General features: G+C 32.7%; 8 protein-coding genes across 11 annotated transcripts; 5 read left to right on the top strand and 3 right to left on the bottom strand.

The window, feature by feature from the left end:
• Positions 1-1,748: 1,748 nt before the first annotated feature.
• LOC114726137 (protein HOTHEAD) lies at positions 1,749-7,826 on the bottom strand. 3 transcript variants are annotated; one of them, XM_028912705.1, is made up of 5 exons: positions 7,709-7,826; positions 5,761-6,405; positions 3,444-3,853; positions 2,326-2,879; positions 1,749-2,061 (listed from the first exon to the last, which is right to left on the bottom strand). In XM_028912705.1, exons 1-5 carry the CDS (start codon positions 7,791-7,793, stop codon positions 2,028-2,030), a joined length of 1,728 nt encoding a protein of 575 aa, XP_028768538.1. In that variant the 5' UTR covers positions 7,794-7,826; the 3' UTR covers positions 1,749-2,027. The 3 variants fall into 3 exon arrangements, with proteins under 3 accessions (XP_028768538.1, XP_028768539.1, XP_028768537.1); XM_028912706.1 differs by lacking the exon at positions 1,749-2,061 and having other exon boundaries at positions 2,271-2,879; positions 3,444-3,847; positions 5,767-6,405; XM_028912704.1 differs by lacking the exon at positions 1,749-2,061 and having other exon boundaries at positions 2,271-2,879.
• Positions 7,827-15,646: 7,820 nt separating this feature from the next.
• LOC114726155 (protein HOTHEAD-like) lies at positions 15,647-18,591 on the bottom strand. The gene is made up of 5 exons (XM_028912721.1): positions 18,507-18,591; positions 17,751-18,395; positions 16,844-17,235; positions 15,846-16,402; positions 15,647-15,695 (listed from the first exon to the last, which is right to left on the bottom strand). The coding sequence occupies exons 1-5, from the start codon at positions 18,589-18,591 to the stop codon at positions 15,647-15,649; spliced, it is 1,728 nt and encodes a 575-aa protein (XP_028768554.1).
• Positions 18,592-34,259: 15,668 nt separating this feature from the next.
• Positions 34,260-36,570, top strand: LOC114726136 (molybdenum cofactor sulfurase). Its single transcript, XM_028912703.1, is given in 2 exon segments — positions 34,260-35,559; positions 35,562-36,570. Coding segments are annotated over 2 exon segments (1,911 nt in total). The 5' UTR covers positions 34,260-34,487; the 3' UTR covers positions 36,401-36,570.
• A 9,939-nt stretch (positions 36,571-46,509) lies between these two features.
• LOC114726140 (hydroxymethylglutaryl-CoA synthase) lies at positions 46,510-53,103 on the top strand. Its single transcript, XM_028912707.1, has 12 exons — positions 46,510-46,696; positions 46,858-46,964; positions 47,587-47,719; positions 48,422-48,565; positions 49,839-49,997; positions 50,589-50,662; positions 50,772-50,847; positions 50,962-51,017; positions 51,330-51,417; positions 51,513-51,653; positions 51,761-51,910; positions 52,623-53,103. The coding sequence occupies exons 1-12, from the start codon at positions 46,625-46,627 to the stop codon at positions 52,818-52,820; spliced, it is 1,398 nt and encodes a 465-aa protein (XP_028768540.1). The 5' UTR covers positions 46,510-46,624; the 3' UTR covers positions 52,821-53,103.
• Positions 53,104-54,656: 1,553 nt separating this feature from the next.
• LOC114726141 (peroxidase 66) lies at positions 54,657-56,544 on the top strand. The gene is made up of 3 exons (XM_028912708.1): positions 54,657-54,944; positions 55,034-55,222; positions 55,781-56,544. The coding sequence occupies exons 1-3, from the start codon at positions 54,723-54,725 to the stop codon at positions 56,345-56,347; spliced, it is 978 nt and encodes a 325-aa protein (XP_028768541.1). The 5' UTR covers positions 54,657-54,722; the 3' UTR covers positions 56,348-56,544.
• Positions 56,545-68,610: 12,066 nt separating this feature from the next.
• Positions 68,611-70,284, top strand: LOC114726179 (peroxidase 66-like). The gene is made up of 3 exons (XM_028912744.1): positions 68,611-68,895; positions 69,006-69,194; positions 69,541-70,284. Exons 1-3 carry the CDS (start codon positions 68,668-68,670, stop codon positions 70,105-70,107), a joined length of 984 nt encoding a protein of 327 aa, XP_028768577.1. The 5' UTR covers positions 68,611-68,667; the 3' UTR covers positions 70,108-70,284.
• A 2,364-nt stretch (positions 70,285-72,648) lies between these two features.
• Positions 72,649-76,738, bottom strand: LOC114726124 (uncharacterized). 2 transcript variants are annotated; one of them, XM_028912688.1, is made up of 4 exons: positions 76,591-76,738; positions 75,350-75,597; positions 74,927-75,140; positions 72,649-74,788 (listed from the first exon to the last, which is right to left on the bottom strand). In XM_028912688.1, the coding sequence occupies exons 1-4, from the start codon at positions 76,720-76,722 to the stop codon at positions 74,666-74,668; spliced, it is 717 nt and encodes a 238-aa protein (XP_028768521.1). In that variant the 5' UTR covers positions 76,723-76,738; the 3' UTR covers positions 72,649-74,665. The 2 variants fall into 2 exon arrangements, with proteins under 2 accessions (XP_028768521.1, XP_028768522.1); XM_028912689.1 differs by having other exon boundaries at positions 72,649-74,784; positions 74,923-75,140.
• A 22,098-nt stretch (positions 76,739-98,836) lies between these two features.
• LOC114726156 (MADS-box protein AGL42-like) lies at positions 98,837-107,669 on the top strand. The gene is made up of 6 exons (XM_028912722.1): positions 98,837-99,018; positions 101,263-101,341; positions 101,613-101,674; positions 101,822-101,921; positions 105,896-105,937; positions 107,541-107,669. The coding sequence occupies exons 1-6, from the start codon at positions 98,837-98,839 to the stop codon at positions 107,667-107,669; spliced, it is 594 nt and encodes a 197-aa protein (XP_028768555.1).
• The last annotated feature ends 3,428 nt before the right edge of the window (positions 107,670-111,097 follow it).

The following is a 111,097-nucleotide window of genomic DNA, read 5'->3' on the forward strand; positions in this document are numbered from 1 at the left end:
TTTAATGTCTTATCACTATGGCACAAACAAATATTATCAGGTGTTCAATTGTTGGTGGTTCTTAAAACCACCATCAACAAAAATTAGGGCTGAGAAAATAGTTCGAGATTACAAAATAAATGGTCTACTATTCTTTGTACCCAAAAAAAAGGTCTACTATTCTTTGATTAGTTTAATTTTTATAGTAAACAATGACCAACAAAGTTTTTTTTTCCTTTGGCTATAATGTATTAATCTCAAATTTTATTAATTCATTAAAATATTTTTTGTCATTTATGATAATAATATTATATAATAATTTTTAGATATATTTTCAAAGAAGGTGTAGTAAACATCTTTGGAAATCAAATCAACCGGATGCAATGCCTCATAATTAAGCAACCAAAAACTACACTGGATACTAAATCAGTTGAGGTAGTAATTCAAGATTAGTGGGTCAATATTGAAAATAATATAATTTAATTAAAATGAGCAAAAATATTCATAGTTTAATTATAAAAAATAATACTCCTATGGTTCTAAATATAAGACCCATTTTGTAGTATATTACTTATTTTATAGTATAAAATACACTACAAAATGAGTTTTATATTTAGAACCGGAAGAGTATTTATTTTTTCTAATGCTACTCATATTACAAAATATTTGTTAGGATATTGAAAAATATTTATCTATATAAAAAAATTTCTTTTTTTATTTCTATTTTTTTCCTTCCCCCCATGAAATATTCCTTTTTTAAATTAATTTATCTCTTTCTTTTCTCTTCTACATGAGTATTGCACATTTTCTTTTTCATGACACACATCATGAGGTTAGCTTTTTCTTCCTCTCTCCTCCTTGAACAATGAACATAGCAGATTCAAAATTGCTTCTTGAAACACATGTCTCCTCTTCTTTAGTGAAATTGGTTTCTTCCTCTCTCATAGTCTAATTTCTCTTTCTTTTTCAAAGAGAGGTGAAAACCAATAACCATTTTTTCTCTCTGCACATCCATTCTACTCTGTTACTTATCTTCCTCCTTGCTTTCGACTCTTTCATGAGCATATCGGCTTCGAAGCAGCGCATAACAAACTTCCCAACGGGTCTTCCTTTTCATGATTTTCTCTGCTTCTGCCACTTGTCTCAATAGTATCCATGACTTCTCCAACAAAAAGTGAGAAGGTCACACTGAAAAAGAACTAAATGGGAAAAAAAGACAAAAAAAAAGAACCCATGACCCACCCAACACAACCGTTTTTTCTGTTTTCATCTGTTTTTTTTTTTGTTGGCGTTTGTTCTACGTTGATTGGGAACCGGTGAGCGAAACCTTGGTCCATCCCCCCGGCATTGCTCATAATTAATAATAGGTGCCCATTCGGTTTTGAGGGTAAATTTGATGTTTTTACCCATATGTCTATTTGATATGTATTCTTGAGTTCAAAACACAAGGATTCAATAAATGCATGTGGCTCTTTTATACTAATTATCTAATTTTTAATATAAAAGCTGATTAATTAATTTGAGTAAATTAAGGATGTTAGTAAAATTAGTTAATATGATATTTTTTTCCTAAAATACTATAAGTATCTTTTTTATTTCCTCCCTCCTCTACTTGATCATTGATATCAGTGGAGTTAATTTAAAAAAAAAATTGATAAATATGTAAAATAAATCTTACATATAAGAAAAATGTCAACTCTTCAATTAGGTCTTATAATAAGCAATGGAGAAGTACTTGAATCGTCTGACCACTATGGAACGACTGATTGTTAATAAAGGTACGGTAATGCAACATGCATTTTTGCAAAAAGAAGAAGACGAGGGCTTGGTATGTAATTGTGATAGCTGTGTGTCACCCTTCTATATATTTGCGATATGGGCGCGTGTAAAGAAGGAAGAAGGCATTTTTAACATCATAACCTTGTAATTTACTTAGAAGTAGTGGATTAAATATCACTAATTTCTGATTACTTAGAATGGACACGCAGACGAAAGATACTGCAAAGCGAAGGACAAAACATTAAACAAGGACTCAAGGACCCTCTTCACTATCTTTCTCTTAAAATCTTCTGCCCCATATACCTGCGTCAAAGTTGTCGTTAAAAAAAAAGTCATTTAATAAGCTCCAATTACAACAATATTATGAACTAAATTTAGATGTTCCTTAATTACTAACCATTTTATTCACTGATTCTAGATGAAAAGTAACTTCGAAAAAACAAAGAAAAAGAAAAAAATAAAGAAAGAAAATCATCCTATATATGATGTTTTAATTGAATAATAAAAACCTAAACATTCTACCAGATTCACAAGTCTATGAATATATATGTTAATAATGTACTATACCTTCCAAGCATCATTACAGTAGCTTGAGGATTGGTCCCAGGTGAGCTAAAGAAGGTAGAAGTATCAATAACTCTCAAAGAATCCACATCCATAACTTTATAATCTCGATCCACAACCTTATCAACATGGCAGCCTCCATGATAGTGATAGATTGTTAAGACAGTGTCTATACAATATTGTTCCAAAGAGAAAGCAGCACTTGGATGTTTTGGCCTCAAGTTCACTGGTAAGCTCAAGACCAAGTCAATTAAGGCTCGCACTGGCACATTCTTATATCGGAACTTTGAGAAAGCTTTGGAGTTTATCACATCAATGATGGTTTTCATGCCTTCAACACAGATCCTAAGGTCTTCAGGTTCCTTGAAGTAGTTGAATGTGACTAATGGATTGTCGTTTGGATCAGTGGTATGCAGCTCAAGATGGCCTTTTGAGAGAGGTCCCATGACTTTTTCCACTATGATTCCCCCTTTAAGATTTACACTCCCAAGGGATCCAAAAGTTTTTGTCCATATAGTCTCATTTGCTTGAGGGGAAAACATGGAGGGTTGGCCCGTCTTCAAATAAGAACCACTTAAGTTATCACTTCAAATTGATAAATTTTTTTCTTAGGAGACACTGTAAGTTTAAAATTATAAGGACAATCGAACCTATGACCTCCCACTTATAAGAGACCTTTTATGTCACTAAACTATAAGACTATTTGTTTCTTCAAACATAATTAAACTGTATGCAATTCAATTATACATTATATTGCATGTTATTAAATTTACTTCTTAAGCTATTTCAAAAGATATGAATCCATTCAAAGATGTATGCATGGTCATGCTATGCTGATTTGTTAGGGTTTTGTATTCATGAAAATTTGTTTTGACTAAGACTTTTTCTGTTTGACTGCACAAGTATCTTTCTATTGGAATCTATTTGAGATATTGCTAAGTACTAAATGTGACCTCCTCTTTTAATGAAAATATAAGCATTAGTTTGTCATATCATATAGAACTTAGACTTATTTTTTGCTAAAGCATAAGTATCTTCCTATTGGAGGCAATCCAAAACTTAGACTTATTATTAAAGGTAAGGTATGTGAACTAACTTAGTGAGTATTGCATAATACTAACCTTATTGGACAAAGTCTCAAGTATCCTTTGAAGGGCATGAACCCAAGGAATCCCCAAACCCAATCCACTGCCACCTTCAATATAGCTCCCAAACTTGGTGATGCCCACCATTTGGACAAGAGAGAGTTCAACAGGTAGAGGAGAAGGCACAACCAAAGCATTCATTGGGTTATCAGCCATGCCTTGCCCCACCATGGCCTGATCCAACACCACTTTGATACCATGGGCCTGAAGATGTTGGGCCGGCCCAATCCCACTCAGCATCAGTATTTGTGGGCTTCCAATTGCACCTGCTGACAATATTATCTCACCTTTTCCTTTCAAGTATGCTTGGTGTGTGACTCCATTCTCGTCTTTAAATGTTACTCCATAGGCTTCTTGCCTCCCACTTTTTGTGCCTGGAACTTCAACTATTTGTTGTCATGTTAATGATAAAACTATCCTCAAGTGACCTTTTTTTTCCCCCCCTATTGGTGTTTGTTTAAGGATATCAGAATGTTGTTTAAATATCAGATGCTAAGGTTACTTTTGAGGAAAATGTAAAATGGACAAGGAGAGGGAGAGTGAGTGGACCATCATGGAAAGGTCATTTTTATTTTTATTTTGGCTGAAAATGAAAAGGTCATTTTCAGACTAAATGTGTTTGATAATTATAGGCAGGAACAAATCATAGTTTTTTTTTCCATTTAAGGTTGGATGGAAAACAAGCAAGAAATGAAAGAAATAAATTAAAGTGACTAAATCGGATGACCCAAGTTGAGTTTTCAAATCATGAACACTATCTTGATATAAACTGGAAAGCTAATATTTTTAAGAGAATTGGCAATTAAACATATACATAAAATAATGGTTTTTTTTAAAATATACAAATTAAAATATTTTAAATAAGAAAGGTATAATCAAAATTCTTCATAATCTCGGGCAAAATTGACACAATTTTTTATTTTGGGGCAGAGAACACCTCTTATTCACTCAAATAAACATGCTATAAAAACCTTGGGGATATAAATAGAAGGGCTTTAAAAAAAATGGTACAAGTGCCCATAAATTGTCCCTCACATATTACTTCTCCATTTCCATTTTTTTCACATTAATTAAGCTCGTCAATCCATACCAACGGATATAGATTTTTAACTTTCCTTTTCAAAATTATCTCCACCTTTAAATAAAAAGAATGAATAGTTTGTATTTAATATTTTATAAAACTATGATTATAATATTTATAAAATTAAATTTTGCTATACTACAATTTAACCACACCGAGTGATTGTTGTTCTACATTACAAATATAAATTGTGTAAGTCAAATTTACAGTTTCAATTTATTTACTTATTTTTATAAGAAAAATGACATAAAAAGAAGTTCACAACTGCATTAATTTGAATTCAGTGCCTAAGAGCTCAAAATTGCAGAGGAGGAAATGCGGCCTGATCTAATATTTTGTAAATGTAATCAAATGATTAAAAGTATCATATTTGAAAAAATAGCTGTTAAATTTGTTATTTTTAATAGAGTTTTTGTCGTTTAACATTTTTCATTACTAGTTCATAACTTGTATACTAGTATTTTTATCATTTAACTACATTTGCAAAATAACGAATCAGGCATCACTTTTTTCCCTGAAGTCTTAGATGTTTGGATTGAAATATTGTAATTTTTAACTTCTTTTTATATATATTTTTATAAGTATAGTTTTACAAAATATTAAATCTAAACTAAAACATGGAGATGAGATTTTTAAAAAAAAGTAAAGAGGAAAATGTCTAAATCCGCATAATCATCTCGCAAGCCACGAAACATTGACACTTAAAACTGTTCTGATTCATGCAACATATACGTGTCACCATATCATATCAAAACAGGTGACTCTCTCTACTACTTATTTTTCACATGTACTAATAAAAACAATTAAAAATATTATATTTATGGTAAAATTCAAGTAATTTTTAATATTATTCTTATTAATATATATAAAATATTTATCAAATAATCTTATAAAACGACAAAAAATTCAACTAGAGGGAGTAGAACAAAACACAACTTGAAGAAGAACATACTCTTTGGACCCTTAATGTAACACTTGATTTGAAAGTTAATATTAGTCCTATATGTAAGACTTATTTTACATATTTATCAATTTCTTTTCAAATTAATTCTATTTATATTTCCTTGACAATAATTTAGTATGGGAAGGAGGGAGAGAATTAAGAGAATAATTTGAGTGTTTTAGAAAAAAACATATCATATTAATTAATTTAATTAATATTATTAATCTACTTAAATGAGTTAATTAGGAAGAGTAATTGTGATCAGTTACCTGAACTGTCCCGAAACAAAATCTTTTGCACGGTGGCAAGAAGGTAGACAGAAATGGAATTGGGATCAGCATAAGTCAACAAATCAGCAGCAGTATGCCGATTACCATTGTCATCAAATATGGAGCCTCCAACCTTAGTCCCAATCAAATGATCATAACTAAAACCATTATAAGGCAACACGCCCACTTCCTTCAGCCCATCTCTCAGCGCCGACTGCCACTGCCTCACCGTCGGCTCAAACGCCACCACCTTCTCCACCCACTCATACGACTCCTCCACCAGCCCCTCATCCCAGCCGGCTTCCCTCACAAACCCGGGCTCCGCCCGCGAATAAAACCCAGCATTTATTACCGACCCGCCGCCAAGGGCCCGGGCTCTGGCATTGAGAACACCGTCGGTGGATATGAACTGCTGGGCGAAGGGAGATGGGGTGGTGTCTGTGAGGGAATTGAGGAAGTTTTTAAGGTTGACTTTGTCAGGTTGGGTGTAGGGTGAGCCTCCTCGTTCAAGAACAAGGACAGTCGCTCCTTGTGAGAGTGTTGCTGCCAAGGGACACCCACATGTTCCTCCGCCGATCACTATGTAGTCATATAGTGATACTTCTGGTGCAGACTTTGCTTCTTTAATGAACGTCAAATATGGGGCTGTGTATAAATTACACAGTCAGAAAGAAAGAGATCCGATCAGTTTATTTTTTCTACAGCTCACGCACCCATCGTATCTTTTATAGAGAATTCAAACTCACAACCTCATCCTAAAAGACTTTATAACAAGTTCTTGGTGTCACGCTACTGGGGAAAAAAAACACTCAATGACCGGCGGAATACTTTCTGTCGGAAAAATTCACTGAAAACACATGGTGAATTCCATCGGTAAAATTACCAACAGAACTCCTGACGGAAATTATTGACAAAAATATTTTGTCAAAAATTTCATCAATAATTTTATTTTCTGACGAAATTAGTCACAGAAATTTTTTTATTGGAAATCCATGGTAAACTCCGTCGAAAAATTACTGACAAAATTTTCAACAAGTTCAGATTATCTTAGTCCTCTAATAGCAATAAAAATTTAGAAATAAGAGTTATTATTAGAAAACTGAGTTATTAATATGTGTGACTTTTGTTGACATTTGAAATTTAAAGTATCCAGGACGTATGTTTAGGCTATACTTTTGAATTATAACATGTTTAGTTTTCAATAAATTAATCATCTCGAAAACTTTCCATTGAAAGGCCATCAATGATTTATGATGAAATGTCCGTCGGATGTTACTCACAGAATTTCAGATTCTGTCACAAATAAAATTAGCAACGAAAAAATTAGAGACGGAAGATATTTCTGTGGGAAATTCCGTTGGTTCACTAATCCATCGGAAAGTGTGCTGGTAGTTTTAATTTCCGTCACTAATTCCATCGATAATCGGTATTTTTTTTTTTCAAGTTTCAGTTGAATTACAAAACCTAACAAAAAGATGGGACAAGTTGAACTAGGACAAGGGGGTGGATATAAATATCAATAAAGAAGCTGGTAAAAAAAAAAAGAATAACGAAGTATAATCGTACTTGCAGGAAGAACTATTTTTAATTCAACTTAATATTACTCAGATATGATTGAACATCGTATGATTATACAAAAACAACAACCAATCCAATTTCATTGTATGAAAAGAAAGTCCAATTTCAATCTCATCTTAAAGGTTAGAAGTCAATGTGTTTCGATCTCATCTTAAAGTGCATACAAACTGTTTCATTAATCTCATCTTAAACCTGTACGAGTTTGGAGGGATGACAATACACACACACATATATGATTTAAGAAAAGAGATTCAATCCAAATATAAATTAAAAATCAATCAACAAAGAAAGGGATGTATGGGAGAAAATGAAGAAGTATGAACTGAATAAAATTCATCATTCTTGCTGAAAAATATATAGACAGACATACCCTTTTTGGAGTAGGAGAAGGCATTAAAGAACAAGAGGCTTCCAGCAAGAAATGGCCAAATAAATTGCAGAAACCTCCCACCCATTTCAGGTTCGTCTTCTCTTCAGAAAGTTAAGGATACACACGCACACAGACACAGACACACACAGAGAAACACACACACACACACACCCTTTTTCTTCACAGAAACGAATCTCGTCGTGCTTCGAAATTAATGTTTCACCAACTTTTGCAATATTAGTTGCGTATGAAAATGGTTTCCAGCGTGGTCTTCATCATCTTTTTTTTTTTTTGGGCGTAGCGCCTTCAACGTATTCTATCGTCCAAATTGAATATCCATATTTATTTTATTTTACTTTTATATTATTAATATTTTTGAGATTAAAAATATGGAATTTTAAAAAAATTTCTAATGTTTCCTTTTTTTTCCGAAAGAAACCATTTAAATTGAATTTAAATAATTAATACAAATTCCATCATAAAAATAATTAAGCATGTGTGATTGAAACAGGACAGGGTACAGACTATAGTTAAATTAAAAATAAAAAGCAATTGGTGAATGGGAAAATTTCGTGGTAAAGTGACATTGAAGAATAATAAATTTTGCTATTACAGAATTAGACTTATTTGACGTTTTATATTTGTCATCAATTAAACAAAAAAGCGTCAAGTATCCTAAGGTGATGGTTGAGCAATGACTTATTTAATAGTTATTATTTTAATCATTGATAAGCCAAGTATGAGTAAATATTTGAGTAAGGCCAAAAACACATCAAATTGTTTTATTTTTATATTAAAAAAATTATAACAATTTATAACAATTTGATGGTTTTTAGAAAACAACCATCAAATAGTTGAGAGCTGACACCCAGGAAATGCCTCCTCAAGGCCAAGACCAACCTACCCAGCTACCCTCTACAATAATACATCGTCATTTTGGGACCAAGAATCTCTCTCCTATCCTTCTCATCCTTTTTGCCTCTACTATCTTTCTTAATTTTCTCTCCATAACTATTAGATCGAAATTCCAGTGATCCCAATTTAACATTTTATTAAAACAAATATTATTATAATTTTAAATAAAAAATAGATAAATAAATTTAAACGGTTAGAATTTGATTTGACCAGTTTATAACTGTAGGCTATTATCATAAAACAGATTTTTTCTAATTTTTTTCACCTACATACAGATAAAATTTTAATAGTTTAAATTTATTTATCTATTTTTTTTACTGTTAGTCTGTTACAAGCTTCCAATGTTGCTTTTTCTCATTCTTTCATTGACCAATGACTTCTTTTTTTCAATGAATGATGAATGATTTCTTTAATTTATTCATATTTTTTTGATTCTAAATATAAGACTTATATTTATATTATAAAATAGGTTTTACGTTTAGGATATGAAGAGTATTATCTTTCCCTTTGAAAGAAAGGTGTGGGGGCCACCGCCACCAAACATCACACATTTTTTAGGTTGTCTGACTGTTTCACAGACTACAAATCAATAATTTCTATTAACATTTACAGCTTGTCGGGGGTTGTGATGGAAAAGGAAGATAGCCCATTTGCCACCCTCCATGATGGCAGGGAATTGAAGTCGAACTCTGTAATGGGTCCAAAAAATTGTTTGCAGCTGAAAGAATTAATTGAATAATTTAATGGAGGAAGACGGAAAAGGAACATTAAAAAAACCCCAACCCGGAAGGTGCTTTCAATTTTCAAAATCAGCCATATTTTCTGATTTTAGAATACATAATATTTAAATTGTTCAGAAATCGGAACTGAATGCATAAATCTTTTAAACTTTAAATATATTCATTACAATAGGAATTTCTGGATTATCTCTCAAATTTATATTATAGGCGTTTGGAAACGGAGCTTTGGAAAGAAAAGCATATGCGTGTGTGTATATCCATTTTTTAGATTTGCTGAAGTAACAACTAGTCTAGAAAATTTTTTTTTTTTCAAATTGATTGTGCGATCGGTCTAAAAAGTAACTGACTTTCTAAGCCGCTCTTATGTCGCGTTTAGAAAGCTATTTCTTACTGATTTAGGGGGTGTTTGGATGAAATCAAACCATAGTTTGGAGAATAGCTTCTGGATAATAGATTTTATAAAAAAACTAAAAAAGTAATTCTGATAAAGTGATAGTGTTTGGATAGTTGTTATCAAAAGTACTTTTTATATGTGCAAATTATTAAAAAAGATATAAGTTAATATAATAATTATATAAAAGATCGATTTTATAATATATTTTAATTTGAAGAATTAAAATTGTTAATAAAATAATTTTTACTAACATAATTAATAATATATAACATAATATAATTAATAAATAATTAATATGTGTATATATATTTATAAATTATAAGATTAAATATGTTTATAGAAAAATGATTATTTTTTCTAACAGAAAAATATTAATTTTTTTTTTTAGCAAAACAGAAAAATATTAATTTGCTTTACAGATTTTAAACATGAAATTCTATAACATTTTTTCACAACTAGTTTTTATAACAACATACTACCTCTCATCTTTAATATAATTAATTAATTGTTACTACTTGTGTAAAAACATTTACAAAATATAAGATTAAAAATATTTTTGAAAAAGATGAATAATTTTTTGTGAACAAAAAAGAAATGAATAAAAAAAATGTACCCTAGGCAGAAGAGAATGTAACAACATACTACCTCTTTTTTGGTAAAAAAAAAATAATAATAACATACTACCTCTGAACAGTGAAGGACCGAAGGCGGAAGATGAGGGGTATATATATGTGTCTGGTGAAAAAAAACAAATCCTCATATCTATTAGCAACCATCTGACACTCTCCAATTTTTTTTCCAAAAACATATTCAAAATGATTCTTCTCAAATCATGGTTTTTTGAGCTAAAACCATGGTTTCTGATCTCTTATAAGTGTTTGAGAAATTTTTTGCTCAAACCATGGTTTGGGCAATTACCCAAACACACCCTAAATAGCCAATTCTATACTAGAGAGCAAGCAATGTAGAAAATGCAAAAGTTTTCCTTTTTGCGTATTTGATTCATTATTTTGAGCAAATTGAGTCTTAATCATTTCATAAGCATTCTTTGAAGATTATTTGGGTTTAAATAGTGGTGGTTGCAAGTTATTATTCACAAATCTGTAAACGAAATCTCTCCCCATTTTGCATTTCATGAACATGGGTTTGTTACTTTCCTGCTAGTTGATTCTTTTCCATCATAATTCATTTCTTATTGTACTGTGGTAGTTTGTTATTGTTAGGACACATATTGTTGGGCTCCAATCCTTTCTACCATATAATATATAACGTTTGGTTGTATTAGAATATATTATCTCTGGTCGTTAATATAAGACTCAATTAATTAACTTGAAAAAATTAACAAAATAAATAAATTACTTGAAATATTTATATTATTCATTTTTTAAAATTAATTTACCTGGCTTAATTATAAACTAATATATAATCAATGATACGCATAAGTATGTTAAAGAAATCATGTAATATACTTCTCCGGTCCTAAATATAAGACCCATTTTGTAGTGTAAAATTACACTACAAAATGGGTTTTATATTTAGGATCAGAGGAATACACTATAATTAAGTTATTATTTAATTTTTTAATCTTCTCACTGGTCCTTAATATAAGACTCAATTAATTAACTTCAAAAGATTAAAAAAATAAATAAATTACTTGAAATATTTATATTTATCATTTTTTAAAATTAATTTACCTGGCTTAATTATAAACTAATATATAATCAATGATAAGCATAAGTATGTTAAAGAGATCATGTAATATACTTCTCCGGTCCTAAATATAAGATTCATTTTGTAGTTTATAACTATACTATAAAATAAGTCTTATATTTAGAATCGGAAGAATACACTATAATGAAGTTATTATTTAATTTTTTTAATCTTTTTAAATTAATTAATAGACCTTATATTAATGATGTGATTTCCTATTTCTGAAAAGTAAGGCGGTGCATTATGTCAATGCACGGAAATAGTGGCTTGAGAATTGATCCCCGGATTCCACACGCAGTGCTGCTAGCCACGTGTCTTCTTGCCTATTTGTCAATAATTTGCCCCCACTTGCTAACCATCACTATGTGTCAATAATTTTCCCCCACTTGCTAAGCAGGGGAACGTTTTTATCCTACTCGGACCTTGCCAGCGCAATTAAAATCTTATATTTAAAATTAAATTAAATGCATTGTCTCATTTTTACTCTATTTCCAGTTGTTTTTATAAGATATAAATAACCAAATTTATGTGTGGTTTAAGAAATGTGTTAATATTAGTTAGAAATAATAAATATGTAAGAAATATTTTTTTTAAAATATATCCCTATTTATAAGAGAGAGACATAGATAGGAAAAAAAAAACATGTGCGAAAGGATAATACAATTAATTAGGAGCATGGTAAAAATACATTTAATGTCTAGATCTAACCTAAACCTTATGAAAATTAATAAGTTACTTTAAAAATTTTGATCTTATAATTTTTTTTGCCTGAAAAATTTGGATCTTGTAAAAATAAACGGAGGCAGTTTTATGAAACAGGGGAAGTACATCAAGTAGCCGGCGCTTCAGTTCAGCAAATTGATAATCTTCCAGCACGGTCTTCATCAAATCTTCCAAGTTCCAACTGTCCACATTAAAGTTTTGGCCCAAAAAACTGTCCACATTAAAGGCCAATGCTTAATTTATCTTGTTTTTATATATTTTTTTATTGATATACCGAATTTATAATTAAAATTATTTTCTCACTGTTACTTTTTGAAGGAAAACTCTAATTATTACTTCAAAAAATCAAGAGCAAAAATTTAGAAAGATGAACTATACATCCAAATTAAATTTAAATAATCCAAATTTCATATTACAAATAAGCATATATAGATTATTGGGAATAGCATGTGGTCTAGTTAAAAATTAAAAAAGAAATTCCAATGTCATATGGCATACATAGTGAAAATTCTTCCCTTTAGCGTGTTTAATTGTCTTTAATAAAAGATGAAAGAAAAGAAAGAAAATTGATGAAGGGGAAAATGTTGTACGTAGAACCCAAAAAAAAGTCACATGGAAGGATAAAAAAATTGTGAAGCGACATGGCCAAGGAAGGACCGATGTTAAAAATAAAAAGGAAAATGATAGGAAAAAAAACTAAAAATTACAAATCTCAAATCAGATTTAGTAACACAATTTTATTTGGTATTAACAAGTTTGAATTTGCAAATAACAACAAATTTTTGTTAATATTCTTTGTTTGGTATTTACAAAATTTCAGCTTTTTTTTTTTGTTATTGTCCCAAAATAAAAAGCATATTGATGAAAAGATTTTTAAGTAATTAGCAATATATGTAATTGTAAATTGTAAAAGCTCATTTGTAAATATCAGAAGCTGAGTTATCAAAATAAGAAAATTTGATACAAATAGGATTATAAAGTGCATATAAGTAGTAATTTTTTTTGCAAATCTCACCGGATAAATTATAAATTTTGGGAACATAGTTTTGATCATGAAAAATTAGTTGTAAACATAAGCTGCAAATTGTCAAAAACACGTCAATCCTAAAATTTTTACTGAGAAAAGGAGAACTGCAATTGTTGAAGAGCTTGTTGAAAATAACAAAGCACCTAATTCGTATGCTTGAGAAGTTGACCAATTGACTTTCTGATTTTCATAATTAACTTGTCAGATTTATAATTGAACTTTCAAGATTTACAAAGATTGTACAATTTACAATATGATTACAACTAACTATATAATGTTTGTAACTAAAATTCTAATATTTAAAAAATTAAACATTTACAATTCACTTGTAATTTATTTTTTTAATTTTATAACCAAACCTCTGAAATTTGTAACTCATCTTTGTAAAAATTACTTTTTCTGGTCTATAATATAAAATATTTTTAACTGATTCACATGTGCTAATAAAAATAGTTTAAAGCATTAAATGTATCATAAAATTTAAGTAATTTCTAATATTATTCTTATTGACCATACTCAATTGTAACGTCATATTAATTTTTACTTTCTCTTACTACCCTTATTATATATATGGGAAAAAATATTTAATGTCCCTTTTTTGGCCAAATAATATTAAATATTCATGGAAACTATCAAAACGTTTTAAAAAATGAACCCAAAATTTCTTCTAAAAACTTCGTATAATATCAAAATGTGCATATAATAACCAATGATAGTTAAGTCTAATAGAAGAGGCTACTCTCTTACAATGTGACAAACTACAGTTTGAGTCTCTATTGGAAGAGGTGTCTATATTTAGCACCTAACAATGTCCTAAACAAGATTACCTTTAATAGGATGATGCACAAGAAATTGACTTGGTCATAACTAATAAGTTATTGATTGAAATAGTAAATAGTCTCATCCTATAAGGAGGAGAACACGGGTTCAAATCCTGTGAGGCACACTTATTAAGAAGACTTTAACCTTAATACTCTTGGCTCAATAGAGATTAATCTTAAATCCGAAATAACTTGGAAAAACTCTGAGTTTATATGATGAAAATAATTATAAAAAAAGTATTAGAAGCATTTAGTAAAGGATATGGGATATATCATGCGTGAAAAAAGATGCGTGTAAAGGGTTTTAGAGGAGTGGGGTTTATAAGTTTAAAGGAGTTCTCTAACCCAATATGCTAGTATTTTGGTGAGAGCACTTGACATCCACAACATTTCTCATCGACAAGAGGCTAAGTGAAGTACCATGGACAGGCGTGGTTCTCCCTTTGACCTCTCTCTTTCAATGAAGAGAAAGACGCCAACAAGAGCAAGGAAGAAAGACAAAAGAACGATTCGATAAAGAGGGCCCATTGTCATATGACAACTTCTTTTCTCCACTTCTCAATACAACTTTTTAGTCGAGGGAATCTGGAATTTGTTAACAAAGGTAAAGAAAGGAAAACGAGCTCGTATATTGCTAGTGGATATCCTCGGAATAATGCCAAAACCCTGAAGCATATGCTAGTTATTCTATTCTTCCAATCTATATAAGAGACCGAGGAACGCATATATTGATATAAACCAGAACAAAGAAATGGAGTACGAAACTGCTTCCATATTATTATAAGCAAATCAGCAATAGGACAGCTCTCTCGTGGCAGGTAGTTAGTTATTTGAGGACTATCGACTCGTCGAACTCCTTGTTCAACTGTCAAAGGTCTGTCAAATCTCAATGACTTGGCTTCTTGCCAAAGGAGAGTTGCCCTGTGGCTGCTTTAGCTTAATCTCTCAGTTTCCATGGAATGCTTCAGGTAATTTTTTGTTTTTAAATAAATTTTTCTCCATCTTTTCACAAAGGCTATATATATATATATATATATATATATCGTAATTAATTAATAGCTTATCGATCAATATCAATTTTCCGCACATAACCACAAATGTGCGTCTAGAGATTTTCGTGTACCTCTAAATTAGATGACTTATTGATGTTGTGGTACATAGTGTGTTTTTAGCACGAGTCTTTGGCATTGATATTTTCATCTTCTTCTTCATAATGTTAAAATTAGTTTTTCTTTCCAGAGTATTCAATGTATTAGATACTAATACATTACTCAGATTATCTAGGATATTATATCAGTGCATTTGAAGGGCCATTGATTTTTAGCCAATGAAGAAGTTCATAATTATCAACTAGACCAATACATTTGTCCCAAATAAAAATAATACACCAATAAATAATTCATAGATCATACAAATGCAAGTAACTTTCGGGCTTGGGATATATGTGTGTGTGTGTGAATTTTTTTTATTATACGTGGGCGCGCGCGCGCGCGAATTTAGTGTCACTGATTTCTAATTATTCAAGACGTACAAACATTAAACATTCTGCAAAGTGGAAACATAACAATTAGTTAACGAAACAAAGGACTCATCCTTAAATCTCTTTGGCTACCCTCTATGAAGAAACCTTTCCAATAAAATCCTCTGTCCCATATACCTGCACCAAATTACCAAAGTCATCTCAGAATGTTGAAATAATAAAACATAAAACACGATAGAACGTTTTGATTCGATAGTAATAATCAAACACCTAAATTTGTAACTAAAATTTCTCCAGATTTGCTCTCAAGTCTCTTTGAAGACGTACCTTCCAAGCATCATAACAGTGGCTTGAGGATTGGTGCCAGGTGAGGCAGAAAAGGTTGAACCATCAATAACTCTCAAAGAATCCACACCCATAACTTTATAGTCTCGATCCACAACCCTCCCAACATGGCAGCCTCCATGATAATGCCATATTGTCATCACAGTGTCTATACAGTACTGTTCCAAAGAGAAAGCAGCACTAGGATGTTTTGGCCTCAAGTTCACTGGTAAGCTCAGGACCAAGTCAATTAGGGCTTGCACTGGCACGTTCTTATATCGGAACCTTGAGAAAGCCCTCGAGTTTACCACATCTATGATGGTTCTCATTCCTTCAACACAGATCCTGAGGTCTTCTGGTTCCTTGAAGTAGTTGAAGGTCACTAATGGATTATCGTTTGGATGAGTGGTTAAGAGTTGAAGGTGACCAGTTGAGAGAGGTCCTGTTATTTTTTCAAGTATGACTCCTCCTTCTAGACTTAGATTCGCAAAAGATCCAATGTTGTTCGTCCACTTATTACTCACATCTGCCTTGGGGAAAGACATGGATGGTTGGCCGGTCTTCAGCAAAAGAAGAAAAAGGTTGAGCTTTCATAACAAGGATAAAGTATTTATTAGCTTCTTCAAGAGCAAGACTCTCTTATTTTGTGCAAGTAAAATTAATTACTTTTCTATTATTATATGAAATTAGTCAATTTTTAATTCCTATTTGTTTTCTCTTGATTAAAACATGAGAAGGTAAAGAATTCGTAGTCTAGTGACATGAAAGCTCTCTTGTAAGTGAGAGGTCATGAGTTCAATCCCACTTATAATCTTAAGTTGTTAGTGCCTCACTCTTTATATCAAAACACAAGGGAAGAAAATGTTTTCTATCCTCTTTTCCTTTTCTTTATTTTCTCTCTTTTCAACTTTTTCCCTTCCATTTTTCCTTATCCAAAAAGAAAAAGCTTTAAAAGTGCTGAACTTTTTACAGTGAGAGAAGAGATATGCTAGAAGACTAACCTGGTTGGAGACAATATCATAAATGCTTTGAAGCCTTTGGGGCCAAGAAAGGCCCAAGTTTAATCCACTGGCAGTTTCAATGTAGGAACCGAAGTTAGTGATTCCCACTGTTTCGATGAGAGAGACTTCAACAGGTACAGGAGATGGCACTACCAGAACATTCATGGGGTTATCAGCCATGCCTTGCCCCACCATGGGCTGATCCAACACCACTCTGATTCCATGGGCCTGAAGATGTTGGGCTGGCCCAATTCCACTCAACATTAGCATCTGTGGGCTTCCTATTGCCCCTGCTGACAATATAATCTCACCCTCCCCTTTTAAGTATGCCCTATGCATGATTCCAACCTCGTCTCTGTATATTACTCCATACGCTTGCGGCCTCCTACTTCCTGTGCCAAAAAAGAAAACACCACTTTTTTGTGATCATTTTTTGGTCTTTATATTTTCTGAAGCATGTCAAATTATTGTTTCAATATCAAAGAGATGGACTATATGATATCAACATCATACGATGACGTATTTACAATCTTAAGTGTTTGGTTAACGTTAAAAACCACCATCCAAAAAAGGACTAAACTATTTTGATATACCTTTTCCAATCTTAAATGTAGAAGCTAGATAACTAATTCATAAAAATTAGCTATAAAAGTTATTTGTAACAAATATACATGCTAACTTGCTTAAAATACCCATGCAATTATTACTTTCATTGAACGTATGCAATCAATATGAATAACCCAGAAAAAGAAAGTTTATGCATTTAGAAGACAAAAAAGATTGAAATCTAACACGTAAAATCAAAACGAATATTTAACTAACTCTTATATTTAAAGTTAAAAAGAGTAACACAGGAGTACCAAACATGTATCATAATATGTCAAATGAAAAGCAAAATCGAGATTACCTGGGCTGTGACGAAACAAAATTCTTTGCACAGTGGCATGAATATAAACAGAAATGGAGTTGGGATTAGCATAAGTGAACAAATCAGCAGCAGTATGCCTATGGCCCATGCGATCAAAAATAGAGCTTCCAACTTTAGTCCCAATCATATGTTCAAAACTAAAACCATTGTAAGGCAACACCCCCACTTCCCTCAGTCCATCTCTCACCGCCGACTGCCACTGCCTCACCGTCGGCTCAAACGCCACCACCTTCTCCACCCACTCATACGACTCCTCCGCCAGCCGCTCATCCCAGCCTGCTTCCCTCACATACATGTGCCCAGCCCGAGAGTAAAACCCAGCATTTATTACCGACCCGCCACCCAGGGCACGGGCCCGAGCATTGAGGACCCCATCTGTGGATATAAATTGCTGGGCGAAAGAAGATCGGGTGGTATCAATGAGAGAATCAACAAAGTTGTTAAGGTTTATGTTGTCTGGTTTTTCATAAGGCGAGCCTCCTCGTTCAAGAACAAGGACAGTGGCTCTTTGTGACAGTGTTGCTGCCAAGGGACAACCGCATGTTCCTCCTCCGATCACTATGTAGTCATATAGTGATACCGCTGGTGCAGACCTTGCTTCTTTAATGAACGTGAAATATGGGGCTGCATAAATAATATATATATATATATATATATAGTTACATATTGAAAGGAACATGTGTCAGAAATTAAAAGCTCGTTTTAACGTAATTCACTTGTTGAAAATAGACGTACCCTTTTCCGAGTAAGAGAAGGCATTAAAGAAGAAGAGGCTTCCGGCAAGAAAGGGCCAAATAAATTGCAGAAACCTCCAACCCATTTGTGTTGATTATCTTCTCTTCTGATGATGACTGAGGATAGAATAATATGGGTTTTTCTTTTTTCTCACAGAAAGGGAGCTGTAATCCGTTTGCTTTTATATATGAAATAGCCAGGACTTGAGAGTCGATGTTTCATCACCTTTTGCCCACACGCAAATAAATTTTGATTGTTCAACTAGCTAGATACCACTTCGTACTGCCTCCTCCATGCAAAGATCGATTCAGATCTTCTTGAAGTAGTTTTTTGTTTTACAATGATTAATTAATTTCTTTGACATGCACGTCTCTCTCCACGTTGCTTGATTAAGTTATCACATTTGTATGAGCTTCATAACTTACGTAAGAAGAAAAGCAATTTATGCATGTATTAATAATTACTAGTCCGTAACTTTGAACCGCATTAGGAAGGCTAGATGGCTAAGGCATTTGGGTAGGACTGTTTTCCCAGCCAAATTTGTTTGATATGCTTCGTCCAAACGGTACAGTCACGTTATTTAAGAGGTCCAGCTACTCGGGCTCATCATATTTAATTAAGGGTTAGTGTAAATATTTAACAAATTAATTAGAGGATTCAATTTTCTTTTTTTCTTTTTGATAAAAGTGTCTTTACATCAAGTATTAGTTTGACCCCTTAATTCTATACATTATTTTTAAATCTTTTAACTCTAACACAGTTAGTCTCAAATGATTTTTCTGTCAATCATTGTTATTTTAAAAAATTAAACTTTTTTTTTTACCGGCATAGAAATTAAACTTAATATATTCCGCAAAGGAAACCCCAGAAAAATGGTTGAACCAAACTTTTTTTATTCCATGATGAATCAAAAACTCATGCATTTCACTGGGCTACCATGCCCAATATATATTGGGCAATGACCATATACCCTACCTACGGGCTTTAGTAGTCTAAGGCCCATCTAACTTGTAGCCCAACTAACTGAAGTTAATATGCCCTACAACAGAATAATAAATTAAAGAGTAAAATACATTGACTACCCATCTATTATATTTAAATTGTAGAAACCTCTTTTCTATTTTAAAAATGTATATAAACTTTTCTTTAAATTAAAATGTATGTTACACAAACCTCCCTTATATTTTTAATATTCAATTTCCATTTATCCAACCTTTAAGTTTGACTTTTAAATTTTTATTTTGATCAAAGTATCCCTCTTTAACATAAATATTATTTAAACATTTAAACAAAAAAATTATAATACATGTATTTTCAAAATTTTTAATATGTTATAAAATTTTTAATTTCAATTATATTATAGAATTATATAATTTTAGTTCCTCGTGAAATATTGAAACTCAAGATTTTTTTTAAATGGCCAGAAAATATGTTGAATGCTTATTTTCTTATCACATAATATAAATTATACAAGTTTAGAAACTTATATAAATCATTTAAATTTATGTTTGCATTAACTAAATTACTTAATTTTTTGGCCCAATACGATAAAAACATTAAACAAACAACAATTTTCAAAAATAAAAAAAAATAAAGTTAAGGTAAAGGAGAAAATCTTAAATTTTTTGATATAGTTTTAACCAAGATTTTGGGATTTAGTGTTATGAAGAATAATTTAGCAAACAGAAAATATTTCAATATAAATTTGAATTAAAAAATATTTTTTAAAATATTCTTAACGGAATTAACAGTTTGAATTTAAGTGTATGTTTTTAGAATAAAGGAGAGGTCTGTGTAATTAAGACAAAATGCAAGGGAGGTTAGAGTATTTTACTTTAAATTAAATCATTGTACCAAAAAAAAAGAACAATAAACCATGTAACTAGATTACAGAAATTCTAAGATGTTTAAATTTGTGAATATTTTTCTTAACGTTTAAAATTTTATTTCTGGCATTTTTTTATTAAAAAATTAATAGTGTTAAAATTAAAAAACTAAAAAGATACTTTATAAAATTAAAGGGGCCAAAATAAAATATTGCATAAAGTTGAATAATTAAAACTGTACTTTTTCCTTTTATTTGTTATCAATATCAGAGGATTAATGTTGACCTTCAGGTTGATATCTTTGGGGTGTATTCATTTTATGATTTATCGCTTAGCAACTTTCACGTTTTCAAAATTTTCAAAGACTTCGTAATTATTATATACATCCCCTCTTTTCCACAATGACAAAAACGAAAGCAAATTAAGAGACTCGAAAATCAATTTATTCCGAGTTGTTCACCTACCAAAGTTGACACTGATGAGGACTGATTTTCTTTTCTTTTCTTTTTTTTCTAAGAAGATTACTCATGGGGTGAAAGTGTCACACTGTTACCTTATATTACTTCCGGTTCTTAATATAAGAATTAGTTGATTAATTTGAATAAATTAAAAAATTAGTTTAGTCATTTGTAATAAATATGTATTGTCTTTCCTAAAATATCCTTACTAATTAAATATATTAGCTGAAATTACTATTATTATAATGACTATTTTCAGAAAAAAAAATATATAAATATGAAAAATAAAGTGAATTAAAATCTTATATTTAAGATCAAAATAAAAATTAAACAGATTTTTATATTAAGAATCAGAGGTAGTATTTATTCTAATTTATGAGTTAGCATTAGATATAAGTATGTAACATTGAGGCCTCTACTTATTAAAGGATTGAAAGTGTTATTTGAACTAAAATTTAAGGATTAAGTCTATCTGCAATTTAATATAGTTCATTTGTAACTATTTGGCCAAACAGATATTAAGTATATGCTTAAATCTTGACTTAAATAAGAGGCCGTGAGTTCTATCCTTCATAGTTATAGTTACAATGGGTGTGAGTTGCTTCCATCAACTAAATAATGACAAAAACAATGTTAATAGAGAGGGGATAATGGGATATCTGGTGACAGAAATTGTTTCCATTTCAGTAGTTCATCCATCATTCCTTATTTAAATAAAGGGAAAGTCAGTAGTTTTTCTTATAAAGCCTCGTGACACAAATTTCTTGTGCAAAGTGGAAGGTCGTTGGTTCAATGCCTTGATCATATCCACAGCCACATTCTTACAACTTTATGATTACATTCTTGGAATCTCATAGTGAATTTCTCAAGAATAAATTGTGCTTACTAAAAACAAGAGACAAATGATTTTTTTCCCCCATAAATCACGCACCTATATCACCTTTTATAAAGGGTTTGAACTCACGACTCTACACCTAAGACGTACTCAGAGAAGATTATAACGTTATTGGACTGATATTGAATAATTTGGGCTTACTCAAAACTAGAGACAAATGATTCCCCCCCCCCCAAAATCACATACCCATAACACTTTTTATAAAAAAGGTTCGAACTTACAACTCCACACTCAAGAGAAGTTTGGATGTTATTGGGCTGCAAAATCTTGATAACAAACCGATGTTTTTAAAGATGGAAAATTAGTTTATTTGATTATTAAATAAGAATCATAACATGCACTGAATGTATATGATAATGTTAAAAGTTATATTGTTAACTATTGTAGACAGGTGACACGTGTCATGTATAGATTATTATGCATGCCAAGATACGTTTAGTGGTTGAAAAAATGTCAAAACTAGTTATGCCATGTAAAGTGTTTTCTCCTTTTATATGCAAAAGCAAGTTACCTTTCTTGTCTCTCCCAATTTCAACCCAATAACTTCATTCTGGACTACATTAATGGGAATAGCGCACAGTTCAAGCCTCAATCTATCGGGAAAATCTAATACAATAAATAAAAGTATTGAAATAAAACAACACACACACACATATAGAAACTATGGCTTATCTTAGTGAGGTTGTAAAATGAAGGGTTAAGGTGGATTAGCACCTGAAATATTTTTTTGGTACATCTAGCACTCTAAAATATTTTGTCGTGCATTCTGAAATATTTTTCATATGCGTCCAACATTCTAAATTTTTTTTTTTTGCCTTGATGCTAGATGCATTAAAAAATATTTTAAAATACTGAACGTACCTAAAAAAAAATATTTTAAAATGCTGGATGTATCAACAAATATTTCAAGATGCTAGACATATTGTTAAAAAAAATTCAGGATATTGGATTCATCACAAAATATTTTATAGTGTTGAATGCACCTCAAGAAAATACTTCGGGTGCTAATCTACCTTAACCCTAAAATGAAAATGAGCCTCTCTTTTCTTGTCTTTTTTTTTTTTTTTCAATGGGTGTCTTTCTCTTTGTTCAATATTCATGTAAAATGTGATTCATAAGATTCTGATTCGGTTGTAATCGCTGATCCATAGTAGTGCAAAATACAAGTAATCTTTGGATGACAATATAATGGTGGGATGACAAAAGATGCCACAGACCAAATCAACTTTGTGAAGAAAATCTTTGCAATAGATCATTATACTTTTTTATATGTAAACTTAGTGGAGCCCAAAACATTGTTTATGGTTTGTACATTTTGATGGAAAATCAAAGCAAGAAAGAGAAAGAAAAGAAAGAAGGATTCGATAGCGATAAGAGGGACCATCAGGCAACAAAAAATCTTTGATGCAAATTCAAGTCAGCTTCTTTTCTCCACTTCTCTCGTGTAAAAAGTACCAAGACCAATACAACTTTTTAGACCACAAAGAGGGAATCAGAAATTTATAAACAAATGGTCGACAAAAGAAAAAAGAAGCTGGTATATATATTGTTAATGGATATCCACAGAATAATGCAGAAACCCGCAAGCATATGCTAGTGTTTCAGTGTGGTTTATTCGGCTCTCCCAAACTACATAAAAGACTGCGGGACGTTTTGATGCAGACCAGAGCTAAGCGAGGCACATGAGGAAGAAAGAAATGGAGAAGAAAACTTCCATTGTTATAAGCAAATTAGCTATAGGGCAGCTCTCTCCTGGCAAGAAATTAAGACTGAGGGCTCGATGTCAATAACTTCTTGCCAAAGGAGAGTTGCCCTGTGGCTGATTTAGCTTAATCTGTCAAATTATCGTTTCTACTTCGGAATGGTTGAGGTAATTTCTTTTCTCTACCACTTTTCAAAAGCTATATTGTGTTGAATAGCTTTATGACCATTGGGGATTTTCATTTAAGTGTGAGAGATTATTTGCTGGTTAGACTGTGATTCCTAAATTTTGCAGTTCATGTATATGTTTAAGGTTTTGGTCTGTAGTTCGTCTGGCCAGTCCACGCAATCTGATCATCAGCATAACTAATCAAGAAATCCTTCTTCTATTGAAGAGTACAAGGTACCACTGATATGACAAGTCTAAATCAAAACTGAGGCCTCACTGAAGAAATTTATATGTGCAGAATCTATCACACCTCATTGAAACTATGCTTGTAAATTTCTTTGCAGGGTTTGGTAGTTCCTGTCATCTTGGTTTAAATGTACTGGTAACTCAGTTTTGCAGTGATGGACCTTCAAGTTAATGCAGACACAGTTAGAGAGTTTCAATAATGCCTTTTCAGGTAAAGTTAGGAGGAGAAAAAAAAGCCGGGGGCGGGGGGCGTTCCCTTAAATCCATTAGAAGCATTGTGCTTTGGGTGGACTGCTACTTCGTCCACAAACCTCAATTTCCCAACCTTTATTTGCTCTGGTTGGACAAGAAGCTAAACAAGCACTCAACCCTCTCACTAAAAGAACAGCAAATTTTGTAGTCTTTAATTAAGAGAGATTTTTGGAATTTAATACACACACACACACACAACTATTTGTAAAAGAGTAAATTAGTTTAAACTCATGATGTCATACTTCCATGATTGATTATCCAGAACCCAAGTCTTATTTTAGTGTTTCTTGTTAGAGCAGGTTTAATTCCATAGTATAAAAGAGACCAGAGAAATCAAAGAAAAGAAGAAAGCTCCGAAGTTATTTCTCTTGTAAATTAAGTTTCATTGTCAATTTTTGCTTATTCATGAAACAATACATACATGATGATCGTTTCTATTTTCAATGAATCCAGTCCAATATATATTATCTTCTGAATGTGAGGGCAAGGCACAAAGCCTTACATTTCACCACTTCTCTTTGATACATAATTATTTTTAGTTATCAATGTACTACCCTTGCCATGACATTTGTGTGAGTTTAGGGGTGTGTGTGTGAGATATATGAAGTTATCCCTAGTTAATAAAAACATATAATTATTTATTCTACTATAAGCTTGAAGCTTTAGAATGTTGTGCATAATTTATGGGGTCGGTTGAAAAAAATAATTAATTTAAATGATGAACTGTTAAGAATTGACCATCAATGCAAGTGTTTAAATCAGTTCAAGCACATCTCTGATGAATAGGAAATAATGGCACAATTCTTGATTCATAAACTCCACAATGAAGTGGATTTCGGAGAAAGAAATTATTGGCTTTAACTTGGTGGCTTTGGTCGGTAAACCATAACATCCATGATAATAAAGCCAGACTTTACATATCATACTGGGGAGACCGTTAATAATTACAACTTTTTATGTTCAACCCAAAAGACAGCTTAACATTACTTTGGACCGCTAAAAAAGATGTCTTATTGGAGCCAATCATATTCCAGATACTAACAGATATTAAATGTGGGCATCTTTTATTTCACAAAAAAAATGTGGGTATCTTTTTATGAGAAATTAGTTCTTTTTACTAGATCCAATCCTTGTTGGTTAAAAAAAATATTTTTGAATACATTGAAGCCCTAAAAATCGGCAGCCTATGCAAAGTTTTCTCTGGAGAATTCAGTCTATTAGAGCACAAAGTGCAGCCCAATAAGTTTAGAGCTTAACCCAATATCCTAATATTCTAGAATGATATGCGTACAGTCTCTCTCCCCTTTTATGCGCAAGTAGAGCATATGACACTTGTTTCTTCATGTCTTTATATATTGATATGTAAATCCCTAGCTTTTATCGATGCAATGAGTTTATTCATGATTTTACATTCATTTATGTTTTTGCATCTCTTTAGGGTCTAAATGGAAGAAGAGGCACTTCGTGTTATGGAGAATGACACTTTAGAACCTTGAAATTATTAAAAATATTAACTTGGAAATTACTGAATCTCAATTAGAGATACGGGGATTTTAGTTAGAAATCACAGAATTTTAATTAGTTGGAAATAATTTAAAATGTCACAAAGGGTCATAATTTTTCCCTTTATTTTTTGTATTCAAGATACGATATTATTCATGACTTTTTGTCCGGGAAACTAATGGGGGTGAAGCAAAACTTGAATCAAGGAATATCATCATAATACTACCTCCGATATTTAATATAAAAACTCATTTAACTTTTATTTTGATCCAAAATATAAGACTTTAATCTACTTTGTCTTTCATATTTATTTATTTATTTTCCTAAAGTAGTCATTGTAATTATAATAGTTTCCTTGGGTTAAATAAAAAATAAAACTAAATTATGCAGTAAAGCACAACTCGAGTCGTGTTTCTTGAGGAGCTTTTTATTAATTCCGAAATTAACAAAGTGACAAAAACATTAAAAAGAAAAGGCTTTGAAAAAGGATTTTTTCTTTTTATAAAATTGATTATGAAGATAAATAAATAAATAAATAAATCTAAACTATTTTTTATATATATTTTTAATAAAAAGAGAACGAAAAATGTAAATTTGAATTTTAAGAAATCAATGATGAGAATACTCTTTAGAAATGAACCAATAACTATCTTAGCTTATTGTTTAATAATATGGGAGTAACTCAAGTGATTAGAATTAGTTTGGATAAGTTATTTCTTTTAAATTAATGCTCAAGCAGAAATCATCAATAAAATATTCTAAACTAAACTAAGGACTAGAATTAAGTTCCCTTTTATAGCTCTCAAACTCAAGTCATTGAATTTAATGCCAAAAAGCACATCGCACTCAGCCTTTTATAGTCTTGAACCAAGCTACAATGCGTCCCAGAAATTCAGCAGCCATAAAAAATGATGATATTGGTGACGTGGAAGATGGGGTCACGGTGATATGGGTCTGCAACGGAGGTGGCGGCTTATGGTTGATGGAGGAAAAAAAAGATGAATGAATAAGAGCAAAGAAAAACATGATGATAGTTGCTGCCGCCTCCCAACACGATTCAATCCATATGTAATATAATGAAGAAAAAACCGGACCGGACCAGCCAGTTCAACTAGAAAACAGGAAAATTGGTCTCTGATCCGATCTGGTTGAGGGAAAAAACAGGACACTGCTCGAACCGTGAAAAAAACCGGTTCAACCAATAAGAACCAGTGAAAACCGGGTAACCCGACAATTAAGATGGGTTGCCCAGTTTAATGATTTCAATCTTCCACCCTCAAGAATCAACATCATTTTACGTTTAAAAAAAAATTAAACACAGTGAATATTTGGAGAAAAAAATTGAAAGAGAGAAGAGAAACTCTAAATCTCTCTGCCAGTCTGTCTAGAATGTTAGGACTCATCTGTGTTTGTCACTGCTAAGCCGTGGTTGTGACATCTCACTCTTCACTTCTTGCTTCGTCACCGTCATTCGCATTCCATGGTTGTCAGTATTATCTATCTTCATCTTAGTATTTGACTCACAACTCAACTCATGTTGCTCATGGAAGATAAGGAGAAAGAGAGGGGGAGAGAGAAACTGTGATTAAAGGTAAGAACGAAGAGAGAAGAGAGGGGAGGCTTGGTGAGAGAGGAGATGAGATCGGCACGCAAGTGCAGAGCAGTAAAACAAAAAGCAAGTGGTGTGTGATTTGATGGATCCGTGTGGCAGGAGGGAAAAAATGAGGGAAAAAAAACAAAAAACTGAAAACTTGAAAAAGTAAACCAAGCCACATGAATGAGGACAGAAGATGTGAAATAAAGTAAAAAAAATAAAACAGAAAAAATTTTAATGTATGAAGAGGAGAGAGAATTAAAAAGGAAAAAATTAATTACTTAATTAAATATTGCTTTTTTTGTTGTTGTTAAAATAGGATATTTTTACACATTTAAATTAAATTAAATTATTTTAATTATTACCGGTTTGACCCGGTCTGACCCCAATTTAACCCATTAACCCTTGACCCAGTGTCTCAACCGGTTTACTGACCGGTCTGGTTTTTTATTTCTTAACCTAATGCTTTTAAAACCAAAACAGCGTGCCTCTCTTTTTTATTTTATTTTATTTTTTTCTTTCTTGCAGCTTTTCTAATTTTCTTTTTTTTTTCCTTTTCCAAAACTTGCAAGATAAATTGAGATCATATAATATCACAAAATTCCAAAATCAATCATTTAAGAGCAAATATAAAAATATGATAAAATTTTCCTTTTTAACTCCATTTTAATGCAATCAATCTTTAATTCAAAATACCCATAATAAATGCAAATTATCTCATTTTAATTGATAAAAATTCTCAAAAAGATATCAAATAATATATTAAAATAGAGATTTATCACCAACATACTTAATTAGTAAGAATATTTAAAAAAACAGTACCTATTTCTTAAATAAATAATTTAATTAGTCTCCTTAATATATTCAAATTAGTTAACTAATTTTTATATTATATTAAGGCCGAAAGTAACATTAGATATAGATGGTCATGGATATATAAGAGTAATAAGCAAAGTGACTCTTAATTTATTTTGAAATTGAATAGACATCATAGTTAGTTACTCTATAGGATGATGAAGAGCCAAATTCAGCCCAAGAGCCATAGGCCGCAACCATAAGAAAAAGTTTGTGAAAGCAATGAAAGAAAAAATGGGATATAATATAAACGTGAATATAAGCCTTGTCTGAAAGCTTTGATTTTTTTTTGACCAGAGTCTGAAAGCTTTGATTTTTTTTTTGACCAGAGTCTGAAAGCTTTGATTGATCTGACAGGCAAACGCAGAATGAAATGAACTCTCAATGTCACTAAACAGCCATATAAATACATGCATACACACGCACACAGATATATATATATATATATATATATGGTTTCATTAAAAAAAAAAACGTCTTGTTTTGTTACATTTGCGAGATTCAGGTCACTTAGGTTCATAACTATATAGTCATTTCCCTGGCTTATAAATATACATTCGCGGGTATAAAAAATTACACTTTTTATATCGCTTAATGTTACAACAAGCAGTGTGAAAAGTGAGTTCAATGTCACAAGTCGGTGTAGAAAGCAGATTTTCTGTGTCGGTTTGTACCTACCAACTAAGAGCAAGAAAGAGAGAAAGAAACAATTTGATGCGAATGATGAAAGGGCCCATCAACAACTAAGACTGTTTTGATATTTGAATATTGAGCTTCTTCTTTCCTCGACTTCCCTCTTGTGTATAGAAAATTCCAAGCCTAGTACCAAAATAAATAAATGAAAAGTACAAGGACCATTAGACAACTTTAGACAGCGAGGTGGAGGGAATTTAGAATATGGGAACAAATGTGAAGAAAAGAAAAGCATATATAGCAGCTCGCAAATTGAAATTGCCGGTGGCTATCCCACAGAATAATGCATAAACCCAGAAACCCTGAAGCATATGCTAGTGTGTTTCACTATGGTTTATTCCATTCTTCCAAGCTCTATAGGAAAGCTCTCTCTCCAAACCAGAGCTTAAGCAAAAATCAGCAAAACTGGCTGGTGGGTTCCATAATAAGCAAATCAGCAATAGGGCAGCTCTCTCCTGGCAGGTAAACTAAGGATTGAGGACTCTCGTCGTCGCAGGTGGTTTTGACATATCAAAAAAGTCTGAAATCTCAATGACTTCTTGCCAAAGGAGAGTTGCCCTGTGGCTGCTTTCGCTTAATTAATCTCATAAATTTCTGCAAGGTAACACTTTTTTCTTATTGCGATCAAGCTTAATTAGTGAGGGATGTGTTATTTACTCTTAGTAGTCTTTAATTATTGAGGTTAATCTTTCTTTCACAAAATGGGACATCACGTCTCTAACCGCAGGATGCTGAAAGCTACAGTAAATTTAGTCTAATGCAGTATGGTTGTGGAGGTTCAAGATTTTCTCAATTTGCCAGTGCGTTTCTTCTTTCAGGCGGAAGAATAGTAGAAGGTTAGGTGCAGTACAGCGATCAAAACGCACCGTCTTGCTGTGTAATTTCATTTGATCATATGGTAAAAAAGAAAATGGGAACGAACTGTTTTAGCGTTGATATGGGATGGTGCGTTTCAATGTTGAGTTATTCAACCTCCTACGTGAATGATGACCAATGCAAGAATTTCTCCAAGGATGACATAAGAGGGCATATAGGTAAAAAGAGAAATAAAAAGAGCTTTTAATTATGAGACCCATCAAACCACTTTTTCTTTTTTTAAAAAAAATTCCTTCCAGCTTTAATACTCATCCGCTTTTTAATATAAAATATACTTAACTAATTTGTATAGATTAAGTGAATTAGTTAAATTAGTTGTTTATAAAAATATATGTTATTTTTTTTAAAATATCCTCTTAAATCATTTGCATTAAAATTATCTTTTCATACAAACTCTCTTGACATGCAAAATCGATGTAGATAGTTTGGAAAAGAAAATGACTAGTATGGAGAACAAAATGGATTAGCTGAGATATTATATTTAGGATTAAAGTTAACTTTCAATCAGTGCTTATATTGAGCATCAAAGATATATTTTAATTTTTTGAGCCTATGTGTGTTTTTGTCTAAAATAGTGAGATAAGGTTTATTATTATTGTATGTTTGTCGGTAAAATTATTTACTAACATGCCACGTGTTTTAATTGCCATAGGAAAAAGCACAAGAAATAGATATTAGTCAAGAAAAAAATAAAATACTACGCTCTCTCCGTCTTGACTTTAATTATGTATGTAGAGGAAATTCAGGTTGCCACAACCATTCTCTGTACTTTTATCATGGAATTCACTATTGTTCATGAACTTGCGCACAAAGGAGGTTACATGCACATCACTGCTCAAAATGGGCGCAAACGCAAGAGGTTCAAATAGTCAAATACGGGACACCGTCTTCATGATTGTCAAAATCTGGGCCCTGATATCACTTTCCAACAGTTTCGTCACTTTTTTAGTTTTTACCGCATGCAGCCAAAGGGAAAAAGGCTAAGGAGTTGAAAATGAAACAAAGGAAAAATACAAAAAAAAAAAAGAAAAGAAGAAATTTAATGCAAGGGTACTGCATTGATAATGACTTTTAACAAAGACAGAAAATCTTGTAAAATTGGAAAATGTTTGATGGACTGGTTAAAGATGATTATGAAATGGGGCACTAAAACAAAGAGAAGAAAACGATACTTAACTTTTTTTAAAATTTTTATAATATGGACATTATATATATATATATATAGAGTATAGACTGCATTAAAATAGAATTGATAGATCAGAAATATATTGCAATGTTTTCAACCTATAGATATGATTTTAGTATTATATTAAAGGTAAGAATCTACGAGTTGATATTCCTTTGACACATTTATACAGTGAAAACTTACATATGTATCCACTTCTTTGTAAAATTTTCCTCCGCCATGTTTTGTATGTATTTCTCTAAAAGCTTCAATTCCAATATTGATGTTTATTTTTCATTAATATGTTACATTCTTACTTCTATTAGTAGTTTGGGGATCTAATGTTAATTTTGGAATTTATGTATTAAAATTATAATTAACTATAATGCATAATTACCACTAAACAAATGAATCATCGGTGAAAATTTGAGTTTAATTAAACAGTAGAAGATGAATTTTCCCTTTACCATATTTGTTTGATTGTTACTTCAATACTATTTGAACTAAACAAAATAGTGAATTAGCGAAATTTCGTCGTAAAGAATTATCACTAATCGCTAATAACTGATTAGCAACAAAAATTTCCTCAATAATTTTTTTCCATTTTTATTACAAATTTAAGCTTCACTTTATTTAAGCAGGTGATTAGATAATTAAAATGGGCCATTGGGTTAAGCAATAGTCAACCAAACAGTTTTAATTCAATACATATGCCTCGATCAACCTTCACTTTTGGGTGACATAAAATAATAATTTCAAATTCAAAATGATTTGGGATACCCCGAATTAGGCCCCCAAAAAAAATGTTCACAAAAATTGTCACTACAAAGCAGTAGTAGTGTCAATGATATATGTGAGGAAAAAAATTGAGATTTAATATTAGAATAAAAAATTAACTCAAAAGTTAGTTCTTATATCTAAGATCGGACCTGTGAAGAGAATTAAATTGTACGTGTGCGAGTTTAACATTTTGTAATTACTTTTCTATACTTTTCCTTTCCATCTCAAAATTTACTGCATACAATCTGCCTTTTTTTTATAACAAAAATAGATAATGAGGTTTCGAATTCGGATCAAACGTAATAGAATAAAACCTGTTTTACTAATTAGCATAACACCTTAAAATAAGTTTTCCTCCGCTAAACACTTATTTATTTCAAAATAGCTCAGGCAACAAAATACATGTGGTTAATTATAAACATTTTAATGGCTAATTCCAAGTGCTAAGAGGAGAATAAGTGTCCGGATGTTGGTGGAAATTAATTTAAGATTCAAACTCTCATAATTATATTTTGATATATTAATTTAATTATAAATTATTACCACAGCCTTCCAAAAAGAATTTCATATCGGCCATAGGATGCGAGAATCGTGTGTTACGCGTTCCACACGAATACATATATATATATATATATATATATATATATGCAAGCGTGTGTGTATTACTCTCACACATAAATAATTATTCCAAATGTCTTATTTTGAGTCATGTCAAAGCGTGAGGATTTAAGTAATCTTTAATTGTCCTAATTAAAAAGGATTATGATGACTTAAATACGAAGTGTTAATTTGAGCTCGTGTAAATACCAAAAAAGTCTCTAGAAGAATTATTATTTCTAATTAGAGTTGACAATTCTTAAACTAGCTAATTTAGTAATATTAGATTCAGATAGCCTTAAAAATTACTATTTAATGTATTTGTACGTACAGGTCTCATCTCATATAAAAAAACAAAGAGAATAATAATTTAGTTTCAAATTTAAATTTAATTAAGAGGTCATCAGTTTAATCTACAAATGAGTAAAGTAAAACTATTTTAATGGGAACAAAGCAAGTTTTACGTTACAAAAAACATATATTATACTCAATTATTAATATAAGATCTAATTGAAAAGTTAACGCCGATTACAACATGTTTATTATTTTTTTAAATTAATTCTATTAATTTTTTTAATAATAATCAATCTATATTATTTACAGTCAGTAATTAAAAACATATCCCAAAAAAAAATTCACATGAACATTGGATTTGAAACTCAAGGATGGCATGGATTAATCTTAACTTTCTCTAGCAATGTTATTGAAAGTCTAGTCAGCTTATGAACTAATCATCATTTGTCTTAAAACGTGCAGTCTAACAAAAGCAAACCCATCTCATCAACTTTTGGCCTAGAAATTTGCTACAACGAAAAGAAGAAATTCCAATTCCATGATTACGCAGCTAATTGTGCATGCCCTGTTTCCTTTGTTCCCCACACCCTGCCTTCTTCTTTGGACACTTAGCACTCAGCAGCTTTGCCTTTTCCTTTTCACTAATGGCACGATCTCTTTTCTTCTTTTAAAGTCTCAATGGCATTCTCTTTAAACACAGTCAAATTCACTTTGTTCTTTTTTTAATACGGCCTCAGGCTTTTGTTTTTCTCTCTCTCAAGCATGGATCCATGAGCCCACTATCCGCCAAACCTAACCCCATCTCACATAATTTTAGCTCATCATTCAAACTTATTAAAAATAATCCACAAAATGAATAATTCTCAAACTTTTGTGATATATATCTCAAGAAGTTTTGAGACTTAAGATCTAAGCAAGCAAGTTTTGTACGATTGAGAAGCAATCTAAAGAGTCTTTCTTTTTGACCTCATCGATATTGCTCCCTAAAAAAAGTGTCACTCTGTTTATCCTTCTTTTGCTATGATAGCTTCCTCCATTTCCTTTTCTTTCCTACAAATACTTCCTCCGATCTTAATTATAAGAGTCAATTAACTAATTTGATGATATTAAAAAAATAAGTTGAGTTAATTATTTGTCCTAAATAGTGTTATTTTTCCTAAAATATCCTTACTAATCAAGTGTATCGACTAAACTATTATTATTAGAAGGGTATTTTCAAAAAAAATGTATAAATATGAGAGACAAAATAATTTGGAGTCTTATATTTAGAACCAAAATAAAAATTAAACAAGATTTTATATTAAGAACGGACATAGTATTATTTTTTAAACAGAACAATCATCAAAACCAGTAGTCCAAGACAACTCGACTTTCGCAGGAGAATTTAAAATATCTTTCTGCAACCCTCGTTACTTCTTCCAATGGTTTCTTTCACTAGGGATAACATAAATTGTGCAAATAATATACAATACTACCTCAGGTCCTTGATATAAAATCATGTTTGATTTTTATTTTGGTCCTAAATATAAGAACCCAATCCATTTTGTTTCTCATATTTATACATTTTTTTTCAAAGTAACTCTTCTAATAATGATAGTTCTAGTCAATATATTTGATTAGTAAGGATATTTTAAAAAAGATAATACATATTTAGGACAAATAACTAACTCAACTTACATTTTTAATCTCTTCAAATTACTCAACTGGTTTTTATAATTAAGAGCAGAGTATAGTGTTAGTTTAATGGCCGATAATAAAAGGAACAAACAGAAAGAAGCAGATTTGCAGCCAAATGTAACATCACACTGGTCAGTGGGGACATGATATTAAATGGTCAACTTGGCAAATGCTGCAAGAAAAGGTCATAATTTAGCTCCCCGACCTTATCAATGTGTTCATGCTTCAAACACAGCCACTCAAAACCAGACACATTTATGTACCCCATAACCAAACTTCATTTCTGTAACTTCCTGTGGCTCTAATCAGAAAGAGGGCCAAGAAATGAGAGATCCAACAATATATCATGTATAATCCAGATCTGGGGGTGAGGTTTTAGGGAAGAGAAGAAGAAACAAGGATGCCGACACTTGGACAAAAAAACGAGGCGTCTCTAGTATATTCTCAAGGTTGCTGTCCAACGACTTTTTTCAGTTTACCCATATCTCAGTCTCAGATCACAGTGAGCAAACCCAGGAGCAGCACTTCGGAGTGTCGACACAATTTTGCAGCAACGACAGCTTCCTCAATTTTTCCGAACACCCAATTTACTAACCCTGAATCTCTGCCATCACTTGAGGAATCGTTCACTGAGTTTGTCAGAGTCTATCCTCAGTATTCTGAGACTGAACAGGTGGATCGCGTCAGAGGTAAAGAATACTACCATCTTTCTGTTTCCAACCATACATGCCTTGACTATATTGGAATTGGTCTCTTCTCTTATTACCAATTGCAACGCTACGAAACTGCGAAAACCCAGCTTGCCTCAACTTCAATCCCTCAGGTACCTCAATATTCAGAAGCTCCCTCCTTTAGCATATCGTACAAGACTGGGAATCTGAAGACTCTGTTGCTTCATGGAGGGCAAGAGTCAGAATTTGAGACTGCCATGAAGAAGAAAATCATGGGGTTTTTGAATATCTCTGATAATGATTACTTCATGGTGTTCACAGCGAACAGAACATCAGCTTTTAAACTAGTGGCTGAGTCCTACCCTTTCCAATCTAATCGGAAGCTTCTCACGGTTTATGACTACGAGAGTGAAGCTGTGGAGACAATGATTAGCTGTTCAGAGAGAAGAGGGGGCAGGGCTATGTCAGCAGAGTTTTCGTGGCCACGTCTTAGGATTCAGTCGACCAAACTGAGGAAGATGATTGAAGGTAAGAGAAAAGGCAAGAAAAAAAGAGGACTTTTTGTGTTTCCTCTTCATTCTAGAGTAACAGGAGCGAGATATCCTTATCTGTGGATGAGTGTAGCACAAGAGAATGGGTGGCATGTGTTGATCGATGCTTGTGCTTTGAGTCCAAAAGACATGGATAGTTTTGGCCTCTCTGTTTTTCGCCCAGACTTCCTCATTTGTTCCTTCTACAAGGTATTTGGCGAGAACCCATCTGGATTTGGATGCCTTTTTGTGAAAAAATCTGCCATTTCCGTTTCGAAGCCTCTTCTTGTGGAGGAATTGTCAATCTTATACCAGAAAGGAGGCTACCGCAGCTGCCAGAGGATTCTTCTGGTACTCAAGTAGAACAAAAAGCAACCTCTATCTTACAACAAGAATTAGAGTCCCTGACCTCTTTCTCTGGTCGTATAGAATCCACAAAAGTTGAACAAGGAGTACTGTCTAAGCTTCAGATCACCGAATCGGCTCAAGAAAAAAGCAACCCAGTTGAGAATGCAGAAAGAAGGAAAGCCCCAGATGGTAAAAATGGAAGCTTTGATATTGAATGCAGGTGTTTAGATCAAGTGGACTCTTTAGGGTTAACAGTAATCAATAACAGAGGAAGGTACCTTGTAAATTGGCTTGTAAACTCAATGCTGAAACTGAAGCATCCAAACACAGAAGGCGTTCCTCTGGTAAAGATTTATGGTCCAAAGATAAGATTTGACAGAGGGCCTGCTTTGGCTTTCAATGTGTTTGACTGGAAAGGATCAAAGGTGGAACCTGTTCTTGTACAGAAACTAGCTGACAGGAACAACATTTCTCTTAGCTATGGATTCCTCCACCATTTATGTTTTGCAGATAAGTATGTGGAAGAGAAGGGAAGGATTTTACAGACCAAAGAAGGTGGAGGCAAAGCAGTGAAGGTGGAGAAGAAGAAAGATGGAGAGACAAAGCTTGGGATTACTGTGGTTACTGCTGCAATAGGATTTCTGGCAAATTTCGAAGATATCTACAAACTCTGGGCTTTTCTTGCTCGGTTCCTTGATGCAGACTTTGTGGAGAAGGAGAGATGGAGATACACTGCTCTGAATCAGAAAACAATTGAAATTTAACAAGTTTCTTTTTAAGAAAGTTTTTGCTTGTTCCTGTGGATTGTAAAATCGGCTGAAGATATAATAAGATTAAGATTCAATTCACACACTTGTATGATGTGTTCAGCAACTAAGTGTCATTCTTTTACCACAGCAAGAAGATTGGATGGATTAGCGGTTTCCTTGGCCAATTCTGCTATAAACTTTCTGTTTCTGTGATCATGCTTTGATGATAAACATGGCTTTCAGGTTTCAAAGAAAAATCAATCCAAGAGTTTCTTATTCAAGACATGAAATGATGAAGGATATATATGAAATTTCCGTGTAATACACTATAATCATATGAAATATCCATGTAATACACTATAATCATAGATTTGATTGATTGGTAGGCTGTCACACAAATTGAGATTATAAACAGCCTCAAATAGTTTGATGATCCTTTATAAGTAATTTCAGTTTTTTCCAGGGTAAACCATTTAATTTTGAATTTCAACATCAATTTTGCGTCAACATAAAAATATTAAATCCAGAACAAGTTGTACTTCTCAAAGTTGTTAACAATGTGATTCATTTTTCTAGAGACTCAACTACAACAATAAATAGGGTTTTTTTTAATCTTATTTCCCTATAAATTTAGGTAAATATTTTATGTATAGTTAGAACAAAAAAATTCACCTACATAAAATTTTAAAAAAAAATCATACATAGTACTTCTCCGGTCTTTAATATAAGACATATTCAACTAATTTAATTAGATTATGAAAGTTTGGTAAGTTAGTTAATGGTAAAAAATATGACATGTTTTTCATAAAAAACCATAATCGTCTTTTTTATTTTCCTCCCTCCCTCTCCTACTTAATTATGGTTGAGGGAGTATTAATATAAGTAATTTAGAAAAAAACTGATAAATATTAGAAATATGTCTTATATTTAGGATCAAAATTAAGTCAATACTTAAATCATATATTAAGGGTTGGAAGAGTATAAGATTATTATTAGTCACAACTTTTTTCATTCAAAGACGTAATATATTTATATACACATATTACTCCCTTAATTTTCATTCATATGCACATAACCACCATAACTTTTAAATTTAAAATAATGAATCTACCTCATTATTTTAAATTTTAGGATTCCTCTATTATACATATGAATCATCACTTTCATATACAAATCCAACTTTCCACCACAATTACCTCATTACCTCGTGTTGATCAAACAAGATGACAAAGTAATTAAATTACTTTCTTCTAATTCTATACAATTGTTGAGGTTCGTTAGTTGAATGTCACATTTCAGAGTGTTGTCATCATTTACAGTGTACAAGAAAGTACCATCTTTTCATTGAAAAAAATGATTAACGCGACGCAACTGAGGACCAATGTTTAATTCCATTAAAGGAATCCAAACTAATTACTTGTATTTTCCAGGGATAAGTTTGACAGCGTTTTTTTCTATGTCCTTGATCGTGATTGTGATCATAATCTTGCATTTAATTCCACTTTTGAAAAAGAGAAATTTTAGGGCAAAAAGTCTCAAGAATCGTAGCATATTAATTCACCCAATTATAGATATATCTAGAACGTTGATTTTGTAAAAAAGGTGGAAAGCAGGTCAATATTGATTTTAGCATTCAATTGGCGCTCAAATACCGTTCATCTCGCCTTGATCTTGAGTGGAATTAATTTTGAGTAAGAAATTAAACTCACTGTTTTTAATTTAATTGTTGATGTTACCCTTTGGTCTTGTTTCAAAACAATAGTTGCTGAGTTCCAATGCTTGCTTTGTTATTGTTTTTTTTTTTAATTCAAATTATAGCCTCATTCAACTTTGTGTAATCATGCCTCTTTCTCTATTTAAAAGGAGAGCGGCTTTAGGTTCTACACTTAGGACCTGTTTGGGTGACCCTCAAAATGATGGTTTGGGAGGCAAAACCATGATTTTGGTGAGATGTCACCTAAACACCATCAATTTTGGATCAATAATCTGAAACCATGGTTTCAGGAGAAATGAATTCATTCTGCTTCTGGCTCAAATTGGAGAGATGATTGTGCCTGTCAAAATAGATCTCAACAATAATATGACTTTAACATTTCTTAATTATTTTTATAAACATATTTAACCTTATATCTTATAAACATATATACACATATTAATTAATTATTAATTACATTATATTATGTATTATTAATGATGTTGGTAAAAAATATATTATTAACAATTTTATTCCTTCAAGTTAAAATATATCATAAAATTTATCTTTTATATAATTATAATATTAATTTATGTTTTTTTAGTAATTTGTATATATAAAAAGTACTTCTGATAACAACTATCCAAACACTCTTACTTCTCAGAATCACTTTTTTACAAAATCTATTCTTCACAGAATCTATTCTTCCCAGAATCTATTCTCCAGAAGCTATTCTTCAAACCATGATTTGGTTTCATCCAAACACACCCTTATATGGACGTGTGATGTATGTAACTTTTTTAAGTTAAAGCAATAAGTACTAACAGTTTTAGATTATATACAGGATTGAACTTTGAACCCATAACTTTTTTATTTGTAAAATTTTTTTAGGAAAAATAATAAAAAAATACTTGTTGAATTTTAAATTAATAAATAGGTGATTTTGACAGATTTTGACTTATCAAAATTATTAGAAGATTAGTCAAAATCATTACGAGAGTAATGATTAGCATGACCCATTTATTTTTTGAAAATTTAATAGGCATTTTTTTGTCATTTTTTCAGGTTTTTATGTTATTACACCACAATGTTATTGGCTATGTCTGACTTTTTATTTCTTCGCTGCAAAAATGGGTGCAAGTGATTGTTCCTTATACCAAAAATAAAATTAACAAAATCAAATAAATGGTGAAAATAAAACTATTTGGAATTATTTGGATTAAAAATATTGTTATCTTTAAGATTCAAAATTTCCTGGTATTATTGGTGTTTCAGAAATTCAAATCTTCTAGTTGTAAATTTACTTTATAAGTAATAAGATAGAGATGAAGGGAAAAAAAGTACCTATCCAAAGAAAAACAAACTTCATACACAATTTTTTGTATTTTTGTGGGTCACTTTCTTATAAAAGTATATGATTTTTTGATAATATAAATATTAATTTCTCTTTTTCTTTAAGGCTTATTATTTAGACATCCATGAAAGCTACCATATAAACAAAGCATAATGATTTAATTGAAAACCCACAAGTAGAAATGGTCAAGTCTCTTATATATACATTATTTATACATTTTTAAGCATATTTTCAAACTTGGGCGTTACAAGGGGAAAAACACAATATTTCTTGTAAAATCTCAAAATTATTGTCAATAAAAGTGATTAGTTTAAAGAGTTTAATTAGTTATGAAGTTTTATAGTTAGGAGTGAAAAAAATTGACACTTAAAATAAAATATATTATTACATTATTAAATATGCAAGATGTCCATATAATAAAGATATAAGGAAGTAATATTCTAACTGATAGAGACCTTCTTTTTTAACAGACCGAGACATATTACTGATTTAATTTCTTTTATCATTTATTTGTTTGATCAACTTTGTTTATTATTATTGACTATACAAATTTTCCGGGTTTGATAAGTCATCCAATAAATTATTTATGAAAAGACTGTCTATGAGCATAAGTATGAACGCAGAGTACCAAGATTTTTCGTCATTTAAATATTAAGATTTTACCAAGGCATCATTTAAATAGGCAAACTGTATATGTTTTTCTATTTTTTTAAATTAATCGATTAATTAATATATATTTTTGGTTCGCATTAATTTATTTATATTGTTGTTGAGAAGTCTTTCTTTTGAAACATAAACCAGAAAGGTGACGGTGACTTTAAAACTAGTGGGCTTTAGGACCTGTGGATTTGAGATTGGGCTCACCAAAACTTCGTCCTTCGCAAAGTTTATAGCCTTAATATTAAGCACGGGTGGCAGTATTTAATAAGCAAATTGTTGGTTTTGCTCAAACTTTTCACTATTTTTTTTTTTAATTTTTGACCTTCTCAGTATTTTCTTTTATTATACTTAGATTTTATCATATTTGTAATCTATAAGTCGTACACAGACCTGCACGAATGACGAATGATTTTTGAAATTTCATATGATAAAAAAATAAAGTTAAAGTGTACATTTAGTCCTTTAACTTTATGTAAGATTTTACTTTGATCTCTTAATTTTAAAAAATATATTTTTAGTCCTTCAGTTTCAAAATTGTTAGTCTTAAATAATGATGTGTTGTAACGATCATAGTTATTTTTAATATTAAACTTAATATGTTAGTATTTAGCAATGTTTTATCACTATTTAAGAGTTCAATATCATTATTTTTTTTAACAGTTTTAGGGTTAGAGAACTAAAAGTTTGCATTAAAATAAAACCTTATGATAAGTTAGAGGACTAAAATATACTTTAGTCAGAATGATCATGAAGACTTGATGGGACCGGTGCCAGCTTGGGGACTTAAAGGCAAAGCATAATATGAAGGATATGCTAGAATGTAATAAAGTAAACTTGGTGGCACTTATAAATGATTCATTATCTGGTTAGGTTGCTAGTAATTGTGTCTATCATCTGATAAAAGTTAGGAAGGCAATGGGAAGACATCTGAACCGGTGCATTAAAGATTTTTTAAAAAAAAAAAACAATGCTACCTCAAGTTTGAATAGCATTTTTATTAAAAAAATATGCTTAAATATACTTTTTTTTTCCGATACCAATATCATTTTAATTTGGCTCTTAAGTAGGAAAGCAAGGAGGGAAACCTGTTCCAACGAGAAGAGTTTTGAATTTTCAATTGCTATTATTGGATGAATGTGGCTTAACTGATTTGAAGTTTAAGGACTCTAGATTTACTTGGAACAATGAGAGGTTTGGAGATGCTAATATCATACTCCTTCTCTAAGGGAGTGTTTGGATAAAAACCAAACCATGGTTTCAGAAGTGCTTTTACGGATTACGAAGTAAATATGTGGAGGAGGTTATCTCGTTTTGCGGAAAAGTGCTTCTGAAACCACAGTTTTGGAGCACCCAAACAGAGCTTAAGTCAATCTTGATAGCCATAAAACTGTAACAACATATCCTCTGCCACATAAAGTGTATGATTTCTTATGCAAGAATGATATTGTCTGTTCCCTACCGGCCAAGCACAAAGCTACTTTAGTTAGCGACAATTTTCTTAGGTATGGTCTACTTTAGTCTATTTATCAGTGTTTTGGCAACCATTTTGTTTATGGGATTGCAAAGGCTAATCACGCAAAATTCTTGAATGTCCCTGGAGCATCTCTCTTTGGAATAACAACTATAGACATGTGAGGAAAAACTAATTTCAAAGTCCTTATAATTTGCTTTGATTTTGAATCAGGTCCTCATACTTTTTTGTCTTTTTTATTGAGTCCTTCAATTTTGTATCGTTAAACCCGTTAATCCTTTAAGGTTAAGACTGTTAGAAAAAAGCTAACGCTGTTCAACATTTATGTTAGCAAGAGCTCGTTCAGTCTCCTTCTGCCGCAACCCAAAATCTCAGAATAAGCCATAGTTTAGTCTCCTTCCATTATAACCCAAAATCTCAGAACAATCCCTCCTCTTGTTCACTGTTCCTCAACATCTTTGCCTTCCCTATCATTAAATAGCTCATAGGTCACTGCTCCTTCCCCAACTTGAATGGGCTACTAACTCTGTTTTCCTAATACTAAAATAAGGATGAAGGCCTCACCTCACTGCGCGTCTCTGTTCTCAACTTTGATAGTTCATCTCCAATTCCAAATGCTTGCATTGCATATTCACACTCAAGATTATACTTAAGCCTGCTTCCCTCTATCTGCTCATCGCTATTTGCCTTTGCTTCTACGATGAATAATATAATAAACAAATAATTACACGCACACATATGTACAAACAAATTTAAAAAAAAAAAAAAGAGAATTCCTTTTCTATAAAAATACCAAACTAGATCACAGTTGAGCTAATCTTGAAAAGAGAATTAAACATGATTATCAGCCATTTTGATGTTTCATATAAGTTTAACAATTAAATAGTATATATAGAAAAATATGAGTGTCAATCATTTTTTATGTTTAATGAGATCCAGTCATCAAAATTATTAATGAGAGGCATCTTTCATCATGCTGTTATTTTGTGTGTATTTATAGTATGTGTATTCCCCTGTTCAAGTATTAGGAAAACAGAGTTATTAGCCAGAAGAATCCACCACAGGGATGACATTCAAGTTGCGGAAGGAGGAGCGACCTGTGAGCCATTTAATGATAGGGAAGGAGAAGATGTTGAGGAACAATGAAGGAGAGGACTTAAATGAGATTTTGGGTTATAATAGAAGGAGACTAAAAGAGGGCTTATTTTGCGATTCTGGCTTCCATTGGAAGTAGGCGCTGACGAGCTCTTGCTAACAAAAATGTTAAACAGCATTAGTCTCCCCCCCCCCCTAAATAACGGTATAAAACTAAGGGACTCAATAAAAAGAATATCGGAATAAATAGAGAATGGATTAGAAACGTACCGGGTCATATCTCGGATGGGTTCAGGTCAGATCTTCTGAACTCACACTATAAGCTAGACTACAAAAGTCTAAGTTTTGAATACATAGCAGAGCATTTCTTTGCTAGAAAGAATAAGAGAGATAGTAGGAAAGCTCAACTACTGAAGTGAGTTGGATTGATGGGCAGAAGCCTCTATTTATAGTTTTTGTCAGGGGTATTTTGAAAGCTAAAATATCCACTGAGCCATTAGGTTAAATCTGAGTTAGGATATATGAATATATCCTTATCTCATAATATCATGATATTTGAATTCAAATCTAGAATCAATTACAATTAATTCTAAATATATATACTTAATATATATTTAATCTATAAAATATAAATTAATTAAATTTATATATAATATAAATTAATTAAATTTATATTGTAACTTATTGGATTTGATTTAGGATGTTTGACCGAGTCAAACATATCATAATCCTGCTTGGATATTTGACCGATATTTCTCTTAATATCTAGTGAAATAGTCCGGCCCATCAAGGGCGAATCCAATCTCAAAAATCCAATAAAGAAAAAAAACATAACAACCTAATTCAAAATCAAACCAAACTACAAAGACCTCCAAATTAATTTTCCCTTTATACTTCTAATCTGTTCTACCTCTTAATCTCTTTTAACCTTTCGTGTGATTGATATGCCTACCGTCTGCCATTGGTTCTGGTAAAAGAGGGGATTCAAGCCATCCCGCTTAGGTGGCTTTCAAGGGGCACATAGCAAATAGCGCAGCCTTGATCTCATGGTCAATCACATTCTCCTTCAAAGACTTCAAGTTTGCGTCGTTCGCTTTCGGGTATGACTTTTCAAATCTTACGCCTAGACCATCATACTCTTCATCTTTGTATAAGTTTTCAAAATGCTCAGTTCCTTCCTTCATGATTTTGTCGGCCTCATAGGACCAGTTCCCGTTTGCATTGACCATTAACAGCGGCATGGAAATATCGATCCCCAAAGGAATTAGTCGCCATTCTAAAAGGCTTGAGCAAAAGTAGGGTGTGATTCGATTTGAAGCACGTTAGATCGAAGACCTGTGCATACCCAAAGCTTTGCATATGCTCTTTGTTAACAACAGGCCTATCTAAAACGCAGAGATGCGAAAGATGATTATAGAAAATGTTTACCCAGTTAAGCAGGTTGATTGAGATGTTAATTATAGAAGGAAGTGAAAACAAATTTTTAAAAATATGCCTGTTAATTAGTTATGTAAGTTTGTTAATATATTGACTGCAGAAAAAATAAAATAAAATCAAGTTTTTGAAATGAGCCTGTTGGCTAGTTAATTACAGGTTAACTTGTTAACCACAAAGTATGAAAATATTTTCCACAAAAAATCATTCTTCATTCTTTAATAGTTCAATTTAATAATTAATACAGTAAAATATAAAGTTTAAGATATACTCCTCTAGTCCTATTTATAAGTTACTTATAACATGTTTCGTATAAATTATTAAAAAAAACTTAAACTTTATTAATTCTCATTTAAAATTCAATAACTTTTCAACTTTATCCATATTTAGTATATATTATATCTTATGTAAATAAAATCAACACAATAATAAATAAATGGTAAAATTCTACATCCATATAAAAAATTTCTCTTGGTATTCTATAAATAGGATCAACAAATGTCTTCTCTCATTGCTTTATAAATAAGATTAGAGGAGTATATTTCATAAAAACACTTCATTAACATGTTAAGTAGTGAGATTAATGCTGGCAAAAAAAAATAGTGAGATTAATGCTTTATTTATATTTTGATTGCTGTAGTTATGTACTCCTTGGGGAATTTTGGGGAAAAAAAAGTTATTCATGCTTATTATCAATTTAATATTTAGTTAATATGATTTCTATTAACTTTTTTATATATTCTCCGTTACATGGAGGATAAATTCTAGTTCGAGACAAAGGGCGTATAAGATATTCTGCGAAATTCTAAGTGCGATTAATGTCATTTTACCTAGGCTATTCCCAAGAATATATTCCATCTGCTTCACAATGCTAACATGCTCCTCGGATATTTAAAAAACAAAGTTTGTGGGTTGGTGTTATCTTATTTATAAAAATAAAATACAATAAAAAACTATAAAATTTTAATAAAAAATTTCGATCATAAACTATATCACTGTATTAATTAACAAGACAGTCTCTCTTATCTTTTTTTTTTCACTCATTCTTTTTTTTTCATAAATAAATGTATTTTTAGTTAAAAATATATTTTAAATTATTTATTGAATTAATTAATAGTTGTTAACATCGTTATATGACTTGTTAACCAAATTATTAAAGTTATAAAAATATCACTTTTTGAATTTTTCAGAAAACTTGTTAAATGTTATACCAAGTTTGGTAATAGCATTACAAAATTTGTTAACCAGTTTACTGAAATTGTAAAAATATCATTTTTTGAATTTTCTGAAAAAATTATTGTTAACTGTCATATTAAACTTGTTAATAACGTTAAAAAGCTTATTAATTATATTACTGGACTTGACAAATTTTTCAAAAAATAGTTGTCGACTACTAGAGCTTTGACGATCGGTGGTTGTTGCCGATACTGGAACTTTAACCACTTTTCGATTGGTGATAGGCTTGGTGGGGTTTTTTTTTTTTAAAAAAAAGGGTAATATGGTCATTTTAGTAAATTTGTAAATTTCAATCTGATTACCTATACCTAAACTAAAATTTTGCTTATTTAGATGATTATTTGAGTTTGAGTTTAGCTATCATTTTTCTCTAATATTTTGGTCAAATTTGGGGTCTTGAATTTCATTCATATAGAATTAAATGGGTTAGGTGGAACGTGGAAGATCAAAAATCTACCACAGTGGCAACTCTCGCAAATACTTCATCCCTAACCTACCTTACAGTCCACCCTCCAGATCCAGCGACGACCTTTATGGCCTATTTCATGTGTGTGTTTGCGCGCGTAATAGACGTGCACACGCGCACACATATACGGTTAATGTGGGGTTTCGGTTCCTAAGATTTAAACATATTTTAATTTTAATTTTTTAAATTTCAAAAAAGACATGATTTTAGTTTATGAAATTTATTCTATCTTTAAGGATTAGTTTATGAAGGTATAACAATATTAAACTCTGTTGAAGTGTCGTAAATAATCTTATGTGAAATTATCAAATGATACTTACCAGGATTTTGTGTAGGTAATAGGGGGAAAAAAAGAACACAAAATGCATGATCGTACAAATGGGGATGAATTTTCAAAACCTAGTATAATAAACAACTTTTTAAATAAAGAGTAAGTAAAGAAGCGGTTAAATAGTTGTGTTTTGAGATTTTTTTTTTTCAAACCCCTGTTATTCATACAAGATTTAAATAGGTGTTGTTTGGTAAGTTATCGTCACTACTTTAATACTGTTTACAAGTAATCAAAATTAAAAAAAAGAATCCATATTTTAAGGGGGAAAAATTATAAACCTCTCTCTCTCTCTCTCTATATATATATATATATATATATATTTTTTTTTTTGATATATTTCGTTCTTTTGATTGATTTTGATTTACCTCCACGGCTTCACGTTCTTTTCATTCGCCTTCCTACAAGGCCCTTCTTCCTCGCCACGCTCTCTCTTTGCAGTCGCACTATCGCATTTCCTTCTTCTGCTTTCTCAACAACCGAAACCGTCAACATCACAGTCATGGCTTCGCGTCCCAAGAACGTCGGAATCCTTGCCATGGACATCTATTTTCCTCCTACTTGCGTTCAGCAGGTCCACACTTCTGTGCTCTCTGTTTTCTCGATTTATTCACTGTGCCTTGAAATTGATGGATCTATGTAGCATTTCAGCTCAATTTCTTGCTCGATACTGGATTTTCTTGTGAAGTTGTGCTTAGAATGGATTTTGTTTTTGGCTGTTATTTGCATCTACAGGAAGCTTTGGAGGCTCACGATGGCGTGAGCAAAGGCAAGTATACTATTGGACTTGGGCAAGATTGCATGGCCTTCTGCACAGAGGTGGAAGATGTTATCTCAATGAGGTCAGATACGATTGGTTCAGAATACAATAGTCAAGTCTGAGTGTTCTGTGTTAGAGTCGGCTTCTTCTTCTTGCTAATCACTGCTTACTTCTGCAGCCAACGCGTTTACTCTATTTTGTTAAAAATTCTGTTAGGAATTAACAGTATATTCATGTTAAGGAAGAAGCAAGTTATGAAATACCGATTTAAGGATTGCTTATTTATTTCGAGAATAAATAAAAAACGATTCGCTATCGAACCGACGGAGTTCGTATTTATTTTTATATTCTAATTTATTAATTTTTTTTAGCATCAACTGTAGAGTTCGTGCAGAGAACTATGTAGCTTTCCGCAACCAGTGATAATTTTCATGTTCTTGTTGCTGATTATCTGCTATGATAACTAGATTGTGCAGGGAGATTGTACTCATTCAAAGCATAGATATACATCATGGCCTATGAATAATATATTTTAATATAGATTTTATGTTATATGTAGGATGTATTGAATAGATACTGCTTTTGGGTGCATATTTACATGATATACAGTGCCTATCTTTATTATAGATTTGTAGAACAAATCTTCAGATCTGCAACAGCTTTCTTGCATTTATTCTGATTCGTTCTTTTACTGTCAATACCAGCTTGACGGTTGTTACTTCACTTCTTGAAAAATTCAAAATTGATCCAAAGCAAATTGGACGCTTGGAAGTTGGTAGTGAGACAGTAATTGACAAAAGCAAATCCATTAAGACCTTTTTGATGCAAATTTTTGAGGTATCCTTTTCTTGTGTTGGTTCTTACACCAGAGACTACATTCCATGGGATTGACGTACTTCCATAAAATCACAATATGTAGGCTTCATTAAGATTGGCATTTCAAGTTCAAGCATGTAGCGAAACTAAATTATAATGGTTGTTGCTGTTTGATAATTGAGATTTCATTTAGCATTTACATTGTTTCCTGTGATCTTTGACTTTATCACGAAAAACATATAATCATGGATATAAAGATAAAGGATGTTGTAATATTTGGCAAATATGAAAGATTCTTGATTTGTGCAAATATTAAGCCCTCTTGCTGGTGCCATTTCTTTTTGCAAATTGATTTCTTTTAAATACTTGTGCTTCTCCAAGTTAAAAGATTGTATATGACTAAATTTACTCACTCTCGTCATGTTTAAATCTAGCCAAAGTTTTAAAATGACTTGGATAAATCCATTTGAAAAGCAAATGACCAAAAAAAAAAAGGGGAAAGAAAATCCACTTTAAAAGCGAGTTTGCACAGAGCTCTCATTTCTCTTTCTTGTGTTAAAATCTTGTCAAAATCATGAAAGAGATACTTTCTGGCATAGAATTTTGATTTTGCTCTGAAATTTCCTTGTTAACTGAACTTATTGATGAATCCCAAGGACAAAATAAGAGAAAGAAATATCTTGTCTGTGTTCATATGTGTATATTGACTCATGTAACAACCAGGAGAGCGGTAATACAGACATTGAAGGTGTTGATTCAACAAATGCATGCTATGGAGGAACGGCAGCTTTGTTCAACTGTGTGAATTGGGTGGAGAGTAGTTCATGGGATGGGCGCTATGGACTTGTTGTTTGTACAGATAGTGCGGTATGAGCTCCCAGCATTTCTGACCTTTATTCCATTCTCCTTTCTTTACCTAAAGTTGCAGTAAATTACAATTAAATGGAAAAGGAAAAATTGATTATTATTATTTTTTTTTTTTTGCCTTTTGTGACAAATTTATGGAAGTAATTTTATATTTGTGTCAGAGCCTCTAATCAACCCTATCATTTTTAAATAGATATCACCATAAACAGCATATCAATGGTAATCGGGAGAGTGTTTGAATGTATACCATAATCCTTCTCTCTGCCACTTCCGTGTGTTCTCATCCTTGTCACTGCTCACAGTTGGGACAGCATTTTCCATTTCCAATCTCTGCCAAAAATCATGTCCCATATGAATACAAAAATCAAGTTTAAAATAAATCATGATAAAATTTCAAAATCAATAGCCAAGCATATACACGTAAGGAAGCTTGTTAGAATAAGATACAAATTTACTATTTTATCTGCATATCATGCATAATTGCATATCTTGTGTACACAGAAGATGCTAGCCTCATTATTCTGGATTTCTGGGGAGGTTAGAATACTCCGCAGTTTAAGTAGAACCATAAAACTATCTATCTGCAGAGAAAACGTCAATGAGAATAGCCTCAAATAGGTAAATTTGTCATCACCAGAAACCACGAACTAAAATGTTTTGGGCAATAAACTAAATAAGTTGAAAACGGAATCACATTTATTGCTTTATTCTTGTAGCATGTTTACTTTCCGAAAAAGCATATGCAAAAACTTTTTTTTTTTGGTTGCAACAAAAACTTCAACTGCTAATAATTCTTACCTTATGAAATAACAATTGTATTTGAAGTGCCAATACAATGGTTAATTTTCTATCTTATGCAAGGCCGTATTGCTTATGGGACTACAGAATTTAAGGTGCCAGATCAGAGAGTACTTGTCCAATTTATCAAGCTGTAAAGGGAAAATTTTAAGCTATTTCTGTTTTATAAAAATATTGCTGAGATAGTGTTCCCAAATTGAAATTCTTTTTTCTGGCTGTAATACACACGTACAGATACACACGCACACACTTTCTTTTTTTCAAAAGAAAGAAAGTAAAACCTGCTAATTGCGGTAGCCTCTCTGAGCTAAATAATCTGAGGCTGCATAATAAAGTTGAACTTTCTATAATCCAATGTTGGTGCGAGGCATACATCCAAACTTTCTGAGTGTCGTTGCAACACATGCTGTATCAGATGAAGTGTACATCTTTAAAACACACACCAATATGCTCACTTTGACCTTTCTTGTTTCAGGTATACGCTGAAGGACCTGCCCGTCCTACTGGAGGAGCAGCTGCAATCGCCATGCTTATAGGGCCGGATGCACCAATTGCTTTTGAAAGCAAATTCAGAGGCAGCTATATGTCACATGCCTATGATTTTTACAAGCCAAACCTTGCAAGCGAATACCCAGTAATGCTTTATCACTTATTCTCCGTTTCTTTTTCAGATCAAAAAATAAAAATTGAAAGATTCCTTTTAGGTTTTTACCGAGCATCTTTTAGCATATGACTAAAGCATTCTTAGTTTTATAAACTGAAGAACTCCACTGTGGTGATGATGCCGTCCAGTCTAATTTCCAGTGTCATGTTTCATTGGTTTGAATTGTGCAAGTAGTGACCCAAAAAAATAAAGGAGAGGAAAAAATAGTTAAGTGATTATTTCTTGGGAAAGATTTTTCTAAGACTTGAGTCAATCCCACCTTTTTTATTTCTTACAAGTCATTTTCTAATAATAATATGGTTCATTTTCCTCTGCCCCTCCCCTTGCATGTCATATTCAAACTCTGGGTGTTTTATTACCCTAAACATAGTAGTAGTTATCCATTACTGGTCTTTTAGACATTTTGGTGCACTTATTAGGGTGATTGATTTTAAACAGTCCTTTGCGACTTGCAAAAATTCTTGCTTGCATACTTTTTTCTGCACACAACTAGATGTTACTTTAATGATATTTTTTCTTTTTATTTCTTTCCTTTTAAAAAAGTTGTTGCATTCTTCATAGGTTGTTGATGGAAAGCTCTCCCAGACCTGCTATCTTATGGCACTTGATTCCTGCTACAAGCATTTTTGTGAGAAGTAAGGATATTCTGAAATGAGAAAGCCTTTCCTTGTATCTTATGTAGAATGGTTATTAGTACTGTTTTTCCTTTTGTTTGTTTTTGTATACTTAGTATTCTGTGTACAGATTTGAAAAATTGGAAGGGCGGCCGTTTTCCATCTCAGATGCTGATTATTTTGTGTTTCATTCTCCATATAACAAGGTAATGGAAGGGCAGCCGTTTTCCATCTCAGACTGCTTGAATGTTTTACTGTAGACAAGCGCATGCACTTTGAGCAAATAGTTGTTTATTCATTCTCCACTCAATGTATTGCAGCTTGTACAAAAAAGTTTTGGTCGGCTGTACTTTAACGACTTCCTGAGAGATCCCAGGTGTTTATCTTTTGCTTCAGCTCTATCTTATAAATGTATGAATTTCTAATACAAGATGCTAGTTTATATCAATGATCAGTTCTTTGGAATGGGTAATTGCTGCATTAATTTTTGGAACCTTTTTGCAGTGATAGGTCAGTAGACTGCATGCACTGAGATTTGCATATACTTGTTTTTAATTTCCACCCTAAGTTACAGACATTTCCTAGAAGAGAAGAATTAAAAACTTGGGATGTTTTTAACTAACGTTTACAACTCAATATATGTTTTTTCCCTCCATTTCCCTGAATCTGAGTAAGCTATGTGTACCAGATCTGTGGATGAAGTTGCTAGAAAAATCCTAGGACCATTCACGGCTCTATCTGGTGATGAGAGCTATCAGAGCCGTGATCTGGAAAAGGTAGCTACTCTGGTTGAATCCAAATCAAGTTCTTTGACTAACATGATTGCCATTACCAAGATCGTAGATTATTTATGGTCATTGTGAATTTGTAGGCAAACCAGCAAGCCGCAAAGCATTTATACAACGAGAAGGTGCAACCCACCACATTAATCCCAAAACAAGTCGGTAACATGTACACTGCATCTCTCTATGCAGCACTTGCATCTCTCCTTCACAATAAACGTAGCTCACTGGTAACGCTTTATATTTCTTTCCAGTGCATAACTTTCTGGGTGCCGCATCTTTTATGTGGCAGGATTGATTTAACATTGCTCATTAGGATTGTTCTCTTTATTTGCAGGTAGGTAAGCGGATGGTTATGTTCTCATATGGAAGTGGTCTAACAGCTACGCTGTTCTCCTTCCATATTCAAGAGGGTCAACATCCGTTTAGTTTGTCAAACATTGTGACGGTGATGAATGTTTCTGGCAAGTTGAATCAGAGGCTTGAGGTATGGCTCCTCTAATCATATAACTCTAATAGTAATGTTTGTCCATCCCCTGGCAAATTGGCGTCGAAATTTGAAACTAGGCGTAAGCCAGAACTTGAATTTTTAATGCATTTTCCTGTGTTACACCTATAACAACCCATTTAAGTGTGATAATTTAATAGAATTTTTGGAAGTAGAGTTTTGATAATCAAATGGACGGTTAAGATTATTTGAGTGCTTCAACAGCTCAGATCTGTTTTTCACTTTATAAAATGCAGTAGCTTTTGTTTGGCAAGTAGCTGTAAGTTTTCCATGAGAACTTTCAATACGAATACTGTCCTAGAAAAATTCATAATTTATTCCCAAAAAAAAAAAGATTTGAACATTTTAACAATTTTAATTGCTAAGATCAGATAAGTTTTTAGGACTTGTAAATATAACATTTAGACTGGATGTAGAGGTGTATTAGTGTATGCAGCATGGGTAAAACGTACTAGAGATTCGGAATCCAGGATGGACCAGACTTATGGTATTAGTGATTACTCAATGACTGGATGGCTGAAATGTTAAAAGCGTTTATAGTTTTTCTCCTACCTAAATTATTAGAGTACTTAGTGGTAATACTACATTTATAGTAAATAGGAGTAACAAGTAGGTGTTTCAACCATAAATTGTTGGTCGTTAGCGCAATTAATGTGACTTGAAACGAAAATTTATCAATTTTTAAATGCAGTTTCCTCCGGAAAAGTTCGTCGAAACTTTGAAGCTAATGGAGCATCGTTATGGGGCCAAAGATTTTGTGACAAGCAAGGACTCTAGCTACTTACCTCCTGGCACATATTATCTCACTGAAGTTGATTCCATGTATCGTCGATTCTATGCCAAGAAATATGATGACGCAAACTCACAATTTGCTCCTAATGGTCACTGACATCTCCGAATTTAGAGGTCTCCTTTTTTGCCTCACAGAATAAAATTGTATGGGGCATTCTTAAACTTTGCCTCGTCCAAATTCCGGGGGTACCCAAAAAATTAGTGATTAAAAGTCAAAATTACCAGTTTGATATTTTTTTCCCCTGGTAGAGCTGATATTGTTTGATAGACTAAGCCTTCGTGGTAAGCTTCTGGATGCGGTTAAAGTTGTTTATTATATCTGATAGAATATGAATATATTTATAAAAATTATTAAATGCCGTATTATTAAGTGTGGCTTAGTTTATTCTTAGAATTTGAAAGGTTTAGTCAAGCTGTGATGTGATAACTGTAAAAATTATTTCTTTTGGAGGGCAAGTGGTGTTTTTATTAAGAATTATTATAATAATAGTTTTTGACCTATTCAAGTATGTATTTGTAAGTAATTTGACGTTAAAATGTGAAGCAAGTCAAGATTCGTGAAACAGGTAAATATGTTTTGCAGTTTGATTTATAAAGATTGAGTTTTGTGCAGTGCATACCATTTTTGGAAATAAGTGTACCTTATACTGATGCTGATTTTATTTAAAATAAAATGGTTTCCCTGCGGAATAAAAACTGTAAAAACTGTAAAGAGCCTTCCAGGTCTTAAAATAAATAAAAAAGGAAGAAAAAAAAAACTGCGAGAGTCTCTTGATCCTGGACATTTCTTGGGGTCATGTATCATTTTACTAGCTAAGCAAATAATGGACGCATGGGCCCGTGCCTAGGGTCCTTTCACAAGATGTTTTTAACTAAAATTATGCAAATCAAGAAAAAGGAAAATGGCCCAAAAAAATGCCTGTTAAAATTTAAAATAATAAATAGGTGATTTTATCATGTCGAAATTTAGTTTGACATTCTAAAATTATCCCTCCATTTTCTCAAATGTCACAATAATTTTCTCTATGCAATAAATATCGTTACAATTCGATCATCAAAGGTTTGTTTATTAAAATAATTTTCAAAGTGATTTTCCAACTCAATAATGAAGAATGGAATTTTTGGAAGAACACAATAAATGTTTCACTATATTTCATTAAAAAAAATCTTAAATTTAGAAAAAAGAAAGAGCGTGAAAATGAGTAATCTTTTTTGTTTAGGAATAGAAATCTTCACTCAGGATCCTTTTAGATAATGGGCTCAAGAGATATTGAGCCTAAACATTCATCATGGACTTTTAGATCGGCTTTCAAAGCGGTCTTCCCCATGTATTTCTTTGATTTGGTCTTCTCAAGGAGGAGGATTTTATACATTTTGTTAATTTTGTTCATCAGATTCAAATTACTGAGTATGCAAGTTAGTAATTACAGAGTGGTCTATTCCAGGGTTTCTCTTTTTAATTACTTTCTAATTACGCAGCCTCCCACTAATAAGAACAACATATATACCTGTAAAATAAGGCACATTCACATTTTTGGTTCATATAACTTCTACTCAATCTTTCATCACCAACTCTACAAACTCAACTAAATTGATAAGTATAAGCGAACAGAACCATATGTACTACAAAAACAAACCTTAAAATCCCCTTAATATGCCAAATAACAAATATTTTTTTTTTTGAAAAAAAAAAAAGAAAAAGAAAACCTTGATGGTCACTTTCAGATACAGGTAGGTGGGGATAGACTACTTGGTCTTAAAGCGCACAACAAATGCTTGAGTCAAAGTTTTGTTGTGTTTCTAGACTTTGCCATAACTTATAACATTGAGTGACTTTAAAGGATTATGATGATTCTTTGTTAAACATGCACTTTGTTAGTAGATTCAGTTCTATTTATACAGCTTCATGCTTCCACGGATTCCTCACAATCACAACCTCATCATTTCTCAGTTCTCGTGTTCTTCTTCTTCTTCTGAGTCGTATCAGTTCAGACCAAAAATGGCTCATAGTCTGCCTCTGAAACACTTGTTCTGTACAACCATTTTGGCTTTCTTAGCATTGGCTTTGTTATCAAAAGCAGAGCTTGATGCCCATTATTATGACCATTCATGTCCCCAGTTGGAAAAAATCATCAAGGACACTGTTGTTAATGCCTCTAAGCATGACCCTAAAGTCCCAGCTCGTATTCTGAGGATGTTCTTCCATGACTGTTTCATTAGGGTACGTATGATCTTTCTTTTGTTTGTGTGTGTGTACACATCTTTTTTTTTTTTGGTGGCTAATTTGTTAATGTTTATTCTTTTGTGCAGGGTTGTGATGCATCAGTGTTATTAGACTCAACTCCCACAAACAAAGCAGAGAAAGATGGCCCTCCAAACATCTCTGTTCGATCATTCTATGTGATCGACCAAGCTAAAGCCAAGCTTGAAAAGGAATGCCCACACATAGTTTCATGTGCTGATATTCTTGCCATTGCTGCTAGAGATGTGGTAGCCCTGGTAACTAACACACTTCAACTTCTCTTATATATTCTGTTTGTCCGAGGAAAAATTGAATTTTTTGGTCCCTATAGTTTTAATTCGATTATAACTTAGTCCTAAAACTTTGACTTAGTGCAACTCAATCCCTATAGTTTCAACTGAGTTGAAACTCAATGATTAAACTTTAACTCATTGTAACTTGGTTCTTATAGTTTTAGCCATTTAAAACTTTGATTATTAAGTTTCACGAAATATATAATTTAATTTTCTAAAACATAAGGAATGATATTTTAATTGATTTAACTATAACAACCGAGTTGTAGTAAATTAGAGTTCAGAGATCAAGTTTCAATTGAGTTAAAATTATTGGAGAATGAGTTACACCGAGTCAAAGTTTAAAGATTGAATTACAGAAATTAAAGTAAAATTATAGAGACTAAATTACATTAACCAAATAAAATTTAGATAGAGTTATGTAAGAGTCAAAAAGTATAAGAATAAGAAGATTAATTTTTCGTACAAATTAGTGCGCACACAAAAGACACAAAAGTAACTTTACTGATATATCTGTTTCAGTCTGGGGGTCCATCATGGGATGTTCTAAAAGGAAGAAAAGATGGAAGAGTCTCAAAAGCATCAGACACAAGAAACTTACCAGCTCCAACTTCAAATATGAGCCAACTTATTCAAAGCTTCGCCTCAAGAGGGTTAGACATCAAAGATTTAGTCACTCTATCTGGTGGTCACACTTTGGGATTCTCCCATTGTTCTTCATTTGAAGCTCGTCTCAGAAATTTCAGTCTGTTACATGACGTTGATCCAAGTTTGGACTCTGAGTTTGCACAAGATCTCAAGAAGAAATGCCCAGAAAAAGCCTTCAGGGGCCATAATGCCGGACACTTCATGGACTCAACAGCTTCAGTGTTTGATAATGACTATTACAAGAGATTGCTTGCTGGGCGAGGACTGTTCATATCAGATCAAGCCATTGTTGGAGATTACAGAACCAGAAGGATTGTTGAAGCTTTTGCTAAAGATCAAACCTTGTTCTTCAACCAGTTTGTTGCTTCCATGTTGAAGCTTGGCAATGTGGGTGTGTCTCAGGATGGAGAAGTGAGACGTGATTGCAAGGTTGTGAATTGAGAAAGAAGCCGGAGACTAACTATCGTCCAAAAAACATTTTTCTGTTTTTTTTTTTCCCTTTCACTGCTTCTGTGGTTTGCAAGGTGGTGATAATGTGTTGTCATGACTCAAGACTAAATAAAATAAGAATGTCGTGAAATGAAAAATGTTGTCGTTTTCTTTAAATAATATGTCTTACTCTTGATGATCCCCAAGTCTCTGCCTGTATTACTAGCTTGTTTTTTCTTTTTTAACTTTTTTCGTTCAAGTTGGGAGGATTGAATCAGAAGCACAAAGTCAAGGAAAGTCATCTTCGTGAAATTAAAGGAAGAAAAAGATTAAGGCTGCTTTTGGATTGGCATTTTAGATGAAAAACATGCATTGACAATAGCAAAATCTGCATTGCTTAGAAAACATATGTTTATTTGGGCTTTGCTCAAATTAACCATATGTGATTAGTCGGCTTTTTATATGTAATCTTTTTACTTAGTTTGAATAAAATTGTTTGATTAAAAAAAAAGCATATGTTTGGATTAGTTTTTGTCCTAATTGACTTTTGGGGGAAAAGTATCTTTAAAACAATTGGTAATTTGAGCCACATTGGATTGAGATGGATTGGTTTATGCAAATTCCTCTGGAGAGAGAAGGGATAGCACACTTGCAGCAGCTTATAGATAAAAGCTGAAATTACTCTAAATGTTCAGCTAAAATTATTATAAACGACCCAATTGACTCTTAAAAAAAACAAAAATCTATCCATGTATAACTTTCACCTTTTTTTTTTTATATAACTAAAGCGCAGGTATCGTCCTATTAGAGGTAATGTTATCTGAAACACTATCAGACACTAAATATGAAAACTTCTCCGAGCAGAGATTCAAACTTTTTGCTTTTTGGTTAAAAAGACAACTTCATTAAAAAAAAAAAAAAAGAAAAATCTTAATAGCAACCACATGAATGATATTTTGAGCTGAGCCCAAACAGAATATGAAGTCCGGCCCAACAGCTGAAATAAAGAAAACCAGAAAGCAACAAGAAGATAATCCAAAGGCAAAATCCCAAAAAAGAAAAAAACTTCTAAAATTTTAAAATTTCAAATCAAGAATAACTACAAAAATGTGTTGTTATTTATTTTTCATATGTTATCAATTATTATTAAAATCTAATAAATAAAATTGATTTAAAATTTTAAAATTCAAATTTTTTTTTTTTTGGATTCTCTAATTCAAACAAACCCAACCAACCAAACTGAAAAAACCACCAAAACAAAACCCAAAAAATAGGCACGCAACACGTTGAACTCAGCAGAAGTCAATCGAACATGGAAGGCTGGGCTGAGCAGCTGATTAACTCCTCGCATCTCAATTTTAATTCGCAAAAGGCACGAAATAAAAGTTACTTTTACTATCGTTAATTTAAACAAACCTTAAGAGGTCAAAATAAATGTCAATACTTTTTTTTTCTAAAAAATCTTTATTAGATTCTCCACTTATCAGCAGAAATCTATGTTTCTAAATTGTGGAAGGCAAACTTTGACATCCAAACAAAACCTGGTAAATGGGGTCTACTAATCTAACATTCTCATCACTACATCTGCTGCATTGCTATTCTAATTGACACAGGTTAAAGTATTAAATAACATCCAATGTTGTGATGCCGTTTTTCAATAACATTCAATACTCTCATTTTATTTATGATTCATCTAGCAACTTAATGCTATTTTTTAATACATCTAGCGCACCCTAATATTATTGTCCAGATACATCCAATACCATAATATTATTTATGGTTTAATATGTGTTCGAAGCAGCAAAAAAATAACGTCAGAGTCTTAAATGCATCATAAATAAAATTAGGATACTAGATACAATTGAAAAATAACATCCGGATGTTTCATACTATTTTATCCATTAACATACACACACATATATAAACGGTATAAGTACAGTGCTAGCTTTGATCCCATATATAAAAATTAATTTTTTTCCTTTCAAGTTTTGCCAATTGATAAATACTCTTTTTACTCGTTGATTTTCAAAACATTCAATGGTTAGTGGGAATATTTGTAAAAAAAAAAAAAACAATTTAATGATATAAAGGTACTTCTTTCAATCTTAAATACAAGGTCCAGTTTAAAAAATTTGTCTTGATTTTAAATATATGATTTCAACCTTCTTTATCTTCTTTATTTACTTTTTTCTTTTTTCAAATCACCCATATCAATTTTATAATTATCTCACTTTCTTTGTATTTATTGCTCGCTCTTATTTCTTATAAGGTATTTTATAGAAGGTGACAAATAGACCTTTTCTATTAATAACAAATAACCAACTTTATTAATTTTCTTAATTTTCATGAATTAGTTTACTAAATCTTATATTTAAGATCAGAGAAAATAGTAATTTAAAATTTTGGATCCTAAGACCTTAAAAGATAACGTATATTTGGGACTGAAAGTAGGATTTATTATTGCTCGTAAACCTTGAAGTTGGTCATATGCTAAAACAACCCTCGTTAAGTTTTATTCCATTTGTTGTGAAACAAAAATCACTTTGTATTTATATGTGTGTGTGTGTGAAGATTTAAAAAAAAATACTATCTCTAATTCTTATTATAAAAGCTCGTTTGATTTTTATTTTGATTTTAAATAAAAGACTCCAATCCACTTTATCTTTTATATTTATAGAAATGTTAGTTCTAGCTAATATACTTGATTAGCAAAGATATTTTAAGAAAGACAATATTTATTGTAAGATAAATTTCAGAATGGATCGAAAACATACCGGGTCGGATCTCGGGTCGGGTCGGTCGGATCTTCTTAGCTCACGCTTAAGCTAGACTATAAAAGTCTGAGCTTTTAAGTGCACAGCAGAGCACCTCTTTTGCAAGAAAGAAAATAAGAGAGAGAGAGAGAGATAGTAGGAAAGCTCTACTACTGGAGTGATTTGAACTGATGGGGGGAAGCCTCTATTTATAGCTTTTGTCAGGGATATTTTGGGTAGCATAAAAATATCCACTGAGCCCATCAGATAAAATCTGAGATAAGATATAATATATTCTTATCTCATAATATCATGATATTTGAATTTAAATCCAGAATCAATCACAATTAATTCTAAATATATATACTTAATATATATTTAATCTACACAATATAAATTAATTAATTAAATATAAATTAATTAGATTTATATCGTAACCGATTAGATATGATTGAGGGTGTTTGACCAAGTCAAACATATCACAATATCGCTTGGATATTTGACTGATATATTCTCTCTATACCCGGTCAAATAATCCGGCCCATCAAGGGCGGATCCAAGCCCAAAAATCTAACATCTCCCACTCGCACTTGATGGGCTGCCCATCGTGCGATAGCTAAATCTTTCATTGCTTCATACTAGGTGTCTGCCGTGACCGCGTGGGCATGACGTCATCGATTCGGGCGCCTGTGCACTAGGAATCCTTTATTCAGGACCAGCACACAAGAACACCCTTGGTGTACCTGCAAATTATATGCTTGTTGCCTCGAATACCCTAGTTTTATCCATACACTTTACTTGTGGCATATCTAATCCCTCTCGAGTTATTTTGTTTACTCAGATTGCCTTCTCATACGTATGGTATCCACACTTGCTTAGTTGTTCTGTTCAACCTGCAAGGGACATGTCACAGATACCAACGTAGATGTGTATTTCAGGATAAATCTTCCTTCTGACTGTTCATCATTTAGTTTTGACATAGTCGCTTTCTCAGTCTTGACCCGTTAGATCGCATCATTCTTGACCATGGGGTTTAGGCTAGAGTAGCTGCCACTAAACCAAAACCTTGTGATGTTGTCTAGTCTTAAGGGCATTATGAAAGTTTTATTTCCTTTCTGGGACTCACACCGTAATGGATCAGGGATCTTCCATCTACGTCCCTTGTTGCGGATTTGAGTGAGCCCATGCAGTATGAATTGCATGTTACGGTGCTCAATCCACCAAGTGGAGTATGTCGCTTTTGGTTTTAATAGCACCATACAGACTTAAGTTCTAAATGCACTCCAACATTTGAACCAGGAGCTCTTTCATCACAACTATATATGACGTCTCACTAGTAAAGAGTTCCTTGTCTGGCTACAGGTCTCATGGATGACACATTATCCATGATTCGGCCCAAACTTTTATGGGTCTCATCTCAGTCTAGCTGAGGTGACATTTGTGCAGTGATTCTTCTCTACCATCTCATGGTGATCATCTGCTGTCAAACCTTCTATATCCCATGAGAACATAGCGAGGCAGTTGCTCGTGTGAGTGAGCCAACCTTGTGACTTGTACGACATATTTGTATTGCATACCTTGTGCCTATGCATGTATAAATACACAAATATACAAGAAAAATTTCTTTGAACTGGATAAAATGCATTGAATTACTAAGTAAGAGGAAAAAGGTTCAGTACAACATGCCTTGTGCCTGCGTATTTGAACAAAAGGGATCAAAAAGAAAAAAGGGGTTCAATACATCATGCTCTACGCATGCCCAAGGCCTTTACATGCTTGACGAAAGGATCTCTAGCTATAGGCTTGGTTAGGGGATCTGCCAACATCTTATGAGTGGACAAGTATTGAACTGTCACTTGTTTCTTAGCGATCATATCCCTTACAAAGTGATACTTTATGTCTATATGCTTAGTACGATTGTGGTACTTAGGGTCCTTTGCATAGGCTATTGCTGCTTGACTATCGCAGTGAATCAGAGTTGGTCCCTCACTCCCACTATGGATTCCCAATCGTACTAAGAATCTTTTGAGCCACACAGCTTCTTGGACAGCTGCAGAACAAGCTACATATTCTGCTTCCATGGATGAAAGAGACACACACGTTTGTTTCTTGCTGCTCCAGGAGATTGCTCCGTTATTCAGTAGGAAAGCATAGCCTGACGTCGAGTGTCGCTCGTCCAGGTCTCCTGCCCAATCAGCATCGGAATAACCCTCCGCACGAAGGCCATTTCCTTGATAGCATAGCTCATAGTCCATGGTTCCTTTTAGATATCTCATAATCCTCTTTACAGCTTCCCAGTGTTTGACTCCTGGATTGGATTGGAATCGACTCACAAGTCCGACTGCGAAGCATATGTCTGGCCTGGTACACAACATGGCGTACATTAGGCTGCCAACGGCACTTGAGTATGGGACTCTCTTCATGCGTTCTATATCGCATTGTTTTGTAGGGCGCATTTCCTCACTTAGGTTATGTCCCTTAACCACAGGGGTATCCATAGGCTTGCAGTCTCTCATATTGAAACGCTCAAGAATCTTTGCTATGTATGCCTTTTGTGACAATGACAGCAATTTTCTAGAACGATCTCTTCTTATCTTAACACCTAAGATATATTCTGCTTCGCCCATGTCTTTCATCTCGAAGTTCAAGGATAACCACTCTTTGATCATCTTTATTAGTTTCAGATTGGTACCAGCTAGTAGTATGTCATCGACATAGAGGGATAAAATGACAAAGTTGTCTCCAAAACGCTTGATATAAACACAGTGATCTTCCTCGATCATTTCAAAGTCATAGGAGCTTATGGCTTTGTGGAACCTTAAGTACCACTGCCTAGATGATTGCTTGAGTCCATAAATGGATCTCAAGAGTTTACAAACCTTTTGTTCGTTCCCTTTCTGTATGAAGCCCTCAGGCTGTTCCATATAGATTTCCTCATCTAGTTCTCCATTCAAGAAAGCGGTTTTTACATCCATCTGATGTAACTCTAAGTCTAAACTTGCTACTAAAGCCAGTATCAGTCGTATCGAGTTGAAACGTACAACAGGTGAGAAGGTGTCTGCGTAATCCACTCCTTCCCGTTGTGTATACCCTTTGGCAACTAACCTTGCTTTGGGTTTATCAATTGATCCATCAGCCTTACGTTTGTACTTGAGAACCCACTTGCTCCCAATTGCCTTTCGGCCAGGTGGTAGATCAACTAATTCCCATACTTGGTTGGATTCCATGGAATCCATTTCCTCTTGTAAGGCCTTCTGCCATTTTTCCTTAGCAGGTCCTGTTAGTGCTTCTTTAACACTTACAGGGTCTTCTTCATCGTGTTCTGGACTAACGATGAAGGTTGCTCCTTCAATTGAGAAGCGTCTCTTAGGAGTTTTATCTCTGTTACTTCTCCTAAGTGGGGTTGTTGTAGGACTTACTTCCTGTGACTGGGTTAAACCTTGTTGTGAAAATGGCTCAACCCTCCCACTCGGATCAGTAGACTGAGGAACACTTTGTTGTACCTCATTGCCATCATCCTCATAAAGACGGCTTGTTCGATCAATACTCCCTTGCTAGGATATTCGGTTTCTATGAATGTTGCGTCCCTTGACTCTATCTCAGTCACTGAGCCGTCATCATTTTCACCAATGAAGACATAGCCCTTAGAGTTCTCAGAGTATCTTATGAAGATACACTTTTTGCCCCTTGGTTCTAGCTTGTCATATTTATGGGAAGAATCACGAATATAGGCCGCTGACCCCCATGGTCTTAGGATGCTTAGATCCGGTTTGCGGTTTGTCCATGATTCATAAGGGGTTGTAGTGACTGATTTAGAAGGCACTCGGTTAAGTATGAATGTGGCAGTTAAAAGAGCATCTCCCCAATATGAGGTTGGAAGCTCAGCTTGTGCCATCATTGATCTAACCATATCGAGGAGAGTTCTATTTCTCCTTTCAGCAACTCCGTTCTGTTGAGGAGTGCCAGGGATTGTTAGTTGTCTAACAATACCCCTTTCTTCACAGAGCTCCTTGAACTGATCAGAGAGGTATTCTCGGCCTCGGTCAGTTCTTAAGGCTTTGATTCTTGAACCTAGCTGATTTTCCACTAGATTGAGATATTTTCTAAAGCACTCTAATGCCTCAGATTTGTGGGAAATCAGGTAAGTATAGCCATATCGGGAAGAATCATCGATGAAGGTAATAAAATACCATGCTCCATGACGTGCCCTAACACTCATTGGTCCGCAAATATCAGAGTGTACCAACTCAAGAGGATGGTTAGCCCTGGTTGCCTTTCCGAAAGGCTTCCTTGTGCTCTTGCCAGCAAGGCAATGTTCACACAGAGACATTTCCTTTTTGGACACGTTTCCTAGCAAACCCTCTTTTGCCAGTTTGGTCATGCGTTCTTGACCAATATGTCCTAATCTAGCGTGCCATATATCGTAATTGACATCGGAAGAAAGCGCATAGCAAGAACTAGAAAAATTATCATTGAAATTTTCTAAAACAAAGAAACCATCCGAAACATAACCAGAAACTGAAAAATTGGTCCCATACGAAATGTCTACTGTGAAATCATGAAAAAAGACATTGAAATGAAATCTAACTAAGGAAATAACAGACACAAGATTTCGTCGGATTTCCGGAGCGTAGAGGACATTTTGCAGGACTAGGGTCTTTCCTCCATGCAGGGTCAGCTCACAAGTACCGATCCCTTTGACTTCTACTCTCGCGTTGTTCCCAACATAAAGCCATCTGCTTCTTGCTGGTAACCGACGAAATTCTGTGAAGTTCCCACGATCCTTGCTCACGTGGTCTGTGGCCCCTGAGTCTTTTTCTGCTCAGGGCAGTCCTTGGCATAATGCCCCTTTTGTTGGCAAGCATAGCATTTGATGGTTGCTATGTTCCGCTTCTTTGCAGGTTTCTTGCCTTTCTTGAAGGAACTATTTCCTTTCTTCACTTTAGGGCTGCCTTTCTTATTTTGAGAGCCTTTGCTTCTCTTGGACTGGTTTTGGGAGGTTGCCCCTCCCTTTCCTTCAGTTAAATATGCCTTATTGACAGGCTTCACAGTTTCCATCCGATCATCCTCCAGTTGGAGGTGGCGAGCTACATCAGCAAAGGTTTTTATACTCTCATTATGAGTAATGGTGTGCTTCATGGTATCCCAACTTGCTGGGAGAGATCTCATGACAGCTTGAATCTGTTGCTCATCAGATAAAGCGCCTCCGGCTTCCTTAAGCTCCCTTATTAAGTTCTGCATTGCCCTTAGGTGATGCCTTATGGGAGTGTTAGGACCCAGCTTGAAATTATCAAGTTTGACGGTGAGTCTCCTAAGCCTCGCAGCAGAGGTACCGTCAAATTCGGATTTCAATGCTGCCCACATGGCAGAGGCTGAAGGGTGTGTTTCAAATTGCACCAACACATCGTCAGTCATGGCACTTAGCATGGTTATTCTGGCGATAGTGTCCCTTCTTTTCCAGGCCGCGTAGCCGTCCTGGTCCCTTCGCGATGCATTTGCCTCAGGCTCTAGAAGAAAAGTAGTCAACACATCAGTGACTTCTTGTTCTTCAAGGACATACGATATCTTACGACGCCACATGCTGTAATTGTCTCCGTTCAGCTTGTCACCTCCTACGAGGTCAGCTATGATGGACTTGATTCCTCTTTGAGACATCGTGCTATCACATAGACAACAATGCATTTTAGTACGGTATGCAGTATACACACTTTATTCAAGTAGGTCATAGGTCGTCCGGATAAGAGTTTCACCATTTTCATGATCAGGAGACAACTAGGTTGGCTCCCATCCCATTACTCCTGGTTAGTCTCTTACCTTTCTTACCTCTGACTTTCCTTGAACATATCCCTAATTGGAGTTTTCCTCCTGAAACTCCCACTCAAATAAAGCATTTGAAATAAAAAAAAATTTATTTATTGAAGCATAAATGTTTACAAAAGAAATTTGGATAATTCCAAAAAAAGGTCTCAAGAGTAAACATTAAATGAAAAGGAAAAAAATAAATGTGAACAGAAACTCATTCGTTCATGATATATTTTATCATTGTTTCTCTCAAACTCTCTTTAACACCTTTCCAGCATCTACAGAGACATTGTTTAAAAAATGCTTCACTAAATATGTGTCCCCTCCTCGCCAGTTCCTCTCTGTATTGGATTGCAATATTTGAGAAAAAGAGTGCGTCTTGCTCATTGACAATTTGTTTAGCATAATAAGTCAATTTTGAAAAGAGGCACTTTTGATGCTTGTATTCATCAGCATGCTTTTCTGCTATCTGTTCTATTAAATTTATGTCCTTGGGTCTGCAGACTTCTTCCTCTTGTTGGTCAGGAACACATTTCCTTTTACCACTGCTCCCCTCAGGTACATTAGAGTTTACTTGTGATTGAGGCGCTTTTCTTTTATTTGTACTTTCGGCAGCATAATAATTTGAAGATTTCGAATCATCAGAAAGAGGAGAATAAGTTGGATATTTTCCAAAAGAGGAGTTAGAATTTGAGTTTGAGTTGGCCATTTCCTAAACCCAAAAAGAACAAGTTAAGAAAAATAAAAATAAAATTCAAAAACATTTATTTGCTATTTTTCGTACCCAAAAAGTCATAAAAAATCAGCACATAATATATTAATTCATAGCTCATGATTTTAGAAATATTTCAGGTCAAACAGGGCTCAAAAATAGCCCCTCACGCGCCCTCACGCGCCCCAATAAGCAAAAAAAATTCCTTTTTTTTTTTAAGGGCTAGGTTCGCCCACTCTCAGGACCGGCGCGTGTCATACACGCGCCGCCTTTCCGGCCTCTCGCCGTCACCTGACCTATTCCAACTGATTCCTCACGTCTCAAGGAGTTTATATATGTGCTTTTTATGACCAAAGGGTCCCTAGGTGGACCCCACGCGCCCACATGGCACGTCCAAAAAAAATTTAAAAAAAAACCTTTTTTTTATTTCAAAAAAAAATTTTAAAATAATTTTTAAAAAAAAAATTTCGGTGACCGACCCGACTTCCAGGGGATCCGGGTCCACGGACCCAAAACGCAGCGTTTCACTTAAAGTGAAACGCTGCGTCCTGGCCAGCCCAAAACGACGCCGTTTGTCCCTGACCTCCAGCCGGGTCGCCCCAGATCCGGCTGGAGCTCCGGCGGGTCCGTCGCGACCCGCCATTTTCGAACCGCCGTATCTTCCTCCTCCGAGCTCCGTTTTATGCATTTTAAGTGTCTATGGACTCGTATTTTCGTGCTCTACAACTCTATGGGTTTATTTTCTTTAAAAAACATCAATTTTAAAGACCCAAAAAAATGGTTCGAACGGCCGACGTTGGAAGCTTCAGAAAGTAGACTTCGATCACGTTTTTAAGCCTTACAGAATAACAGGTAATGTTTTCGAACTTCACTTATATAAATGGAGTGTTTATGTGAATTTAAAACACAAGCATATAGAGTTCGAATTGCATACGGCATATTCACGATGCAGCGGAAAAAAAATGAGCGTGTAATATATATATATATGCACACATATATTGAGAGCCTCAAGAACATCTCGGCTCTGATGCCAATGTAAGATAAATTTCAGAATGGATCGAAAACATACCGGGTTGGATCTCGGGTCGGGTCGGTCGGATCTTCTTAGCTCACGCTTAAGCTAGACTATAAAAGTCTGAGCTTTTAAGTGCACAGCAGAGCACCTCTTTTGCAAGAAAGAAAATAAGAGAGAGAGAGAGAGATAGTAGGAAAGCTCTACTACTGGAGTGATTTGAACTGATGGGGGGAAGCCTCTATTTATAGCTTTTGTCAGGGATATTTTGGGTAGCATAAAAATATCCACTGAGCCCATCAGATAAAATCTGAGATAAGATATAATATATTCTTATCTCATAATATCATGATATTTGAATTTAAATCCAGAATCAATCACAATTAATTCTAAATATATATACTTAATATATATTTAATCTACACAATATAAATTAATTAGATTTATATCGTAACCGATTGGATATGATTCAGGGTGTTTGACCAAGTCAAACATATCACAATATCGCTTGGATATTTGACTGATATATTCTCTCTATACCCGGTCAAATAATCCGGGTCATCAAGGGCGGATCCAAGCCCAAAAATCTAACATTTATTTATTGTAAATAACTAACCTAACTAATTTTCTTAATTTACTCACATTAGTTAACTAATTTTTATATTAAAGACCAAAAATAGTGGTAAATAGTCTAGATTGTAACAAGATGCAATTGATATTTTACTAAAATATCTTTATGTTTTAATGATCTAAATTAACAATTGTTTGAAAACAAAATCAAAACCCTTAAACAGACTATTGTTTAAAGGAAGAGGGATTACTATATATCAGTTTCTTCCCATCCAACAAACTTTCGTTTTTTTTTTCCTTTTTACATATCAATTAATTTCTTAATATAGATAAAGTTAATCGTTAAGTAAATATTTGCTGAGTGGTTAAGAATATTTTGCAGTTTTCAATATACAAAAAGTTGTTGCGCACTATACACCTTTATTTGGTCATTTTATAAATAAATATTTTCTAATTTCTTTTTTAACATATCAAAATAGTTGATGATGATATAGTAACAAAGATTTTTTTTTGGTTGAGGAAAAATATAGGGAAAATTACAAAAGAAGACCTTGAAATTGCAAAAACACAGATAGGGACCCTTGATAACTTCACTATAGCTTTTGACAATAATAATATGTTATAAAGTTATCAAAACCCAAAGTGAAATTGTCAAGGATTCCTATTTGCGTTTTTGCAATTCCAAGGTCTTTTTTTGCAATTTTTTCAAAAGTATATGCTGATAACAATGGCTACGGTTTTGTTTTCCTTGCCTTGAACATAATGTTTTGAAGATTTTTCCCCCTAAAATACCAAGCACACCCTTAAATGCAATAATAAGTAGTTGGAAAATAATACAATCAAAGTCGTGGTAAAAAATGGGTTTCATATTCATAAAGAATATTTATTAATGATGGCATCCACTAGGTTTCACATTTATAAATATTTTCATTATTCTTGGTAATCATTTCCCATTTTCAAGGAGAGAAAAAATAAAATAGACATATTTGAAACAAGATTTGTTTAATTATTTTAGTCGTTGGTCTTTCTGGAACCTTACCGAGCCAAGACATTAAAAAGCAAATCTTGTACTCCACCATTCCTCATCAACATAACATCTTACCTACTAAACTGAACCTGATCATGTTCAATATCCAACAGAACTGTAGTTACAATAACACATTTTGCTTATTAGTACCTAACCTAACTATTGTACTTTTTCTGGTACACGTTCATATCATACAGTTTTGTTGATTGGCGGCTCAGGTACTTGGTCTCCAAACCAGCTTTTCAAAAATTCTCCCCTTTTTCCCAATCATTGAGTGGCTTCAAAGCATCACGGTCTTGCGTTTAAGCATTTGTTAGTGAACATATAGCTCACTTCCCTGTGTGTATATATATATGCACCAGACTCTCCTCAAGTTTCCATTGTATCCTGGTCAGTTTCAAATTGCTTTGTGCATTATAATTAATCTGTTTCTTCAGATTGATTCTGAAAGAGATTATGGCTCCAAAATACGTCGTCGTTCCGATCTGTTCATCACTAATCCTCTTGTTGACATTGCTTTCAGTTCCATTGGTGTCCAAAGCTGAGCTTTATGCACATTATTATGACCAAACATGTCCTCAGTTGGAGAAAATCATATCAGAAGCAGTCCTCAATGCTTCAAAATATGACCCAAAAGTGCCTGCTCGTATACTCAGGATGTTCTTTCATGACTGTTTCATCAGGGTATTTATTATATATAACTCCATTTATTGTGGGACTTATTGTTTCTGTAGCAGTTTGCATTTATCTTCATATTAACTCACACTTGCCTTTTTATTTATTATTTTGTGTAGGGTTGTGATGCATCGATACTTTTGGACTCAACTCCAATGAACAAAGCAGAGAAAGATGGCCCCCCAAATGTGTCAGTCCGATCATTCTACGTCATCGACGAAGCCAAAGCCAAGCTTGAAAAGGCATGCCCTCGTACAGTTTCATGTGCTGATATTCTCGCCATTGCAGCAAGAGATGTGGTAGTCCAGGTAGCATAATACTCTCTACACTCCTTACTTAAGTTGAATAGATTAAAAATGTTAAATAAATTAGTTAATTATAACAAATGTTGACTTAATCACCCCAAAGTATTGCTATGTATAACACTAGACTATGTATCAATTTATAAGTTAAATAAATTAATTTTTAAAAAAATAATAAAACATGAAAAATAAAGTATATTGAGATATTATATTTGGGATGAAATCCAACCTTTTATCTAGCTCCTATGTTTGGAAGTGGACCGAGTAATTGGTACTCATGACACCTCTCTCTCCCCTCCGGTGTGGAACCTCATTATGTGTTTTTGTTATATGTTGATGATTTCTTGGACAGTCTGGGGGTCCATATTGGGAGGTTCTAAAAGGAAGGAAAGATGGAAGAGTGTCAAAAGCATCTGATACGAGGAACCTGCCAGCTCCATCTTCAAACGTCACCCAACTCATTCAGAGCTTCGCTGCGAGAGGATTGGACGTCAAAGATATGGTCACTCTCTCAGGTGGTCACACTCTGGGATTCTCACACTGTTCTTCATTCGAAGCTCGCCTCAAAAATTTCAGTCTGCTACATGACGTTGATCCCACTTTGAACACTGAGTTTGCCAAAGATCTGAAGAAGAAATGCCCAGCAACCCCATTTAGGGACCATAATGCTGGACACTTCTTGGACTCCACAGCTTCGGTGTTTGATAATGACTACTACAAGAGATTGATTGCTGGGAAAGGTGTGTTTTTGTCAGATCAATCACTTGTTGGAGATTGGAGGACCAGGTGGATTGTTGAAGCTTTTGCTTATGATCAGAGTTTGTTCTTCAAGGAGTTTTCTGCTTCCATGTTGAAACTCGGAAATGTGGGTGTCTCTACAAATGGAGAAGTGAGACTTCATTGCCGGATTGTGAACTGAGATTTGAGAGAGAGACATAATAACCAGATTTTACTGTCTTTTTTTCCTTCTACTGCGTATCCTTGTGGCTTACAACGATGTCACAAGTATAACGATATTGTTATTACCCATGTTTCGATTAATGTAATTTGCTTAATAAAAGGAATGAATTTGAAATTTTCAAAAATTTTAAGTTTTTATTATTCATTTGTACGTATATGTCGTGCAATGCAAGCCACATGGAGAGAAAAACTAGTTGGAAATATAAAAAAGTATATTCTTTTTTAGAAAGTACAAATATATGGGAAAATCTCAAAACAATATTTCTTGAATTTTAAAATTTTAAATCACTCTTATTTATTACATTTTAATGGCAATTGACTACACTTGAGAAGAAAATAACAACACACATTTTTGTAGTAATTTCTGATTTGAAATTTTAAATTTTAATAAGTTTTTTTTGGGAATTTTTCCTAAATATTACTAGAAATGTGGAGTTATTTGAATAACATAATTTTCTAAATTTCAATAAGTTTTTTTTGGGAATTTTTCCTAAATATTACTAGAAATGTGGAGTTATTTGAATAACATAATTTTCTATTTTATATTTTATATTTCTAGGTTGAACAACACATACTTGCTTTTATAATTTCGTTCCACTTTTTTTAATTTCATTCCCAGAATAAGGAGTCACGATGCACATAATTCCATTAGAGTCTATATTGATCTTCTATACCAACATTTGAATGACAAAAATTAATTACAACAAGCTAGCAATTCAATGTTCTTAAATTTGAAGTTTACATTAACTTGATTTTTATAGTATATTATTATGGAGTTAAATTATTTTTTTAATATACTATGGAGTTAAATTATTATACATTGATGTAAAATTCTTCAAGAATGATGTTCATTATAAGAATTGTTAATATCCCACTTTACCGCCCTTTTCCTCTCCTCTTTCGTAAAGCATGCCTGTAGGAGTACTGGGATCATATTTAATGCGCATTCCAGTCAGTGTAACTGTATTACTGTTGACAACTAAGCAGAGGACTTTACCTTTTTATCGAATAATTCTCGAGTTGGGAAGGAGGCTTTTACATGTTGGGACTCTCAAGACGATGCTCATTTCTTGCCAGAAAGTTTACAAATATAAATCAATAAATCCATTTGTTCATGTATTGACGACGTAGCCTCTTATTCAAAAAGAAAGAATGCAAGCAAGCAAGCAGGCCTACAGTGGGAAAGTAACACTGCTAGAGTAATAGGAGGATACCTATGTTTTAGGGGGAAACAAAAGAGTGATTAATTGTAATGTTGACCATAAAGGATTTATAGTATAACTGAGAGGTTTGGTCAATAATGTTGCCTGTCACTGGTGCCTTTTGCCCCTAAAATGTGACCACACAATGCACTTTCTTTTTGTTTGGCCAATTACACAACACACATTGAAAACAACAGAACTCAGAACGTCCATTAAAACAAGCACAACAGAGAAACTCGGACCAGTAAATGATCCTCATGCTCGTGTGCAGAAACAAGTTCAAGGAGGCAGTGATCATATTCACAGCCACAAATAGGCAATCTACCAATGACCAGTAGACGTAGTTAGAGTTGCCAGAGTCAAATTCAATATATGCACCTCTTTCTCTTTCTAAAATTCTGATTGAAGAATCCAAATCTGGTGGAGAAAAGAACAGAAAAAGACTCAAAATATTCTGCCATAGAAATGAAATCAGAACATTGCTTTTTTGTTTCATGCTTTCCTGTATTCCGTTTCCATTAAGTGAACAGATGCATGCACAGTGTAATGAGACTTCAGAGAAAAGCATCGTATGTCAAAGCTAAGAACTAAGTTCCCAAGAACTTGGTTGTGGTCTGCCAATTCGTAGGAAGAAACAGGAATGGAAGAGAAAATTGTCAATAGTAGGAGGTGCTCACAGGATTCGTAATATAAAGATAACATAATACATTCAATAATTGAGAGGGATATTGAAAGGAAAGAGAAAACTGTTATCTGCTCAAACGTTGATTTGGATCACATTGAATACATCTGCGAGCAAGTCAACAGCTATCTCAGCAAACAAAAATCAAAGTACGATCACATGGCATCTAACACAAAAATTCAAATATTACAAGATCTTACTTTCCCTATTTGAAAAGATGAACTCCTAAACGAAAGTCAAGCTCAGTGAAGGTGCTTCAGATTAGCCAAAACAGTATATTGGGGTGGGTAAAATAAGTCAAATACCTCCCTGCAATAATCAGGAATTATTGAAGGCCTCCAGCGATGATGCAACAAGGGATATAGAGCAGTGGAATTGTACTGTGACTGGGCCAAAGTCAACAATGAACGTCACCCACACAGTAACATCATCTAGCAAGCTAAACAAGCACTTGGCAGAAATTGGCAGACATATACTAAGTTCATGAACAAAGAAACTAACCAATGTCCGAATATGCTAGCTAGAATATTTCATGACATAGACATTGATTTTTGTCCCTAAGATCAACTCCCACCTCGCCGTACAAAGTTGGTGGATGATGATAGAAGAGATAGGATTTGGCATGAACCCATGCAATATGCTTCTTTATTTGACTGAATGAACACGTTTATATTTTTTCAGAAAAAAAATTGACAGTCCATGAATTACAGCACTTGTTGCAGACGATAGGCACATAATTGATAAGCGTTTATTCTTACAGCAGAGTTATGGGGCTGCCTCATGACTTTAAAACGCGCTTGGGACAGAGGACATCGGAAGGCTGCCATACACAGCGACTGTGTTGAAGCTATTCAACTGATTTGGTCGGACGTTCCTGAGACCCACATGGACTGGCAATTGATACAAGAAATCAAGAGCATGCTTGCGAGAGTGGGCGTGCAACTCATCACTGTTAAAAGAGGGCGTATGCAGATGGCAGACTTGCTCGCAAAGAAAGCGTTGAGTGAAGCAGGAGGCCTGCTTCTTTTCAGCCCAGAAAGTTTAACTACGCATCTGGAAGCTCCTCCGACTTAGTTGTTTGCTTTTGCTTTCCGTTTGCATCATGGCAATAATTAATCAACATCTCATAGCTTTAGAAAAGATCAGCAATAGCCCCTAACGCGATTTGAACCAGCCAACAGTCACAACCATCTCACTCAACATTCAACAATAACAGACTCGATCAAAGAATTGGAAGAGGAAGACATTATCCTCTATGCCCAACTTGACCTGGCTCATTTTGGCTCTGTCCGGCTAGTTTCTCAGGTTACTTGGGTAGTGTGCAGTATTGACTACAATTATTTACTCAACTAAACAGGATGCCAAGAAAATGCCAAAGAGCCCAAACGCAGTCACAACATACAACTTTGTAGAGCGAAAATACTCTGAAGGAAATAAAAATCAGAACAAAAGTCAATAATAGTTGGGTTAAGTGGAAGGCACTTAATCCTTTTAAAGAAAGTCAAGACTTAAACTTTGTGGATAGAAAAAACTATGCTGGAAAAGCAACCTCTAAATGACTTCAAGAATGATATAATATAACCTAATAGTATGATATATAATTGTAATTAATTAGGAAGCAAGTTGGTTAGAGTTAGTTAGTGGAATTAGTCAATGGATCCCTAGGCTTATAAATAAGAGGGGTTGGACAGATCGTAATGAGGCTATGAGAATGACAATGAGTCCAGTGAATGAAGTTTCTCTCCTAATTCTCTCTTATCCCTTTCTGTTCTCTCTTTCTCCCTCATTCTCCTTCTCTCTCCATATTTGACACTCATTCCCAACGTTTATTTTGTATTATAGTACTACATATTGGATAAATGCAATAAAAAAATTGAACAAAATTGAGAATTTAATGAAATCCATACTCAATAATAATAATTGCTTATATGCAGAATCAGTGAACATCACAAAATCATTTAAATAGTGAGGCTCGAGCTTGTTAGCCTGAGGTTCGATCAGTATATGAGAACATGAGATGGACTGATGATACCTCGCCTTGCCAGTGTCCTCATGGAACTTTTTATAAACCAGTTCAGAAATATCAAATTACATTCAACTTTTTTATTGCCTATTTCAAAGTTGAAATGGTTAACTAAGATGTTTACGGCAGAATTGTTTTATGGTTTTCAAGATAAGGAAACAAGTAAGAAAAAGATAGAAACATATAATCTGAACAGAATACAACAGAGACAGTCATAATATATCTCCCTAAACTAGAACTTCCTCCTTCAGTGTTGCATAATCTTTCATGCAACTCACACCAAAATAGAACAATCATGAGAAAGACAAGAAATCAGAAGTTGGATGCATCACCCAAGGCAACAAGCATCACATTAGAGTTTTGGGCATCGTAATGTTCCAACAACAACATGAAGTAAAACTAAAACTGCAAAAATTTAATTACTAGTTCTAAGTGTTTATCCGGCAGAAAAAGATCAAAGGCATGAATCTCCACACGGAAATGAATTTCCGCAGTGCACCAACATTAATAATCATGATCATAATAATAATAATTTTCGTTGAGTGATCAGCTAATAAGGATAAATCCTTAAAGGATATAGTGTCGTCTGGCAGAAGATATATGCCATTCGTCAAGCAAATACTATGTCTGAGCGGAAAACATATTTGACACCCTTTGTGACATTTCTGGCTTCATGCAACAAGCATTTATCTCCGTGAAGGTGCAGGAGAGCCATCCCTTCAGTAGGAGTCACCTATAAAGTCAATTTTGTATTAAAACTCAAATCATAGAGCATATTCCACAATTTGCAGGAAGTAAAATTTTGCCATCACTATGAAGGGGAAAGGAAATATGCATATCCACATTTTTATTAAGAAAATGACAGATCTACCTCAGCCACAACACTATTTCTTGAACCATAGAATACAGTTTCTCCTCCTGATAGGGGATCAACAGACAAATCGCCTGGCTTTTTTGTCGCATTTTTGGGACTTGATTTAAGGCCACCACTCAAATACACAAGCAACGTGTAATAAGTGCAATTTCCTTCTCCAAGATCAACACTTTCATCAATATGACGTCCAAAACGTTGACCAACGTTGTATCTAAAATGCAGAAGTAGATGATCATTAGCGATGGTAATGCATCTCATTTACCTCAACACCGAATTCATGGAGATAATATTTGCTATTTGTCAAGGAGACTACACCAAATACACAATCTGTGTCCTGAAAAATCTTTTATTTATTTATTTTTTCTTTTTTTTTTTGGCCGGGGGGGGGCATCAAGGTAGTCAAGAATATGAAATACCAACCTGTAGAGTCTTATATTAGGATTTAGACCAACAGCAACCTTCCCTCGTATTCTTATATCAGAAAATACTTTGTCAAGTCCAGACTCCCAAATTGTATCTGCAAGTGCAGGGTCGTGAACAGAAATTCGATCATTATCCCTGTAAGCTTCACCTTTAGTTGGACCAAGACTCCCTTGATGAGAAAAACCAATTGCTTCTGCAACTTTAATGAATGCCTTCGATTCAGCGGATGAGAAAAAACTCTGAACCTGAAATCTTGAAGAGAAGATTAACAAAATAAGAAGACTTTATGGAGAGAAAAAATCTGAACCTGAAATCTTGAAGAGAAGATTAGAAAAGTAAGAAGAATTTATAGAAAGATTTTAACCGATGCATGCGTGGCAAATGAACAAGAGTTTTGCGAACCTTTTATTGGTTTCAGAACACCGAAAATTTGCCTCTCATCTTAATTATGTGGATCAAGTTGAACAGCAATGTCAAAAGAAAAATAAAACACAATGGGACAACCAATAATAAAACAAATTAACCTCTTGGCCCAATCTTCAACTCAACATCATCATCAAGGTATGCACCAATACATGGTTGATGTTCCTCCTTACAACATGAATTGCTGCCATATTTGCGGTTATGTTATAGTACATACATGATGGACTTTCACATCGACTGGACATTTTCCCTCGGCCATCCTAAATTTTGTAATCCATCGCTGATCCTAGCTCTCAAGGGCAAAGGCAGCCTTATACAAGGGCTTTTCCATTTCCAGTTCTACAGGGCCGGCGGAAGAAATTCTTACTAAATTTGAAGCTATCCACGGCCTATATCTACATTCCACTCAGTAAACAGCATAGAGAAAACATACGCGCAAGGAGTAGCATCCTTTAATATTTGTTATTTTTCATTTTACTGCTGCTACAAAACCCTCCGATATGATCTCATTTTTAAGCAGCTGGATTGAAATCCTAATTAAACATTTACTCTTCTTATGGTCCCCATTCTGATATGAATTTCTGAGAATTTAAGCATTAAAGTTAGCTATGGTGAGTATTATTGTTCTCAATCAAATGAAACATGGAAGTAGACAACTATGTGATAGTGAATTGGATCAAACGCAGCTCACGTATCTCATAATTATCTTATGAGACCCAACCAAATTTTACAGAGCAAAGATCAAGCTAAGATGTCGAACACAGGCATGTCTGCAAATACAAAAGATTTTCGAGGGTGTAGGTCAAAATTCCTACCGTGAATAGATCGCTATCTTTGAGCCGAGTAATCTGGAGATTCTTTTTTGGCTTGATGACAGGCCATTTCTGTGCTGTTTTATTCGAATCTTTCTCCTTCCTGTCTCCCATTTTTCTCTTCTTCGTCAGCATTTCAGCGTGTTCGCCATTAGCTTATGGGGAAGGGAACCATCAATATTCAACAATATATTAGTCGGCAAAAAAAATAGGGAAAATTTTATTTAAGGACTGCGTAAGGGAATTTATATCAGTCAACCCCCAAAACATTCTGAAATATCATTATAAGACTAAGAAACCAAATTGAAATTAAAATTAAGAATAAGATTATAATAATACCCCTCACTTTTATTTTTTAAAAAAATAAATATTAATAGACATAATTGTTCGGGCAACCAGAGTTACAGTAACGGCCACCGGAGGTCCGATCGCCGCATGAGGTTGGACCTCCGGTGGCTGTTAGTATAGCTCTGGTAGCCGGAATTTTTTTTTTTTTAAACAAGGTGGCCAAGAGAAGGTTTGAACCCATAACCTCTTGGCTCACCAAAAGTAATGTAACCACCAAGCCAAGCAAGTCATTTAATCATGTAATGCAAATAAAAATATATATAACAAAACAAACACAACTGTCCAAGTATAAGTAAACAAGTGAAATTATACGATTTACAAGTGAAATTCATCAATTTACAACAAAAATTAGACAATTTACAAATAACATAATAAAATTTACAATCCCAAATGCAAGTGTTTAAGTGCAAATGAACAAGTGAAATTTAAAGATTTACAACAAAAATTTATAGATTTACAACCTAAATTTGGCTATTCACAAGAAATACAAGAGAATTGACAACCCACAATGTAAGTGTTTGAGTATAAGTGAATAATTGAAATTAGACAATTTACAAGTGAAATTCAACAATTTACAATAAAAATTAGGCAATTTACATATAACATAATAAAATTCACAACCCCAAATGCAAATGTTTAAGTGTAAATGAACAAGTAAAATTTGAAGATTTACAATAAAAGTTTATGGATTTACAACCCAAATTCGGCTATTCACAAGAAATACAAGAGAATTCCCAATCCAACATGTAAGTGTTCGAGTGTAAGTGAATAATTGAAATTAGATGATTTACAAGTGAAATTTAGCAATTTACAACAAAAATTAGGTAATTTACAAATAATATAATAAAATTCACAACTTCAAATACAAGTGTTTAAGTGCAAATAAGCAAGTGAAATTTGAAGATTTACAACAAAAGTTTATGGATTTACAATCCAAATTTAGCTATTCACAAGAAACACAAGATAATTCACAACTCAAAATGTAAGTATTTGAGTATAAGTGAACAAGTGAAATTTGAAAATTTACAAATGAAATTCAGCAATTTATAACAAAAATTTGACAATTTACAAATAACATAATGGAATTCACAACTCCAAATGCAAGTGTTTAAGTGTAAATGAGCAAGCGAAATTGTCGAAGTTTACTTGTAAATCTATAAACTTTTGTTGCAAATTTTCAAATTTCACTTGCTCATTTACACTTAAATATTTACATTTGGGGTTGTGAATTTTATTATGTTATTTTTAAATTGTCTAATTTTTGTTGTAAATTGCTGAATTTTACTTATGAATTGTCTAATTTCAATTGTTTACTTACACTCAAATACTTACATTTTTTGTTGTGAATTCTCTTGTATTTTTTGTGAATAGTCAAATTTAGGTTGTAAATCCATAAGCTTTTGTTATAAATCTTTAAATTTCACTTACTCATTTGCACTTAAACACTTACATTTGGGGTTGCAAATTTTATTATCTTATTTGTAAATTGCCTAATTTTTGTTGTAAATTGCTGAATTTTACTTGTAAATCGTCTAATTTCATTTGGTTATTTATACTTAGACAGTTGTATTTGTTTTGTTATATATATATATATATATATTTATTTACATTATATGATTGAATGGTTTGCTTGGTTTGGTGGTTACATTATTTTTGGTGAGTCAAGGGTACTGGGTTCAAACCTCCCCTTGGCCACCTTGTTTTTTTTAAAAAAAATTTCAGCCACCTGAGCGCTGACTGCCGGACCTCCGATGGCCATTACTGTAGCTCCGGTGGCCGGAACAGTTATGTCCATTAATATTTATTTTTTAAAAAAATAAAAGTGAGGGGTATTATTGTAATCTTACTCTTAGTTTTAATTTCAGTTTGGTCCCTTAGTCCTGCAGTGATATTTCAGAATGTTTTGGGGGTTGACTGATATAAATTTCCTTCTGCGGTCCTTAAATGAAATTTTCCCAAATATATATATCTATAAATATATATTTATATATATAACAAAGAGAGAAAAATAACAACAATGTCCAATTAGTAAATACTGAACCATATGTTTTTTCATAAAAAGATAATTATATTTACTCCCTTCTTATGAGAATTAAAATATGCATTTGGTTTTTTGTATAAAATTATAATTCAGTCCTTTAATTTTAAAAATTATATTCTTACTTATTTAGTTTTAAAATTCTTGGTGTTAAACTTGATACTTCTCCAATCCTTAATATATAACATAATTATTGAATTAATTTTGATCCTAAATATAAAACATATTTTTCATATTTATTAGCTTTTCCTAAATTATTCCTGTAATACTCCTTCAACCATAGTCAAGTAGAAGAGAGAGAGAGGATATTAAGAAAAATGATTATGGTATTTTAGAAAAAATATATCATATTTCTTATAATTAACTAACTTACCTAAATTTCTTAATCTAATCAAATTAGTTAAATAGGTCTTATATTAAAAACTATAGAAGTATACTTGTATTTGAGAATGTTTTATCAATATTTAATATCTCAATATTATCATATTTTGTTAATAGTTTTAGGATCAAAAGAGCGTATAATTTTGACTGAAACCTTTTATAAGAAGATCTATAATATTTAATTTAAAAATATAATAAATTATTATTATTAAATATTGCGTGCTGAAATGGATGCTACGAGCTGTTTAAAAAATTATGTTTTTTATTTAAAATATTTAATATATAATTTTAAACATAATAATGTGATAATATTTTTTTTGCCATTATAATAATATGATGATAAGTGGGAAAATTCCTTTAAAAACATTTAAATAACTCAAATCCTTATTTCGGCCATTAAATTTATTAAACCTTTAATCAGGTTCAAAGAGGGATTTAAAAATTTTATAAAATGACCCTAGTGTCCCTTTTATTAGAAACAAAAAGAATTCTAAATTAACATGTTTTATTTCACAATTAATGTATTTCAATTCTAAATTAATAATTTTTGTATCCATAACACACTTACAGTGAGTTTTTGAATAACATTCATGAAAATTAATAAGTTTAATCACACAGTTAAAAAGTTTAAGTTCTAAATTAATAGCTTTGTATCTCCATAACAAATTTGCAGTAAGTATTTGAATACAACCTTAAAAATTTTAAATCAATAATTTTTTTGTCTCCATAACAAACTTGCAATAAATATTTGAATAAAACTTAATCACAATATAACTTTAAAAATTAACAAGTTCAATTTCAATACTAAATTAACAATTTCTAATTCATAATTCATAATTCATAAGTTTCGATCTCCATACACAACAAAAAATGCCCATTCAAAATATTCATCCTCCAATACAATTAATTTCAGCATGAGTTTGGATTTTCACCAGTGGCACAAGTTTTCTTGTTCTGGAATTATTTGATTCACGTCTCTTAGTTGTTGGCCATCCAAAAGGTTGACTTATGTGAGGTGATTGGAGGAAGATTTGGCCTATTCTATAATTATTAACATTTGGAATTATTTGATTCACGTCTCTTTAAAAACCCTCTCCCTAACAAAAACCCACGTCATTATTCCAAAATAGTAAAATACTCACAAACAACATATTAGCACATATAACAAGTAGAAAGTGATTACCTCTCGTCAAAGCAATAGTAAGGATTACTACAAGGTCAATTCTTTGCTTAACCAATAATTAATCTACACAATTAATATGACCACATATTAATATAAGCTAATTAATTAATAATTAAGCTTATATATTAGTTAAATTCCTAATTTAATTTAATTTTTACTCTAAGTATCCACAACTTTCATGACCCAAAATTAAGTATTTTATAGTTGATTTATAATTTTCTAACAAGCCAAATTATTTATTTACATCCTCCAACTTATTTACTTTAATAAAAAAAATTTCAAAATTTTCAAATATGAAATTACTATGTTCTAAATTCTAAAAATCTCATTTGAAATTTAAATCTCAAAATTGAACCATAAAAAATTCAATAGTACCTCAAATATTTATAAATAAATAATCTAATCAAAATTTTAATGGTATGACTATCATATATATATATATATTCATAAATAATAAAATTTTCAGGTAAAATAATTATTTTAAAACCTCCAGTCACCCAATAAATAAAACTAAACCGTTTAAAATCTCAATAATATGCCAAACAACCCAAATAAATTATTTAACTTAATTTTAATAAGTATAAATATGATATCTCTCATAAATAATAGATTTTTCAACTCAAGATTAATTTTTTAAATGCTAAAACCAACAAATGGATAAATCTAAACCGATAGAAATGATCTACTATAACATGTTTATAATATTGTAGTTAACACTCATCAAAACTAAATACTTGCTCCAAACTCTATACTAAAAAATTTTTCTATGTAACACAAAATTACTATTATTAGATATATTTGACTGAGTAGAATAACTTTCACGAAAGAAATTTTATAATTAGAAGTAGTTTTACTTGCCAAAATAATTTGTCACGACGGAGAAAGGAATAGGAGAGAGTGGGATGCTACAACAGGGAGAGAGAGGGGGGAAAAGAAAAATGACGAGTGGGTGCGGTAAAAAGAAAACATTTGGGGTAAATTGAAGTTAAAGACCCTCTTTGAAACAGAGAAAATAACAGTTTAGAACCCTTTTTTTTTAATATTTAAATCCTTGGGATAAACAATTAAGATATTACAAAACTTATCCTTCAATGTTATACACATAGCCTGTGCAGTTTTATACTCTTCAAACTCACATTATGTCATCAGCCATGGCACTCAGAAGCATGATTCTTACTATGCTGTTTTTCTTCTTCCAAACCTGGTAGGCCTCTTGGTCTCTCCTATGTTGGGCCATAATCTCAGCTTCGGGTTCGACCATAACAGCTGTTAAAGGTTTAATAGCATCTTGTTCCTTTAAGATGTATTGAACCTTTTGGTGCCAAATATCCCAGTTGTCCCCATTAAGATTTCCTCTTTTATTGAGCTTAGCAATAATGTTTTTAGTTGCCATTTTCAGTTCTGTGACAAATCTATCTCATATTATTCTACGTTCTCTCTACAAGAGAGATGTACCATAGAACATTTTAGTTATATAGCACAATGAAGTATACAATGTCATATTTATATTATTCTTGATTAGAAAATAATGGCACTGTAAGATCCATGATCAAGAGTACACATTTGTATCTCCCATCGCACAAATACAAGCAATAATCATTATGTTCTATCAAGAATTCTATATAAGCACTTCAGTAAAATTGTGACTCTTAGAAGTCTCATCTCCTAAAAGCTCCCACTTATAAAAAGTATACATAGATTACTCACAATAATCATTTAACAATAATTTAAATATTTTCATTGAATGGAATAAGACGTTTAGTCTATTTACAATTCATGAACTCAAATCCTTAACATAAGAAACATTAATAAAACAAATACAAATATTACATCATTTGATATGAGTACAACAATATTCAAGCATTGCTTTCCCCAGCTTTCTAAGTTTACGTGATTTGGTCATTGAAGATAACTTGCCCTTTGATTGTCGCTTTGGGGTTACTCCAAAAATTAACCGAATTAATGCAATATAGTGCAAAACTCGGGTCGTTTCACTTTAAAGAGCCGAAAACGAAATTAAATCCTAATAAATAAATGCAAGTAACCTAAACTATAAAAGGGATTTTTGATTTGAGTTTGAAAAATTGCTAACTAAATGCCTTGAATTAAATTGAAATTAAAATACTTTTTTTTGTTATTTTCTTTTATATAAAAGATGATTGAAATAACTGAAGATGAAAGAAATGAAAATGAGACACACAAATAACACTGATGATAATCAATCCTCCAATTCAACAATATAGGCAATCATCACTCTAAAAGATGTGGGAGTTAAAAACAATGAATTAAGAATTATAATTAAGCTTTTAATCCAACAACCGACCCACCTCGAGTTGCCACAAAATATTTTCCTAAAATCCCAACTTACTAACTGCAACCAGAATAGTAAAATGGGATTAAGGATGCCAAAAACCAATATCCAAAATAACAGAATTAAAACTAGTAAGAGACAATATGATCCAAAATTCTAAGCCACCTTAGAAAATCACGATATATTAACTCCAAAATCAATATAAATGTCATAACCACAACATCATAATTGAAATCAAAGCTATAAACAACTCAATGTCAAATGCTAAACAGTAATCCAGCCACAAAAATCTCCACAAATAATCAGATTTAACAATACAAAATTTTTCTAATAATGAGAATAACTATCCTAAGACCTAGGAATTGTTAAACAATTATTAGACAGGAAATTAAAGCAACTAAAACTCCCCCTTGATGATCTAAGCTCCTGCCATTATTGTTGAATTAGAAAATTATTAAGCTCTAGCCATGGATTGCCATAACAAATGCCACAATCAGTATTTTGCTGCAGGATCCCATGGAAGAACGCAGGCGCCGTCGACTCGTGCTCGCTGGTGTTCTGGTGTTCAGCTTCCGCCACTCCAGCGTCTTCTGTTGCGCCGTCCGTGTTCGTTCTCTGGTCCTTTTCTCCAGCCGCGCCCAGCTTGCTCTCCGGATTGTCCTTCGTCTTCGCTCTGCCCTCCAGCCGCCTCGCGTGTGTGTTCAGCTCCGTGCGGCGTGTTCGTGTGTGTCTCCTCTGTTTTCGTTCGGCCGCGCCTCCAGCTTGCTCTGTTTTTCTCTCGCTGCGCCTCCGCTCGCGCCTTCCGTCTATTTCTCCGCCCGGATGAAGAAGCAGATTGTATATTAGGAATATTAGGTTGGGCAAAACGCAACGTTTTGCCCCCACCTTATTATTATTATTATTATTTTCTTTTAATTTATTTTAATTTTTTTTTATTTTTGAATCTTCCAAGAACGTGCAAGCAAAATTCAAGGATAAGGTAGCATTAATTGTTCTCAAAAATCAATTAGTTACAATTAAACCAAAATATGACAATTTTGCCCCTATAAAATATTAATTCAAAATAAAATATATTAAATCAATTAAGGCAAAAAGGGACCAATTAAGCTGAAAAAACTCATATAAAAGATACCAAAATATATAAAAATAATTGAGTTTGTCAGTCATAAAGGAGGATAATAATTCTATAAACCAAATCTAGTAAGATTTCCTTATGGGTTTGCTTTTGGGCCTGCATCTAACCCTTATTACTCTTATATATTCCATTATGACTTTAAGGTAGAATTCGGTATTCTTCTTATTGGTCATGTATTGGGTGTAACTGGGGAGCACGCCATTGACACCTTTTATATTTGTTAGTTTGGCTGCATCTCTTTCAGCTATACTCATAGCTAAAGCAGGGCTACATGGTTAATTCACCTCTTCTCCTTTCTCAACTTTTGATTCATTGGGAAGAACAAGTGAATCTGTAAAGACCAAGTGAGGTTCCTCACGAAGGGGTTCAATGGGGAACAAGGTTTCTGACTCAGGTCTAAAATCTTCGTAGACCACTTGAGGTTCCTCAGGTAGCTGTTCTTCCATTAACTCCTTTGAGTCTTCTTTAGGGAATTCATTGAGATCATCAAGATCCTCTTCAGGGTCCTCCTCAAGTTTATCATCCTCTTGAAGTTCTTCAGGATCTTCTTCTTCAAGAAGTTCCGCTTTCGAACCATCACTATGAGGATCATGTTCTGGAATTTCATCGTTGAGGAATAAGAAGTTTAAGGAATCATATTTAGTTATTTCAGTGCTGCTTGAATCCCCTTAGCTCATTTTTACCTGGGAATTAAATAATATAGATTATTAGAAGTATTCGGAATTTTTAACCACATAAAAATACCATAAATGCACTGAAATACTTAAAAACATATTCAAAATTGCCCTAAAAATAGGCAAATTACATATTAAAATGAAGATCTCAATTTTTAGGACTTTTAAAGACAAACCGCACCTCAAACAGAGGTCCCATGCTCCCTCACGTGCCCCTAGAAGACTAAAATATGAGAAAATGAAAAACAAATTTGGAAGCCCAGTCATACTATCGGATCGTGATGTTCAACGAAGATTTTGGACCTGAGTCAGAAAATTTGTTCCCCATTGAACCCCTCCGTAAGGAACCTCACTTGGTCTTTATAGATTCACTTGTTCTTCCCAATGAATCAAAAGTTAAGAAAGGAGAAGAGGTGAATCAACCATGTACCCCTACTTTAGCTATGAGTATAGCTGAAAGAAACGCAGCCAAACTGACAAATATAAAAGGCGTCAATGGCGTGCTCACCATTTATACCCAATACATGATCGATAAGAAGAATACCAAATTCTACCTTAAAGTCATAATAGAATATATAAGAGCAACAAGAGTTAGAGGTAGATCCAGAGGTAAAACTATAAGGAAATCTTATTATTGGGCCTGGGCTTTTTTGTTTCTGGACTGCAAAAAGAAAAAACACTGACAGGGAAAAAAAATTTATGGGCCGAATAGATTTTGGGGCTTCGTTTTTTTTTAAATTGGAGGAGTGAGACGCCTCCAGGAAAAATGACGCCGTTTTGTGTGGAGGTTGTCTTCAACTTCTAGCCGAGTCATCCAAACCCAGTTTCTGTAAGCAGGTCAGGTTCGTCAGACCCGAAACCTTCTTTTCCCCATAACTTTGCTGTTTGATGTCTAAATTTCGCGTTCTATATATCGTTTTCTTCATTTTTTCCGTCCTATACATAATAGGATAGATTTTGGGGCCTAAAAATTTGATTTTAAAGGGACCCAAAAATGAAAATAGAAACTACCAAAAATGATTTTTGTATATAATGAATTTCATGGAGGCAAAGAACAACCTAGCATATCTATTCACAAATATAAGTCACAGAGAATAATATTACTGAAAGTAAAAGAGAGGATTTGCATAATATATTGTGAAGCAAATCTCATCCGAATTGTTACTCAAGGAAACAAGAAAATAGAGCAGTAGAAAAATTGAACACAAGCCATAGAAAAATCAGGCTCTGATGCCAATATAAGATTTCGGGCATACCTGGAAAGTCCAACAATCTCAGATAGCCATGCAGAGATCCGGTTACAATGACGAACTCAGATCTTTTGGTGTCATAGCAAATGCACTTTGAGGGAAAAACAGAGAGGGAGGGAGAGTAGTTTTTCGGTGGTCTTCTGATTGTTTTTCAAATGAGAAAAACAACCTCTATATACCCATGTTAGAATGACCGTTCCCTCCCTTTTTTCTTTACAATTTAGACAAAAAGTAAAAATCACAATTAGAGACCCGAATGTTCTGTTATTTGCACTAGAGCCCTAAAGTTAATGGGTTTGGGTCTAATCCACCAAGGGTGGACTGACCCATTTTCCTACATATGCAATGAAGAGTGATAGAAAATCCTCATCTCTATAGGTTTTTAATAAAAAGCATATTAGAATTATTTTAATAAAATTTTATATATGTGGAAGAGTTTGCCTCGATTTATAAAAAAATGCTTTTTAAAAGCCCTTGTTGAATAATCCAAACACTCCTTAAATCTAAATTCTAAATTACTTGTAGTAGAAGAGAATGAGCATATATGTAGTATTACTAAACTAAAAGAAATGTTTGGTTAGTTTTTTAGAAATGATTTTACAGTTATGAGATAAATATGTGAAAAGAGTTTTATCTCATCTTACATAGGAATATTTTTTAAAAGTGGTTATAGGGGGTTGCCATACTCTTCTAGAGCTAAATAGATTTCAAAAGGTGGGATAATTAAGCTATGATAACAGCAACTTGATGATTATAATTACAGTGATGTTTGTTGGATTTTTTGGTAATGTATGTTTTGGTCTTGGTTATAGTGAAAGCTCCATTCACTGTTAATTGGGCTTTGTTAATGGACTTTTATGTCTTAGGATTTCTCGGTCAAAGTAGGATTCTGCCCTTTTGTTTTTCACAGGGACAATTACTCACACGCACAACAATCTTTCATAGGCTAAAAAAAAAACACCAATGATAACTCGAACTTGCGATCTCCTTCTTTTAAGGGGGCGCATGATGTCACTGTGGCAATAGGCCACTCGCAGGCTGATCATTGTTTATAAAAATTAATTTGATATTTAATTTAGTTATAAATATAAAATTCTAATTTATTTTGTTTCTCATATTTTTTTCTTTTTCTTTTTCATAGTAATCTTTGTAGGAGCTGCATATGTTAAAAATTTTATCAAATAGTAGTTATAACTAATACACATAAGTAACAAAAGTATTCTTAAAAAGATAACATTTACTTATTACAAATAATTAATTTAATAAAATTTCTTAATTTATTCAAATTAATCAGTTAGTTTTTATATTAAGAATTGAAGGTAATACATGAATTTGATAGGTTTGACTTGATAAAAAAAAAAAACTCTTTCATGTAAAAATAGTCCCTAATCTTTGGGGACTTGGCGCAATTTTATGCGTTGAGTCAAGGAATGGTACAAATAAAATATAGTTAATACATATGGTTTAAAATTTATTTAAAATTGGTCAAAAAATTTTATTTAAAAAAAAAAATCGGTTCGAACTGCAAACGGCTCTCCTGCTCAAACCTCCTCCCCCAATTTGTCCAGCAATGCCAGACCAAAGCGCGCGTGCACGACATGGTCCTTAGTATTGAAGACAAACAGTTAATTTATGGATATTAATAAAATTAGTTTAGTGAATTGTTTATAACAAATATTTTTTAATATATATAATTAATATAGATATTTTAGATAAAAAAATTATAAATTTAGGAGGTAAAGTGTATTGAGATCTTATATAAATCTTATATATATGTGATGAAAACAAACATTTATTTGATGTCATAAATATTGAATAATTGAGTTATAAATTAGGCTAAAATATAAAAAGATCCCTCAAACTTTGAGTTGTTTGCACATAGCTTGCCCGACATAATAAAGTTCAAAATTGGCCTCCTTAAACTTTTATTTTGTGACCATAGAGCCCTTGCCATAGTTTTTTTCCCGTTAACTTACTAACTGCTTTTGATACATCGTGAGGATTATGTAGAATTAGTCCCAGTGCCCATCCACAAATGTAGGGCTACTACAACTCTCACTGTGGAACCTGTGGGGGGTTGTGCGAGATAGCCTGCCACATTTTTTTTGGCATAAATAATACTCCTCCGGTCCTTAATATAAGACTCATTTTACTAATTTGATTAGATTAAGGAAGTTAGGTAAGTTAGTTAATTATAAGAAATGTGACACGTTTTTCTTAAAATACCATAATCATCTTTCTTAATACCCACTCTTTCTCTTCTACTTGATTATGGTTGAGAGAGTATCCATAAGGGTAATTTAGAGAAAATTGATAAATATGAGAAATGGGTCTTATATTTAGGATCAAAATCAACTCAATAATTGGGTCCTATATTAAGGACCGGAGGAGTATATCATTATCTTTGAAAAATTTTTCCTCTTATCAACATTTCAACTTTCATATTACATATCTCACAAAAAATATTTAAAAAATTACTACTTTCAATTATTAATATAAAACCTAACTGACTAAAAACAAAGGACCAAACAAGAAGTTAAAAGGCTTGAAAATTCAGAATGGCTCTTTTTGGAATTTGCGTCGTGGCGCATGTACTAAAATAGTAAAATATGTACATGTGTGGTCTGTCTGGAATTTGCGCCATGGGCCAGAAATCTACCTGCAACGAAAGTGGAGATATTTAAAAAGTTAGTCAAGTTAATTATTTTGTAATAATTATTAATCATAAGTAGTGTTTGAATTACCTATTGATAGTAACTCCTTATAATAGGCAACAACTTTGAGGATTATTTGAGGATAAAATCGATAAATATTGGAGATATAGTGGATTGAGATCTTATATTTAGAATAAATTAAATATCAAACTAACTCTTATATTAAGGACTTGAGATAGTATAAGCATACTATGTTTTTAAGAAAAATTAACAATTACAATGAAATATAAGACAATATTTATTACAAAAAAAATTTTTTAGAAAAAATGGTGAATGAACTTTTAAAAAAAAATTAGATAGATGCATTCTAATTTATTTTTCTTAAGACAGTTTTTTGCATCAGACATTGTATGAAAAGATTGTAAAGGCGAGAAAATATTCCACCACAATCATGCTTTCAGTATGATTAAAGAGCGCATAAGCACACATGACAAAGAGTATAGTGTGTGTGGCCATTTACCCTTAAGACTAAGATAGTTTTGCACCTTGAAATTTATCACCTGATAGGTATATGTTTAATATTAATTAATGTAAAATACTGATAATGTATTGTTTTATATTTGTATTGATTCTTTTCGGTGTGGTTAAACATGATTTATGTATGTGATTGCTTTTGAAATTTCAAATCACTATTTATTAGTTTGAAAAAATGAATAAAAAATAAGGCTTAATTTTTTTTTTTAATAAAAAGTTCCGTATACCGTACCATCCTGCCATGATTAGGGTTAGCATTTTGTCAACCACCAAAATACTTTGGCCCGTACTGTATAACTCATGGATTGTAATGAGCCGGTTGCAACCCGCATGCTAGCTCATATTTAGCTCTATGTGGCATCATATGTGGCTAGTAATTCTGTCCAACTTGGATGACTAGTCAAAATATAATTTTATCTCTTTTTTTTAATTTCAGTTTAAACCTTATAAATCACATGAAGTCATTTTGAGGAAGACGAAGTAAACAAAGCCCAAAAGCACATGTTCACAAGTTTTGCCCCTTATGCAAAGAATTCAAAAGAATCTTGGATGCACGAGGATGCTTTAGAAGATTTTGACCCACTTTAAGAAAATATTCTCAAAATCATTGATGGAAGAAAAAATTTCACTAGCCATAAAAGTTATGGCACTGCCATAATCAAGAATGTGGAAAAGTGAAAATTGCTTATTTCAAAAAAATGAAGGAGACTTTTTCTAGATTCAATAAGGAGTATGTATGTATGTAGGGATGTTGGCAAAAAAAGTGTGAATATATATATCAATAGAGAATGCTAATAAAATCGCTCTCTCTTGCCTTTAGGGTAAGCTTTCTCTCTTCCTCTCTAGACTTTCTTGAGCAGTGAGAGTTCCTGTTTCCTCACTTGTTAGTGAGCTGCTGTCATGACATCTCCATTAATTCCATAAAATTTATATCTTTTAAGTACATTTTCATCCTTAACTTTCTATTTTTAGAGTTAAATTGTACATAGAAGTGGAGCCATTGAGAAAATTGTGTTTAGTCTAGCTTTTTGGGATATCTTCAGGTAATTGTGATTATTTTAAATTATTTAAAACTTACATATTTCTCATTTAAGCAAGAGGATAGAGGCCAGTGTCTTGAAGCTATTAGAAGACCTATAAAGAATGGAATAGCTAGAAGGAAACATGAAAAACCTTTGAGGACTAATGCAACAAACTCCCAATTTCAAGTGCATTCGTTGTCAATTCACCATAGCTAATGTTAAGCGAACGAAAGGAAAATTTAACCCGAGGAGGGTGAAACTTATGGCTATTGGCTATTGGTTCACCACAACTAACCCACGACGAATGAAGAAAATCTACTACTGTGTGTTTTGATTACTTCTATGCTATTCCGATTAAAAGGAGGGAGAAACACGACGACCATACATTCTGGACTATTGGGGCTATCTTGGGAGCTCTTTGGTGTGTTAGGGCAAGGATTTTGGTGGAGATTGAGTTGGGGTTTGAAGATTGGAAGAAATTTTGGCTTCACATCTTAGTTGTTCTTCTCTATTCTCTTTTTCCTTCCTTTTTTGTTTTTCAATGTTTGTGCTGAATATATGTATTTTCTCATGAGGACTCGGGATATGTGTAGCTAAAACTTTGATTCTAAGATTATTTTAAACCCTTATATGGATTAATTCTTGATTCCTCCTCTCATTTTATGATTAATGATATATATGTGTTTATATTACCTTTACTTAATGCTTTTTGGTGCTTAATCACGATTTAAATGTTTTGTTCATTTGAATGATGCTTGAGAGGGTTAGCTTAAATGTGAAACTTGGATAAAATTGTGTAAAAATTTAAAATTTGCTTATTGAATGGATGGTTTTTGTTGGTAAGATAGAGATATACTTGCCAACCTTACATAGTCACTTTAGATTGGAGCTTAAAATTGAGTTTTATGAATTATAACAAGAGATTAAGTAATTAATAGAGTTAAGCACTTTTTCATGACTTAAAAATGCTTTTACAAATATATTTTGAATTTTAGACTAAAGGGGTGTTTGGATAAAAACCAAACTATGATTTTAAAAGTATTTTTACGGTTTACAAGGTAAATATATGGAGGAATTTGTTTCGTTTTGCAAAAAAGTGTTTCTGAGGGTTGCCAAACACCCCCTAACACATTTTTATTAAAAGCTTTTATGAGAAAAAGTGAATTGGATGTTAATAAATATAAAGAGAATAAATAATTCTAGATCCAATTTTGTTCTTGAAGTTCAAGAATCATTTGTTTATATTAATTTTTAATTTTAAAAGTAATTAATACTTAACTGGATTTTGAAATCAAACCCTCGTGAGAACATTTGAATTAAATTCAATTGGATTTCAATCGGTATTTATTCAATTTAATATTTAAGTTTTTAATTCGTTTATTTTGTCCATTGTATTCTTTGATACTCTACTCATCACGTACTCCCTCCCCAACAGTTCCCATTGACGGAGGGGATAACCGGGTCTTCTCTCTCTCCCTCTCTTTTTTTTTTTTTTTTTTAAACATTAAACGGCATGCAGAGCTTGAGAGTTTTAAAACATCACAATTCAGCAATTAATAGAAACTCTTGGCATATTGCCACAGTCCTCCTGAAATTGGGTCCGACAAGCATTTGGTGGCGTCAGGAGCTCTTGATTGTCCTGGGTCAAACCTTGAGCCACTCTGGCAAGAGCATCGGCGCCCTTCAGGCATTCTCTGTAACAGTGAATAATTTCCAAGTCCCCCGTAGAAAAGATCAGCGCTCGAATCTCTTGTATCTCATCCTTTAGTGGATGTTCAGGCCACTATCTGACAGCAGCAAATGTATAGCTTCAGTTGAATCTGTATACGGTTTAATCTTGGAGAGTTTCATCTTTCTGCAGAGCTCCAGTCCTGTTCTAATAGCTAGTAATTCAGCCATCGTAGAGGACGCGTTCCCAATCCTACGCAGAAAGCCCTCCGCCAATTCCCATTGTCATCTCTAATGATTCCTCCATATGCCGCATCTCCCTAATTTTTTCTGGCTCCATCTACGTCTACTAGTACGTACTCCGTCGGTGGAGGTGTCCAAGTTGCTTCTGCCGCATGTCTCTTTCTGTGTTGTTGGGTTTTTAGTGGTGGCGTGTCAACAGATCTGTGGAGATTGTTTGTGGCACCTTTTGTCTTGATGGTATTTTGAAGGTTGATAGATTAGATCTCAACCTGGTGGCTTGGATTTGCGTTTTGGGGGGCAGGGCCTTGTTGACAACCCTCTCTGTGGTTTTTGGTTTTATCCCTCAGCAGATTGTTTTTGCCTCTACTCGTTGGTGGTGAATCCAAGGCGTCGGTGACAGATATATGTTTCATCAAGTGGTGTCGCTCGGTGGGTGGTCAACAGTGAATTCTCTTCTTCTCCGGCTGATGTTTGGGTGGCTGGTGTCTATGGGTACTTGGTGCTTCTATGGGCTCTCGCATTTTCGCTTCTTTAACTATTCTTGGATGGTCTTTAGCCTACAAGAGGGATTAGTCCTTTACGGATAGTTTGTTTAAATCCCCACCCCATACTTTGGCGTTGATGCGACAGCACTTTCCTCCTTGCAGATTCCACCAACCAGACGATGGGTCTGGGGTTAGGGTTTATGTTTTTGGGCTGCTAAGTTTAGGCTTTTTCCTTGTTGAACCTCTTGTCGGGTTTTGTATTTTCCTCTCTTCATATTTATAAAAAATTTATGTCTCTCTGGCCAAAATGAGTGAGTGTGAGAGAGAGAGAGTGGAAGATTTGACGTCTATGGCATAGTAGTGATTTTTGTTGCTGTGCGTTACAGAGGAGATACTTTGAAATAATTGCAATGAAATTGATTATTTGGCAAAAAAAAAGAAATTGATTAATAATGCGAGAGGAAGATTGAAAGGTCCTTTGAAATTGTTCATGGCATCCGAGGGAGAAATCACAAACTTTGATACTTGGACTTCGATTACTTCGTCTCTCCAGCTAAAGTCAAAACAATAGCAAAACAAAAAAGATAAAACTACATTTTTATTAATTTTTTTTGTTTCATTTAAAATGCCATATCATCCTTTCTAATCTCATTAATCTGATGCCACAATCTGAGGTAGTAAGTTAATGAAAATAATAATAATAACCGTAGAGGCTCTATGGCCAAAAAAAAAAGTTAGCCTATAAATTATCCAAAAACCAAGTTCATATGATTGTAAATTGAAACACAGCCAAAAAAAAAATTGAAAGATTTTTTCTGGCACAAAGTAGAAACAGTTATGGCCAAGGCAAAAGAGTCGGCGAAGAATCTCGTTAAAAAGGGTCCACCAATAAAACTTCTTGCTTTTTTTTTTTTTGGTTTTTTAGTACAAACTTCCCTTTTTTCAACCAATTTCCTGCAGAAAATACGCATTTTTTTTTTTGGAAAAATAAGGAGGGATAAGGACAAAAAGGACGGGGCCATGCGGGGGCCATGCGGGGGCCATGATAGCCTATAATGCTAGTCGTTAGGGCCTCAATTTCTGTCATGTCAAGTGGGGGACTTAGTTGTCCGAAAGTAATCAAAAAAATCAATGGAGAAAATATCGTAACGGCCAGCAAAACATGCAAAAGACAAGATGGATCCTGTTTGATTATAAATTGATAATGAAGGCTGTTATGAACTCTTTTCTAAATTATTTTTTTGGCTTAACACCATTTTTAATGTATGAATCTGATTTTAGGTAAAATGATAAACAAAGAAGCCAAAAAATATGATATTTTAAATCAAACACATAGGAGTTACAAATAATAAAGAAAAAAAGTAGTGCCTGATTTGATATTTTATAAATGTAATTAAATAACTAAAATGACTAAAATGGCCTTATATCAAAAAATTTATGGGATAATTAATCCACAGCTCCTTATAGTTTCAACTAATTTTAAATTAGGTCTTTATAGTTTTTTTCTTTTTATCAGATCCTTTTACTTTCACCTGTTTTTAATTAGGTCTTTGTATTTATTTTTCTTTTTATCAAGTCCTTATAAGTTCACCTTATTTTTAATTAAGTCCCTGAATTTTTTATTCTTTATTTTATGAATTCTAATAGTACTATTATATAAACATAAAATAGTATATATTATTTAATATTAGTTTATAAACAATAATATTCTAAAGATATTGAATTATTATAATGATTTTAATTTTTTCAGCAAAAAAATTAATTGTTCTAAAAAATTTTCCTGAATTAATTAATTCTATTACTTTTTTATTACATAATTATTAATTTAATTTAATTATTAATATTTTATATTTCAGTATTAATCTATTTAATTAAGCTTATATTTAATTAATAAATAAAAATTAAAACTACATGGACCTGATTAAAAATTTACTAAAATTATAAGGACTTAATTAAAAGAAAAATAAATATAAGAACCTAATTAAAAAAAGGTAAATATAAAGACCTAATAAAAAGAAAAAAAAACTATAGGGACCTGATTCAAAATTCATTGAAACTATAAGGACTTGCGGATTAATTAATCTAAAATTTATTAACAAGTTATGATTTGGCAATGACAAATGTTGAATAGTAAATGACAAGAAATACACTGATAATAATAAATTATTTGTTAATAAGTTATGAACTGACAATGACATGTATTAAATAACTAATGATAAAAAATACGCTAGTAATGACAAGTTTGATAGCTATGTTTCAAATATGATACAAGGGTATTTTAGTTATTTAACTATATTTGTAACATACCATATCAAACCCCATTTCCTTCTTTGTCATTTTCAACTTTTAGATGCATGAATTGGGAAATGATAATTTTAAAATTCTATTTCTAAAATTTTTCCTTAATTTTAGTCTTTTGACATTTAAAATTAATAATTTTCATATTTAAAATTTAACCTTATATATTTTAGACCATCTAAAGATTATTGATCCCTAAAGTAGTATTTTTGTCCCTAAACTTATTTCAGAGACTAAAACTACTTGTCTTAAATTTCGGAAACAAAAACTAAAATGAAATCAAAATTCAAAAACTAAAAATGGTATTAGTCCTTGTTCTTTTTTATTGAATTACTATACTATCTTTATGTCAAAAACTAAGAAACTGACCATAAATCTCCTACTAAAATTTATTTAGGGAATGGGACCTGACATAATCACCATGCATGAGATCCTTCATTGTAAACAAGGGTAATATGAGAAAGACCAAATTATATTATGAAAGGTAAAGCATATTGGGAAGGTTGCTTGTACATTATAGAAGAAAATTGCACGCTCAAAAAGGTAATTTTATATTTGGGAATGTAATTACAAATTCAAGGGGATTATTTTCACCTTGTGAAAGCTAATTGCATATTGTTTCAAGAGAAAATAATCGTATAGTCAGGGAGGCCACTAGCAAATTATGAAAACTACCTATATCTTAGGAAAGGTAATTGCGTATTGGTTTATATGTCGTATCAAGGAAGATAATTACATATTCGGGAAGGCTATATACACATTATGAAAACTAATTTAATTTTGATAAAGCTAATTACATATTGGTTTGTGAATGAGACAAACCAATATAAACGAGTATTATGTGTTGATCGCTTTGCCACTTTATATTATAAGCCCTCTTTGACTAGTGTTGTTAACTTTTTTCCTTTTGGGTAAAAAGATGCGATCATACCAACACTGATCCTATCATAATTCTACAGTTAAGTGTGTTTAGACGATAATAATATTGGGATGGGTGAATAATGTTAATAAATTGATTCCACAAAGACCATACTTTGTATTGTAATTAGATATAAAATGATTTGCCCCTTTGACTTGTTCTCGTCGCTACTTTATATAAAAAGAAAATAATTTTGTATGTACTTATAGTTTTTCTCAATTTTTAATTTAGTCACTATGTGTTTTCCTTTTAATTGAACACTTTAATTTTATTTTGTTAGCACCATTAGTCTATTAGTCTATGTAATTTTGCTGTTAGTACTCTTAGTCTTTATGCAAAAGCCAACAGTGTTTAACCAAAGAAAAAAAAAAGGGTACCAAATTAAAAATTAAGAAATACTATAAGTACTGTAAAATGATTTTCCTTATAAAACCACTGTTTTTAATTTGTTAGCTTCTTGATCCTTTCGGTCATTCTTTACTTTTATCAATAGATATAAGATTACATCCTCTTTGTATTGTTCAAGGAACATTTCTGACTTATATAAGTACGATGTTTCTATAAATCCTATTGTAATTACGGCTTTCTTGGATAATTACGCATTACAAATTGAGCATTGAGGCGAACGAGGGCATCAAAGTTATCAACCACTTTATGACATATACCAAGGCACTAGTTGGCAAGCGGTGTGTACACTAAAAATGCCATGATGAGTGATTAAGTGATTGTTTGAATCAGCGATTAGAAAAATAACTTATAGAAAAAATAGTTTATAAAAAAGTGAAATTGGTAAAAATTAAATTAGATAAGCTGAATTGTGTTTGGATTGGAATTCAGAAAAGTTAGTTTATAAAAGTGAAATTAGTAAAAAGTTGTTTGAATCATAATTGAGTAAAAGTAAGTTTAGTTGAAAAATACCAAAATGGGTATGACTTTTAATAAATAATGAAACATAATAAAAAAATGACTTCCCATTATACAATGAAATTAAAATAAATTAATATGAAGAAGTCAAATTTAATGAGTGAATTGAATTTTAAAATTTTAGAGGAAAAAATATTTTAAATATAAAGTGAAACATGAAAAAAAGAAGAATTGAGATAATATAATGAAGAAGTGAAATTTAATAAGTGAATTAAAATTGAAAACTTTATAGAAATCATAACAAATATTTTAAATATAAAGTAAAACATGATAAAAAAAATAAATTGACATAATACAATAAATTTAAATTAATTTAATATGAATAAGTGAAATTGATTAAGTGAATTAAATTTGAAAACACTAGAGAAATGGAAAAAAATAAGGCATATATAAAGTGGGAGTTCTGGGTTGAAAAAAAAAAAAAGTGAGCACGGGGGAGGAAAAGGCAAATGGGAGAGAAAAAAAAGGAATCTCGTTCTCTGACATTGCAGAATAGTTAATATAAGCTTTTCTGATAGATGAATAAACTCCTTCTTAGAGCTTATTTTAATTGGGCGTTCAGATAGCTTAAAAATGCATAAACCCAGTGAGTTACAAGCTCTGCCAAATAGACACTCACTGCAAACCTAGTTTATTTTAAAATTTAAGCCGCTTTTGGATCAGCAAACGTTGATCCAAACATACCCTAAATTAGCTGAGACAACACTGGTATGAAGGTCAGAGATCTAATTATAGTTAAACCAAGATCAATCTAATAATAATAATTATTAACATAATATAATTTAATTAAAATACACAAAATATTCATATATAACTTGAAAATAATAATATTTAAATAAAAATAAATATTTATATATAAACTACACATAATTTAATAAAATAAAAATATTAAAGTACAAAAACTGACATATTAGTGTATTACCATATTAGTCAAGCGGTCCGAAACTGTTAGCCATGCCAAACAAAATTAGTTTATAGGTTTACGGTTTATCCGAACCCGCCTGTCTTTATAATACCATGCATTATCTATTTATTTTATAATTTAATGTAATTTAATTCTCATCCCAAAAGGAGGGCGTCCATTATTCCAGGACCAGAGAGCGCAATCTCAACAAGGATGAAAGTGGAAAATGAAAAAGGAAGCGATTTGACCCGCCACGTAAAGATAGCCATGTGATGATGTCGTTCTTATTGATCCCTCGTGTCGTCTTCTTACTGGTTTGGCCCGCACTTCGTTGCAGATGATCCTCCACCATCACTCCCTTTCACTTTTTTAACTCATTATTACTCTTCTCGCCTCTCAAACGCACGCTTAAATTCCTCTTTCTTAATCTGGCAAAAATCAGAGACAACATTCGCAGGCATTAGAATTTAGAAGCATAACCATTTTCTCTGATATCTCTCTCTCTCCCCCTCCGTCCCTACCCCCCCTCTCTCTCTCTCTGTGTCGGCCCCCAGTCACCTTCGTCCTCTTTCTCAATATTTGAGTTTTGGAGTCCCATCATCGTCTTTTTGGGTAACAGGAGAGTTTCTTTGGCCTTTGGCCTGAGAATAAAGAGCTGGAGGACCGAATCCAAAGTTGCCATAGCTCCGAATCTAGGGTTTCTTCTTCAATATTTTCCTAGAAAATTTCTACGGTACTGCTCTACTGCATATATATACGATCGAAGTTAAAACTATTATATGTTTTGAATATCACTTTTGATGAACTCTTCCGTCTTTGAATCTCTGTGGTTTCCTCTGCTGAAATACCCCGGAACATTATATTTCTCCTCTTGAAGCAGATTTTTAAGCTAATTCCAAAGCTTTGAAAACATTTCAAGTCTCTTCTTTGTTATTCGACAATCAGATTCTTCTGTCATTGTGGTTTTTTCTCTCTGTCTCCTAAAAGTTCATTTGGAGTCTTTAAGCACTATATTTTATTTTCTACTAAAAGTTTTGAACATTTTTATGTGTATCTGTCCGATCGTATCCCTTTTGCTAGACTGGGAATCTTTTCATATCAGTAAGTTCTAGTTGTCTGATTTCTCGGCCAATGGGGCTGAACAGAACATAAGGGAAGATATGTCTGAAAAATCTTTAATTCCCGCTCTTCTCTTTTCTAAATTCTTTTATTAGATTTGTCTGGTGCAATATCCAGGCTTAAGACTGGAATCTAACAGCATCTATCTATCAGGAGGAGATGGGAAAAGGGAAGATTGAGATGAAAAGAATTGAAAACGCAGCTAGCAGACAAGTGACATTTTCAAAGAGAAGAAATGGGCTTTTAAAGAAAGCCTACGAGCTATCGGTCCTATGTGACGCCCAAGTAGCTGTGATAGTCTTTTCACAAAAAGGCAGACTCTATGAGTTCTTCAGTTCCGAGTACGTTCTCCTTTCAAATCTGCAGAATTCTGCGCTCTACTTTTCCTTATTAAATGCTTTGCTTTGAACGTCAAGTAGGCAATCAATCGAGTTAGGCATTATGTGGTGTGCGTTCTTTGAGAGATGGCGTGATTTCTTAGGGATAGATTTGATTTCTTTTCATGGTCTTTATAAATTTGCATGGTTCGTTCATCCTTATCTTTCTCTCACGGTCCAAATATGACTCGCTTTTCTGAAGTTTTGGGACAGACAATATACCTCTAAATATTCGTAATGATTTTATACATGTGGGGATGGATTATACTAAATTAATTTTTAATTGCTAATATTATAGTTACGTACTCTTTAATCTAAATAAAGGAAATGGAAAGAGTTATAAAGCTAAATTATACAAATAAAGTTAGAACTTTAAGGACCTTCCAAGGCGTGAAAAGGTGGATTATAATTTCTCTTAACATTTTTTATGAAACTAATAATAGTTTCCTTTTCTCACTTTCTCTTAATGTCATTCATGATCCATGATTCTAATAATTATAATGTTACTATAACAATTAGCATCTCTTTAGAAAACAAGTCTACAATTTCTAGTATAATTGATCAGGAGACATAATTAACGATAGGTATTTGACGTGGTTATATGAGGTTAATACACTATGTCAGAAATGGGTTTTCATAGCACTTGCTACCTCTTGTCCCAAACATTAGAGTTAGTTCAAAATTATAAGATTTTAATCCACTTTGTTTTTTATGTTTATTTATTTATTTTTTTCAAAATAGTCCTTATGATGATTATGCATCTTAAAAGCTTTTAACAAGTATATTTTTGAGAAGACCGCACTTATTATTACAAGTAATTAGTTTAACTAATTTTTTAATATTAACAAATTAGTTATCTAGTTCTTATACTAAGGACTAGAGTTAGTATTATTTTTAATTAAAGGTAATGCTTTTCTTACCTGCGAAAGAAAAATGTGGTGCTTCTATAGGGCTTACTTGGTTGGAAGGAATTTGTAATTTGGAAAAGGAAAAGGGAAAGGGATGACTACGGAGACCAAGGGAGAAAATATGTTTTACAAAATACGCACAATTTAGGTGCAAAAAGGCAAAAAAATTAAGCCAAAGGAAAATGGGCAAATCATAATAGCATCTAGGAAATAAAGTTAGTATAATATAATACTCCCTTCAATTCTGAATACAGAAACCAGATGACTAATTTATAATGATTAAAAAATTAGTTAAATTGGTTATTTGTAAAAAAATATGCTTTGGTTTTTGTTAAGTATCCCTTTCAATCATTTGTATTGGAAACTACACTCTTGATGAAAGACTTGCTTTAATATGTGCAATTAATAGGGAAAGTTTATATGAAAAGCAAAATGATGCTAGTAATAGGAAGAGTTTGGGGAAAAAAAAATCATACATTTAAAAAACAAAGTGAATTGATGTCTTACATTTAAAATCAAAGAAAACCCTACTACTAGCTCTTACATTTAACACTTGAGAGAGTATATGTTATTAAAAAGACAATACAATATATACAAACACCAAGTGAGACTTGATTAACTGGTCCTGAAGGTTATTAGTCAGAGGTTTGGTTTGACTCGACCAACCAACATGAGTAATGCTACAAGTACCAATATTATCAGTACTGATTAACCAGTTACATAAAACGTCATTAGAGAGACTTCCAACAGCAGTTGTATTGGAATTGGACTTGTAAGCTCAATCACATTTGATTCTAATCCATAGGTATTGGGAGAAACTTGCCAACAAATAAGTTGTTTAATTAGCCTCCCTCACCATCTCATCTCTGGTTGAAGGGAATCACTGGCCTTCTTTATGTGTTCCACTAGGCTAATTTGGAGTGCATAGTGGGGAATCACTGACCATTAGTCATATTTGTTGAGTTTAGGCTCAATGATTTGTTCAACAGCAACAAGTTTAAGGGGGCCGAGATCCCCATTTCTGTTCTTTCACCATGAGTGCTTTTTCGACGGATTAAACTTCCAAGCATCTTTTTGAATTTTGTAATTACATCAATTGGATTTAATTTATTATTCCTTTTCCAGATTCAAGAGTCACAAAGCTGCAATTTCTCATCTTGGCGACGAAGAATTAACGTTATTTTAGCAGGCTACCTAGTTTCAGAATTTTTTTTTCATATGCAGAACTCTTGAAGAATTTGTTTGTGTGTGTAGCTAATTTTACATTAATTATGATTTGCTTTGAATGCTTCAATACCAGAAACATTATTGATCGATACAATAAACATGGCAAAAATGTTCATACCAATGAGTTTGAAGAGCAACAACTAATTATCCAGGTTAGACTCCCTTCTTACTGTTAGAATCTGGAAATTATAAGAATTATTATTAACTAACTTTAATGTTCTACTCTAGAAATGTTTTACCATTTTTTTACAAAAAATGATCCAGTAAAGTCCCAGAATTGACCAACATTTCACCTAAAATGGAAAACCGATCATGCTATGTAAGCGATGCTAGGACTAGGAGTACTTTTTCCCCCCATTGGTTTCTATCAATTGTTAATCATATGACACACATCTGATAGATAATTATACTGTTATTGCATAGCGCCTGAAGTCTAACTGTGCAAGCATGGCAAGGAAGATTGAGCTTCTAGAACTTTCACAAAGGTCGCCTCTTCGCCCTTTTATACCATGTTTATATTGTCCTAAATTGGCTCTTCCTTGCCTAATACTTTTAAGCAAGCCGACATTATGATACAAGACTTGTTTAAGTCAGCGATAAAATGTTGAAAGTGTCACTCAATTCATATATAGGAAGCTACTGGGACTTCATAACTTGGGTTGTTCTTATGAAGAACTTCAAGCAATGGAGGGTCAGCTCCAAAGGAGTTTACAAAACGTCAAAATGAGAAAGGTATGGATAAGCAAAATTTCATCAATTTCAATCATTGTTTTCTAGTGAATAATAATATGCCGTGTCCTCCATTCCATTGCGTTCCTTGTATATACATTTGCGTAAATAAAAGATATAGAAATAGAGAGCCAACCAAATTAAACACAAAAAAGATATATACAAAGAAAGGGAGGAAAATAGTCCATGCCACTAATCTTCTGCCTACCCAAGCCTTAGTCCATCTCCATTTGAACTCTAAACCTCCTCTCAAGGACTGTGGTATTGACCTTTAGCTGTAGCACCAATGAGAAAGTCTGTAGTTTGCAGCAGCGGTGCTTCGATACCTCTATATGCCATGGTGGCAGGGAGCACTTTTCTCGCTATTACACTTCTCTCTAACTACAACATCTGTACTTCCATGCCATGGCATCAATGCACCCACCGCGAGTTGATTTCTACCTCCTTGAACTCTACTCTCTCTTGCTTGAAATGTTTGACTACATGTACAAGAAATCAACAATTATGAATGAAAAGACTTGTATACACATAACTCATTTTCTCAATGATATTTACATTTGATATATGGTGAAGTCAATTCAATTTTTCCTACAAAATCAAAGAAATACATCTAAAAAAAATGCGATGATGATTCCCTAAGAAATCAGCTAAATATCATTAAATATAAGGAGTCATCAGTTTCCTCTCCACCATACCATTTATTTAGGGGTATATACACATGTGCTTATTTAGGGTAATAACAAGATGTCTTATCCTAGGTAGAGTATCCTAGGTAGAGTATGCTACATGGATTGCATAACACCATTGTATTCTGTCAACAGCCAAAACTTTGAGGAATATATTGTTAATCAAAAGATCTCATTCAATAGATTCTTTGTTTTTCACAAGACTCAATTTTTGTTCCGCCTCCCGTCGGTGCATCCAATGATATTCTTGGTACATGTTCGAACAATTTTAAATGGTTATCTACCATTTTCTCCTTAATAGATGCCACACCAACTCTTCCTCATATATGTTTATTACAGATCTCATCTTTCTTGTATTCTTACATATATATCTCAACATATTCATCTATGTTACCTCTACTTTATGTTCTTATTGTCCCTTTAAAGATAAAAACTTCCTTTTAAGCTTATTAGGTACTTTTTAATTATAAATTACTTTTTGTTGCTTTTCTCCATTCGAACCATCTATCTTGAATTCTAAATATATCAGTTTCATCAATTTCATTATCATTTTGTACGATTAATTCCATTTCGTCACTTTGTGATATGATCTATTTTTCCATCGTAACCTTCAAGTAACTCCTAACTTGTATCTTATTAAATTTGCAGAGCATATAATCTATCTTACTCCTGCTTAGACGAAAACTTTTCAGATCCAAGATCCTTTCTCATAATTCAATTTTAGAGTTAATTTGTTCTCCTGACTCAGAAACGAGAACTATATTGTCAGCAAAAGGCATGCACTTGGAGATTTTCTCTTTGATATGATCAGTTAGAGCATTTAAAGTCAAACAAATTAACTCCTAACTTGTATCTTATTAAATTTGCAGAGCATATTCTATCTTAAGACGAAAACTTTTCAGATCCAAGATCCTTTCTCATAATTCAATTTTAGAGTTAATTTGTTCTCCTGACTCAGAAACGAGAACTATATTGTCAGCAAAAGGCATGCACTTGGAGATTTTCTCTTTGATATGATCAGTTAGAGCATTTAAAGTCAAACAAGTAAGGATGATGTTCTCTAATGTAGAACCTTTATAGAAAAGTTTTTGTGTCACCTCCATACATTTTAGCACAGGTTGCACTTTTGCTCCCTCATACATATCTTGTATAGCTTTAAAACATGCAACATGAACACCTATCTTTTTCAAAAATTTCCAAATTACTTCTCTTGATAGGTGATGATAAAAATTTCTCGAAGTCAATGAAAACCATATATGACCCTCTTCCTTTATTTAGGCACTTTTCCTTTAACCTTTTAGTGAATAGATTGCTTATATCGTAGCACTGCCTAGCATGAATCCATATAGTTTCTTAGAAATACCGGTTTCCATTCTTAACATGTGTTCAAACATTCCTTCCCAGAATTTTACTATATGGCTCATAAATTTATCCTTTTGAAGCTAGCATAGTTTTAAATATTTCCTTTATTCTTATAAATTGGAACTAAAGTCCTTCTCGTCCATTCATGAATCATTTCTTGGACCATAAAATATTATTAAATAGTTTAATTACTTGCAGCATACCCTATTTGCCTAAACACTTCCACACTTCAAGATAGATACCATCAAGTCCAATAGCTTTATCATTTTTCATTTTCTAAAAACTTCTTTAACTTCACCAATACGAATTCTCTGATAAAACATCGAATTTTGTCCACCTTCTTGAGTAACTAAATCCTCCAAATCGCTAATCAAACTCTCTCCATCATTAAAAAGCTTGTGAAAGTAGGGTTTCCATAGATCTTTAGTATACACATTAAGGTCTAAGACCCTATGATGTCTGACGAGGCTATTCTCAAGAATTACTTTGCAATTTTTACAAGGCCTTTTGGCATGATTCCTTACCATAAAGCAGTCATTCTTGGCTCCATTTTTATATGTGGTTAAATGCTCATCCTACTTCTTAAAGAAAGTGTTGTCAATCCTAAGATTTTATGCTGGTGAGAAATTAAGAATAGATTGTCCATTATTAAGCTTTCTAAAACCAAACCATCACAAGTCCCTACATATTGTCCGCCTCCTTATCGACATGGCCATTAAGTGGCCAATGAAATTCTTTTCATCTTGTGGTATGCTTTGAACTAACACATCCAAAATTTCCCAAAACTTTTCCTTTAAATGTGCTTTTACCCCTATTTGAGGTGCATAAATGCTGATAATGTTGAAAGTGACATGTCCAACAATCGTTCTTAAGGATATGATTATATCACGACCCTTTAAACCTTGACCAGCATTCTTCTTCCACATTTTATCAATAATGACACCGATTCTGTTCCTTGTCTTCACTTTCCCTCTGTTTGAAATCTGAAAGTTCTTGGCTTTTTCTCCAATCCGGTCAGTTTCTTGAAAACACGAAGTGTTAATTTTTCTGTATTTCATGTCTCCCACCACCCACACTGATATGCAAGGCAAGATCCAAATATTCCAATTATCAAGCCTGATGTTGCTTTCATTCCATCCGTCCAAAAGAGTACAATAGCCTTTGTTTATTTAACACTAAATGTGGGTATTGATGCAATGACTCTTGCTTATTTGTCACTGTGCTCGATCCATACAGCATGCTGCTTCACAGCAACAATCTAATATAAGCACAATATTGTCAATGTCATAAAAGATTTGACAAATTTTTATATTGACTGTTGGGAGCCTAACACGAGTCTCTTCCTTATCTAAGCTTGGGACTAGCTATAAAGCATTGACGGAGTTATTGTTCCAAGCTACATTTGATTTATTTGCTTATTAATTTTCTCATTTTGTGTATCTCTAACCTCTCATGGCTAAGCTTTGGTTTCTCAATTTTACCTTGTTTAAGTAGATACAAACCATCTGTGTCTACCTACTATGGTTAGGCTCCTGATAGGTAATTTCTATATCACAAAAAAATCCTAAAAAGAAGCACGCCATTGAAATCCCTTATTGTTAATTTGCGAACTAAAGGATGATAAAATCTGGGATCTTCAACACGTCATTAATTCACATTTCATTTGGGGGTTCATCTTCAAAATGCTTCTTAAATGGAACAATGGGGCCGGTTTTGTTTCCTTTTTTATTTTTGAGTCGTACACGGCAAACAAAAGGCTTGATGACAGCAAAAGTACAAGACTAGGGCTAGGGGATAGATTGTCCAACTCCTCTATCTTTATTTCCTAAAATCAGCCATCAAAGTAGTTAATTCAAGCTACAAGAACCAGAATCAGGCTAATGTTATTTTTCATCGTTATGGTGTTCTTGATTGTATATCTTCTTTCAGGCTCAGCTTGTAAGGGAGCAATTTGAGCAGCTGAAAAATAAGGTACTTCGTAGTTAGCTCTCAAGCAAGTCACACTGAATTTGTATTTTATAAAAGAATAAAGGGCTTAAATATATTAGAAGTATCCATGAAAGAACATCCAGCACTTGAAAGTTTTTTTTTTGGCTCTTAGATGCCCTGGAAGTTAATTTTCGTAGTAAAAATACCCTAACCGTTGTCAAGTTTGACCGTTAAATTATGCATTTGACCGGTGTCTTTAATTGTCAAATTTAATGGCGGATAATGGTTCAGAGCAGAAATGCTACAAAATAAAACTTCCAAGACATGTAAGAGCCAAAAAAAAAAATTCAGGTACTAGATACTCGTTCGTGTATACTTTCGGGGTATTTAAACACCGTGTGCTTTAATTTTTATGAATTAGTTACATATGCACGCATTTTTACTTGGGCCCATCGAGTTAGGTTCAGTTTCAACATCTATTTAGCCTGCTATTTGACTCTTCCTCCCATATTCTGAACTCTAAAATCAAAACCATCTAGCTCTGTAGTCTGTCTTCGTTATTTCTAGAGGATGTTGGTCTTAAGAAATATTCTCACACACTCTGCAACATATATGTTTGATATTGATGCTTTACTTCGTTCAAACACTTTCATAAAACATCCTTCAAAATAGACCCATTATTAATTTGTTTCTGACTAGATTTTCATTTGTTTTATTCACTCGCACTTCATAATTCATCCAATCTGATTCATTAGCTGTTATTTATGCTGGCAAATCTAGTACAAGGACAGCGTGGTTGGCATCTAACCTTTATGCTGCATCATTGAAATTGTACCATATCACTAGATTCCTTGGTAGTTTGGATTAATATAGTAAAAATCATTTAAGGACCAATTTGAGAGTTGATCTATGTAAAGGTCCTCAATGGAGTCTTAGTGTATCACTAATTGGTGACACAAAAGGTTACTTTTTTCAGCATATTTTCAAGTAATGTTTCCTCCTCATACAATGCCATTATTCAAAACGTAAATTTCATTCTTTTCTAATGAACATTTGCCCAGAAATATAGCTGAGCTGGTTTTGACTGTGTAGCGCAAGTCGCTGAATGAGAGTTGAAAATGATGTATCAGCAAGCCAATATGTTTCCCACCGGCATTTACTATAGATGTCTTTATCTTAGAAAAGATTAAGAAAAATATCTTTCTTGTCAATTAATAAGGAGATTTTGAAAAAATACTACTTATACATGACAGGAGTATGATTGTTTGCTAATCACATATCCCTTGATTAAATTTGTCATTTTAATTACAAGAACTTGTGAAGTTAAAGAGGAAAAAGAATGAGGATGTGTGTGTCTCTCATACAAGTGGGAATTCAGTTACTTCTTTCTTTTCTGTCCTGCTGTGTATCGCAGAAGAACGTGATACATCGTATATAGTTTGATAAGATTACTTTCTTTTGTTGTCTTGTCACATTTTAAGGCTTGTACTTGGTATTTCCGCTGATATAGATCAAACCTAGTAGCATGTGTTGTCCCTTTCATGTGGGACAGTTGTTCCAATTTATATACAAGAGCCTGATCATTTTGTCTAGAATCTGCGGACTGTAAAATTTTCTTGTGCTACAATTGTTACTATTGGTGCAGTTTGGGGAAAATGCGTGGCAGCAATGGGCTATACACAGAGGAGAAGCACATCAAAGTTCAAGTGAAAACAGCCGAAGATCATATGTTGAAACTGAATTACATATTGGACTGCCAGAGAAGCGTTTCTGATATAGCTGAGTCGGCTTCTAGTAATTACTATTTTGGTGGGCCAACATCAGTTATAATTCTAAATTCTTCGCCGCCTAAAATCTTATTCCAATTCCTCCAATTAATGTGGCATGTAAGTATATTTTTCCCATTCGACTGAAACCTAATAAACAAGGGTGTATGTTTGTGTACGTAATTATGATATATGGAAGAAGAGACATGAAAGTGAGTCCTTAATTTTGCAGATATATGTTGAAATCAAAAAATGTGCCTTTTTTTTACATCTTTATTCAAATTAAAATTTGGGTAATTTTAATTTATATGGAGCTTGAATTGTGTTTCATTATTCATAACTTATGAATATTGTAGCTTTCTATAGATTATATTAGATTACTATTACATGTAGATATAAACATGCTGTTAACTGCATGAAGAAACTGTGTTTTCCATGAACTTGGCAGTGTATAGCTTTGTTATTACAGATGCAGTACAGCTCATTTCTCTGTTTCTGATTCATAGAGAAGTTGTTTACAAAGTTCATTCCTTCCTTCCTTATTTTTGAAAGTTTTTCTTCCTTCTTTATAGAGAAAGCCGAAAACACTAATGAAATTGTTAAAGTTATGTTCAATGAATATGATCAACTACTATATCTAGGCTCCTTGACCGATGTGCTATTCACAGTGAAGAAATATATCAAAATACTATAATTTTTAAAGTATTTACTAATATGTTATACTTAAAATCATTTTTGGTAAAAACGATTTGCAAATTATACACAACTTATTCTTGTCAAGAACGATTTGTATGTTATCTGACAAAAAGTGAAATCATTCTGTGTGAATTATTTCTTCTTTTTTTTTTTAACAAGATGTGAAATTCTTTTTAACTTTTTAATTGTAATATTTCTGCATGCGAATCCCTCTGCAATTTTCTTCCTAATGCAAATATTTACTTCTTTCACTAGTCAACTCATCCTCCCCATATAAACCAGTGAAGTAACAAATGTACATGTTTTTGTTTATTGTGCTTCTTCAACCTTGGTTTCTTACTTCATTTTTTTTCATTTTGAAGTTCATTCTTCTTTTTTTCCCTTTCTGTGTATTATTTGCTCCACCTTCGTAGATTATCTGTTTGTAATTAAAATAAAAAATAAGTTTGAGAAATACAGATTTTTCCCCTTTTGTTTCTTCCGCTATTTCTATAATTTTATTTATATTAATTATTAATTAATATATTGTCTGCACTATATAGAACATGCCAAACAGATGTCTTTTTAATGTTAAAATTCTTTCTTGTGATATTATTTTAATAAATAACATATCATGGAATTTTTTTTAATTTTATGCATAAATATATTATATATACCTTATAATACATATTTATTATTTCATTATTTTTGTAAAATTTAATTTAATAAATATCAATTTATTGCATGAAACTAAAATTTTGATTGGGATAAATCTTTTGGACCAAAATAATCGGGTTAAAATGAGAGGTTCGAAAATGGAGATTTCTTCTCTAATCTTTTTCTCAAAATATCCAAGTAAATATGAGAAGTTATGATCACTCTAGTTAAAAGAAATTGGTCATGTTTATCCGTCATACCCATTTCCTCCAATACAGTTAAGATTTTCCTCCAATGAGTAGGAAAATCTTTGATTCAAAGCACTAATGTGATGATACTCATCACCGATTCAAAAATGCAAAATAACAAATAGCAGGGAAAAGGCAAAATAATAATAATAATAATAATAATAATAATAATAACAAATAATCCTAACAATAAAACAATAAAATACTGGGAAATTTAAATAGATCCTAAAAAATCTAACTAATCTCAATATCCTAAATAATTCAAATATTCTAGAAATATAATAAAATCATAATTATTTCTTTCATATCTCCTCACTTGACATCTTAAAACAATATAGCAGATTATAGTCTTACTGTCAAAATAAGAGGCATTTAGCTTAGAAAGAGTGTACATATTTCGGATCGTTGAACCCACCACTCACCTCTTGAAAATTAGAATAATAAAATATTAGTTCATCAAGGATAGTAGGGATGAAAAATAAAATTTTATATTACAGTTGCAAATTTAAGAGAGAGAGAGAGAGGAGAAACAATATACCTACAGTAGCAGTAAAAGAGCTTGTCAAGTATTTGGAAGTAAGAGTGAAGAAATAACAAAGTAAAAGGACAATAAAAGTGGAGCAAATAAACCACAAAGAGGAAGAAGAAGAAGAGTGAATTTTGGGATGAAAGACAGAATCTATAAAAGCAAGAAATCAAAGTTGAAGAAGTAGAATACATAAAAGAATGTACATTTGTTGTAGCTTCACGGGTTTACATGGAGAGGATAAGTTGAGTTGACAAGTGAGAGAAGTGAGGGGAAGGAAATTACAAAAGGATTCGCATACAGGAATATTACAGTCTAAAAGTGAAATCGTTCTTTTGGCGAACGATTTCATTTTTTGGTTTTAAAAAAATCCAAAAATGAAATCGTTTACCCAAAGAATAATTTTGTTTTTTGTTAGATAATATACAAATTATTCTTGGTAAGAATAACTTATATACAATTTGAAAATCGTTTAGCATATTGTTAAATACTTTTGAAATTATAGTATTTTAGTATTTTTTTTGTTGCTGTGTATGGTATACCGGTAAAAAAGCCACTGTATCTACTAAGCAACATCACATATATATGGAAATATGGGTGACTTGGTGAAACCAAACACACCTCAGTATCATGAAGTCGAAACTTGAATTTTTACATGCCAAAACATCATCAAAAAAGCGGGAACACGCTTCAGCAAAATCTTGATGAAATAGTATAGTATTTTATTTCGAAGGCTACTTAGATATTCCCCTTCTTACCGTAGCCTCTGATGGACGCATGCGTTATTTATTTTATTTTGCTTCTTCTATGTTCTTCATCGTTTTGAAAATGGAGATGCAAATTTTCCAGGCTAAAAAACACAACAAGCATGAAAATATAAAGAAACATATAACGGTAAATATAAATACTACCTTTGATACTCAATATAAGAGTTTGACTTTTAATTTAGTTCTAAATATATTTTAATTTACTTTGTCTATTATATTTATATTTTTTTTCCTAAAGTAATCTTTGTAGTAATTGTACATGTTAAAGGTTTTATCAAATGTTAAAGCTAATATACTTGATTAGTAAGAATATTTTAGAGAAGACAACACATATTTATTAGAAATAACTAATTTAACAGACTTTCTTAATCTACTCAAATTAACCAACTAGCTCTTATATTAGGGACAAGAAGATCTATAATTATGAGGGAATATATGCTAGATGATCCGAATTCATATGGTAAGCACTCAAACATTCTCCTCTAGTCCTATTTATAAGTCATTTTTAACATATTTCACATATATTAAGAAAAATCTTAACCTTTACTAACTCTTATTTAAAA

The sequence above is a fragment of the Neltuma alba genome, unplaced genomic scaffold (assembly GCF_004799145.2).
Source record: "Neltuma alba isolate B1F8T4 unplaced genomic scaffold, ASM479914v2 tig00012343_pilon, whole genome shotgun sequence".
In the NCBI taxonomy this organism is placed as follows: domain Eukaryota; kingdom Viridiplantae; phylum Streptophyta; class Magnoliopsida; order Fabales; family Fabaceae; genus Neltuma; species Neltuma alba.

Excerpts from the sequence above, each read along its gene's own strand:
- LOC114726137 (XM_028912704.1), bottom strand. The coding sequence starts at position 7,793 with ATGGGTGGGAGGTTTCTGCAATTTATTTGGCCATTTCTTGCTGGAAGC. Across the intron at positions 6,406-7,708 it reads CTTCTCCTACTCCAAAAAGG|CCCCATATTTGACGTTCATT; the intron begins GTATGTCTGTCT and ends ATTTATACACAG. Across the intron at positions 3,854-5,760 it reads TTTGTTTCGGGACAGTTCAG|TTGAAGTTCCAGGCACAAAA; the intron begins GTAACTGATCAC and ends GACAACAAATAG.
- LOC114726155 (XM_028912721.1), bottom strand. The coding sequence starts at position 18,591 with ATGGGTTGGAGGTTTCTGCAATTTATTTGGCCCTTTCTTGCCGGAAGC. Across the intron at positions 17,236-17,750 it reads TTTGTTTCGTCACAGCCCAG|GAAGTAGGAGGCCGCAAGCG; the intron begins GTAATCTCGATT and ends TTTTTGGCACAG. Across the intron at positions 16,403-16,843 it reads ATGATATTGTCTCCAACCAG|ACCGGCCAACCATCCATGTC; the intron begins GTTAGTCTTCTA and ends CTTTTGCTGAAG.
- LOC114726140 (XM_028912707.1), top strand. The coding sequence starts at position 46,625 with ATGGCTTCGCGTCCCAAGAACGTCGGAATCCTTGCCATGGACATCTAT. Across the intron at positions 46,697-46,857 it reads CTCCTACTTGCGTTCAGCAG|GAAGCTTTGGAGGCTCACGA; the intron begins GTCCACACTTCT and ends TTGCATCTACAG. Across the intron at positions 48,566-49,838 it reads TTGTTTGTACAGATAGTGCG|GTATACGCTGAAGGACCTGC; the intron begins GTATGAGCTCCC and ends TTCTTGTTTCAG.
- LOC114726141 (XM_028912708.1), top strand. The coding sequence starts at position 54,723 with ATGGCTCATAGTCTGCCTCTGAAACACTTGTTCTGTACAACCATTTTG. Across the intron at positions 54,945-55,033 it reads TCCATGACTGTTTCATTAGG|GGTTGTGATGCATCAGTGTT; the intron begins GTACGTATGATC and ends TCTTTTGTGCAG. Across the intron at positions 55,223-55,780 it reads CTAGAGATGTGGTAGCCCTG|TCTGGGGGTCCATCATGGGA; the intron begins GTAACTAACACA and ends TATCTGTTTCAG.
- LOC114726179 (XM_028912744.1), top strand. The coding sequence starts at position 68,668 with ATGGCTCCAAAATACGTCGTCGTTCCGATCTGTTCATCACTAATCCTC. Across the intron at positions 68,896-69,005 it reads TTCATGACTGTTTCATCAGG|GGTTGTGATGCATCGATACT; the intron begins GTATTTATTATA and ends TATTTTGTGTAG. Across the intron at positions 69,195-69,540 it reads CAAGAGATGTGGTAGTCCAG|TCTGGGGGTCCATATTGGGA; the intron begins GTAGCATAATAC and ends TTTCTTGGACAG.
- LOC114726124 (XM_028912688.1), bottom strand. The coding sequence starts at position 76,722 with ATGCTGACGAAGAAGAGAAAAATGGGAGACAGGAAGGAGAAAGATTCG. Across the intron at positions 75,598-76,590 it reads AAGATAGCGATCTATTCACG|GTTCAGAGTTTTTTCTCATC; the intron begins GTAGGAATTTTG and ends TCAAGATTTCAG. Across the intron at positions 75,141-75,349 it reads CCTAATATAAGACTCTACAG|ATACAACGTTGGTCAACGTT; the intron begins GTTGGTATTTCA and ends TCTGCATTTTAG.
- LOC114726156 (XM_028912722.1), top strand. The coding sequence starts at position 98,837 with ATGGGAAAAGGGAAGATTGAGATGAAAAGAATTGAAAACGCAGCTAGC. Across the intron at positions 101,342-101,612 it reads AGCAACAACTAATTATCCAG|CGCCTGAAGTCTAACTGTGC; the intron begins GTTAGACTCCCT and ends GTTATTGCATAG. Across the intron at positions 101,675-101,821 it reads CTTCTAGAACTTTCACAAAG|GAAGCTACTGGGACTTCATA; the intron begins GTCGCCTCTTCG and ends ATTCATATATAG.